The sequence below is a fragment of the Brassica rapa genome, chromosome A07 (assembly GCF_000309985.2).
Source record: "Brassica rapa cultivar Chiifu-401-42 chromosome A07, CAAS_Brap_v3.01, whole genome shotgun sequence".
NCBI lineage: Eukaryota > Viridiplantae > Streptophyta > Magnoliopsida > Brassicales > Brassicaceae > Brassica > Brassica rapa.
In genome coordinates this window covers 1,375,968-1,502,017 of record NC_024801.2, presented here as the reverse complement: position 1 = coordinate 1,502,017, position 126,050 = coordinate 1,375,968, and the positions used below count along the sequence as shown (strand labels likewise).

General features: G+C 31.6%; 15 protein-coding genes and 3 long non-coding RNA genes across 32 annotated transcripts; 13 read left to right on the top strand and 5 right to left on the bottom strand.

The window, feature by feature from the left end:
* The first annotated feature begins 20,299 nt into the window (after positions 1-20,299).
* Positions 20,300-22,165, top strand: LOC103828376 (RING-H2 finger protein ATL56). The gene has a single exon (XM_009103980.3). The coding sequence runs from the start codon at positions 21,286-21,288 to the stop codon at positions 21,814-21,816; it is 531 nt and encodes a 176-aa protein (XP_009102228.1). The 5' UTR covers positions 20,300-21,285; the 3' UTR covers positions 21,817-22,165.
* A 370-nt stretch (positions 22,166-22,535) lies between these two features.
* On the top strand, positions 22,536-24,228 carry LOC103828375. The gene has a single exon (XM_009103979.3). The coding sequence runs from the start codon at positions 22,593-22,595 to the stop codon at positions 23,547-23,549; it is 957 nt and encodes a 318-aa protein (XP_009102227.1). The 5' UTR covers positions 22,536-22,592; the 3' UTR covers positions 23,550-24,228.
* On the bottom strand, positions 23,933-26,794 carry LOC103828373 (preprotein translocase subunit SCY1, chloroplastic). Of its 2 annotated transcripts, none has more exons than XM_033274785.1 (6): positions 26,527-26,794; positions 25,954-26,126; positions 25,200-25,885; positions 24,679-24,892; positions 24,451-24,614; positions 23,933-24,352 (listed from the first exon to the last, which is right to left on the bottom strand). In XM_033274785.1, the coding sequence occupies exons 1-6, from the start codon at positions 26,727-26,729 to the stop codon at positions 24,122-24,124; spliced, it is 1,671 nt and encodes a 556-aa protein (XP_033130676.1). In that variant the 5' UTR covers positions 26,730-26,794; the 3' UTR covers positions 23,933-24,121. The 2 variants fall into 2 exon arrangements, with proteins under 2 accessions (XP_033130676.1, XP_009102226.1); XM_009103978.3 differs by having other exon boundaries at positions 25,954-26,111; positions 26,527-26,792.
* LOC103828371 (small nuclear ribonucleoprotein E) lies at positions 24,423-39,986 on the top strand. Of its 3 annotated transcripts, XM_033274786.1 has the most exons (7): positions 24,423-24,441; positions 38,413-38,482; positions 38,618-38,644; positions 38,727-38,789; positions 39,374-39,452; positions 39,556-39,601; positions 39,714-39,986. In XM_033274786.1, exons 2-7 carry the CDS (start codon positions 38,441-38,443, stop codon positions 39,721-39,723), a joined length of 267 nt encoding a protein of 88 aa, XP_033130677.1. In that variant the 5' UTR covers positions 24,423-24,441; positions 38,413-38,440; the 3' UTR covers positions 39,724-39,986. The 3 variants fall into 3 exon arrangements, with proteins under 3 accessions (XP_033130677.1, XP_009102224.1, XP_033130678.1); XM_009103976.3 differs by lacking the exon at positions 24,423-24,441 and having other exon boundaries at positions 38,349-38,482; XM_033274787.1 differs by lacking the exon at positions 24,423-24,441 and having other exon boundaries at positions 38,360-38,513; positions 38,577-38,644.
* Positions 33,580-36,945, top strand: LOC103828372 (diacylglycerol kinase 3). Its single transcript, XM_009103977.3, has 10 exons — positions 33,580-34,218; positions 35,011-35,133; positions 35,219-35,356; positions 35,426-35,511; positions 35,599-35,845; positions 35,932-36,002; positions 36,071-36,148; positions 36,225-36,312; positions 36,395-36,511; positions 36,600-36,945. Exons 1-10 carry the CDS (start codon positions 33,877-33,879, stop codon positions 36,756-36,758), a joined length of 1,449 nt encoding a protein of 482 aa, XP_009102225.1. The 5' UTR covers positions 33,580-33,876; the 3' UTR covers positions 36,759-36,945.
* A 1,479-nt stretch (positions 39,987-41,465) lies between the features above and the next one.
* Positions 41,466-42,465, top strand: LOC103828370. Its single transcript, XR_625264.3, has 2 exons — positions 41,466-42,075; positions 42,224-42,465. It is a non-coding gene; the product is annotated as an uncharacterized LOC103828370 (long non-coding RNA).
* Positions 42,466-46,541: 4,076 nt separating this feature from the next.
* LOC103828369 (signal recognition particle receptor subunit beta) lies at positions 46,542-48,768 on the top strand. 2 transcript variants are annotated; one of them, XM_009103975.3, is made up of 7 exons: positions 46,542-46,702; positions 47,077-47,235; positions 47,561-47,643; positions 47,759-47,845; positions 47,936-48,078; positions 48,173-48,304; positions 48,388-48,768. In XM_009103975.3, exons 2-7 carry the CDS (start codon positions 47,094-47,096, stop codon positions 48,575-48,577), a joined length of 777 nt encoding a protein of 258 aa, XP_009102223.1. In that variant the 5' UTR covers positions 46,542-46,702; positions 47,077-47,093; the 3' UTR covers positions 48,578-48,768. The 2 variants fall into 2 exon arrangements, with proteins under 2 accessions (XP_009102223.1, XP_009102222.1); XM_009103974.3 differs by having other exon boundaries at positions 46,550-46,698.
* A 248-nt stretch (positions 48,769-49,016) lies between these two features.
* LOC103828367 (probable xyloglucan endotransglucosylase/hydrolase protein 21) lies at positions 49,017-53,202 on the top strand. Of its 2 annotated transcripts, XM_033275239.1 has the most exons (4): positions 49,017-49,867; positions 50,434-52,105; positions 52,194-52,387; positions 52,615-53,202. In XM_033275239.1, the coding sequence occupies exons 2-4, from the start codon at positions 51,830-51,832 to the stop codon at positions 53,084-53,086; spliced, it is 942 nt and encodes a 313-aa protein (XP_033131130.1). In that variant the 5' UTR covers positions 49,017-49,867; positions 50,434-51,829; the 3' UTR covers positions 53,087-53,202. The 2 variants fall into 2 exon arrangements, with proteins under 2 accessions (XP_033131130.1, XP_009102220.1); XM_009103972.3 differs by having other exon boundaries at positions 49,017-52,105.
* On the top strand, positions 49,479-50,536 carry LOC103828368 (putative F-box/LRR-repeat protein 19). The gene is made up of 2 exons (XM_009103973.3): positions 49,479-49,867; positions 50,434-50,536. Exons 1-2 carry the CDS (start codon positions 49,479-49,481, stop codon positions 50,534-50,536), a joined length of 492 nt encoding a protein of 163 aa, XP_009102221.1.
* Positions 53,203-53,575: 373 nt separating the features above from the next.
* LOC103828384 (protein phosphatase 1 regulatory inhibitor subunit PPP1R7 homolog) lies at positions 53,576-56,862 on the top strand. Of its 6 annotated transcripts, XR_004449327.1 has the most exons (7): positions 53,576-55,267; positions 55,357-55,587; positions 55,656-55,802; positions 55,889-56,012; positions 56,102-56,206; positions 56,291-56,425; positions 56,545-56,862. XR_004449327.1 is itself a non-coding variant. In XM_033275241.1 (4 exons), the coding sequence occupies exons 1-4, from the start codon at positions 54,980-54,982 to the stop codon at positions 55,898-55,900; spliced, it is 678 nt and encodes a 225-aa protein (XP_033131132.1). In that variant the 5' UTR covers positions 53,576-54,979; the 3' UTR covers positions 55,901-56,862. The 6 variants fall into 6 exon arrangements, 2 of the variants coding, with proteins under 2 accessions (XP_033131132.1, XP_033131131.1); XR_004449326.1 differs by having other exon boundaries at positions 56,102-56,862; XR_004449325.1 differs by having other exon boundaries at positions 55,656-56,012; positions 56,102-56,862.
* Positions 56,863-58,899: 2,037 nt separating this feature from the next.
* LOC103828366 lies at positions 58,900-62,140 on the top strand. Its single transcript, XM_009103971.3, has 11 exons — positions 58,900-59,348; positions 59,480-59,566; positions 59,688-59,816; positions 59,903-60,188; positions 60,267-60,385; positions 60,456-60,588; positions 60,659-60,735; positions 60,809-61,003; positions 61,214-61,403; positions 61,477-61,658; positions 61,755-62,140. Exons 1-11 carry the CDS (start codon positions 59,346-59,348, stop codon positions 61,989-61,991), a joined length of 1,638 nt encoding a protein of 545 aa, XP_009102219.1. The 5' UTR covers positions 58,900-59,345; the 3' UTR covers positions 61,992-62,140.
* A 184-nt stretch (positions 62,141-62,324) lies between these two features.
* LOC103828383 lies at positions 62,325-65,542 on the bottom strand. 2 transcript variants are annotated; one of them, XR_004449330.1, is made up of 4 exons: positions 63,927-65,542; positions 63,236-63,509; positions 62,927-63,155; positions 62,530-62,817 (listed from the first exon to the last, which is right to left on the bottom strand). XR_004449330.1 is itself a non-coding variant. In XM_009103989.2 (3 exons), exons 1-3 carry the CDS (start codon positions 64,074-64,076, stop codon positions 63,079-63,081), a joined length of 501 nt encoding a protein of 166 aa, XP_009102237.1. In that variant the 5' UTR covers positions 64,077-65,542; the 3' UTR covers positions 62,325-63,078. The 2 variants fall into 2 exon arrangements, 1 of the variants encoding a protein (XP_009102237.1); XM_009103989.2 differs by having other exon boundaries at positions 62,325-63,155.
* Positions 65,543-68,149: 2,607 nt separating this feature from the next.
* On the bottom strand, positions 68,150-68,893 carry LOC103828382 (T-complex protein 1 subunit delta). The gene is made up of 3 exons (XM_033275157.1): positions 68,853-68,893; positions 68,453-68,802; positions 68,150-68,172 (listed from the first exon to the last, which is right to left on the bottom strand). The coding sequence occupies exons 1-3, from the start codon at positions 68,891-68,893 to the stop codon at positions 68,150-68,152; spliced, it is 414 nt and encodes a 137-aa protein (XP_033131048.1).
* A 3,678-nt stretch (positions 68,894-72,571) lies between these two features.
* Positions 72,572-76,769, top strand: LOC103828365 (serine/threonine-protein kinase MHK). Of its 4 annotated transcripts, none has more exons than XM_033275406.1 (18): positions 72,572-72,821; positions 73,532-73,581; positions 73,703-73,823; positions 73,914-73,992; positions 74,062-74,130; positions 74,214-74,303; positions 74,385-74,526; positions 74,614-74,716; positions 74,795-74,847; positions 74,925-74,991; positions 75,126-75,234; positions 75,319-75,522; positions 75,605-75,662; positions 75,721-75,828; positions 75,922-75,956; positions 76,042-76,087; positions 76,186-76,267; positions 76,342-76,769. In XM_033275406.1, exons 3-18 carry the CDS (start codon positions 73,816-73,818, stop codon positions 76,481-76,483), a joined length of 1,395 nt encoding a protein of 464 aa, XP_033131297.1. In that variant the 5' UTR covers positions 72,572-72,821; positions 73,532-73,581; positions 73,703-73,815; the 3' UTR covers positions 76,484-76,769. The 4 variants fall into 4 exon arrangements, with proteins under 4 accessions (XP_033131297.1, XP_033131298.1, XP_009102218.1 ...); XM_009103970.3 differs by having other exon boundaries at positions 72,573-72,821; positions 73,532-73,823; positions 75,319-75,384; positions 75,454-75,522; positions 75,724-75,828; XM_009103968.3 differs by having other exon boundaries at positions 72,573-72,821; positions 73,532-73,823; positions 75,319-75,384; positions 75,454-75,522.
* A 22,087-nt stretch (positions 76,770-98,856) lies between these two features.
* Positions 98,857-99,221, bottom strand: LOC103828361. The gene is made up of 2 exons (XR_625261.1): positions 99,164-99,221; positions 98,857-99,019 (listed from the first exon to the last, which is right to left on the bottom strand). It is a non-coding gene; the product is annotated as an uncharacterized LOC103828361 (long non-coding RNA).
* Positions 99,222-99,273: 52 nt separating this feature from the next.
* Positions 99,274-101,952, top strand: LOC103828360. The gene is made up of 5 exons (XM_009103967.3): positions 99,274-99,603; positions 99,685-99,775; positions 100,900-101,430; positions 101,506-101,593; positions 101,686-101,952. Exons 1-5 carry the CDS (start codon positions 99,521-99,523, stop codon positions 101,709-101,711), a joined length of 819 nt encoding a protein of 272 aa, XP_009102215.1. The 5' UTR covers positions 99,274-99,520; the 3' UTR covers positions 101,712-101,952.
* A 6,022-nt stretch (positions 101,953-107,974) lies between these two features.
* LOC117126930 lies at positions 107,975-111,120 on the bottom strand. Its single transcript, XR_004449692.1, has 2 exons — positions 108,931-111,120; positions 107,975-108,830 (listed from the first exon to the last, which is right to left on the bottom strand). It is a non-coding gene; the product is annotated as an uncharacterized LOC117126930 (long non-coding RNA).
* A 2,099-nt stretch (positions 111,121-113,219) lies between these two features.
* LOC103828359 (receptor-like cytosolic serine/threonine-protein kinase RBK2) lies at positions 113,220-117,106 on the top strand. Its single transcript, XM_009103966.3, has 7 exons — positions 113,220-113,967; positions 114,044-114,304; positions 114,464-114,621; positions 114,759-114,838; positions 114,933-115,068; positions 115,402-115,551; positions 116,759-117,106. The coding sequence occupies exons 1-7, from the start codon at positions 113,772-113,774 to the stop codon at positions 116,939-116,941; spliced, it is 1,164 nt and encodes a 387-aa protein (XP_009102214.1). The 5' UTR covers positions 113,220-113,771; the 3' UTR covers positions 116,942-117,106.
* Positions 117,107-126,050: the final 8,944 nt, after the last annotated feature.

The following is a 126,050-nucleotide window of genomic DNA, read 5'->3' as shown; positions in this document are numbered from 1 at the left end:
ATAGGTATATGAAAGTTGTCTTTGAAATCATTTTTGTTTGGCTTTAGATGATCTTATAATGTATTTCTCTCTTTGTTTATTTTATTTGTAAACAGTATGTGATGTTTGGTTTATTGTCAATTCGCCATACATATATAGTGTTCTGACTTGCAGTTAAAAATCTTCACATATTTAATGATCATCTTAAAGAGGTAAAATATAATATAATAAAATAGGAAAAATAATATTATCAATATTAGCTCAATTGTCATATATCATCTATATTTAGTGTTATACTGAAATAAAATAAATTTTCTTGCATGTATTGTCATTTATATAATCTTAAGGAAATTATTATTTTTCAACAGTAAATTACCTACTTAGAACTAGTTTTTCTAATAAGAAAGTTAAGTGTCATTCAATGTTAGTAAATGTTAGTCAAACTTAGAACTACATTAATTTTTCTAATAAGAAAGTTAAGTGTCATTCAATGTTTTTTTATATTATTCAAACTTAGGACTACGTTAGTTGCAGTAAAATACAAAAGAGGGAGGTAAGAAAAAAATAACGTATCTGGGTGTCATTCAATGTTATTCATTTGATATTTGTCAAGCGTCGTATATATCATCTATTTTTTCTTTTTGAAAATCAACATAAAAACTTAAACTAACGAAAACGAAAGATACCATAAATTCATTTTTTAAATGCCATAAATAATGCAAGATTCTTAAAGCATACAAGATTTTCAAGTATTAATGGAGAAAACCGCCATAAAAACTTTAAACTTTCAAATTAAACCCAAAAATACTCCAACTTTCAAATGTTAGTCATTTTAACTCTCATTTTGGGCTGACTAGACCATTTTAAAAACCTGTAAAGTCAACTGTTAAACTTGTAAACATCTGTTATCTCGCTCAACGACAACGTTTTAAGAAATGATTAAACATTAATGAAATAATGCGGTTTTACATCTGTAACCATTTAAATCATCTTCTATTTCCCGAAACCTAAATTTTCTAATTCTCTAATCTCTCAATCTTCTAATCTCTAAAACCCAGATTCATTGATAATGCAAACGATGGCTAGGACGATGAGGTTACTTCGGGTTCGTCGTAGTAAGAGATCTTAAATGAAAAGTATTAGGGAATCTACGATTGAACAACAAAATCAAGTCGGTGAAAAAGATGATAATGAAGATGATAGTGAGACTAATGAGAATGATAATAAGGCTGAGAATAATGGTATTGGTGTTGAAGAAGAATTTTTAATTAGTATTTAAAACAACACCGTTTAGCAAGTTAACAGACATTTACGGTTTAATAGTTGATTTTCCGAGTTTCTAAATGACCCAGTAAAAAAAAAAAGAGTTAAAATGATCAACATTTAAAATTTGGGGAATTTTTTGGTACAAACACAAGCTGAAAGTTTTTTTGGGTTTAATTTTAAAGTTCAGAGTTTTATTGGCAGTTTTCTCGGTATTAATGATATATGAATTTAAAACACACTGAGTTTTCAGAATTGAAGTTACAGTCTTACAGAATCGAACTAAACATTTTTTGGGATGTTAGTTGGTTCTCAATTTTACTAGATGAACTAAATCAGGAACTGAACTCAATTTAATTTGTTTTGGGTATTAAATGGTTAACTTATTACTAATAGGTTTACATAAAAATGATGGTTTAGACAATTGTAAGTCTGTTACAAAAAAAAAAAGAAGAAGAAAAAAAGACAGTTGTAGGTCATAAAGAAGAAATAACATCTCATCTAGGCCGTCGAGAGAAACAAGTCCGTCTACCTCAGTTGGTAGAGTGCAAGGCTCTTAAACTTGTGGTTGTGTGTTCAAGGCCCACTGTGGGTTTTTCATCTTTTTCTATATTAGAGGATACAAAAGAGAAAAAAATCTGTTGAAATTTATTTACATAGGGAGGACAGTCTCACCATTTTATTCCAACACTACTACAAGAAAACATCGGTATACTGAGGGAAAAAATCGTCGGTATGTCGTCGGAATAACGCTATTCCGAAGACATACCGACGAAAAAAGTCCTCGGAAATATCTCCTCGGAAATTCATATTTCCTCGGAATTCCGTCGGAAATTTCCGACGGAATTCCGAGGAAACAAAATTCCGAGGAAACTCCGAGGACACAAAGTTCGTCGGAAGGTTCCTCGGAATATACCGAGGGAATTCCGATGGTCAAATCCTCGGAAGTTTCGACGAAATATTCCTCGGAATGTTAATCGGAAAATTCCGAGGAACGCCATTCCCTCGGAAAATTCCGAGGAACATCGATCCCTCGGAAAATTCCGAGGGAGTGCAGTCCCTCGGAAAATTCCGAGGAACTTTCTTCCCTCGGAAAATTCCGAGGAACTTATGTCCCTCGGAATTTTCCGAGGAACTCCATTCCCTCGGAATTTCGAAAAAATTTATTTTTTTTAAAAAATTATTTTTTAAAAAAAAATTAAATTTTTTAAATTTAAATTCGAAAATTTAAAATTAAAATTAAAATTGAATAAAACATAAAACATTAAAACATAATATTCAAAGTTAAATAAAACATTCCGAGTTTTTGGTAAAAAAAAAAAAACTACGGGTCTTGAATGTTCGGGAACACCTCGTTCGGGTACATCCTCTTCATCATCTCCATCATCTGCTCGTTCAGCCTCTTCTGGGTCTCATAGCCCGCCTGTTGAGCTTCCATCTGGGTCTCCAACGCAGATATCCGATCATCCTTGTCCTTCAGCTGAGCCGTAAGAACTTCTGGATCAACATATGGCGGTGGTGCAGAAAGAGCAGCCGACCGGGAGCGACGACCCAAACCGACCAAACGTCCCTTCTTCTTTGGAACCGACTGAAATATAAATAACCAAATTAGATAATATAAATTGATGATAAAATAAAAATCAAGAAATAAATAAATTGAACTTTAAAAAAAAAAAAACTTACCGATTCAACGATTTCGTTGATTCGAACCCGGGACAAGTTGGTCGAAGCCGTCGAATCGTCATCATCGGTTTGAAGCTGAGACACTTCGTCATACACCTGAGTTTGGACCAGGTCGACCACGTCCCTCACAAGACCATCATTAGGGCGAGATCATTAGGGCGAGATCATCAACCGGCTCGCCCTCATTTTCTTCCGCCTTGAAAAAAAATAAATTAAACAAACATTAGAAATTTAAAAAAATGCACAAAAAATAAAATTCCGAAACTTAAATAATTGAAGAAAAAGCGGTTGAACTTACCATGCGATCCGCGAGAGTGGCAATAGATTGGGCACCCAAGTTATGCTTGTAGATGCCCTTCCCTTTACGGTCGCTCCTGCGGTTGTTGGAGTTGGTGGAAGAAGGTTCTTTCGTCTCTTCCTTATCCCAATGCTCACACAACTCCTTCCAGACCGTGTCGTTCATCGACTTTGGGACCTTTTAATTAAAAAAAAAAGTTTAATAATTTAAAAAATAGTTTAATAAATTAAAAATTGTTATTAAATTAAAAACTACCTTGTTTACTTCCCACTTCTTCTTCCACTCGTACATCTGCTTCCCATAGTTGTCCATAACTTTATGGACAAAATGGTTATAGATAGAGAGCGTATCATCGGAATTCCAGTTGAATTCTTGTTGAAATAGTTTAAAAATAGTTTTTAAGCACAAAAATATAAATAGTTTAATAATTACAAAAAAAGTTTTAATAAATAAAAAATAGTTTAATAAATACAGAAAATAGTTTAATAATTACAAAAAAAAAGTTTTAATAAATAAAAAATAGTTTAATAATTAAAAAAATAGTTTTAATAATATTTAAAAAGTTTAATAAATATAGAAAATAGTTTAATAATCACAAAAAATAATTTTAATAAATAAAAAATATAAGTAAAAAATTTGAATACTTACCGCAAACTGACGAAACCACAGATGCTGCTTCTCGGGAGGGAAGTGAGTGAAAGTCGGATGTCCCTTGTCGAGGGCAGAGTACATCATACGGTTGATCCATGCGCTGATCCCGTTCCCGGATCGGTTGAACCTAATAAAAAGAACAAATTATTAATAATCAATCAAATTTTAAGGAATAAAATAAAAGTTTAATTATCATGTTTGACCATGTCCATGTGGATACTCAGTGAGATAGGGAAGATGGTCACGACCGGGCTGTCAAACCAACTGCGCAACACTCATCACTCCCGGAGGACCCGGAGGAGCAGGAGCGGGTGCAGCATCGGGAGCGGGAGCAGCAGGAGCGGGTAATGGAGAGGGAGATGTATGGTAGGAGCTGTGGGGCGAAACGGAATCCTCAACATGGCAGGACGAACCCCGAGACTGGCTCCACATACCACCCCGGCTACGACGCTGGCGAGGCCGGGTCTGATCATCATTAGACCTGTAAATTAAAAAAAAACATATTTAAAAATTAGTTCTAATAATTTTAATTAAAAAAAACAGTTTAAATAAAAAATAGTTAAAAAAAATAGTTTTTAATCACAAAAATATAAATAGTTAAATAATTAACAAAAAAAGTTTTAATAAATAAAAAATAGTTTAAAAATTAAAAAAATAGTTTAAATAAATCCCAAAAACAGTTAATAATTACAAAAAAAAGTTTTAAAAATATTTAAAATGTTTAATAATTACAAAAAATAGTTTTCATAATATTTAAAATGTTTAATAAATATAGAAATTTATATTTTATATATAAATACATAAAACGTTTTATAACCACAAAAAAATGATTTTAATCATTATATATATGATTTTTAATCTTAAAAAAGTTTTATAGATTTTAAAAATGTTTAATAAATATATAAATGAATTTAAAATGCAAAAAATAGATTTTATATACAAAAAAACGTTTTCAATATATATATATATAATTACAAATTCGATTTTTATAACCACAAAATTAATAAAAACTAAAAAAAAAATTCAAATCAAGTGAAATACATGATCAAACTCGTTTTTACACAATTCTACCATTCACCCTAACAAAATCTATAAATCTCATTCCAAAATCATCAAATCTACTTAAAAACCATACAAATCTAACCTAAGAGAGGGGGATAGGGTTCATACATGATGCAAGGACTGAAATTGAGGAGGATTAGGGCGGATTCGCCGGAAATCGTCGAGAGAAACGGGAGGAGACGGCGGAAATCGCGAGAGAGAAGAGAGAGTACGGCGGAGAGAAATGGGGAAGAAAGGTCGGGCTCGACCTAATAAAATGAGGTGTCCGACGGAAATTATCCGTCGGAATTTCCTCGGAAATATTTAATATATCCGTCGGAATTTCCTCGGAAATCATTAATTCAATTTTCGCGAAATATTTGGCGGCTTGGTTTACCCGGTTAAATGAAAATATTCCGAGGAACCAGGTTTCCTCGGAAAACCCTCGGTAATTACCGAGGAAATTCTGAGGAACCAGGGTTTCGGGTTTCAAAACATCGATTATTTTCGCCGTATTTCATTTCTTATACAATTATAATGCATACCATTGAGGATTCTTTGTATAGATGATCATAAACCATGAAATAACAAAATTTCAAAAATAATTGTACGTATTCCCTTTACCGTTTGTTAAAGTGTATAAGTGTTTCTCTTATGTTGTGTGGTTTTCGTTCATGCAATCGTAAAAGTGTTTGTTATTGGGTAAAACACCAAAGTTTGACTTCATAATCTGGTTAAGACACTTAATGTAGGTTATATACGTGTTATTCAATCTGCAAAACGTTGTTTTCGGTTTAAAACCCCTAGTTCCTCGGAATTTCCTCGGAATTTTCCGAGGGAATTCCGAGGAAAAGGAATGTATAATCAAATCCCTAAATAGACAAGATCTATTCCGAAGAAATTCTGAGGAAAACCTATCTGCCCTCGGAATTTCCTCGGTATTTATATTTAAAAAAAAAAAAAGGTCGACGCTAGTCTGTTTCCGAGTCGTCATCACCAGATGAATCTGAATCTGGATCTTGGTGAAACTCTCCAATCACTGGTTCATCCTCTACGTGAACGGCGGCTTCCTCTCCGAAGACGGTTAAATCGACTACAAGGCCAACTCCACCTAAATCTTCTCCTGCACTTAAGTTGCCGGATGTGCTTGGTTGTAGTGGGTCTTCCAGCTCAGAACTTCCCTGAACTCGGCCTCTCGGGTTGAGTCTTGTAACAGTAACCCATGGATCATCTCTGTTCCTTACCCGGGGGTACTTGATATAACAAACCTGATCGGCCTAAGAAGCAAGAATGAAAGGATCATAATATTGCAGCTTCCGTCTCGAATTTACTGATGTAACACCAAATGCATCTGTTCTCACACCTCGATCTGGAGTGTTGTCGCGCCAATCACAATAGAAAACAGTACAGCGCAATCCAACCATGCCCAAATACTTGATTTCCAAAATCTCATGTATGTGTCCGTAGTATACATCATCTCCTGATGCAGAACAAACACCAGCATCATAAGTCGTACTCGAACGTCTTCTCTTCTGAGTTGTGAATGCATATCCTCGAGTACAAAATCTCGGATATGACTTCACAACAAAGTTTGGTCCAACGACCATCTCGCGTATCCAATCGTCAAATGTTTCACCTCTGGCCAAACCAGCACTCACATAAGTAAACATCGATCCACCAAATTCTCTCTGCTTCATTTCTTCTAGTTCGTCCTCTGTGGCGTATCTATATTCGAACCGCTTTTCTGCCATAAAAATCCTCTCATATTGAAGAACATCTTCGCAGTTGGTGAGTAAATATGTTTGCAAATGACTGCGCTCCTGATCAGTAAGTCGACGGTCCTTTGGTTTTCCGCTAAGTCGTCCAACGTCTGTGAAAATGTCTGGAACCTTCCAATGATATGTTGCCTGTTCGCCTCTATCATCATGCCGAGCAGGTCTTCTGTTTTTGTTCTGAACTTCTGCTGGAAAGTAGTACTCGGCAAAGTTTGAAGTTTCTTCATTGATCATCTGTGCGACTATAGAACCTTCCACCCTACTTAAAATTTTCACCATCTTCTTCAAATGGAACATATACCGCTCATACAGATACATCCATCTATACTGCACAGGACCACCAAGTTCCAATTCTCTTACCAGGTGAATAACAAGATGCTCCATAACATCAAAAAATGAGGGAGGAAATATCTTCTCAAGGTTGCACTGAATCACAGCTATGTTAGTCTTCAAATTTTCAATACCTTCAAGAGTCACTGATCTTGTGCATAAATCGCGGAAGAAACCACTTATCCCTGCAATTGCTTCATGAACATTTCGTGGTAATAGCTCCTTGAAGGCAAACGGAAGGAGGCGCTGCGTCATTACATGGCAATCGTGGCTTTTCAAGCCAGTAAACTTTCCTTCCTTTCTGTCGATACAGTTACGCAAATTAGATACGTAATCGTCTGGAAATTCCACATCGTTTGAAATCCAATCAAAGAATGCATCATTTCCCGCTGCATCAAGTCGGTATATGGGAAAAAGGAGCCCTACAATTCTCATCAACATGAAGTTCTGAACGAGCACATATATCGACTAAATCCAGTCTTGACTTCAAATTATCCTTTGTTTTACCTTGAACATTAAGGATCGTGTTCATGAGATTGTCAAAAAAGTTCTTCTCAATATGCATGACATCTAAATTATGCCTTAGTAGATGATCCTCCCAGTATGGCAGATCCCAAAAAATACTTTTTTTGTGCCAGTTATGTAGGTCTCCAACACCATCTACCGGAAAACGCTCATGTCCACCGATGTCTGGCGTCCTTTCTGCACCAAAATCTCTAAGTTGTGTCTTCAAATCTTTCCCACGAATTTCCGGAGGTGGACTGTCAAACACCCTCTTGTTCTTCGTAAACAAATTCCTACTTCTACGATATGGATGATCTGGTGGTAGAAATCTCCTGTGACAGTCAAACCAACACGTTTTCCTTCCGTGTTTTAGTTGGAAAGCATCAGTGTTATCTTGACAATATGGACATGATAGCCTTCCATGCGTTGTTCATCCAGATAACATACCATATGCTGGAAAATCACTTATTGTCCACATTAGTACTGCCCGCATTTGAAAGTTTTCTTTATACGAAACATCGTATGTTTCAGCACCTTGAGCCCATAGTTGTTGCAACTCATATATTAGTGGCTGAAGAAACACATAAAGTGATCTCTTAGGATGCTCTGGTCCGGGAAAGAGAATCGAGAGAAACAAAAACTCTCGTCGCAAGCACAAGTTTGGGGGTAGGTTGTATGGTGTAAGAATGACTGGCCATAGAGAATACTGTCTTCCACTCTTGCCAAACGGGCTGAAACCATCAGTACATAATCCAAGGTAGACATTTCTTCTCTCATACGCAAAGTCGGGATACTTTGATTGGAAATGCTTCCACGCTTTTGCATCTGAAGGATGTCTGATCTCACCATCTGTTGAGTGCTCCGCATGCCATCTCATTGGTTGCGCTGTGCGTTCAGACAGATACAACCTCTGCAACCTTTCCGTCAAAGGCAAATACCACATCCTTTTATATGGCACTGGAACTCTTCCACTCGTATCTTTATAACGAGGCTTCCCACAAAATTTGCATGAAACCCGCTGTTCATCCGCCCTCCAATAAATCATGCAGTTGTCTCTGCATACATCTATTACCTGATACGATAAACCAAGACCAGCTACGAGTTTCTGAACCTCGTAGTATGAGCCAGGAGCTACATTATCTTCGGGTAGAATACCTTTTACATAATCAGCAATCGCATCCACACAGTCTTCAGCCAAATTATAATCTGTCTTAATGCCTATCAATCTTGTAGCAGATGATAAAGCTGAATGACCATCTCTGCAACCTTCGTACAATGGTTGCTTTCCAGCATCCAACATATCATAAAATCTCCTAGCTTCGGCATTGGGTAAATCTTCCCCTCTAAAATGATCATTTACCATCTGCTCAGTACCTACACCGTAATCTACATCCGTTCTAATTGGATCTTCTAATCTAACCGCTGGCTGAGGTTCGCTAGTACTACCATGTTCATAATCAGTTTCCCCATGATGATACCAAATTTTGTATCTTCGTGTAAACCCACTCAAATATAGATGAGTCCAAACATCCCACTGTTTAATAACTTTTTTATTTTTACAATTAGAGCAAGGACATCTTAACATACATGTTTTTGCTTCCGGTTGTCGGTGAACTAACCCATGAATTCGGTTATACCTTGTTGGTATTCTTCCGTAAGCAATCTCGTGTTCGGATCCAAATGAGGTCGATCGATCCAAGAACGAAAATAATTTGAAGAAGACATGTTTTTTATGAATCAAATTCGTGTGTAAAGAGAGTGAGAGGGAGGATGAAGATATGGAGTGAATGAAGAGGAAGAGGGGTGCTTGTATTTATAGTTGAAATCCTGCCGACAGACCGAGGAAATTCCGACGGAATTCCGATGCAAACGGCTAGTTCGTCGGAATTTCCTCGGAATTTTTAAAATCCCCCAACGGCTCTCTAACGTCTATAATATTTCCTCGGAATTCATCGGTTTTTTTCAAGGAATACAATTTTCCTCGGTATTCCGTAAGAATATTCCGACGGAATGGAATTTCCTCGGAATTCCGTCGGTATATTCCGAGGAAACCAAATTTTGTGTTTCCTCGGAATTTCTTCGGAAATTCCTCGGTATATTCCGAGGAATTCATTTTCCGTCAGAACGTCCGTCAGAATACCGCTGTTTTCTTGTAGTGAACCAAAAGTAGATACCCAAAATAAGTTTGTCTAAACCAACAAAGAAACCTCTTCCAAGAAAAAACAAGAGATCAAATGTACGTATCATCCAGTGAAATCTCCTCTTCTTCATTCATCTGCTTCATTTTCTGCACACACCATAAACATATTGTTAATTCTTACACCAGAGACAAAAGAAGAGAGCTTTTAAGTGTACAAAAATCCAAAGAGAACAAAGATTACGTACAGTAAGGAAAGTGTGGGGGTTAAGGAAGCTGGAAGATCCTAAGATAACTTCTCTGTCAAGCTTTTCTGTAAGTTTGTGGCAAGCCCTTAAGTGCAACATCCCAAAAATGTATCACAGACTAAACTGATTGATGATTCCTAAATCTGGTATACAAGTATTCACAGTACTTCAGATATTGTTGCCCCTCCTACTATAAAGACGAAAATTCGCTGTCCCTTTTTCTTGAATGCACTAGATGTTCGTCCAAGAACCGAGTCACTGAAACATACAGAGAGCTTAAATCTCGGTATGATATAAGTCAATGTTGATTACACCATATCATCCATAACATCCTTATTATCCTTGTATAAAATTTGTTACTTTTTGTCGTCTGTCATGCAGTTTTTAGAGTTGGCTTGATATAAACTGGTAACAGATTCAAGTTCTCAGAATACAAAGTGAAAAAAAGGAATGGAGTTACCTGAAATATCCATCATCAGAAATATGGCGTCTTGCCCAACTTGGTGTTCGTCTTGAATGAGGCAACACTGGACTCGCTGATAGAGATTGAGGGCTAGAGTAGAAGAGTGGCGTAACACCCACATTTTCCATACAAAATAATAAATAACAATCTCTGAAATTTTCATTTATTACTTTTCATAAGTTACTTCAACGCCATAAATCTAATAGTAAAATAAACACCCAGAAACACCGAACCAATACAAATCAGTCATGCTCGTTAGTGTCATCTGAAAGTGGGAAAGAATGAGGAATGAGAAACAGGAGAGTCACTCAATGAAATATGTGATGATAAACCGCAAACCACTGACTCAGTACATATCACTACGACTATGTAGGCCTAACTCTAACATGAAACAAATACGGTATCCAGTACACCTCACAGAGTAACAATAAATGTCTAATGCACTAGACAACTACAATCAATGTGCTAGTATTACATAGCCATTCTCTTCACCATGCATTCCTCTTAAGGATATATACACGTACAAAGCGCCGTTAGAGTTATCATGCATACCTGCGCGATGTTTACATAACAGCGCGATGTTTACATAATTCCATTCTCTTCACAAGTCTATACTAATAAAAGAGACCTTTTGAGGCTCCATAGAGTGTTTACATAAGCAAAAAACACTTTTTCCGAAAGATGACACGTGGCATAAAATATAGTTTTACTCTATACTAATAAAAGAGACCTTTTGAGGCTCCATAGAGTGTCCACATAAGCAAAAAAAAACTTCTCCCGAAAGATGACACGTGGCATAAAATATAGTTTTACATTTTAATATTACTAATTTTCGAAAATTATAAATAATATGTAAACATTCAACATAAAAAATGAAAAAACTACATTAAACATATGTAAGATTACCATTTTTCACTTGAAAAAAGACGGCTTATCTCCATAATGTAACATTACCGTTTTATAAAAAAAAAGACAAAAAATATTATATATAATTTCGAAAATAATAAATATATGTAAACATACAACATAAAAATGGAAATACTACATTAAACATATGTAAGATTACCATTTTACATTTTTATTTTAAAAAATAATATGTAAACATACAACATAAAAAATGGAAAAACAACATTAAACATATGTAAGATTACAATTTTTCACTAAAAAAAACGTCTTATCTCCATAATGTAACATTACTATTTTGAAAAAAAAACATTATATATAATTTCGAAAATAATAAATAATATGTAAACATACAACATAAAAATGGAAATACTACATTAAACATATGTAAGATTACCATTTTACATTTAAAAATAACAATAATATGTAAACGCACAACATAAAAAAAAAGGAAAAGCTACATTAAACATATGTAAGATTATCATTTTTCACTAAAAAAAGGGCTTATCTCCATAATGTAATATTACCATTTTATAAAAAAATAAAAAAAACATAAATATAACTATTTGACTATTTGTCCAAGTTCTTCTATTAAACATTGCCGTTTTACATTAAAAATGAAAAATACATTAAGATTTAAACATATATCTTAAAATATAAAATATAGATATTAACAAAATATAAAGTTTAAGAAAGAGAAATACACAATATATAGAAAAATAAATAATAAGTAAATATTATAAATATATAAATCTATACTAATAAAAGATACCTTTTGAGGCTCCATAGAGCGTCCACATAAGCAAAAAAAACTTCTTCCGAAAGATGACACGTGACATAAAATATAGCTTTATATTTTAATATTACTAATTTTCGAAAATTATAAATAATATGCAAACATACAACATAAAAATGAAAAAACTACATTAAACATATGTAAGATTACCATTTTTCACTTGAAAAAAAGACGGCTTATCTCTAAAATGTAACATTACCGTTTTATAAAAAAAAAGTAAAAAAACATTATATATAATTTCAAAAATAATAAATATATGTAAACATACAACATAAAAATGGAAATACTACATTAAACATATGTAAGATTACTATTTTACATTTTTATTTTTAAAAAAAATATGTAAACATACAACATAAAAAATGGAAAAACAACATTAAACATATGTAAGATTACCATTTTTCACTAAAAAAAGACGGCTTATCTCCATAATGTAACATTACTATTTTGTAAAAAAAACATTATATATAATTTCGAAAATAATAAATAATATGTAAACATAAAACATAAAAAAATAGAAATACTACATTAAACATATGTAAGATTACCATTTTACATTTAAAAATAACAATTATATGTAAACATACAACATAAAAAAATGGAAAAACTACATTAAAGATATTTAAGATTACCATTTTTCACTAAAAAAAACGGCTTATCTCCATAATGTAACATTACCATTTTATAAAAAAAAAAAAACATAAATATAACTATTTGACTATTTGTCCAAGTTCTTCTATTAAACATTGCCGTTTTACATTAAAAATAGAAAAATACATTAAGATTTAAACATATATCTTAAAATATAAAATATAGATATTAACAAAATATAAAGTATAAGAAAGAAAAATACACAATATATAGAAAAATAAATAATAAGTAAATATTATAAATATATAAATATACGAATTATATATACAATAATTAGTAAATGCATAATTTTTAAAAAATGGAAAGAGTACATTAAATAAAATGTACATCTATCTTAAAATGGTAGTAAATTATATAAAAATGGAAATACCACATTAAACAAAAAAAAAATATAGTTTTACATCAAGAAAGTCTCTATAAAACTCATTATTCCATCAACATCAACCTCACACTATCAAGGAAAATTTCAAAGCACTCGAGCAAAAAAATGGTTCAACCATCAACTCTTGCCATCCCAAAAACCTTTAATGACCTTGAAGGAGATTTTTTATAACAACGAACTTTTTGTTAGGTGGATTCATTGTTGGGAAACCCGCAACTTCCAAAAGCCAAACTTATTCATGGGAATTGAATTGCTTTTCATAGACTCAAAGATATTCTTACAAATTAAAATTAATCTAATCTATAATTTTATTGTTAATATTCATACTAACTCTTTCATGATCAAACAATTACAGTTAATAACCATTCAAGCGTTTATCCCGAAACATTTCCTTCCTCGCCGAATCAGGTATTGGTTCATGTTTGTTTAGTATTGTTTTTCATTGTTGGGAAACCCGCAACTTCCAAAAGCCAAACTTATTCATGGAAATTGAATTGCTTTTCATAGACTCAAAGATATTCTTACAAATTTAAATTAATCTAATCCATAATTTTATTGTTAATATTCATACTAATTCTTTCATGATCAAACCATTACAGTTAATAATCATTCAAGCGTTTATCCCGAAACACTTCCTTCCTCGCCGAATCAGGTATTGGTTCATGTTGGTTTAGTACTGTTTTTGGTTTATTAACCGGTTTAGGATGGTCCTATTGTAAATATAATTTAAGTTGGTTTAGCATATATTATGCTTATAATACCTTAAATTAAATAATAGTAATATTATGCTTAAAATATAATTTTAGAGGGTTTTCAAATATAGTTTACAGAACATTATAGGTGATGAATTTAATTTATTAAATTCATTTATTACTTAAAACTAAGTTTTTTAAAAAACATACTGAGTTATAAATATCAATTATGGATTGGTGAGTATAACATGAAGACAAAACTATAAATATTTGATTTTCAAGATAAAAAATTCAGCTTTTATTCAGTTACTCAATATATAATATCTTGAATTATTTTTTAAAAAATATACATAATTTATATATATAGATTAATCTTCCAAACTTAAACTATTATATTATATATGAATGATGTTTTTAAATAAAAATAATTTCTGATTTAAAAAAAAATAAAAACAACAAATAGTTATTTTCAAATAATGGAAGTAATTTACATTATACTATCATTTAACAAGTATTAGATATGTTTTGATATATCATTATTTTCTATATCCAGAAAACAATAAATTGTTAAACATCAATATTATCTAGGTTAAGTATACGAACAACACAAATTCAAACATCAAAAAATATTTACATAAACATTATAATACAATAATTTAATCAAAAAATACAATTCAAAAAAACAATATTCAAAAGAATAGTTATATACTTAATATTTGAAAATCAAAGGTATTTTTGCTAAAATTGTACTTACCTGACCAAGGAGATCGACCATCTTTTTACGGATCGATCGATTGTTGAGCATGTGGTCGATCCGAAAATACTCTGCAGTTTAATTAAATATCTAAAACATTTATTCCAACACTCAACATATAGTTTTGCTAAATATGATAACTAGATAGCCAACAAAATTACAAAAAGATATTTAAATAGTAAAAAATATGTTAATTTAACGTGTTAAATTTTAAAAATAAATTTTAATTATGACCTAAATATAAATAATTTAACAACTTAAATTAGAAAAAAAAAAAAAATCCCGGGCGTAGCCCGGGTTAATCCCTAGTTTCTTAAATGGGTTCTCATTGTGAACTCATATCTAATAAACTCTTAATATAAGGGCAGGGTCAAACTACTATATACAAACTTTGAAAGAAAACGTGTTTGCCAAGATCATCTACATGAAATATTAGGAGCCACGGTTTTCTCAAATGCATTTGCAAAGACCAATTTCAAAGCAATAAAACCTGATAACGAAATTAAAATTTCAAGCAATCATTTCAAACAAATCATATACAATTTGAATTGAAATGATCAAATTATGTGTATCGTTATATTTGTAAGGATTACAAACGCAATTTAGGATTGATATGATGATGACAACCAATACGAATACATACGATTCCTTACAAAGTATTTGAGAAACACAAGAAAGTGTCATTTTCGGGTTTAAAGCATAAAGGGTGTACTATGATAGCTCTAAATAATAGTAGCACTTCTGCTGAGACATTCTTGTGGTGTACCATTCATACAATGATGTGAGTATGAAACATTGCATTATTATTGACATATGAATTATGAACTGTACAAAGTTTTTGAGGATAGTGTCATGTTTTCAATCTATCATGTTTTATTGCTTTTTATTGTAAACATGGACACTTATCAGAGCAATAAATGTTCCATATCTCAGGCTTAACACGATGGAACATATATTCCTGACATTAAGAATCTCCTCTTATGCTTCGCCAGCACCCAATAAAGACCACTTAGTGCATTACTAATGACCACTGGAGAAGATCCATATGGACATTGTAGACGTGCTGGAGATGGTCATACACTTTAAGAGAAGCAGACTTTAGGAGAAACAAATATATAGGTGTCTTCTCCACCTAGGGTGTCTGTTCAGACTTGAAGAGAAGCAGTGAGTATGTTATACAGACCAAAAGACAATGTGAGTTGATGATTTTCGCTTTGTCTGAGACAACTGTGTTAATCATATATGGTTAATTCTGTCTGACAGTTTCAAGTTCGTGACATGGAATATTGGGTAAATTTTGAAGCAAAAGTATCCCAAAATTGTTTTTTTTTTTTTTAAGTATGTGAATCTTCATTAAATCAATAATGATACAAGGAGATGCACGGTTTTGGAAGATCAAATCCTAAGTATCTAGGAAGCTAATGAAAGCAATTGTGTTGTAAAGAGCCACAAAAAAAGTTAAAAAAGACTCTCTAGAACAATGAAGGTCTAATCTTAATCCATAAGAACAAGATTAAAGCTTAGCTAGTTTGCAGAAAGCATAACAACCATTAAGCTACAGGAGATCTCAACTTAGTCTCATTGTCGGAACCTGCAACGAGAGAAGAGATCAGTAGAGCAGACAACCGGAGAACAGTCTGAGGCACCGCAGACCATCCCAAAGGCGACTCCAACTGGCGGACAGGCGAAGCAGGGGTGACCAAGCCCTGGTCCGGCCATCGCAACCGTCGAGGTCCACTCCAGACGTTGTACACACTCCACAAAGATAACAAACCAGGTCCCTGTGAGTCCATCCCAACACGAAGAAACCAGTAAAATAAGCACCGGTGAGTACTAGCTGTTAGGAAGCGGAGGTTAATACGGCAGAACTCCGGTCCCCACAACATTCTTCTATAGCTTTGTATACGGAGGAGTTGGAGACTCCCATCAACAGGCGGAAGGAAAGAAGGCACATCCCTTAACCAGAGACAGAACAGAGCAAGGCACCAAACCCATGACCATCTCACGTCAAAGAAAACAAACCGTAGCTTACCAACACGCCATGGAGGCTGTCATGAAAACTGGATGGAGAAGAAGTCCCCAGCGAAGGCCTCAGCTTCACCTTTTCATCTTAGACCGAAGGCTAGATGGGGAAATTCTGACTAGAGCAGTCGACAGCTGAGACGTGGGAGGACAGAGTAGGTAGAACACACCGGAGAAGATGAGGCAGCGACGCTCAACCACTCCGACAGACCTCCAAAACAGATCTGACCCATATCTGGTTCAAGTCAAACCCTAGATCTACAAAAACGTCGGTGCCTCCTGCTTAGATCCGACCACCAACGACCTCGCCACCACTCCAGAGTTGCTGAGTACACACTCAGAAACCGCTTTGGTTCACCGGATCCGGCCGCAACCCGATGAAGAACCAGAGATGATATGCAAAGAGGAGAAAAGAACGACAGATCTTAGCAGGGGAGGAGGCTGGACACGGGAGCGTTTTGGGGGTGGCGACCGACGGGTAGAGACCATCCGTCGGCCACCGGAAGAAGAAACAATTGGAGCGGCGAAGAGAAGAAGAGTTCGAGGGAGAGAGAAAAGAGAGAAAAAATCTCTCACCTCTCTCTAACTTTTTCTTCAGTTTCTCCCAAAATTGTTTGTTTTCGAGCAAAACAATAGCACAATAAATTTTCACCTCGATTTAGGATATGTTCATTATATTCTGTTTTCAGGCTGATGTTTTATTCTTTTCTTTTTAATCGGAAGAATAAAGCAGTGAGTATGTTTTGCATACCAAAAGACTGCGAGATTATGTGATTTTCTTGGTCTGTTCATGTGTTTACTTTTGATAAAATCAGTGACGTAGAATATTAGCAAAGCGTGTTTGTAGAGGTTTATTGTAAAGGAAATATGTTGATACAAAAACTATTTTTATGTATTGACCCGTGAGATGTCATAAATGGGAACGTGTTAGTGTTAAACTGTTAATCATACAAATTTGGGCTGAGCAGCTTTCTCCAAACAACACGTTAGCACTTTAAAGTTTAATTCATTGTGAGACTGACACGAACACATTTATTAAAATGTTTCTCTTTTAATATATAAGAGATTCATCACTAAGGGCCTGACTGGTTCAAACGCAGCGGTTTCTAGCGGGAGTTTGTGGATGCGGACGGCTGCGGTTTCTAGCGGTTTTAAGAGATTTGTACGACTGGTACTGTGGTTAAAAATTGGTGCGTTTGCGGGTGACTTATGACTGGTTAACTACCAAATGCAGTAACAGTCAAATAATAAATTAACAATATTTACATTTAATATAATTATAAAAATATCAAAATCATAAAATTATAATAAATATAAAATTCATATTTAGAAAGTTATAATTTTAATTTTTGAAAATTTATTGAAATTGTTTTTACTATAAAACTTTATAATATTAACTAAAATATAATAGATATATTTTAACATTTTCATAATTTCAATTTTAAATTTTTTATTAAATATTTTTACTTTTGTATATATATTGTTTAAAAAAAAAGAAAAAGATTTTACCCTCCCGCAACCGCCCGCAACCGCAAACGCTAGCTGGAGTCAGCTTTTGAATTTATGAGATTCGAAGCGGTTTGAAGCGGTTTATAGCGATTTGAGTGATTGTTGCAAACCGCCGACAACCGCTACCAACCGCAAAAGCTGCGTTTGCGGGTGGTAGCCTGAAAACCAATCGCCCCCAAAGACTACCCTAACGACATATATTAATTTGAAACCCTAGTATTATCTTTTCCTTTTCCATCAAGATAATATTTAAAACTTTGTGAATAAGAAGTCATGTCACTCAAATATTTATCTATACTATTAAAACAGAATCTCTAATAAAATTATACCCTCAGTTTTAGACTTATTTACAAAATCATGTCACTCATATATTTATGGCTAATTAACAGTATTAATTATCAAAAGATATTTAGGGATACTATCAATCCAAAAATAACCATAGATACAATATGATTTAGGTTTTTTGTATCCAAAACACCCAAATATATCCATAAATAACTAAAATAAATAATATATTTGATTTATAATTTTAATATTAAGTATTAATATTATTATAAGTATAATTATAACAAATATATGCAGTAGAACCTCTATAAATTAATACTCGATAAATTAATAATCTCTATAAATTAATAAATTTTGTCGGCCTCAACTTGGGCCAGTTCAAAATTTGACACAAATCGATAAAATAATAAGATAATATTTTTTTATAAAGTTATATGTAAATATATGGTCCCATTAAAATTATAAATTAATAATTTATATGTATACATATTTTATATAAATCAGAACCTATTATTATATTATTATTTTTATATTCACAATGGAATTATCTTTATATTTTCTTACCACTTAATATATTTTTGATGAGATTTAGTAATATTATGTTTAAAACCACATTTAAGTTCTATGCAATATATATTATATACACCGAAAAATATAATAAAATTAATATAAGTGTAAAATTTCAAAGAATAACAATTAATGTATATACACTAAAATCAATATATTTTTCTTATATTAGAATAAATATATCTTAAAATATAAGAAAATCTAAATAAGGAAACTTTTTTAAATTAATATCTCTATAAATTAATAAAATTCTAAAGTCTCAACATTATTAATTTATAGAGATTCTACTGTATATATATTTTATATTCGGTTATGTACGGATATCCATTCAATTCCCAGTATGGGTTCGTATCGATTTTTGGGGTTTCGAAAAATAGACCCTTTCAGATATTTAGGCCGGATCTTAGCAGAATCAATATCTGATTTTTAGGTCAGTTCTGGATTAGTTTTTCGGATGTGGACATTATTCCCAAATCACATTATTCCCAAATCCTATATCAGACTATCAAAAATTAAAACACATGATTTATAATTGAAAATTCTTTTTTTCAGTGGAATTTTTTAAAAAAAAAAATCTGCGCTTTCAAATCTCGGATCAAAATCTAGTAAGGTATTATTATGTTGCTCAAACAGAAAAAAAGGTATCTATACTATTATTTATGAAGTGATTTGGCTTATTTGTCATCTTCTCCATGATTTTAGTTAATTTACTTACTTGTCATCTTTTCCATGATTTTAGGATAAATTATTAGTTTAATTAATATTTTTTTTTATATCTATCTATTTATCATGATATTTAAAATCATGAAAAACACTATATATTTACCATGATATTTAAAATCATGATATACATGAACCTATTTTACATATATATACTAATATTTTTTAAAACAAATATTTTAATATATAATAAACATGATATTTAGGACATTTAATTAATAAACAGATATTAATAATATATACCGATAGTATCATCATTACTTTTCTCTCATTTATAATTTTAGTGACTAATATTATAGCTAATAGCTAATTTCTCTGATTTTTACTGAAAATATTGATCAAATACAGATTATTCTAAAATTTATTTATATGTAAGTATACTAATATATCTGAATTAATCAGTTTATTTAGTTAATTTGCTTATTTTTTCTTCTTTTCCATAGTTATAGGATAAATCATTAGTTTAATTAATATTATTATTTAATTTATTTATTTTTATATGTATATGTTTATAAATTATTTATCATGATATTTTAAATAATTAATAAACATAAACATATTTTACCAATATATATATATATACTAATATTTTTAAAACATATATTTTAATATATAATTATCATAATATTTAGGAATTAATAAATAGATATTAACAATATATACCGATAATATCATCATTATTTTTCTCTCATTTTATAATTTTAATGACTAATATTATAGCTAATTTATCTGATTTTTACTAAAAATATTGATCAAATACATATTATTATAAATTTTATATATGAGTATACTAATATATCTGAATTAATCGGTTTCTTTTGTTTATTCGGTTTGATCCCTTAATATATTGAACCATATTCATATACTGATGTTTTCTAAACATAACATCCTTGGTACTTCCAAATCCAGACTATTTTCTCTATTTCGGTTTGGTTCGGTTTGAATGGTTTGGTTTTACCAGATTGAACACTCCTAAACTATTGTTATTTGTTAATGTTTTATATTTGTGATTTTTTTTAATCCTTATAGTACCACATGATTTCTTTTCAGTCCAAATACAATATGCGTTAATTTCACATACAAAATTTCCTAATTTAGTTATTACTATAAAAAAGATTTTGATCCAAAATCTACATCACATAAATAAATATATGAAACAAAATAATATAATTTAATAAATTGATTACCAATATGAATATTGAAATTTTATAATTTATAATAATTTAAAATTTGTATCTAATTTAATTATTATTATTTTATTAAAAATTAAAATAAAAATTGTTAAATGTATAGATATATTAATCCGCACAAGGTGCAGCACATCAACTAGTTATTATTATATAGCTCGATACATACCTGTTATAAATTTCTGACATGGAGCCAAAACAAAACCATATTAAAAGTGCTTTCACATGATCCAAAACCCAAAGTAAAATTAAAAAATCACTGACACATGACCGTTTCTCTGTAAACTTTTTGATTGCGTCATGTTTCTAAGAAGAAATATCTCTCATTTTTAGAACTTTAGCTCACAAAAATATCAAAGCATTCCGTGTTTAGCTTTTCCCATTAGATTCAAGTGTAAAAAAAAACAAGACAGAGAAGCTAAAAACGAATTATTTTTATATTGCGATGCCTCCGACGAATGTCTCCGGCGAGCCACCGTATACCTCGGCGTCACTACCACCGCCAAAGGCGAAAACGAAAATTATCTCTCTATTCCTCGTAGGCGTTATCATGATATCAATATTCTCTCTCTTCCTCCTCCTTCTCGGCATCGCATCTCTTCTTCTTCTCCCTTTCCTCCTCTCCTCTCTCCATCGCCACCTACGATGTCGCCGACGTAACCGCCGACATGTATCCTCGGATGGGTTATCTTCAAGATTCGTTAAAAAGCTTCCGCAATTTAAATTCTACGAACCCACCACACGGCACGGAAGCGATTGCGTGGTTTGTCTTGATGGGTTCAGACAGGGACAATGGTGTCGGAACCTTCCTGGTTGCGGACACGTGTTCCATCGGAAGTGTGTGGACACTTGGTTGCTCAAAGCCGCGAGTTGCCCAATTTGCAGAGCTAGGGTTAGGTTGAGGGAGGAAGATGCACAAGAAGGAGAGTTGTTAAGATGTTTTGGTCATAGAAGAAGTAGTTTGTTAGATTTCTAAGTGTTCTGTTTATTTACTTTCAACTATAATTGAATTATGAGTTATTATAACTTTTTTCTTTGAATTTGCAAGTTTCTTTTACATTATTTGAAAATCTTTGTTTCTTTAAGGTACAACAACAAGGAGAATTGTGGAGATGTTTTGGTCATAGAAGAAGAAGTCGTGTGTTAGATTTGCAAGTGTTCTGTTTTGTTTCAACTATAAGTCTATAATTTAATTAGAAGTTATTATAATCATTTTTTTTAATTTGCAAGTTTCTCTTAACAATGTTTGCTCAAGTAGTATGATGTGTAAAGTTGAATTTGACAAGGATGTAACGTTAACTTGTAGTTTACGACTTATACTTGATGAGACCAATTGCTTCATTGGTTTATAGAATCCTTAGGTCTCTAAAAAGATGATGTATATATAGATATAGACGTTTTGTTTTTTTCTCCACGGTGTTGCTTGACCGTTTCAACATGAATTTTATGAAGTGAGTGTTGATCACGTACATTTAAACATGTAACCTCTTGTTTCATCGCTTTAACAACTCTTAGTATATATGATTCGGTTTCTTGACCTTGAATTCGTCTAAGTCTTTGTTTCTTTCTTTTGACTTTGGATCAAATATATAGGTGATATTTGTGGCTCTGTAGACTTGGTCTTGGTCAGTGGATGATAAGAAGATGGGTACTATATAAGCAGATGGTAATGAATGTATGATCTTAAACCCTCACAATCATTTCTAAAACCAATATTCATAATTTTTTCATTTCTATTTCTCTTGAAACCCCATGGCTTCCTTCTTGAATGTTCTAAAAGAGGTTATGTGTATCTTACATGAATCTGGCAAACTCTTTCTCAAGAACAAGAAGTTGATGTTCTCTGTCTTGGTATTCCCTCTGTTTCTAAATGTTTTAGTTTACTTGTTCAACGTCTTTGCCATCAAACCCGAGATAACAAACTTGATTCAAGAATCAAGTCTGATACCTTTGATGGATCCAAGCACCCCAGAATACTTAGCCCATCTTATGAAAGTCTTTCAAGATTTTCAACAATTTGTGGTGTCTTCATACATCTTTGCCGCAGTCTCCTCCGTCATCAACCTTTTATCGGTTCTAGTCATCGTCCATGCTTCTGCTCTTACTCATAAAGAAGAGAATGTGAAGCTCAAAGATTTTCCGGTTCTTCTGACCCTTAAATATTGGAAGGGACCTCTTGTGACCTATTTCTACATTGTTCTGTTCACTCTTGGCTATTGGTTTCTCTTCTTCATAGTTCTTTTCCCTCTTCTTTTGTTCTCTACAAAACTCGATTACTTGGCAGCCAAGTCTGGGGCTTTGTTTGTTCTGTTCTCAGTGTTTGAGTCCTATTTAGCTATCGTTTGGTATCTATCTTTGGTCATATCGATCCTCGAGGAAACTTATGGGATCCAAGCTTTGGGGAAAGCTGCAAAGATCGTTAAAGGGATGAAACCGAAACTATTCCTCTTGAATCTTTTCTTCGGTTTAGTGTCCTTCGGTTTAGTTCAGATAGTGAGGCGGGTGGATTTGAACAGTTCATTTCCAGTTATCTTAACCATCGGTTTGGTTCTTGTGAGTTCTATCGCTGCAGTGAGGATGTTTCAGCTTGTGAGTTACACCATTACCTATTTCCAATGTAAGGGACTCCAAGGCAAAGACGTTGAGTCGCTGAGGGATGTTGAATATATGAAACTATCCTCCACTACGCTCATAGGAGCATTGCCTTGAAGTATTTGAAGAGATATGGTATAGTCTCATGAATGTATTGTGTGTTTGTAATCGGAATTGGTTACGTTGTATATATATATATCAATAATCAAAGGTCTGGTTGAATATCTAGAATGATATATTTTTATTATGTTATTGCCGTGTAACTATTTCGATTAAAATGCCAAAGCCACTGGATTACTAAATAACTCAGTCTTCAGGATAAATAAACACAAGTGTGGGAAACTTTTCTCGACTTTCTTTAGTTTGACATGTTCAGGTTTCAAGAGCAAACATATACCAAGACTTTGATGTTCTATGTTTCAATAGTGTGAAATTTACATGCGTATGACTTTGCCTCCATGTGAGGTGTTTATAATTATACATAGAAAAGCAAATAGATATGTCATGAATTGCATTTCAATTTTGTGTGAAGTGTTTAGGTGTTTCAGTCTCATTTCGCAAATTACATTGACAAATATCACATTATATATACTATCAAATTCAAAACCCTTGGTGTTACATAGTAAGTTCATACAGTACAACAATATGATTTGATGGTGTCATATGTAACAGTAGAACGGACTAGTTTTTCATGGATCATACTTGTCAAGCTCATAAAACTCAATGTTCTTGTACTTCTGCGAGATGATCTCAGCTTGAACCTTTCTTGCAGTATCTGTCGCGCACCCTACGAGAATCAGAACAGAAGTACCAGCAAATCCTCTGAATGCTGTCAAGTGAGTGATCTGTTCCACCACAGCAGGACCAGCAGCAAGAACAGCCAGAAATGCTGATCCAAGAACAGATATCCGGCCAAGAACCTGAAGAGTATTCAAATATTATATAGATTGATGATGATAAACCAAAATGTTAAGTTTGAAGAAACTGAGGAAGGAGAGAGAGAGAGAGAGGATCTTACGGTTTTGATGAAGAGAGCAGTGCTTTTACCAGGCCGGACAAGAGGGATGGATGCACCTTGTCGTTTCAATTGTTCACTCACATCGTCTGGGTCAAGTTGCAGGAAAGTGTAGTAGTAGTTGAAGAAAGCTATGAGAAGTATGTTGGTTGGAAGATAGAACGAACCTGCAAAGAGTTTTTGGTATAAATCTTACTTCCTCGATATAACATTTGAAGTAGAAGAACTCACCTCCGGGGTTCAAACCATAAGCAACATTCTTCAGAGAAGATATGCCGGTGAATCGCGCTAGAGTAGCAGGGAGAGCAAGAGATGACGTGGAGAATATGATAGGCATCACTCCAGCACTATTGACCTTGAATGGAAGATAAGCAGACTTCTGAAGCCCACCTGCTTTGCTGGTGTATCTCGACGCATAGTTGAGCGGAATCTTCCTCTCTGCTTCCTGAAACACTTTGCTTGTTAGTTAGACTATAAACTCCTGAATAAAGCTTGGTTTATACTCTCTCAATTTCATTTTAATCATCATTTTTAAATTTCTGCAAAAAGATTAAGAAAACACTTACTTTTCTATATTTTTAAAATTAAAAATATCATTACCTATACTCCTAACCATATTTCAACTAATAGAAACTAAAAAATATTGTTAATAAATTTCGCATTGAAATTCTAAAACGGTACTTGTTTTGTAAGGAAAATTTTACTCAACAAGAACAATTAAACTGAAACGGAAGGAGTAGTTAGTTAGTTACCTGAACATAGACGATTCCAAGTACCAAGAGAAGGAATGAAACAACTATAGTAGCGAGACCAGTATAGTTCCCTTCTTGCAAAGCTTCTGCCGCTGTTCTACCAAATGAAGCAGGCAAGTAAGAGATAATACTCGTGAATATCAAAAGCGAAGTGCCGTTTCCAAGCTTCAGATCAGAGATTCTCTCTCCAATATAAGTAGTGAGGACAGAGCCAAGCGTTAGCAGCGTGACGGACGAAACAACCCATTCAGTGCTGAAGTCATTCACGTAAGGACGGAGGTAAACCGCTTGTCCTATCGCCTGCACTATAGCGAATCCAACCGAAGCATAACGAGTGTACTGAAGGATCTTTTTCCTACCCGCTTCGCCTTCTTTCTTCTGAAGGTCTTGCAGCTTGGGGTAGACTTGAGCAAGAAGCTGAAACACGATCTGGGCGTTGATGAAAGGGACGATACCGAGGGAGCATATGCCGAGTCTACCAATGCCACCACCGGAGAATGTGTCTAGAGTGGTTAACAAGCTGTTCTGATCCAAGTTTCCGACAAAGGCTTCTCGGTTGACTCCACCTAGTGGGATGTAGATTCCGAGGCGAGAGAGTGCTAAGAAGCCGAGAAGCTTTAGGAACTTTCCAGGTAATGGGCCTTTGAAGAAATCTCCAAAGTCAATGGAACTGTCCTCAATAGCCGCTGGGAAAACATTCAAAAGAGTAAGCATCACTCTAACAAGAAAGTGAATGTATGTAAGCTTAACGGACCTGCCACGCCTCGACCAGAAGACGGCTTATCTCTTTTGCTACCAGAGGAGCTTTCAAATGATGGAGACAAAACACTCAGAAGGCTTTCCCAAATGCTACTCAGGCCAGAAGCTTCTTTTGGATTAATGCCCAAAGGATCAAATGTCGAAACCTCAGAGCTGAACAGAGATACTCCAATCAGGAAATATGTAAAGTAAAGTGATATAGAGCAGCCACATATAATCTATTCATGGAACCAGACATAGCCTAAGAAACACCAATTGGTCCTAAAAATCTTTCTTTTTTTTTCGTTTCCTCAGCAAACAATGCACAGTAAAGTGATAGAACAGCAACATATCAAGTTCTATTGAACCAGACACAGCCTAAGAAACACAAAATAGTCTTAAGAACATTTTCCGAAAAATGTCAAGTCTTATCAAACCAGACATAGCCTAAGAAACATCAGAACTGGTCCTAAAAATCATTTTCTTTAGTTTCATCCACAAAGCAGAGAACTTTAAGTCGCATTATCTATGTAAGGACCTGTATAATCGATTTCAAGTGGAACCCATCTGATATAAAGATTGAAAGTACCTTCTAGAGTTGATGACCAGACCGAGATTCTTCCATGAATTGGCTTTACAACAAGTGTTCCTGGTTTTGGTCGGAATGGAGAAGCTTGGTCCGTACAGAGAAGAGCTTCGGAGTCTCCAGCATGATTTGGGGTTGAGACGAGACAGAGAAGCGAGGTTTGAAGAAGAAGAAGAGTAAGAGGAAACTTGGCTTACCGTTATCATCCTTATCCCTTCCGTCTTCTCCAGACGAACGAACAATCTCTTCTTCTTTTTTTTCTTAAGTTTATGTTTTTGTTTATGGGCTTTTGTGTGCCCAGCATATATTTTGCATCCACTCTGGTTTGGGCTTCTACGACTCATAACCTAAGCTGGCTAGCGTTCAAAGAATTACCCTATGAAATAAACAAATTAATTTTCTGGTTTTAGTTCTTAAAAGTATAAGACTTGTTCGGATATTTGTAAAATTGGTTTGGTTTTGACTCGATTTTTTAAAAAATTTTGGTTATGTTCTTGTAAAAATATCAAAAACCAGCTAGTTCATGGTTTGGTTCAAATTTTTCGGATAATTTTGAGTAATTACATATAATTCAGGGGGAAATTTCATGTTTACCATTTTCATGTTACCATTATTCATCTTTACCACAACTAAAGAAAAACATTTTCAAAAATATCTTCTTCATTAAATGGCAAAAAACTCTTATACTATTGTTCTCTATATATATAATAAATAATTATTTAAATAAATAAAAAAATAAAAAATAGTTTTTTATGTTTCCGAATTATAATTTTTCAAATTCAAATCTTTTTATATTTTTATTTGAAATTTTTTTCGATTTTTTTTCAAAATTTCTTTTTGAAAATCAAAAATTATGTTTGAAACTAAATTTCACATTCCAAAAACCCTACCCTGCCCCTCAGCTCTAAACCTTAAATCTAGATTAGTTAACCCTACAAATATAAATATATTTTATCTTTCACTAAAAGTGAAGGTAAAGTAGTTAGTGTAAACATAAAAAATAGTACTATGAATGTGGTAATGGCAATTTCCCTTTTTTTAAAAAAAAAAAATATATATATTTCTTAAGTATATATTTATATATTTATTAGAATCATATATTTTAAATTCTAAAAATCCTACCCCACCCCTTAACTTTAAACCCTAAGTCTAGATTAGTTAACCCTATGAGTATAAATGTTTTTTACCCTTCATTAAAAATGTTGTTTGGATTTACATATCATATAATTTAGATAATTCCATATTAGTTAAATAAAAATATTTGGACAATTCAGTTTTTAAATAATTTTCTGTTTCTAAATAGTATTTAAAGATATATAAGTATTTAATTATATATTTATTAATAAAAATAGTGTTTAGTGTGATGGATAGCATCACACCAAATTTGATGTGATTTTAATTATAATATTATATTAAGATAGTGTAACTTTTACACTAAAAGTTACACTATCTTATTGTTGGATAAAAAAGACTTTTTCTGTTTTTTTTTTATCAACTGACTTATCTTTTTGTTGTATTTTTTTTTCTGTTTCTTTTTCTTCAATTCTTTTTTTTAACTCGAGGGTATCTGAAATCCATAGAAATGCATAGATTAATCTCCAAGGAAATGTGCTGCCTACGGATAGACACTTTTTCTGGGCATTGAAATGAGCTCTAAAACATGGACTCATATCCTTGTTAAATGCCAGAATAATTGTAACTTAGTTTCACGCAGTACGTAGATCAAATCTGACACATGTTAGCGTCCCAACCCCGTCCCCTTATCATCCGACCACAATCACCCGGTCTCAATTGTATTCTACTTTTAAAACCAATTTTTAAATACGAAGACCTTTTACAAAAAAATATTTACAAGTTATCTCCGATAAAACCAAATATTTACCATAACAAGATCACATTTGAACTTGCACAATAAGAATTGACCAATCCACAATAATATATCTTCAACAAGTAACAGGTGAAAGCCATTCCTCGAATATTACAAATCTAAATGTGTGAGATAGCTCTGCCAAACCACTCGTCACCGCTGCAAGTTGTAGCCTGCAACTCATATGTTGGGTTATATATTTTTATGATCACAATAACTTATTGGACAACTGGTGAGTAGGATAACAAAGGAGGTGATAGTTGTTAAGTGTTTTGTACCGGGTTGACCTAGGAACTTGAATCAGTGCGGATGTGATCAGCATATAACCCGATCTTATAGTTCATATAAGATAAAACTCTACATATACGACTTCCTCTCTTTTAAGGAGAGGGGATCCAAAATTTACACACGAAACACTCAAATACCAAAACTATATCCTATTCTGAAGATGTAAACATTTTTTTATGAAAGCTGTAACATATATTTGATGAAGCTTCAAAGTAACGCTTGTGCTATAAATTATATTTATATGCATGTTAAAAACGAGTATATCCAAGCAAATAACAAGGCATTAATCTGCAAAGTTTGTTTAGTTCAAATTTTTCGTTATTAAACATTATGTTATCTGTTTTGTGATCAGCTTAAAATACGGTTTGTCTGACAGATTCAGCTGAGAATGGTTCAGCTCAAGCCTTACCATCTACCATGTGATTATATGATTTCCTTAGTTTATGATTTATTTAGTTTCAGAATACTATATGCGTATCGGCATGCTCTTTCTAGGGGAATCGGCTTTACACGAGAGCAAAACTAAAGGAAAAAAATAGTTAAAATTATTTAATAAGAACAAAAAGGATTATGCGATGATGGAGCATCTTATCATGTGGTTAAATCCAAACTACTTTACTTCAAAGATGTAACGTGAGTGGGTTCCTCCTTCGTGGCGATGTCACAATAGAGACAACTAATAACCCCCACTCAGATGAACAACAATTTAGTAAACTATGTAAAAGTCTTTACAAATTGTACATCATGAAGATGGTGGGAGAGAGAGAACCAATCAAATCCTTCCATGGCGCAGTGTTTTTGAAACCAGACCGGAAGCTGAACCGGATAATTTTGGGTCACGGTTTAATCTGGTTCGACCGGGTCAAACTTGGTTTAATAATCAGTTTTAATATACTTTTAGTGTATATATTTAAAAGTAATGTTAGTAAATATTATACATAATTAAAATATAAATGAATTTAAAACATAAAACATTATAAATATAAACTAGTTTTATGTTTATATCATTAATTTTTAGATTTTGATTGTTCTAATGGTTTTTATCAGTTTAATAACTTTAAGCTCCAATTTGGCTACGTGACCGGTTCATGGTCGGACCAATTATTAGATCCAACCCGACTATGTAACCGGTTCATGGTCGAACCCGGTTCAACCATCGGATTGGTTTGGTTTTAAAAACACTGTTCCATGTCAATTTCGATTACAGTTTATATCCGTGAATTCAATGTTTATATAAAAAAATATTCAAGATGCTATTAAAAATCTCAATTTACTACACAACACTTAAATGTATTTCCTGGTTTAACACTTTTATTTTAATAAAACTATGTCTAAAAATTATATGTCTAATATTCTGAAATGTATTAGTATGTAAATTCACACTTGACAATAGTTTTATTTGTATTCTGTTGAAGATTTCGAGTAAGTTGTTTTTCATTAGTTTGTCAACGAACAGAACTTAGGTTCATTTCCTATAGTGAACCTTTAAATTTACCATTTCTCTTACCACCAATCAAAGTGCCACCTAGATAATTAATAAAAATATTAAATTTTATTTAAAAAGTTTAAAATAGTTAAAAAAAAATGATGCCTAACAAAACACTAAATCCTAAATTCTAAACTCTAAATCTAAATCTAACCCCTAAATACTAAACCCAAACCCAAACCCTAAACTCAAACCCCAAACCCAAACTCTATACTATAAATCCAAATCCTAAACCCTAAACCTAAACTGTAAATCCAAACCGTAAACTCTAAATCCAAACTCAAATCCTATATCCTAAACCAAACTGTAAACCTTAAATCCAAATTCAAACTTTTTAGGTTTAGGGTTTATGGTTTGAATTTAAGGTCTAAAATTCAGGTTTAGGGTCTAAGATTCAGGTTTATGATATATAATTTGGGTTTAGGGTTTAGGTTTAGGATTTGGATTTATGTATAGGGTTTGGGTTTATGATCTAGAGTTTGGGTTTAGGATTTAGAGTTTGAGTTTAGGATTTAGGGTTTATAATTTTAAGATTTAGGATTTTGTTAGTAACATCATTTTCTTTTTAATTATTTTTTATTTTTATTAATAATTTAGGTGACACTTTGATTTGATTGAATATAAGAGAGGTGGTGGTGAAGGTTTCGTCCGCAAACCCGAAACTTCTACATCAAAAATCATTAATAACAGTTTAATCAACATTTAAATGTGTCTTTGCGTCCTTTTTTTCTGATCGAATGTGTCTTGTGTCTATGGCGGCATGGATTCTAGAAGGAATATAAAAAAGGCATTGCGAAAATAGAGGTGATAAATTACAAAAAGAAATAACCAAAAATCCAACGATGAATGATGAATGATGAATGATGAATGATGAATGATGAATGATGAATGATGAATGGAAAGTGCACCTCTCTCAAAAGTAATTCCTGATTGGTGAGCACATTAACAACGTGGGGCCCATTCTGCGCAAGACCCACTCCAACTTGTCTGGTCTCCTTCGTTGCTTGTTTTACAATTTACACTGAACGCCAAACTATTCACTTGTGTACTTACGAAAACGCCACTCTGTATTATTATTATCAGTGGTTTTTTATTATTTCTTTGGTGGAAAGTGAAAGTATGCTACATTTTGATAATCATATTAAACCATATCTAACCAATATAAACACTAATAGAACAATTTTAAATATGATCAACAACATCATACTTTATTCTAACAATGTCTTAATTAATGATTTGGTTTCGGTTTCCAAAATATACCATGATTTCAGATTTCTAGTCCATTTTTAGAGACATATAATGAAGTAAAAAAAAATACAATTTTTCTATACTGATTTGCACACTTTAAAATAATTAATTTGACTTTACTCAGTTATAAAAGACATAAAAGTATTAAACTATATTGCGATGACAAATCATTTTATTAGTATTACCTAAAACGTATGTAAACACGTCTTGGAACAATGTTAAATATGATAAATGACATCATATTTTATTCTAACAATGTCTTAATTAATTATTTGGTTTTAATTTTGCCCAAAATATCATGATTTCAGTCCATTTTTAGAGACATAATGAAGTTGAATAAAAGACAAATTTTATTTTCTTTGCTGATCTATACACGTCAAAACTAATAAATTCTACCTTACCTAAATTAATATAAAACCTTAAAAGTATTAAATTATATTAGGTTGAAAAATTCTTTTTATTATCAGCCAAACAATATGAAACATAGGAATAAATGTCATTTGTCAAAAAAAAATGTCCTTTAACTATATTTTGATGATAAATCCCTTATATATTAAAGGAGAAACATTGTAATAAATACATTCACACTATAATAGACACGTAACAGTTTAACAATAATTTGATAATAAGTATGTTAATGCGTTCACACTATGTTCATAAATGTGTTCATATTATGTACTTTAAACTTTTTTTAATATAAAACTCACATACATGGTTCCAATAAAACTCCAAATTTTTCGGTTCGAATAAAATTAAATAACGAATCAAAACCTAAACTATATATATATGTTATTTTTATTGTTTACAGATAAAGTTGAGCAAAATATTCATAAATTTTGATTCGATTCGTTATCCATTTTGATTTGAACCAAAAAAATCTGGATATCCGTAAATCTACGAAACAAATCAAATACTAAAATACAATATCCAAAAAAGAAGCAAATCACAAATACTAATATTTTTAGGAACATATATCTAATTCGATATGTTATATGCATATATATATAAACATATATGTAAAGAATTATATATATATGTTATATATATTATACTTTATATCAGTTTTACAATATTTTATGAATTAAGTTTATTATATTAGGTACTAGAATTTAAAAAGTTAAATAATGTTTTATTTTTGTAATAAATTTTTATTATTAAAATTTTCAATTATTTTTAAAATTTTATTTTATTTACGGATCAAATCGGATATTCTTTAAAATTCTAAAACATTTCGGATGTCCGAGTCACCGAATATCTAGGTGGCTAAAGATCGAATCTACACGAATGCTTTCAAATACCTAGATATTCGAAATGTGTCCACCCCTATTTACGGATACAATTTTATTTTCTTTATATGAAAAAATGACTAATCTCAAGGCCTTTTTTATTTAAAATTAATTTTAATTTTATCTTTCATGTATTATTTTGAACAAAAATGTCATTTAATATTAATTAGCAATATTTTTATATATTTGTCAACTATTTTATATACTTTTTACATACACATACATATGTACCTTGATGTGAGCACCTTGTAACTAAGTATTCACCATAACTAAAGTATCTAATTTTTTTGAAAGTTGAAATATTTTTTCTTAATGCTTCTTTTACTACCGACCAAATTGTAGTGAAATGAAATGTCTTAATAGTTTTCTTTTATTTTTCTTAAACTATTATCTGTTTAGGAACTATAATATGAAAATATTGGATCGATACGACGATTATCTAAAATTCATAATATGAAAATAAACAAATAATATTAATTTTTGGTTTTTACCGAATAAAACAAAAAATCAATCATTTTAACCGAATAAACTAAAATGAATATTAATTGAAAATAATAGTTATATTTTAGAAGATTAAAAACCAAAAAAAAACTTAAAACCGAACTAATATCCAGATTAAACAGATTTAATGTCTTTTTATTAAAAATAACGAAATTAATAATCACATTCTTCGCAAGACGAGGATTATTGCCTAATGAATTAGTATTACCCAAAAATGTGTGTAATCTAGCTGTCCTGTAATAATATTCAAATCTTGGAGATCATTGTGATAATACAAAATAATCACTTAGAGGAATATAATATAACTTTCATTGAAATTAAAGATTTTATCAAAGATCTTAAGGAAAATACAGAGTGTCAGCTCTGTGACTTATTAACACCTAGATGAGCATTTTATGACGTCACATTAAATCCAACCGTGTCATTCCTTTTTGAAAAAAAAAACATATTGCTACACGTTTTCTTCGCTGTCTTCAAAATTCAACATCTCTGGAGAAAAAAAAAGAATATAAAAACGAAAAAACAAACAAACTGGTCAATGGAGATTGGTTGATTTGAATCCACAAGAAAGAAAAAAAACCCAGTCGTCAAAATCCAGTTTTTGATTTATCTGGGTTTCGAATATTCTCCATTTCCACCAATCACAGCACGAAAAGTATTCACCTTTTTTGGGTTTAATGGATGCAACGACGGAGAAATTCGTTGCTTCACGGTCATCCACGGTTGATTCCACCGCGGCGATGAGAGGCTGTGGGCTTGCTAATCTGACGTGGGTCGGTGTAGACAAGGAGGAGCTGCGTCAGAGGCTGTTGATGCCTGAGTATTTACGTTTGGCCATGCGTGACTGTATCAAAAGGAAAGATGCCTCGGCGATTCCTGACCATTTGCTTCTTCCCGGTGGCGGCGTCGCTGACATGGCTCCTCACGCGCCGATGGTTGTGTTTATCAATCCTAAAAGTGGTGGTCGTCATGGTCCGGTGCTTAAAGAGAGGCTTCAACAGTTGATGAGCGATGAACAGGTTTGGTTTTGTCTTTGTAACTGACTTCTTCTTTTTTTTTCTGGTTAAGACCAAACAAAAAATGTTTTTTTTTTAATTGGGTTTGTGAAATCTTTATTCATATCTGCTTTGTGAATGTAACTGGTCTGATCTATGGATTGGTTTAGTGTGTAGCAGAGATGTGTTTTGTGTTCTGTCTTAATCAGATTCTCTTTTATTCTTTGCTTCAGTTAAGAAAATTATTCAACTGTTATAAATGGTCATGCTTGGTTGATGTTAGATCTTTTGGTTAGGTAGGGGAATTTTTTTTTTTGGTCGTTGGAATGATAAGTTGACTTTTTAAGAAGGAACATTTTGAGTGTTCTGCAATGAATCTCTGTTTCTGGTTAAGGTCAAACAATTTGTTTTTGTTGGATTTGTGAATAGTTTTGAAATCTAATTCATATCTACTAAGTGGATCTTTCTGATTAGATTATGAATGAAACCTGCCTGATCTATGGATAATGGATTGGTTTAGTGTGTAAAGAGAGATGTGTTTTGTGTTCTGTCTTAACAAGATTTTCTATTATTTATTTTTCAACTGTGTGATTTGGGTTTCATGCTTAGTTGATGCTGGATCTAGTTGGAAAAATTGTGTGTTTCTTGTTGTTGTTGGATGATGCGTTGACTTCAAAGATTATATATTTTGAGTCTTCTGTAATGCTGAGTTTCTGTTTGAATGGTCGAAAATTATTTGGAATTTTGTGAATTTTTTTCTTTCGGGAATAGGCTTTATAATTGGAATTTTCATTGGTGATTTTGTATTAAAAACAGGTGTTTGATCTCACGGAAGTGAAGCCACATGAGTTTGTTCGATACGGTTTGGCGTGTTTGGAGAAAGTTGCAGCGGAAGGAGATGAATGTGCTAAAGAATGCAGAGCTAGGTTAAGGATTATGGTGAGCACAAACAATATTTCTCCACTCTAATATTATTTTCTTACCTTTTAGTTATTAGAATGTGATTTTGAGTTTGGTTGGATAGGTTGCAGGAGGTGATGGTACTGTTGGTTGGGTTCTTGGATGTCTTGGAGAGCTTAACAAAGATGAAACATCACATATTCCTCCTGTTGGCGTTATCCCTCTTGGTACAGGGAATGATCTCTCAAGGAGTTTTGGTTGGGTCAGTTGATCTTTCTCCTCTCTTTTATGTTTTCACAACAAGTCTTCTTACTGGTTGCTTCTCTTTCAGGGTGGTTCGTTCCCTTTTGCATGGAGATCTGCTGTTAAAAGAACACTCCATCGCGCAAGCATGGGTCCAGTTGCTAGGCTAGATAGGTGAATATAGAGTTTTGTTTTTCAGTTTTGTTTTTCTCTCTGTCTTGTATTGTTAATATGTGTGTGCTCTGCTCTGGTTATTTGCAGCTGGAAGATTCTAGTGTCAATGCCATCTGGAGAAGTGGTGGATCCTCCTTACTCTTTAAAAGCATCCGAGGAAAATGAACTCGACCAGGGTTTAGAGGCAGGAGTAGATGCCCCGCCAGTGGCAAAGACCTATGAAGGAGTGTTCTACAATTACTTAAGCATTGGAATGGATGCTCAAGTTGCATATGGCTTCCATCATCTTCGCAACACTAAACCATATCTTGCTCAAGGCCCCATCTCAAACAAGGTTTGTTTTTATTTAACCGAACTCTAAATCTCTTTCTTCTGTGTGTCTGTTATTACGTAACCACACAACGTTTTGCCTTTTTGCAGCTTATTTATTCTGGCTTTAGCTGCACTCAGGGTTGGTTCTGCACGCCGTGTGTCAGTGATCCAGGCTTAAGGTTCGTTATTTCCGCTTCTGATTGTGTACTTTTTGTGTTGTTACTGAAACTGTTGCTTGCTTGTGCAGGGGACTTAGGAACATATTGAAAATCCACATCAAGAAGGTTAACTGCTCTCAATGGGAAGAGATAGCAGTCCCCAAAAAGTAAGCTTTCTATACATATATATATGCTTCCACTTATTACATTGTATGATCTTTAATGCATTGGTTTGTCTTGTAGTGTGAGATCAGTTGTGGCATTGAATCTTCAAAGCTATGGAAGTGGAAGTCATCCCTGGGGTAATCTAAAACCTGACTATCTAGAGAAGGTATTTGTTTCTTCTACTGTTTTCAATTCATCAATCATTGAACTCAAATCTCTAATGGCTTTCCGTTTTTATTTTTCCTCAGAGAGGTTTTGTGGAGGCACATTCTGATGATGGTTTGATAGAGATCTTTGCTTTCAAGCATGGATGGCATGCGTCATTTGTCATGACTGAGCTCATCTCAGCCAAGCACATAGCTCAGGTAACTTGATAAATACACCACTTAAAAATGCAGTCATATAACCATAGTGTTGTACTAACAAGGTTCTGTTTTTGGTGATCAATATTAGGCTGCTGCTGTTAGATTTGAGCTAAGAGGAGGTGACTGGAAAGATGCGTTCTTGCAAATGGATGGTGAGCCATGGAAGCAACCTATGAATCCTGAGTATTCAACGTTTGTGGAGATTAAAAAAGTTCCATTTCAATCTCTGATGATAAATGGGGCATGATCGCTATTCAAAGCTTGGATTCTTTGTAGAAAAGGCTAATTGTTTTTGTATTTGGATATGATTATTTAGCCAGCATAGATAGCTGCTATGCTTATTGTTACTGTTGGTTATGTAAATCTCTGTGTGGTGAGAAATGAAGTTTGCGTTTGAACCATACAAGTACTGAACAAGCTCTCCCATATTCCTCTTTGAACTCTACATCATATGAAAGATGCAGCTTCTACATGTAAAGCATGTGTGGAAGCATTGTAACATAATGGTTAAGGTTTAAAGGTTTCTACACTAAAGTTTGGGATTCAAACCTCCGACTATGCAATTTCAAGCAGATTACATGAAATCCAGGTTTTAAGTCCTGGAAAGAGCGATTTATTAATGCAAGACTACAAAAGAAAGATTTACAAAGAATTTTCAACATGGTGCAAGTGTGAGTAGTTAGGCGACGATCTTAATAACATGTAGTATTTTCAGTTATCGAATAGTCTATATAATCTTTCGCAAAAACATAATGTCATAATAAATCAACGTTAAAAAAGAAGACATGTAAAGTACGTAGGCTAGCTTTCGGATATCAAGTATCATTTCGAAACCGAAAGAATACTTGAAAAATATCCAAAAAGAAAGCTTGAATAAGTGTCCAAATAAGAATTAACATCGGAGATGAATACTCCAAACCTATACTCAGTTAAACAATTTCATTAATTATATTACCTTAACAATACATCACATCATTAATTATATTGCCACAAAATTAATAATACAGATTTTTATTTATGAGTTAATCAACATTTAACTTTGTGTCAATTATAAAATAAAAATGTAATAAACTGGGTTTTGCATATGGTTAAACCGAACGGTTTAGTTTGTTTTACTCAAATTTTTTTAGTATCAATCGGTGGAAAATTACGTAGCCAAAAACATGATTCAAAGAAATGTTTTTGTGAATAAAATAATAACTTAAATCAAAATAATAAAAATATATTAGCCAAATACATAGAGAATAGTTATTTTTATTAGTTTATAAAATCAGTTAGACATGAACATTGACTATCCATTTATGTACTGATTGTTTTTTCAAGTATCATTTTTTTTTGAAATTAATCCCCATTTGAATATTACAAAATAATGTGCAGATTTTGAGTTGAGTCCTTATGGTTCTGAATGAGTTCAGTTCTGATATATAAAAACCTAAAAATATCTAAATAACAAATGTATATGAGTACAATTTCAGATATTTGTATTAAAAATAACTATATTACTCGATTTGGTCCAAGTCTTTTGAATATAATCTATGTGAAATATATAACACTAATTACTAATTATGAAAAATAAATATCAATGTATAAAAATGTAAGAACTAGTACATGTACACCTAAGTATTATTAACCAATTCAGACCAAAGTATAACAACCGAATAAAACTTAAACCTGAAAACTAAAAAAGCTTGAGATTCAACTCACAACATAAAAAGAAAAAAAGAAAAAGTTTTTGCAAGGATAGTGAAAGAGAAGAAGATTAGAAGTTTTGGCCCAATAAGTGTATTAATTTGTATGGGCCGAAAGTTGAACTGCGAAGATATAAAATGCTATACACAGCGACTCTTTCTCTCTCGTCGTGATTTAGGGTTTTTCTTCTTCTTGTCCACCGAAGCTTGAGGGAGAGAGAGAATTGAAACGTCGGGAGCAATGGCGAGCACCAAAGTTCAAAGGATTATGACCCAACCTATCGTGCGTGGATCTTCTCTGTTATTGTTTCGACTACTCTCTCTCTCTCTCTCTCTCTCTCTCTCTCTCTCTCTCTCTCTCTCTCTTTGTTCTTTTACTAATTTTTCCTTTTGTTTTTTTTGCCGGCGGCGGATCCAGAACTTGATTTTTAGGTTTCTTCAAAGCGTAAGCTCCTTAAACCATTGGATTCGTGTTGGTTTATTGTATTCTGATTCGTGCTCTCTCTCTCTCTCTCTATGTGATGCAGAAAGCTAGGATCCAGATTTGGCTTTTTGAGCAGAAAGATTTGAGGATTGAAGGAAGAATCACTGTAAGTCGCCATCCAATATACTCTCTTGTTTCTCTGTGAATCTGTCTCTCCATAAGCATGAACTATGTGATAATCTCTAAGCTCTCTGTTGCATTTGTTACCTGGCTGATTTGTTACTGCACCGAACCACTGATAATAGAAAACAAACTAGTTTGATTCTTAGGTTAGATTTATGATGATGGTGTCATTGGTTTCACTGTGTGTCTTTCTTGTTTCAATTTGTATTGCTATCCTTTTGATTCTTCTCAGAGTAATGATTTGACTCTTTTCTTACACTCTGCTTTTCTTTTGAGTCATTATCATCTACTTGACTTGTTTTGGTTTTTATTGCGATACTATGACTCTTCTCGAGTTAAAATTCAAGCTTTTCTTAGATTGACTCTTTGCCAATTCAGAAAATTTGTTAAAACGTGGAGTTGCTTACTTGACTTTGGATGTTCCTTGTTCAGTTATTATTAACATATTTTTCTTTTCTTGAGTTAAAGTTGAAGTTTTTTCGTACTTCTATTATGTTGATTCTGAGGAATTTGTGATTATGACGTTCTCATTGATTTCCTCTTTTCAATTTTTCTCCTTTTTTGCAGGGGTTTGACGAATACATGAACCTAGTGTTGGATGAAGCTGAAGAAGTGAGCATCAAGAAGAACACCAGAAAACAACTTGGTGAGTCTTTTTTATTCCTGGACTCGCTCTTTGATAACAAGTCTCTCTCTTTTTATTTGTTATCTTATGGTTCAATAACCCTCTCTAAAATGCCTATTTTCAGGAAGGATTCTTCTTAAAGGAGACAACATAACGCTGATGATGAACACGTAAGTATCACAATCTCCACTGGATTCTTTCTTTTTTATGATGTATCAACTTGGATTTGTCACACAACGAGAAATTGAAAACACACAATCACTTCTTTTTTTATGTTAACAGGGGAAAGTGATGACTATTCTCTCAAGAAAAACTCTCAAGGATTAGTACATGGGCTTTTCGATTATATCCAAAGCTTTTGCCAAGTATATGTTGAGTTGAGCTCCTCTTCTTCTTCAGTTAACTGACAATGCCTTCTTCTCTTCGTTATCGTGTAATATTGCAATTTAGTAAGTTAGTAGCAAGGTTTGAGAAATTATGGAGTTTGGTGGAATCTTAAGGATGGTATTGCCTCTTTTTGGTTAATGGAAATTACTATTTTCGGGAAGATTGAAATTAACCATCTCAATAGACCAAGCAGAATAATATGTTAGAAGCAGACATGGTTGTTAATTTGAAATGTGTAATTGTTAACATAGAAATAAAGATATATGTACCATCTATATTATGAAAACTGAAATACTGTTTGAAAATAACTCACTCTTCATTTTAATATTTACCAACTTATGACAGTTAATTATTTTGTTAGATTCTTTTTTATCTAAACTTACCAGACTTAATTAATTGACCAAAAATTATTTGTTTTTATTAAATTATTCTCTAACCAAATTTACCAAAATTGCACTTGTCTTATAACATAATTACTAGATTTTGACCCGTGCAACCGCACGGGTGTTTGTTTTCACTTTTCTATACATAAATTATTGTTTTAGAACATAAGTGGTATATATTTTTAATGTTAATCATATACTTAAATATTTATATAACTATTTCAAATACAATAATTTTATAATTTACATGTTATAATTAATTAATTGTTTAAACCGTATGTATTTACCACTTCTTATTATATATTTATCTTATTGTATTTGCATTTAGTTATTAAGCAAATTAATATATTAATGAGAAAATATATTTAAAAATTATTTTGTATTTAATTTATGCTAAAATTTTGATCCGTCTTTCAAAACTGGATTTCTTTTTACCAATATTAGATAATTTATTATTGTATATATAAAAGTCTAAGATATGTTAATTTTTAGACATGTATTATATAGTTTGTTAATTTTAAGCTATTCTATCATCATATTATATTTTAAATAAATAATTTATATTTATGAAAATAAAATTTATTAATTTATCACTTGAATATAATTTTATCGTATTTATTTTAGTATAATAATTATATTTTAACATGATCTTGACTATAAAGTAGATAAAATAGGATATAATTTATTTATTTTCATTTTTAAACGATAACTTAAAATACATTAAGTTATTGTTTAATATTTTTACACAGATTTATTAGAATTTTTAAAATATAATATATAAATATATATTATATTTAAAATGAAAATATATTATGATTAAAGTAGTTACAAAGATTTTATATTATTAACTTTAAAGAAATACATGTTAATTTTTATACATGTATTATATAGTTTGATAATGTTAACCCATCTTACCAACATATTAGATTTTATTTTTGAACATAAATATTTTATAATTACGAAAATAAAATAAATAAATATATAAATTTAATACAATTTTATTATATTTAGCTCAATATAATAATTTTATTTTAATATGATTGATTATGATTATATAATAAATAAAATATTATAGATTTTTTTATTTTTAATTTTATATAACTGAATATATTAATGCATAATAATATTTTAAACTAATTTTGAAATTAGCAAAAATATTTAAATATAATTTCGAAAATGAAGATCTTGTAAAAATCTTTTTAAACAGATTTGTTAGAATTTTAAAATAAATATATTTATATTTAAAATGAAAAGATATCAAAAGATATTATAATTAAAATATTTTAAAAATTCTATTTATTATTAGTCTGAACTAAAATATAATATAAATTTCTATGAATAGGTCTATTAGGTCCATTTTTAAAAAAATCACACATAAATCAAAGTTGTGACTTCTGTTTTAATATATAAGATTCTCTAACCAAAATTTACAAAAAAAAAATAATTAAACAAATTTATTTAAAATGTAACTCAACGAAATACGACCATGACAAACGATGAACAGTTTAACCTGAAATAATCCAAAAACTCCTAAAGTCTTGCATCTGTAGTTATCCGGCTATATTCATGGAACATAATTTTGGTCAAGTGTTTATTTGAATGTTCAGAAGAAGTATAACAGTGGAAAACCGCGTTCTTGAATGAGACGAAGTCGAAGAAGTTTGACATTTCCACTTTATTTGTCCACTATACGGTTGATTTTGTTTGCTGCAATCTGTATATATACCCACTAATGGTCGAGACGTGAGGGAAGAACAACAAAACAATGACAATGAAAAAAACACTTCAAGCGTTTCTTCTTTTAAGTTTGGTTCATATACTTCTATGTGCATCTTTTCAGGTTGGTGTGACAGAGGCTACATTCCGTCACCTAGGTCAGTGTCTCTTTATTCCGAAAATATTTATCACAGTTATAGTTTACTAAGTTTTTATTTTACATAAATCCTCTCATCTCAGCTTCCTTTTGAATTTTAGTCTTTTTGGTGAGTTAATTTTCTAAAGAAATGGCTAATGTGTTAAAAGGTGTGGGTGCTGTGAAACAAACATCAATGATAGGAAGACAAATGATAGCTGTAGGAGCTCCCCCGGCTCCTCAAGATGGACATGGCCGGTTCTGATCACAGCTAGAAGAAACATTTGTTTTGGTCTTTAAATTGTAGAAATCTATTATATATGGATTTCATGGTCCATATATTGTCGAATATCGAATTAATTTTTTTGTTGAATTTTATATATTAAAATAAATATAAAAACAATTCCCTAAATCTCAAATCTGACTCTGGAGATGGAGGACAAGTTAAGCTCCTTATCGAACACGAACAGGAGAGCATTATAGACTCGTTCCTCCAACACCTCATCGTCTAACCTTAATTCATGCCTCGCTACAAGAGTTAGCAACTATATTTTTTTAAATTGATATTTTAATTTTAAAATCTCTAAAAAAGGGCATCAGAGGTTACAATCAGACTAAGGGTATGACTGGTTTTCCCGCTACCACCCGCAAACGCAGCTTTTGCGGTTGGTAGCGGTTGTTGGCATTTTGCAACAATCGCTCAAACCGCTCCAAACCGCTCCAAATCGCTCTGAACCTCATAAATTCAAAAGCTGGTTCCAGCTAGCGTTTGCAGTTGCGGGCGGTTGCGGGAAGATTAAAAAAAAATATTTTTTCTCCAAAACAATATAAATACAAAAATAAAAATATTCAATAAAAAAAATTAAATTAGAATTATAAAAATACTAAAATATATCTATTATATTTTAATTAATATTATAAAACTTTAAAACAAAAATATTTTCTATATTTTTTTAAAAAAATAAAGTATAACTTTCTAAATATAAATTTTATATTTATTATAATATTATTATTTTTGATATTTTTATAATTGTATAAAATGTAAATATTGTTAATTTATTATTTAACCACTGCTGTATTTGGTAGTTAACCAGTCATAAGTATCCCGCAAACGCACCAATTTCTAACCGCAGAACCAGTCGTACAAATCTCTTAAAACTGCTAGAAATCGCAACCACCCGCATCCGCAAACTCCCGCAACCGCAACCGCAACCGCTGCGGTTGAACCAGTCAGACCCTAAGAATTAAGTCAGTGTATTTAATTTAATTTTACTTTGATTCTATTATTTCTATATTTCATTTATCACTAAATAATATATAACTAGGTCTTGACCGGGTGGTTATGATGTCAGAATACTACATATCAACATACTCTACATGAATTATTTACTGCATACTTATATATGATATAAATTTAAACATCAACTATAATAATTAGAATGAAAAGTATATAATATTTAAAAAGTCTCAAATGTTAAACCATAAATGTTAAATCATAAAAATATATATATCAAAACTAAAAATCATATTAAGTCTGCACACATGTGCGGCCCTCCACATAGTTGCAATTAGATCTTTATATTCAAGTAGTTTTATACTATAACACCATTTGAATTACTAATATAGTCGTGAAAAACAATTGGTCGTTTTTATACTCCCAAGTACTGATTTTAATTTCTCAGCGTTAGGATATAAGTATAACATATCGTACACTAGCCTTCGGCCCGGCACTAAACGAACAAGAAGTGACGGCTATCCAAAGTGCTCACGACATATTCGGCATTTAGTCCAAATTCACTTTTTTTTCATTTCAATCTTAGATGACTATAAATGTTTTAACACTTAGAAAATTAATCTTCTTTGCAGAAAAACCTTACTCAAAAAATATCCGATAAAATTAACTTTAAAAGTGGGTTTACAGTTCCCTCTTCTATTGGGAATAAATAACACCAGTCTCAAATAATATTAGTTGGATGCTTTTTCAATACCCAAAAAGTATTTCTCTGCTTAAAAAAAAATCTTGGTCTCCAGAAACTGCTGAGTTTTTAGATGTTATATATCTTTGTCGTGTAATAAGGTAGATGACTAAAAAGGTTTAGTTGTGGCATTTAAAAGCTTGATGGTTTAAACTTCAAAAGACGTTAACGTTGCCTTTGTGCAATTCATGTTTTATACTTTCTTTCTTTTTAACTTTTAAATTACAAAGAACAGGTAATGAAATTGGATAAATTAAAAGTAATAGACCGAGAAAATTATATCAAGAAATCACGAGGTTGTATAAAAAGTGTCATTTTAAGGGAAAAAAGAAAAAGAAAAGAAAACCAGCAACACAATGTTATAGAGACCTATTAAAGATATATATCCCATATCGAGAATTCTAAGAGACCTTAAGTAATATATAAATGGTTATGACTAATCCACTAATCATCAACTGGTTTTAAATTGGAAACCCATAATCAACCTGGATTTAACATAATATCAGAGCTCAGATCCTAAATATCCAAACTCCTAATTAATATTAACTCTTCCAACCGGGTATAAAGGTCGTGATTAACTCTTTCCGACCTAGTATAAAGGTCATGTTAAACTCGCTCGACCGAGTATAAATGTCCTAAAGTTTCGAGATTTCTGGCCGATAAGAGCCATCATCTCGAAGATGGGTATTAGGGATATATATATCTCACATCGACAATTCTAACTTCTAAGGGACCTTAAGTAATATATAAAGGATTAAGGTCAATCCACTAATCACCAATTGGTTTTAAGCTATAAGCCCATGATAAATCCGAATCTAACAAGACCTTTGACTATCAATGTGATTCGGGAAAGCAAAGAGCCTATACATAGATCTGATAGTGTAGCCGCCGGCGAGCCTCATGTTCACTGGTGAAAATCTCTTCTCCTTTCTCCCTTCGTCTAGTTTGAAAACCTAAATCTCACGTTATTCTCATCCGAGAAGTAAATATATTTTCATGCGTCTGTAAAACCCATGAGCCTAGTTCTTCCTTGTTTGTGTCACGATCCTTGTGTTTTTGTTGATTATAGAGGTTGGTTAATTTGTATGTATGAAATAATATGTTATGAGATAAATTGGTATATAGAGTCATTGTGGTTGGGATGCTATGGTCCTTCAGTTTAACTGATTAATTCGCCTCTAACAATTGTTTTGACTAGCTGTTTGAATGTTTTCTTTTATTTTTTGGTATTTATATTACTTAGTTGTTTGAATTATATTGTTATTTAAAAATAATGTATGTGTTCATGTTTGCCTTAGATTTTTTGAAACATCAAACCTCTTATCGTTATCGTTAGGAAACGACAAGTCAGAAAATGACATAACTGTAAATTAGATTTTAATCCGCACGTCCATTTAGATATTTTTCGTTTTATAAATGTATTTAATATTTTTACAAATGTTTTAATATATAATTTCTATTTTAGTGCTATATATTGTGTAACTCAATATTATTATTATTTATATTTCATATTTGGTATTATTAATATATAGTAATTTGTTTAATACATTTTACTTTGTTATTAATTTTTATTATTTGCTAATATATTTTCGAATTAGCTACAATAAAATAACAATATAAAATAATCAAATAGAGAACATTGTTCAAAATAATTGCTTTCTTTAATTTATACATTTTGCATATAATACATTTTTAAAATTGATTTATCTATTTATATTATAAAAAAGATATATGTGTAAGATAATTTATATTTACATTTTTGTGTTTACAAAAATATTTTAACTTATATCATTTTAGTTTTTTATGGGATTTATGAGTAAAACCACTCATTCTTTATATAAAATAATAAATTTTATACATAGTAGCATCTATCGTATATTTTTGTAAATTTTATTGATATATGATATTTTTGGATGTTATGATATTAAGGTTTCTTTTTTTTTTAATTAAAATTTTAAAATATTAGGCTGCTTTAATTTTTACAACATATGTAGTTTGTTTTTTGTGGTGCATTTCAAAAAAATTATTCTTTATTATCTTTGATTTTATCTTTTGTAAAATTTGAAATATTATCATTTTGAGTTTGAATTTTTATTTTCAGAATTTTATATTTTGTCAAGAAAACTTTAGAACATTACACAACTATTTTTGAGTTGGGAAGATTACATGAATTTTGAATTTGTTTTTTTTAATAACATTAATATATTATTTTATAAAATATTTAAATTTTTGGTAATATTTTCTAAATTTTTGTCAACAGATTTTGTTATAATAAAAAATTAATCATTAAAATTTATTTTTCATTAATATTTTAAATGAATTATTAAAATTTGATAGTTTTCTAATAGCATATTTTTTAAATAGTATATGAACTAAAGGTTATTATGTATTATTATATTTTTATATAAACAGTAAAAAAAAATATTTTTGAGAGTTTCAAAAAAAATATAGTTGTAGATATTAAAAGTTACGTACCATTATATGCGTTGACTCAGATACGTAACTAGTTTAAGACAGATTTGTCCCTGGATCTGACTATAATACCCTTGACCAACTTCAAAATATACCAACCAAACCCTCTCTCTCGTATTCTCATCTTGAGAACGAATCTCTCATCTTCACGTAGGACACAGTCTCCATCTCTTCAACTCCTGCCGTACTTCTCATCAGTGAGTGAGTTTCTTCTCTTTTCTATACCTCTTTCTCTTATTTTGCGGTACATTCTCTCAATTTCTCGTTGTTTATTTTCTGGATCTAGGGTTTTACAATTTCTCCTTTTTCGATCTGGGTTTTGTTTGAATCAAATGTGTGTGTGTGTGTGTTTTCCTCGTTGATCTGCGAATTATTTAACTTTTTGTGAATTTATCCATATAAATTGAGCCCTTGCTCATATTCACAAAGTATATATCGATTGCACAAGATCTGTTCGTTAAAATGCCTGAAAGAAGCTGATCACTCTGTTGAGTTCTTTGCTCTTTGATCATTAAATTTGTCACTTGTTTGGTCCTTGGAGCTTAAAATCGTTGTGTGTGTTTTTTTTAATGCAGACGAAGCGGTGGAATCAATGGAGAAGAACTTGGAGGATTTGAAGATTGTGGCGGAGCAGTGGTTGAATCAAGGAACTGAACTTGTTCAACAAATACCACCGAATCAACTTTATGCTGCTATTGGCGTTCTGTTATTTACTATCCTCTTCTTCTTCTCCAGTAAGTAGTAGTAGACCATCACATTCTTCTTGAGTTTTATATTCGGATCTGAATTGGGAACCTTGTAGGCATAGATTTTTTTTATCTATGTTATAATTTTGTTGCACTCTTGTTTGTGGTTGAGAGGAGTTTGATGTTTTCAAGATGCCACTTTAGACTTGTATAATAAGCTCACTGAGTGTGAAGGTGCTTCTGTGTTTCTTGTTTCCAATTTTTTCTTTTTATGTCTTTGGAATATCTATCTCCCTTTGGTTATACGTTAAATTAAAAAAAATCAGATGTTTTGGTGGTTAATGAATGTTGTCGCGTTTGTTGCCTTGTGCAGCTCGCTTGTTCAGGCGTACGAAGTCCAATACTGTACTCCTCTCTGGTTTAAGCGGAAGTGGCAAAACCGTTCTCTTCTATCGAGTGAGTGTTTATGGTTTTTTGTTCCTTTCCTCATTCCAAGTATGTCTTCTGGTCAAATCCCTTATAGTGTTCCTCTTGGAGATTAAAATACGGTTTGATTTGCATTTGATAACAGCTCCGAGATGGATCTTCTCATCAGGGTTCTGTGACGTCAATGGAACCTAATGAAGGTACCTTTGTGCTCCACACTGAAAACACCCAGGTAAAGAAAGATCTTCACTTGCGTTTTGTTTAAGACGCTAAAGTGTTTTTTGTGGACTATCTAACAGACATTGCCGTGTTTGTTTGACAGAAAACAAAGCCCGTTCATCTTGTTGATGTTCCTGGGCACTCTCGGCTTAGATCTAAGCTAGAAGAATACTTGCCTCGAGCAGCTGCTATTGTGTTTGTTGTAGATGCACTTGAGTTCCTCCCAAATTGTCGTGCAGCTTCAGAGTAAGTTAATTACCTCATAAGAAATGCTTTGCTTAGGCATAATAAAGTGACTCTTAGAAGATGAACACTTAAACACGGTTTTGTACTTCTCCAGGTACCTTTACGACATTCTTACCAATGCAAGCGTGGTTAAGAATAAGATCCCAGTCCTGCTTTGCTGTAACAAGACAGATAAAATAACTGCACACACAAAAGAGTTCATCCGCAAGCAGATGGAGAAAGAAATGTAACATTGATTATTATCTGTTATCCATGAAGAGAAGCTCTCATTGTTTTTCAGCTTGTTAATATTCTGTGTGTGTTTTGCAGAGAGAAACTTAGGGTTTCGAGGAGTGCGGTTTCAACAGCTGACATAGCCAATGACTTTACTCTTGGGATTGAAGGAGAAGTGTTTTCCTTTACGCATTGCTTAAACAAAGTCACTGTCGCTGAAGCATCTGGACTAACAGGACAAACAGAGCAAGTTCAAGAGTTCATCAGGGAATATGTTAAGCCATGAAGAGCTGAAATGTGTGAGCATTATTAAGCATACACTTAAAAGTCTTTTATGTACATGAATTTATGATTTGTGATATTATTGTTGGAGGATTTTGGATGTTAAAATCGTGTAGTGTCTTAGAGAGTTTGTTGAATGACATGGTTATTTAAGTGTTTCATCCAGGCAACCTCATTATTCATTTTTTTGGTTCACTTTCTTTCACATTTTAAATCTTTTAGACACATTGATTAATTATAAATAACTTAAAGTGTAACAATGTATAACAGTCTTGTTATACAGATTTCTTTCTAAATTGAAATGTTTTTAAAAATTTCTTGAAAAGAACTTTTGATAGCCAATGAAAGTTGATTAAGTGTTTTGTGAATTTATCAAATTCATTAATGATAAATTCATTAATGACTTTTAAATTCTTAGATTATAAAGATACAGATTAATCCTTAAAATGTAATAATGTAAATGGTTTAATTGTCTTCTTTTCATTGAAAAATCACTAAATTAAAATATTTTTAATTGCGTAAAAAAACTATTGAAGAACAAAACATCACTACCCAATAAAAATGGATTTTAAGTGTTCTGTAAATTTATCAAACTCATTATTACAAATTAGGCCACACATAGTTTTGGCCAATATAAGAAAGGCCAATTTTATTTCTTTTGCTTTTAGATGGTAATAAGAAAGACCGTTTAACATTAATCAAAAGTAGACTGTGGGAACAAGTTGATGATAGAAACAATAAAGATAGGCTGGGAAAGAAAAAAACAAACATTATGCAACTTTAATCAAGTATAGATTAGTCAAAAGAAAGACCGAGTATAGATTAACCAAAAGGTATTAGCTAGTGGATTGAATATATGCAACTTTATTTCGTGTTAAAGAGAACGTGAAGAAAAAATCAAACACATGATGAACGAAGCTAAAATCAGAATGAACGACAACAACGAAGGAAACAAAGAAGCGATCGGATCTGGTTTACTTCGTGACTGGTCAGAGTTGAATAAGGAATGTCTCATCGACATAGTTTCGCGGCTAAGCATGGAAGAACGTTGGAGAGGACCAATGCTCGTATGCAAGCCTTGGATGTACGCTTGCGACGACCCGTCTCTCAACTCGGTATTTGATCTAGATACTTGGTTCGAGGGGTCTCGGATTTCGAATCTTTGGTTTAGTTACGAGTTTGAGCAGAAGGTTGACTCCTTTCTCCGGTGTGTTGTGGATCGAAGCCAAGGTGGTCTCAAGGAGATCCGCGTTAGGCACTGTTCGGATCAATCTTTGTTGTACGCTGCTGAGAGGTATATGTGCTATCACTATTTGTAGCAGGCCTCTGGGTTTGGTTATTTCGGTTTAATATGTTTGGAAATGTCAATTTCAGTTAGTTTGGTTCGTCCAAAATCTTACTGAACTGAACTTCAAATTTCAGTTCGGTTAGTTCAATTTCTAAAATTCTGCCGAATTTAATCGAAGTCTTTTGGTTTTTATGAGATTTTGGTTTAAGCTGGTAAAAAACTAAACATTCAGATAATTTCGGTTAAATTTGGTTAGTTTGATTCAAAATATTGGTTAATTCGGTTAGCTTGGTTTGAATTCTTTTATAAACTAAACTAACCCACTACCAAAGAAAACCGCTAATCGATTATTTTTATAAAAAAAAAAGCTTATCAAATTGAATCAAACTCATAACCATATTTGATCTGAAAATAAAAATTTTCGGTTCATTTGGTTGGCTGGTTTTGTTCGGATCAAAATCTTAGACCAAATGTGTAGCATTAACCTTTCATAAAAATAATTTAGGTTGATATATTTAAATAAAATTGAACTTAATTTTTGAGTTTACATGTAGCATGTTTTTCATTTGCAGATGCCCTAGTTTGGAGGTTTTATGTCTTAAAAGCTGCTTAAGTGTCACAGATGCATCGATATCAAAGATAGCTACGAGCTGCCCTAATTTGGAGAGACCATAAACTTTTTCCTTTAGCATTAACTTTTTTTTAACGTCTGATGATTAATTATGCTATTACCACGATGAATAATTTTAGTGTTGCTTTGGAGACAGGAATTTCATTTGACCAAAAAAAAACTTTGGAGACAGAAAGAAACAACATCCGTTTTGGTCCTCAAATGTTAATATGTATGAATCATCCAACTCTTATGATCGACTTTGCTATAAACATATCCATATTTAATCAGACGAGAATATGGGCGGCAACTGGTTTTTGCATTCAGGTTTTACGTAAATAACATCTTTTGCGAAAATGTGAATTTCATATATGAATATGACACTTGTTTGGAACAATTACAAAAGGGATAATCGAACTAGAGTCTACCTTTGTCCAAAAAGGATTAAGAACAAGGTAAAGTCTAGGTGAGCTTGATAATCAAGCAATAACTTGGACCAATTCAGATTAGTCTAGCTAATCTAATTTGATGCAAGACAAGATGAAGATGAGCAAAAAGCCAGATTACAAAAAAAAAGATGAAGATATGCAAAATAGCATGTTGGATGGTCATTTACTGTTTGTACTTATACCGATTTTACCACTAGCTCATTCTCTATCTGAATTAGAGAACTTCTATGGTCATTTACTGTTTGTACTTTATAAATAAGGTCTCTAAAGACTCAAGGGGTGCAATTTGACTTTTGGTAAAACAAAATAGTTGAGAGAGAGTAATTATAATCTAACTTAAGATCAGAGTTAATCGTTTAGATAGTTTATTTTCTTAATTAGCTTCCACACGGTCAGTTCATTGTTTACAATTTTACCAATTTTTGTAACAAATCATGTTCGGTGGATCCAGTTAGCCTGTCTACGCACTCAAGAGCTAAAGTCAGTCGCATCTACATAGAAATTAGAACTAATAGTAAATAATTTATGATGAAATAGTACCGTCCAAAAAGTTGACTTTATTTTTTCAAGTTCCATATACCAAGTTGAAATATTAAATTGGGCTGGCTAAGATTAGGATGTAATACATTAGCAATAGTTAATTGACTTAAATGTTCAAGATGTATAGCACTATAGCTTTGGTTATGCTCTCCAGGCTGGTTGCTTCTCACATTAGCCACACTAATCTCACCTTTTTTTCTTTAAGAAAATTAAAGTAAATTTAAGGACTGAAAAGATAGCAAGGAATCAAAACCCCATTATATAAATACCCACCAATCAATACTCGTCTGAGTGTCTCAAATTCAAATCAACACTTAACACCACCTAAACCCTTCAAGAAAGAGATACATCCCGAAAGTGGGAACCAAAATGGCTTCTCAGGCACTTTTGGTTATGTCATTAATTATTATTCTTGGTTTAAACATATTTCTTGTGGCACACGCTAACTATCTCAACCAAGACATTGACATAACATGGGGTGATGGTCGTGGAAAGTTTTTGAACAATGATACTCTTTTGAATCTCACTCTTGATCAATCTTCGGGATCAGGGTTTCAATCGAAAGCCGAGTATTTGTACGGAAAAGTCGACATGCAGATCAAGCTTGTTCCGGGAAATTCCGCCGGGACCGTGACCACCTTCTACGTAAGTTCTTAATTAGCAAGTCATAAATATAAATATATTACGTAATGTTACGTTGAATAATAGATTTTGGTGTTTTTTTGGTGTGTAGTTGAAGTCTCAAGGATTAACATGGGACGAGATAGATTTCGAGTTCTTGGGGAATGTTAGTGGAGATCCTTACATACTTCACACTAACGTTTACACTCAAGGCAAAGGTGATAGAGAGCAGCAGTTTTACCTTTGGTTCGATCCCACAGCTGAGTTCCACAACTATTCTATTCTTTGGAATCCGAGTCACATAGTGTAAGTAGATTTTTCTAGTTATTCTTAGCTAATTTCATATATATAAATTAAATAGATTTTAATTATAGTTAAAAATAGAACCGTTTAGTTATTATTAGTAATAATAAAGAGGGAGTGGCAAAAACTAATCCCAACATAATTTTTCTAACTGATTTAAAAAAAATATATGTTTTAATATAAACGTCACTTAATAGTATCTTGTGTTAACATGTTTAAATTCTACAAAGGTTCTACGTTGATGGGAAACCAATTAGAGAATTCAAGAATTTGGATGCAATGGGTGTGGCTTATCCAAAGAGCCAACCCATGAGAATGTACGGTAGTTTATGGAACGCAGATGATTGGGCCACAAGGGGAGGACTGGTCAAGACAAACTGGTCAGAAGGACCATTCGTAGCCTCTTTCATGAACTACAACTCTGAGAATGCTTGTATCTGGTCCATTGATAATGGAACCACGACTAATACACCTTGTAGTCCCAGTGGCTCGTCTTCTTCTTCTTCCACCAGTACTAGCGAGTGGTTTTCGCAGAGAGGGATGGATTCTTCGAGCCGGAAAGTTCTCAAATGGGTTCAGAAGAAGTTCATGGTTTACAATTACTGTAAGGATAAGAAACGGTTCTGGCAGGGTTTGCCTGTTGAGTGTGGTGCCAAGAAAAATAACAAGAACAAGAATAAGAACAAAAACATAAAGTCTTGAAATTCTTCTCAGTTTTTTAAAAATGATTTAATGAGTTTGAGGTGTTGGTTGCTGTTATGATCATTTGTTGTGTTCATGTTGTGTGGTAAATGATGGAATGAGAACTTCTTTGATGAGTTTCTAGTATTAAAAGTTAAAAGAGGAAAAGTATGCGGTTGAAACTTATTGGCTTTTCGATCTTTTTTTCATTTGAAGGGGTGAAAATGTTGTCGACAAACTTTTTCCTTCTATTATAAGAAAATGAAAGAGAAGAAAATTATTTTGTTGTTGTTGTGTATGCAATCAGCTTTACATTGGAAGATAGATAATTTAATGCATGATATATAAAAGTATGTTTAACTCTAATTAACTAAGTGGTGGTAGTAATTTACATTAAAAGTAGTCTAGTTTTGAGGTTTATCCACATTGGTCTTGAATTTGATTATTTCTGGAAACTAAGTTATCGCTATTTCATTAGGCTGGACTTGGTCTTCAGCCCAAGTGGTTAACATGGTATTCTATGATTGACGATCGGCCAACCCAAAGTCAGAAGATATTCTAAATTCAAATTAGACAATATTGTACGTTTTTGGACTAATCCATTATGTATCAATAAGTGTGTTCTTGTTCTTCCAAGGGCCGACTAAATTTGCCGATGTAACATATCAAAAAAACTTAATTAGTATGAAATATTTTGGAAATGAGCTTAAAATAGACGTTATCGTACTAATTGGTTGAACTAAAAATGTAAGCAAGTTTCAAAAGCCCAACAGTTGGTATCAAAACCAAGTTAACAAAAATCTGTAAAAACAAAACCAAAATATTTATTTCCTAAATCTTACAGAAACATAGACAACAAAGGTTTGAAGCCTCTTCGACCATCATCATATGTTAGTTTAGGATGCAACTATACATTAAAACAACATTGTTATATTTTTGACATTGTTCGAGGATGACGATCATCGATGGAAAAGAAAAGTATATAGCAAAGACCAGTCAAAAAGATCTTAGAGTTCGATTGTGAAAAAAATGTCTTCAAGCAGTGGCGGAACTACACCTAGGGTAGGAGGGGCAGCTGCCCCCCATGAATATTTCAAATCAATGTATTTTTGTATTGATTTTTTGTCATGTCCCGGTTGATAATTCAAATTTATAGAAGTATTAAACTGTATTTTAATTTTGCCCCAGATAACAAATATTTCTAGATCGGCCAGTGTCCTTAAGGTATCTTGGCAAGTAAAGGTGCTAAAGACTGGTCAAAGTCTTTTCATAACGAGTAAGGATGATACAAAGATTAAGTGGATAATTGCTAATGGTGCTGTGGGGATTAGGTGGTGATGTCTTAATTTTGCTGCAAAGATTAGGTGAATAAATCTTAATGGTGTATAAAAGATAAGAATCCTTTTGGTGATTACAACAATACAAAATGTATGCCTAGCTACACTGGAAGTTGAATGCTAAGGATTTATGTGGTACTTGATCTGAGAGAAATATTGTTATGAATACAATCAAAGTTTTATATTGGAAATTTAGGTAAATAATATCTGATATATAAAAATGTCTAAGTTTGATTAGTATGATGTACTTTGAGAAAATCCTAAAATCAAATATATACGGACTTTGCTGATCGAGTCCCAAGTGAATAATATAATAGTAATAACTGGTTGAGTAGAGGTGGACATGAACTCAAAAAATTTTTTTTGAGCAAAGAACTCGAAAATAAGGTGCTTGTGTATATGTTAGGAAAATTAGGGCACATGTACATAATAAAAAAAAAATAAAGTGTATCTATCCTATACTAAAAGGTGAATATGGAGTGTTTCTAACCTGTCCACGTAGGATAATATATTAGACCAATCAAAACATTCCAATAATACACGCTGGCAAATAAAAAAAAAAAAACTTCGACGCAAGATGTATATCACGAGGCTCTCGCTTCGTGCTCTTCTTCTTCACCTTCCTTCACCATCGTTTCAGTTCTCCCGATCCAGAACCCCCACAATCAATACTCCACTACATCTCGATTCAATTGAGTTACCTCCGACGCTAACTGACCTGGATCTCACGGTGAACCGTTTATCGGAACTGGACTCGAGGATCGCTCACCTCTCTATGCTCAAGAAGCTTTCTCTTCGCCAAAACCTAATCGAAGACTCCGCCGTCGAGCCTCTCTCTCGCTGGGACGCGTTGTCCGATCTCGAGGTGATTATTATCATCCACTCTCTGATTCTGCGAATTTCACGAATATGATCTCTCGAGGCCTTAAGATTGATCGTCATTTGTATATGTAGGAGCTGATTCTCAGAGATAACAAGCTAGCAGAAGTACCAGATATAAGCATATTCTCAAGGCTTTTGGTCTTTGACGTATCTTTCAATGAAATCACTTCGTTGGAAGGATTATCAAAGGCCTCTAGCACGTTGAAGGAGCTCTATGTGTCTAAGAATGAAGTTTACAAGATTATGGAAATTGAATACTTGCACGACTTGCAGATTCTTGAGCTAGGGTCCAATAGATTGCGGGTTTGGATTTGTCCTGATTACTTTACAATGTTTTAGCAATGAATATGAAAGCATTGAGATTTATTCAGGTGATGGTGAATATGGAGAGCTTGACAAAGTTAGAAGAGCTGTGGCTGGGAAGAAACCGTATCAAAGTTGTGAACTTGTGTGGGCTCAGATGTATTAAAAAGATTAGCTTGCAGAGCAATCAATTGACCTCTATGAAAGGATCTGAGGTGTGTGTTGTTTTACTCTTACCATCATTTTACTAAATCTGATGCATTGAAAAAAATATATGGACAGGACTGTGTTGCTCTTGCAGAGTTGTATCTGAGCCATAATGGTATCTCAAAAATGGAAGGCTTGAGTGCGTTGGTTAACCTACGGGTATTAGACGTGTCGAACAACAAGCTCACATCAGTTGATGACATTCAGAGCCTCACAAAGTATTTCACTTTTCCTTTTCTTCAGGACTGACTTTTTTATTTTGGTGATTTTTTGTTTGTTTATGTTCTGACTTTTCCTTTACCTGTAGGCTGGAAGATTTATGGCTTAATGACAACCAGATAGAAATACTTGAAGCTATCACAGAAGCTGTTGAAGGCTCTAAAGCTAACAGCTTTCCTGGATTCTCCATGTAGTTAGTCATTAAAACCCTTTTATTAACTTATTTTTTTCTAACAATATAATATGACTTCTGACAATTTGACTAATCACTGTATAGAAAATGGATGCTAATGTAACTGCAAACTGTGTTCATCCTGGAATCGTGAGAACGCGTCTCACAAGAGACCGAGACGGCCTCATCACTGATTTTGTCTTTTTCTTGACCTCTAAGCTTTTGAAGTCCGTTCCTCAGGTATCTAAGTCAAATCAATATTTGATCGATTTTCATTTATAAATCATATATTTAGAATTATCCAAACTAACGTACGACATCATAAAAATAACTTACTGATCCCTATTAATTATTTATAGGCAGCAGCAACGACATGCTGCCTAGCAACGAGTCCGAGATTGAGGAACGTGTGCGGCAAATACTTTTCAGACTGTAATGAAGCTCGGACTTCTAATCCGGATCGTGCAATCTTAAAGCTCAGAGACTGTGGACTGCTTCTGAGTTGTTGGTCACTCCAGCTTCCACTCCCGATGTTTATCAAACCTTTAACTACTTTTTAACCAACGATGCTATGTATGTGTAAAGCCTTTCCAAGCTTCTTGGTTGTGAAATGTTTTAGATCATTTGGAGGAGTAATAAAGTTTATATGTTATCACTAATCACATATATAGATTGAAGAAAGGCAACACAGGCAGATATAAACATTGGCACGCCAATGTATGTACCACAAAGACAACTATTAAGTTATCATCATATTAAAATCTAGGGGGCATTAAGCACATGCCTAACAAAAAAATATTTAAAACACACTGTGTTAGTGTTATCGTCTAAACAAGAGTTTGTTTTTAAGATTTTTGTAAGAACATAATTTTTTTTAAAGATAATATTGGCTTTTTAACATGCTTTTGCATACTCATTGCATAATTATATGCACTTGCAAGGCATCGCCAGTCCTATATTATACTCAAATTTTATGTAGTGTTTCCAAATCTATAGAGTGATGGTCTGGTTTATATGATTTAAAGACTAATTTTTGGTGGTGTTTTAAAAAAAATTGGATTAGTTTGGTTTGTGTTTTATTTTTCTTTATAATGTGTTTCCATAAGCTGGTTTTGAGAAAAATAATTTTTTTTGTTGTTTGATATTTTTATTCAGTTTATTTTTTATCATAAAATAGTTTGGTTTTGTAAAAATAACCGATTTAAATCATCTATTTTAATCAGAAACCATGTAAAGCAATTTCATTTCTCTTAATTCCGTTGATATTTGATCGAAAAACATTTCTTAACCTTTAGCTAAAAATTTTAGTTTTCAGTCTCCTTGATAAAAGAATTTTGGTTAGTATATCAAATCAATATTGTATAGCCGTAAATTAATTATACAAATGAAATTATTTATCATTTGAAATAAACAATGCAAAAAGCCTGTATATATGTCAGTTTATATTTTTTTTAGAGAGGGCAGAAATTGAAAATGTAAAATCAATAATTCTAAATACATAAAAAAAGTTTTAAATTAAATGTAGATTTAACAATTGTTTTGTATGAAACAAAAGATTTTAGCTGAAACTTAAGAATATTGACTATTCATAACTTTCCGTTCATTTTAATAATAAATAAACAACAAAGAGTAAGGGGTTGATTGGTTGTTCTGTAGTTTTTATTTTTGTTTTTATTTAAGAAAATAAGTTGTGAATTGTTTTGGTTCGGCTTTAATTGTTTTGCTACATATCTATTTTCAAAGCACTAAATGAAATCTTTAGAAAATTTGATTTTGAAAACTAATATATTATTTTTTTTCAAAAAAACTTTATACTATATCTTTAATTTTAAAAGATAAAATATGATTGTTTTAAAAATAAAATTTTTAGAAAAAAGTGGATTTCTAAAACATTTACCACCATTACCAATCAACCTCTGAGTTTATTCATTTCAAATTCGTTGGATAACATAATAAATTAATTTCTGTATTATTAGTTATGTTTTTGGTAGTCAATTTTGAAATAATACATATACATGCTTTTATAAAAAAATAAACAAGCTAAAATTAATTAAAAATTATAAGAAGAAATTTATCCGGGCGTAGCCCGGACAAAGACCCTAGTGTCCATAATGACAATTAGGCTAGAGTATTCTGTGTATTTTATGTAATATTATTTGTTTTACACTTTGAACAATTTCAACCATTGATTTTCATCTTTTTTTTGTTTTTTTTTTCATTTTTTTTTATTCTTTTTCCTCTCCAAATTTTATTGATGTATATCTTTTGAAGCAAATATAATTCAACCAAATAATTATGTTACTAAAAATATACATATTTTTTTTACATATGGCATAACTTAAAATTTTTTAAACAGATTTTTAAACAATATCAGACAAAAATTATACTATACTATTTATAAAAATAAAATAGTACATTTAATTAAATGTATTTAAAACAATGTGTTACTAATACTTATAGTAGTATATTATTATATTTACGTAAATAGTATAATTTCTTGGAGCTCTCTCCTCCTCTTCTACCTCCTTCCTTTTCCGGTTCTCCCTCCACTTCTTCTTGCTCCTCCCTCCTCCTCTTCTTCTTCCTCTTTCCTGCCCTTGCTCTTACTTCTCATCCCTCCTTCTCCTTCCACCTCCTCCTTCTCTTCCTCTCCTCTTCTTCCTTTGCTGCTCCTCCTCTTCCTCTTTAAATACATGTTACTTTTGAATATTTTTCTGTATTTTTCTATACTATTTACTTAATATACATAGTACGGTATAATATGTTTATTATGTTAAATGTACGTGACACACACTTCTAAGAAGAATAAAAAAAAAAATGTGCCAGATTGTCCCATCAAATAGTAATTACTGTAATATGGCTATATTCTTTATTTTATCTTCTCTTATGTATATACACCAAATTCTCCCTATATGTTATATGAAAAATTACTCATGCTGTACTCATGTTACATCAGCTTCAAATTACAGCGCGTAGAGCTGATTGGTAAACCGGATATTTCGAAATAAAACCGGTAGAAGGTAGTCCGTGAACCTTCCATACCAAACAGAGGGTTTATTCGCTGTTTCAGTTACTTCTTTCTAAACCAACAAAACCCTCTTCTTCTGCTTCCCCTGGTTCGTTTACTGCGAAGTTCGTCGCTTTCTCAACTCTTCTTCTTATGGTACTCTTCAAACTCCTTTCTCTTAAAACCCTAAGTTTTATTACTTGCTATGTAATAACATAATTTGTTTTAGTGAAAGCCATGTCTCTGTTTTTTTATGATGAATCTTGTTTGTTGGGGTTAATTTCAAGGTTGGTGCTTTCAATACAATGTCAGAGACTACTGTTGAGTTATGCCTAGAGCTGTCCGAAGATGATCCCTTTTATCAACATAAAAAGGTCAGAATCGTCAATTTTCACTGCTGTGCTTCTCTGATTTCAATACTCATTAGTTTCATGGTATTATTAGAAATTGAATAGACATAGTTACACTAATAGGGTGAATCTTTTGTCTCTGCAGAAGCTCTTGAGTAGCAAAGGTTTAGGAGTAAAGGAAACAGTGAGTCTTAGTGGACCATTGTCTCAACAGTTGCTGAATGCTGCATTAGAAAAGCTGCTTCAGTTTGGAAGAATAGTTAACCTCGACAAGGTAAAACCAAAACATATTAACAGTACTTGGTTCTAACTTATTAGTCACTGTAGATCCATTCTTGTCTTCTCATGCTTGAAATGCAGGTGGAAGTTTACTTTGGGGATGATGCTTGCACTCCAGCTGGAGTTTACAGCGTTAGAAACGAAATCTCAGCTCTCACCTGGATCTTTTCCCTCATCCCAGCTTCTTCTTGTAAACCACAAACATTGGAAGCAGCCCTACGAGAAGCTCTAGAAGTTAGAATCGGTGAGGTTGTTGGAGCAGAAGAGAAGGAAGCTAGAGTTGATGATAGCTATAGATGCGAGAAGGAAAGCAGATTAGTAGAATGGGGTCAGAGAAATGGAGTCAAAACCAAACTGCAGATAGCTCGTATGCTTATTTTGATTTTGCAATGTGTGTTTTTTTCTCTCTCTTACCAACAGTGATTCAAGTGTGTTTTCTGAACAGAGATCGATGGCTATGGACGAGGAGCTATAGCTACTGAAGACTTGAAATTTGGAGATGTTGCTTTAGAGATACCAATCTCAAGTATCATCTCTGAGGAGTATGTGTACAACTCTGATATGGTATATCATTTTATCTCTTCATCCTCAATCAAAGATTGTGTTATATTGATGAGTGATTACTTCTCTTCAGCAACCAATTCTGGAGAAGATAGATGGGATGACATCTGAGACAATGATGCTCTTATGGACAATGAGGGAGAAGCATAACCATGAGTCTAAATTCAAACCATACTTTGACTCTCTGCAAGAGAGTTTCTGTACCGGTAAGAAGAAGCCTTGTAGCTGCTGTACATTTGGTTTGAAGAGATAAACAAACATTGATTTTTTTTTCAGGTTTGAGTTTTGGGGTGGATGCCATCATGGTGCTTGATGGTACACTGCTCTTAGATGAAATTATGCAATCTAAAGAGGTGTGACAAGATCTAATGATAATCTTTAGTACAATTCTTGAATTTATTGACAGTTTTTTTGTCTATCTTACAGGTTCTGCGTGAGAGGTATGATGAACTGGTACCTCTTTTGTCGAACCACAAGAATGTGTTTCCACCGGAGATGTATACATGGGAGCATTACTTATGGGCTTGTGAGTTGTATTACTCCAACAGCATGCAAATCAAGTTCCCTGATGGGAAGCTAAAGACTTGCTTGATTCCTGTCGCCGGTTTTCTCAACCATTCGGTATCTTTATTCTCATTTTAGTATCAGTGTTCTAAAAATCAGTTTAGGCGGCGCATCCGCTTATTCAGAACCGATCTTTTAAAAAATCAGTCTAGGCATTCAAAAATTTGGTCTTGGCGCCCGACTAAACATTAATCCTCTATAAGGCGTCTAACTACTGCCTAGCGATTTCTTGAAGCTAAGCAATTGATGATTTTGATTGGTTTGCAGATATGCCCACACATAGTGAAATATGGGAAAGTAGATTTGGAAACAAGTTCTTTGAAGTTCCCACTCTCAAGACCTTGCAACAAAGGGGAACAGTGTTATCTTAGCTACGGAAACTACTCTAGTTCTCATCTGTTAACGTTCTACGGGTTTCTACCAAAAGGAGATAACCCTTATGACATCATTCCCTTAGGTAAAAGTCATTTCTGAGATCACTCACTCAGCTTTCTTGAAAACTTTGTGTCTGAACCTCTCTTCATTTGCAGATGTTGATGTCATTGATGATGATGATGATGAAGACATGGAGAGTGTGTCTTCCTGGACAACTCACATGTTACGTGGGACATGGCTCTCGAGCAATCACAACATCTTCCACTATGGCTTGCCTACTCCGTTGTTGAACTACTTGCGGAGAGCTCATGGTCTTGTTCATCATTCCGAAACAGATGTAACTATTCTTGATTATGTTATGTTTCTTCTTTTTTTAACTACAAGGCATCAGTTACATGTCTAACTTTGTCCATTTTTATTGATTCTTATAAAGCTATGGGAGAACCTGGAAGTAGAGATGGGAGTACTCGAGAATCTCAAATCCACATTTGACGATATGATGCAAAATCTTGGCGATGCTGATTCTATGGACAGAGAAAACGTGGAGTGGGATGTTGAAATGGCGATGGAGTTCAAAGAGCGGCAGAGAAAGATTGTCTCCTCCATTCTTGATTCTTGTTCTGCTGGTATCAAAATGGTTCAAGAAGCAATAGGTAAACCACCGGTTTAATCAAGTCAGGATGAGAAAACCGGTCCTGGAAAGGAGATGAGAACCGGATCTTGGATTTGGTTTCACTGAGAATTATATTTCAGGGGAAAAATAGTAATTAAACAGTCTTTTGAGTTATAACTTTGAATCAGTTAAAAGTTTAAAACTAAGATGGACAATCTCGGATATAATATAGGGAAACTAGGGTCGGCCCGCCCTACGGGCGAGATGTTAATTTAGAAACAATTTAGATTGTCTAGTTTTTTTTATCTTTGGCTAAAACTGGTTGTTTTTAAAATGTTTTGTTTTATATTAAAATGAATCATTTTTTAAAAATAGTTTTGTTTATATAAGTTATGTTGTTATATTTGAATCGTGTGTGTGTGTTTTTTTGTTATAAAATACTAAAATGAATCATTTAAAAAAAAAAAAATTTAATGAATCTATAACTATATATTTTATTTTTATGTAGTTGTGTTATTAATTATTTTTTTTATATATGGGTGTTGATAATAGGAAGAGGATGATATTCGGTTACCTAATTTTGACTCTTCCCGTATATATTATTTATGTAATTTATTAATGATTATTGATCGTAAGTTCTCACCCTGTAGTTCTGTTTCTTGACATCAGAATAAGGGTATATTTTTTCTCATAAGAAAAACTCGTAGTTTAAATTAAGAGTCGTATGCGGAGGAAATGTAAAAAGAAGACAGAGTGAAGAGTCAAAATAATTGGGATTATAGTCTTGCAACTGATGTTTTTGCCGAAGCATTGGATTGGATGATGATTGTAGTCTTCGTGAATTGTTTCCAAAACATCCGAGCAGTAGGGCCGGTTGCTTTCACTGCAAGGAATGAAAAGTTTCAGCACCAGTGCCAAGCAATGGGTGTTGTCAGTTCTTGTGATCGAAAATAAGTTGATATGGATGTACTATCTTAGCGTATAGATCTAACCTGAGTTGTCTGAACATCCTTGAAGATCTCCTTATAAACGTTGTTACTCGAGAGTCGAGACATAGCAACGTACAACTGACCGTGAGTAAAAACAGGGCGAGGAAGATATAAAGCAACTTGTTTCAGACTTTGGCCTTGGCTCTTGTTGATCGTCATGGCGTAGCACGATTCTTCTCCTCCGGAGGGTCAGTAACAGTACTCTTGACGCTAAGGATCTCTCCTACGATGTCTACATTCAGTTTAGTTCCGGTGTGAGTACAACATGTCATGTATAAAGCCAAATTACGTAAGAAGCCTTTATTAAAGTACCTGGTAACTGTGTGCTTGTATTGGCCAAACCAATCAGCTCCGACTGGTCACGGAACCGGAATGCTTCCTCAGGCAACGCAGAGACCGGCTCATCTATCTCGTCAAAAGAAGTAGACTCATTAAACCGGATCATCAATGAAGAATCACAAAGTCGGAAGTTCTGAGCACATCTAGCGACATCAAAATCAGCCATGGAATACATTGCACCGGCAGTAAGTCTTTCTTGGTACCGTGGGACACGGTGAGCGCTGATTGTGGCCTGCATCATGGTTGCCTGTATATAACAACATTTAAAATAAAATATTAGAAATAAGTCTGCTAAACAACGTTTTCAGATTCACGAAACCACAAACCACATGACCACTATACAGCAAACACAAATCACGTCTAAACCAAAATGATATACAAAGCAATCAACCACATTATCTAAAAGTTTACTACAACAAAATTCTCGCAAAACACTTTGAGCATATATGAAAGAGCTCAATAATGGAAAAATTATGACTTACGTAAAATTAAAAAGGGTTCCTCAACCGCAAGATTCTCTATTATCTACTTTATATATAAAGATAAATAGCTAAGCGGAAAAAACGATCCAGTCACTGATCCTGTTCAAATACATGATCAAACCCACACAAACACACAATTAACGATAACAATCACGAAGATCGGAATTCCAAAATTCACTTACATTAACATCGACCAACAGCATATCCACCCACATAAGCTCCCAACCCCGCTTAACGTTCCTAGCCTCCCAGTACCTCAGCAGCCTAGCCTCCACAACAGATGAACACTTCCCGGTCTTCAAATCGGAAAACAACACCCTAGAGATGGCCATTTAGAGAGATGAGTTGAGATCGTGAAAAAAGGACGAGCAGCAGAGAGATGAGAAGAGCAAGATCTCCAGAAAGATGAATACTAACCAATTTATAGAGGAGATTACGCCAAAGGAGACGACGCATTGAAGGGCTCGATCTGAGCGTCCGTATTAATGCCATTAAAGATGAGGTCCGTTACAGAGCAATGGATAATGATCGATCGTTCTTCTCGCCGCCGAAATCAGAGTTGGACGAACGGATGCGATAGTTAGGTCAAGCGGGATGTCGCTTTCTGATGCTATTCACGGGCCGCGACGAACAAACCGAGGCCCATCCGAAAACATAAAGGCCCGCACGGAACTGTGATGCAGCACAGCGTTTCATTAAAGAGAGACACGTGTCGGCACGCGGATGAATGAATTGATGACGTGTCATCCGACGTGGAGCCCTCAGGAGAAATACAATGCTTCTTTTATATATAAAGACTAGGGTCGGCCCGCCCTACGGACGGGATTATAACAAATTTATTTTATATTAATTTATGAAGTATTTAAAAATTGTTATATATTTTAGAAAAATATTATTAAAAACAAATAATAAAATAATTATGAGATCGTAATAATAAATATATATTTTTTTAATTAAAATGATAATTACCTTCACTATTCTTTGATAAATAGTACTTCCTCCATTCCACAAAGATAGATTTTTGGTATTTTCACACATATTAAGAAAACACATTAAACTACCATAATAAATGTATCATTTTCTGTAATTTTCAATAACTTTTAACCAATAGTAATTCAATAAAGTCAATTAGTTTTTTTGAAGTTGACAATTTTTTCATAGAAAACACAAAAAATACATCTTTCTGAAATAAACTTTTTTTCTAAAAAGTCTATCATTAAGAAACGGAAGGAGTATTATATTTTAACATTTATTTTAGTTTGAAATGTTTAGTTTTATAATATATAGTAATCATTATTTATTATTATTAGTAATAATTTTCTCATACTTTTAAATTATCTTATTTTTATTATATGTTTTCTAGATTATTTTTTAAGTTTTTTCTGTTGATTTATTGAATTAAATTTGTGTAGCTCAAAATCTCTCCCATTTATTTTACACTAACTTCTGTTCTACGTATATAGGTGGGAGATATTTGTTTTGGTGGATTGTCTTGGGAGAAATTTAAAAATTATATGCGATAAGTTCAATTCTCATAAATACTAATAGTCTTGACATTTATGCAAGGTTAATGTGATTTTCATGTTAGTTTTCTGCTGAAAAGGAAAGGAATATAGATAAATGCAATTACCATTAGGTCCCATTGCTTAGTAAGTAAATAAATAACGATTAACTTGTAAAATCAAAACATTCTAAAGGTTGATTCGATAAATTACCACATCAAACAACAAAAGACGTGCATCTGTTTTAGCAGCATATCAACAGACAGAGTATATTCACAGCAATCAATGGTAAATGAATACAAAGCTTTTGATCTCATTAAAGTGCATATACTTTGAATAAACTCTGGATTCTATTCAGTGCCAGAGAAGATACCGAAGAAAGCAGATCCAAGATGGCGAGCTATGTCTCATGGCGTCCATTCCCGTATCAGTCTGTACATCTCCACATTGATAGCTCCTGGAGGATGACCCTTCAGCATTTACACACATGAATTCACCATTAAGTAAGCTACAAAGAGATCATCATATCAGAAAGCGTATTACTGCTCACATCCTTGTACTCTGCCTCTGGTCTAACATCAGAAATCACAAAGTTGTTCTCTTTCTGTAACCGAAGAGCTTCCTTCACGTCCACGCCTTTCACCTAACATCAAAAAAGTCAATAATCCAAACATTCTTTGTTACAATTTGATCATTGCTTATTAGAGTAATTGATCAGACATAATGATGTGCGTGCATACCTTTTTCTCCAAAAGAAGCTCTCTCTTCTGTCTCCAATCGACTTCAGCTAATCCCTCCAAGAGACACAACCAGCAAATCAAGGGGTTAATAATCTATTAACAAAGCTTGTGAAAGATACCAGCTTCAAAACCAGAGTGGTGGAGTCAATGATAAGAATAGCACAATGAGGTACCTCTAATCATGTTCTTGATGATATTAAGATTGCCGTAAGCATCAATGACAGTGCAATACTACTTAGTGGGCTCAAACTTCGGGAGAGCAATATCAATGGTGATACCCAACACCCAAACGTACTTGAAGGACCTCTTGTACATCTCAGCAGCTTCCTTGTCGAACCTCTCGATCACACACTTGTTAATACCACCATCTTCACTGCCGCTATTGTTGAACCAAGCAAGAATCGCCGTGAGATTCTCCGAAGATCTGCCCGACACAGTCAGATCTGATGGAGTCGTTATGGCTCTAGCCCTGTCTCCTGTAATTCACCATCATTAAAAAGATCAACAGATAAATAAAAATAGAGAGATCATGGAAGTTCACTATAAACATACTATCACAAAATCACAAACGATTTCTAAATAAATCTTTCAGACAATGGTTAATCAAGATCTGAATAACAGTTTCATAATGTTTAGTTTAAGAAGACTATGAACATAATCTTAAGAACACTTTGAACATGAGAATCATATACTTGAGGATATCTACAACACCGATTAGAGATTCTAAAATAGTGGAACTCGTTTTCAGGTGTAGGCAAGGATATAAGCTAATCTCACTTGGATCAAGGTACTTTCGAGGAACTTCTTCTTGTGTGGTCGTAAAGAGAACGAAGGATTGTCGGAACAGAGGATTTGTCACATTTCTGTCCTCCAAAACTCCAGAAGCCACAGTTCGGCGGTGGTGCTGCAGTCATTGTCTTTGAAGTCAGCAAGAAGGAGAGAGAAGTTTGCCACTATACTCTGCGAAAGGTTTTGGTGTCAATATGATTGTGAGGAACAAAGTGATGAATTTCACGAAGGCAAACTAAGCTATTTATAGCTCCAAAATCACCGAGTGGAAGAAAATGGGAGATGTAATGAATGTGATATCGTGGAAGGAGTGGGGGAGATGGAGTTATTTGAGACCGTAATGGCGCTGAATCTATAACGGTTTCGGTTGAGTAGAAAGCTAAACGACGCGAGTGGAGGAAAAAAAAGAGATTCTTCATCATGATTTCAGTCATCCATCTCGAAACACCATTGAAGGTGTGAAAGAACGCAGAAGAAGCTTCTTAGGTATCAGACATCGAGAAAGGACATAAACCCTAGATTGCAGTATGTAGACGATAAAGACAAAAGGGTCTTTTGGGCTTTAATTCTTAACATAACCATAAAGCCCACAAATTTCTATTACTTACCGTAAAACGGAGCGCTTCGTTTTGGTCAAGTGGACACGTGGCGCGCTCAGAATCACCTAATTAGTGACGTGGCATCACCAGGAGGGAGGCAACATATTTTTATATAATTAGATACCTTGGGATAACACTAAAAAAGTTTTTGTTACAAATATAGATTCTAATAATAAAAATGACCAAAATGTTTCATCAAAGAAGTAAATATATATTTATACTCATATGTTAACTGATCCAAACTTTAGGGTTTAGAGTTAAGGGCTGGAGATTTGGGATTGAAATTTCAAATTTTACAAAATAAAACATAAATATTAAAAATTTGAAAATAAAAATTTTAAAAATAGTTTCAAAAAGTATTTTCGAATTACAAAAAAGAATTTGAAAAAATGAAAAAAATAAAAACAAATTTGAACAAAATTTAAAAAAAATTAAAAAAAATTATAAAAAAATTCGAGTTTGAAAACATATAATCTAAAAATATAAAAAACATATTATTTTTTTTATATCTAGGGTAGTAGGGTCCTTTTACTTATTCAATTAAATATTTTAATCATTTTCCTCCTTGTAGTCTATTTTTGTGATCAAAACTTAAAAATTCTCTATTTAGAAGATCTGCTATGGTGATAGTAACAATAATGATCTTGGCCATCAGAGCAGAACCAAGAGTTTTAACTGCCTTGCTAGCAGCGATCAGTTAATCTGACAGTGTGGGATCAATTTCATGAAGAACCAATCATGACATTGTTGCTATATGACATAGCTCTCTCCATGATCATTCTTTGTTTCTTGATAACTCTTTACCATTACCAAACAAAGAAAATGAATCTAATATGATTTGAGAATGATATATAAGGGGGGCTTATTGAATAAGGGGTTTGAGAAGGTTTTTAAGATTTTAAGATTTGGTGGAATTAGAGTGTTTTTTCTGAATTCAAGGATTTTGATGGGGATTTGAAAAAGGAATTTGGTAGGATTTGATAAGTTCTTTTTTAAATTATATATAATAATAATAATATTATCATTAAACTACAAAAACATAATATATCTATTAGGTTTATATTAATAGGATTCAAACCTGCATTCCCAGCTAGCGTGTAAGGAAATAACCAGAGAGCTTCAGCGAAAAACTTCACACAAAAACCTTCCATTCCATGGAGAATCTTAGCCCAAGCACCTAGCTGCCTTGAGAGCTCAATCTCTGGTGCACCATCTCCTGAAGTCAAAAACCTCTTGCTCACCATACACATGACAACACATAAATCATCGTGTAGATTCCCCTCGGCTTCATAAAGAAGAAGCTGATCGGAACCACGGACAAGAACAGAGGTTGTTGTCCCCATATCTTTGATTGCAATGACCTTCAAAATCTTTACATCTCCAAGTGAAGCTTCTTCAACAAGATCAGCATTGCCAAGGTTCTCAGCTCTGAAATGTTCAATATTAGAGATTGGCAAACAGTTCAATATCTTGGTGACAAAGTCATCATCTCATCCCTCTCAACAGCCTTAATCACCATAATCTTAGCTTTAGCCAAATAGTGAAGAGAAAGATCAGTCACAGCATCTCTCAAAAACTCTTATGGATCAGCAAAACATTAAAACCAGTTGCTTTTATCTTCTTAATCATCCATAAGTATAAACTAATATTTTGGTGGGTATAAGATCATATAGAAATATACAGAGTTGCTCAAGTAACTTACTAGAAAAGCAAAACAGGTTTTATCCACTTATAAACCACAAAAGTTTGAAACAACCTTTCTCTACTGTAACTGAGCTGCTGATAATACCTCTTTTATATACTTGATGAGATACATAAACGTAATTAAGAACGTTTAAGTCACTTGTGTGGATACTAGTAGATTAAGATGTATATATGTACTTATGTTTTGTTCTGTTCGGTTGTATGGAATAAACTTGTAACTTTAATACATATATGTCTCTCAAAGCTTTGTCTAAAAATACAACTGCTTCAGAGACCTGTGGTTCGCCAATTATAGCCATTCATCAACCATTCCAGAATTCGTGTATAACAAATGGTCACAACTCAACTGAGAAGAAGAAACATACAACAACACTTAAAACTGAAATTAGATATAAATCTGTGCATTTTCTCTGAATGACAAAACATTAGAACACGTCAGGATGGAACTATTGTTCTGTTGTGCTTGTTTCAGAAGAAGCGGAAGAGCATAATTATTCACCTTAAGAGTTCTAAGCTGTTCCTGATACTGAGTAACAATATTCTGCCTCAGATGCTGCAACTCCTGGCTTTGATCTTCACTTTCTCTATGCGGCTTCCGTTACGTCACCACGGCTCGTTTGAGTAAATTGCTTTGCTGCAATTAGATTTCTGCAAGCAGGGTCGAGAAGCGTACATTTGCTTTGCTGCAGATTGGATTTCTGCTAGGAGGGTCGAGAAGGTTACACGTTGCATATTATCTTCTTCTTGTTGAAATCTCCGTTGTTAGCTCATCAAAGGAATCATCTATCAGACGATGACGGTGACAAAAGTTTTTTTCTCCCAACCTCAGCGACGCTCGTCTTCTTCAAATCATCTTCTTCTCGTCAATTGATTTTCTCCCGATCTCAGCTACACTCTCTTTTTAAATAATTGTGTTTTTTCTTCTTCTAAATTCCATCTATTTAGGTGGTATTCATTTCTATTGAATTTGAAGGGTAAATGTCATCTTTTAACAATGCAAAATAACTTTTGATGAATCTCATTATGAAATCCATATTTTCCAATAAGAGGTGATTTGATAGGAGTTTTACAAATGTTAAATCCAATAAGGAAAGATTTGAAAAGGTTTTCATAAATCATTTATCCAATAAGGAAAGATTTGACAAAATCCTAATATTTTATGAAATCCATGATCCAATAAGCCCTACTAAAACTTTAAGTTTATTTTATATTGAGAATAATACAAGAAAATATATTTTATCTTCGCTACCGCATCTGTTCTTTCAAGTTTATAAAATTTTCACTAATTTCCTTGAAAATTGTAACATAACACACAACTTAATCTTCCATATATGTATAGCTGAAAAGCATTTACAAAATATCGAGTACATAGTGAGAAATCCTAAATCAATTCATTCTCTTTGGCGAAAGTTAATTTTCTTTATTTGGCCTTAACTTAATTTAAAAAAAGCCTTTTATTAATCCAACATTTTATGCAATTTGCTAAGAGATGTTTGTTTTATTGAATCAATGTTACAAAACTATAGGCTATTGTATGTCTATATTATTGAGAAAACGACCATTAAAATCTTGAACTTCTAAATTAAATCCAAAAAATCTCTAACTTGTGTTTGAGTAAAAAAAAATCAAACTTTTAAATAATGGCTGTTTTAATTCTTATATTTTGTTGATTTGGTCATTTAAAAAACTCGAATAATCAACTAGTAACAACAGTTAAACCCAATACAAAGCCAATTTAAAAATCATTTTTTAAAAAATCTTAAATCAATTTCATCTTTCTCACTCGAAAACATAACACCTAAAATTTGATTTCGTCTATTCCAAATCGAATCTTCGATAAAGAAAAACAGTGGTGGTTTATCCAGTGGCAGATAATGATTTTCATCAAAGATTGCCTTTGAAATAGATTTGGGGAAGATTAAATCCAGTTGGAAATCATGTTTTCGAATGAGGAAAATGAAATTGATTTGAAAATTTTAAAACAAAATGTTTTTTCCTAAAACAACATCAAATAAGGTTTTAATGGGGTTACTGGAGTTTAGCAGTTGGTTATTTGAGTTTCTTAAATAACCGAGTCAACAAAATATCAGAGTTAAAACGATCAATATTTAAAAGTTTATGAATTTTTTTTGGCTCAAACACAAATTGGAAAAGTTTTTTGGGCTTTAATTTGAATGTTCATAATTTTAATGGCCGTTTCCTATATTATTTCCATTCCGTATATTAATTTCGATTTGGTTTAGTGAAACCCAATGTTTTTAAACCCGACCCGGACACTGAACCGGACGACTTACTGGGTCGCTGGGTCATTGGGTCGACCGCGGGTGAACCGCGGGTTAATAAATGAATTAATTTTATTATATAATAATATATTAGCTATGAAAATAAATATATAGAAACTAAAGTTTAATAGTTTCTAAATGTTTTTAAAACATAAAATAATAGTTAGGACATATATATACTTTTTGTTTAAAAAGTATTTAAGAAATACTTAACTTTAGTTTTTATATTTTTATTTTCATTTGACATGCAAAATATAAAAAAAAATAGTTTAGACTATTCAAAATTTTTTGTAACAAAGTAAGAGTTATGACATCTTAAAAAATCAAGATATAAAACTCACAAATATTTAAATATCTAATTTGAATAATAAATTAACTTCAAATTCAAATTAAACTAAAAGTAAAAGATCATTGTAATAAATTTTCAATAACAGAAATAAACTAACACCAAATCACATCAACTAATTTTGGTTTTTTTTTATCATCGTCCACTTCATTTTTTAGGTGGCATAGTGAAAAATCTTCATCAAAATCTAAAAATTACAAATATAAAACTGAAAAGGGAAAACCTAACCATTTTTTTTTGTCAGCATCTAAATTTTTAATTGAAAACTTAGAATAAAAAAAAGAGTAAGAGTTATTTATTGGTTCAACCGGCGGTTCAACCGGTATCGGGTTCTGGAGTTTAATGGGTTTTTGCGAGTTTTTACGGTTTTTTGCGGGTTTTTAAATATTGGGTTTTTCATAAAACCCAAACTGGATTTTTTCTGGGTCACCGGGTTTACCGGTTCAACCGCGGATTCGGGTCGGGTTTCAAAACACTGGTGAAACCCGTTTGATATATGAGACCATTGAGTTTGGGTTTCACTCCTCACTCATCAATAACCAGAAGATATTTCGACACTGAAAAGCCCATTTAGATTGGAGTGAATGATACAAGCCCAAATACTAAAAAGTCCATTTGTTACGTCGTCAATTATTCTTTATCTTCTACGACAAGCAGTGGGCATTTTCGTAATTTACAATTTTGGGGGAAATCACAATAATATTAATATCAACTCTGGGACCACCGCCTCCTTCCCCACCACAACCAACCATTTTCCTCCGTTTCTTCTTTTAAAATTAATATAAAACTGATTTCTAAATAAAAAAACAATTACTATTATCTTTGGTATTTTATTTCGTCAAGATATACTTTAAACGTTTAATAAATTAATTTATTATTTCTTTTTTCCTCTTCTTCTTCTTCTTCATCAATTTGTTTTTCCTTTCTTCCATGGCTTCCTAAGCTTTCCTCTCTCTCTCTCTCTCTACACCTGCAATTGATTTCGTCTCTCTCTCTTTTTAATTATAGTTTCTCTTAATCTCCTTGTCTTCAGAATAGAAACGACATTGGTGAATCGTCCTGTAATTTCATTAATCATATCGTAATATAATTTTGAACTTATCCCCGCTTCAATGGTAAGGAATCTCATATGTGTATTCATAGATTTTGAACCTAATCAATTTAATATTTTCAATATTTTAATTAGGTTTTTGAATTTCGCTACAACTTTTCTACCTAAAATCTCTCAAAATCTTATCAATGAAACCAGATAAATACGTTTTCAATCAATAATCGTTTTTTTGTTGTTTGTTATTGTTGTGGTTATGTTTATGTAAGTTTTTTTTTTCCTCCATTGATGTAAAAAAAAAAGAAAACTCTTTTGGTTTGGTTCATAGTTATTGTAAAACCTTCTTCTTACCATTGATTTGATCTGTTTTGTTTCTGTCTCTTCTTGGTTTTCAGTTTTTTGTTTAATCCCAATTTCAGAGAAATTTTACAGGAAAAGATAATAAATTTTACTTTTTTTTTCTCTGGGCACATCCTTCTGACTATTCTTTCCGGTGTAAATCCTTATGATTGTTTTTTTCACGAAATAAATACCGTTTTGAGAATATATGCCTTTTTAAAGAATTTGTTCATATTCATGAATGAATTGATTTTTTTTTTCTTTAAAAAAAAATTAGTTTCTCCAGATTCTAAAACCCGATCTGGATTTAAGCATCCTTATCTGATTATTTTCTTTTACAAAAAAATGAAAATAAAAACCAAAATTTTACTTGATTAATATACAATTAAAGATAAAATCAGTTGTTGTTAATATCAAAATTTCTCCTTTGTTTTGCAGATAAGTTTGTTGTTTACCTGAGTTAATCTTCCTTCCTTTGGATGAAGAAGGTTGGTGATTGCTGCAGCTTGTAAAAAAAGCTGCTTCTTTTGAACTATGTTTCTAACTTTTACAACAACTAATCACTCCAAACATGAGAAGCTGTTGGTTCCTCTTTACTTCATGCTACAGTCAACAAGAATCAACCAGTTTATGCAAACCAGTCTTAAAACTATAGACACAACAACACACCTATCAAAGGTGGAGTTTATCATCAGAGATCTATTGACCATTCTTTTATAATAATGGAAAGGTTTGTTTTCTTTTTTGCTTATTCTTCCTTGCACATATTGGTTTAGACTTAATGATATAGAAACAGACAAGATTCTGTTTGTGTGTGCAGATATAAGTTTCTGGAAGAGCTTGGAGATGGTACATGTGGCAGTGTATATAAGGCTGTCAATCTTGAAACATATGAAGTTGTAAGTTTCATGATGAAATAAGTTTTTTTTTTTATCCACTCATCTAATTTTATAACCTTAACTTTATAGGTTGCTGTTAAGAAGATGAAGCGAAAGTTTTATTATTGGGAAGAGTGCATGAATCTGCGAGAAGTAAAGGTATTGTACTTGTATCCATTCTTCAAGCAGTTCACTTTTGTGTGTTGAGAGTTTGATGATGTGATTTTTTTGCGACTCTGCAGGCTCTTCGTAAGCTAAACCATCCTCACATCATAAAGTTGAAGGAGATTGCGAGGGAACATAACGAGCTTTTCTTCATCTTTGAGTGCATGGTAGTAGAGAAAGAGAGATGATCTTCCCTTTCTTTTCGTCCTTTGTAACATGTTTTGATTAATATATTCTCCTTGATTTAGGATCACAATCTATACCAAATAATGAAAGAAAGGGAACAAAGACCTTTCTCTGAGGGAGAGATAAGAAGTTTCATGTCTCAGATGCTTCAAGGCCTCTCCCACATGCATAAAAATGGTTACTTCCATAGAGACTTGAAACCAGGTATGTATGTTTTGTCATATGCTTGCTTCTCTTTCTTTGAATGTCTTTTAACAATTTGTATTCCGTTTTTTTTTTGGGTATTGGAAGAGAATTTGTTGGTGACAAACAACATCCTGAAAATTGCTGACTTTGGACTGGCTAGAGAAGTTGCATCTATGCCTCCTTACACTGAATATGTGTCTACTCGTTGGTAAGTGGTTGATCCATTTGATATTGTATATATAAACTTATTAGCTAGCTTATAACTGACTCTCTTACTTGCAAACAGGTATCGAGCTCCAGAAGTTTTGCTGCAGTCTTCCTCATACACTCCTGCAGTTGGTACTTTCTCTAAAATCTTTTTTCTGTTTCATCACATTACAATATTGCTTAGAGACTAAAATTTAAAAGAACTGCAGACATGTGGGCAGTGGGGGCAATATTAGCTGAGCTTTTCGCCTTTTCTCCCTTATTTCCTGGTGAAAGGTGAATTATTTGGTCTTTTACCAAATGCTAAACTGAATCTCTGAACAATGAAATCTGTTACTGCATTTAAAGCTTCTTTGGTCAAGTTTTGTGTAATACTATTTACACTAATATAATGATTTTCTTATGAGCAGTGAGATAGATCAATTATACAAGATTTGCTCTGTTCTTGGCAAGCCTGACTGGACTACGTTTCCTGAAGCAAAAAGCATATCTCGGATCATGAGCATTAGCCACACCGAGGTAACACATCTTAATAAGAAGATATAAGGTCCTTATTAAAGAATATTTGTATTTAATTTGTTCTTTGAATTTCTTTATGAACAGTTTCCTCAAACAAGGATTGCTGATCTACTCCCCAATGCTTCTCCTGAAGCTATTGATTTGATCACTGTGAGTCCTTGTGTTCACTCTTCCTTGAAAGTTAGTATATATTGGTTCTTATATCTTTTGAATCAACAGAGACTTTGCTCATGGGATCCATTGAAACGACCAACTGCTGATGAGGCGCTAAACCATCCCTTCTTCAATGTAATCTGACTCATCCTCTTTCTTCTTTTGAATCTGTTTCACACACACTCTCTGTATTGATAATATAAGACACCACCAATAGATGGCTACGCAGGCTTCTTATCCTCTACATGACCTTGAGTTGAGGCTTAACACCATGGGTGAGCGTTTTTTCTTTATTTCTGCTTTCAAAGCAGATATTAACTTTGTTGTATTCAGCAGCGGAGATGCCTAACCTTGAGCTTAACCTCTGGGACTTCAACACAAAACAAGATGAATGTTTTCTCGGCTTGACCCTGGCTGTAAAACCAAGTGCTCCTAAACTAGGTAAGTATCATTCCCTTATGTAGAGTAGATGCATATGGTCATTCATATGATTACACACATTGACATTGCAACAATCCTTTTTTTTTGCTGCAGAAATGGTCTGCAATGCATCTCAGGACATGAGTGAGGTAATCTTTTAGACACCATGAAATTGTAATGAGCTTCTCATTGAGTTGTTGTAATGAATCCAATACTCTCTTTTTTTTTTTGCAGAACTTTCTCTTTTGCCCTATGGTTAACAATGATCGTGAACCATCAGGTGATGAAACTTGAGCCTTTGATTAAACTTAAGCATATGTTTTTGGTTATGTTTCTCTTTATTGAATTGCTTTTTTTTTTTTTTTTTAACATTTACAGTTTTCTGGTCTCTGCTCTCTCCTGATGAAAACCGCGTCCACGCACCTGTTGAATCATCATGTCCTCTATCTCTGTCCTTCAGGTGAGAATGATTCAATGTTTTTTCTACTGAATCCATTAATTTTTAAACAGAAACTTCTTTGTTGTTGTGAGCAGTCCAGTGCAGCAACACACAAGCGTGGGACCTCCACAACAGTCAACAACAGGGTTCACCATGGGATCATCAATGCAACCGAACATGTTGGACCGCCCATGGATGGCTGTGTCTGCGCCGTTTCAACAAACTCATTACCTCTGATCTTACTTAATCCATAATACCTACTAAGAAAAAGTAAATAACACAGAGGTTTGTCAGTTAAAAGAAGATAGAGAAGAAAAAAAACAAACAGAGAGGAGGTTGTAGATTTTGCCTGTCACCTTATTATTCTCTGATTTGTAAAGATTGGGGGTGTTTTAGGTGACTTTAATTTTCTCCCAGAGCTTGAACTTAAATCATTAACTATTTTATCCATTCTTGAGAACAGACAAGTCTCCCTTTTGTGTAATATATATATTATAAATGAGATAATTGCTTATGTTGTCTTCTTTTCTGTCTCATGTGGGCTCATAACAATATACCCAATCATTCAAACCTTTGTTGTGGCTCATCCTAAGGGGTTAGCGGGTTATTTAGTTTTCGGGTTAGCAAAAAATTATGTTAGAACTGTATTTCGAACAAAAATCCGGTTTGTTTGTTGATGAAAATTCTGCCATAGTTGACCAAAAATTTCGGCTTGATTTAATCTTGATTACAAATTTGGATTTTGATTAAATTTGATTAATTTGATTCAAAATTTTGGTTAAGATCGAGAGTGTATAGTTACAATTTAAAAAGAAAATCAAATTAACAGCTGCCGAACAAAACAAAATCAATTACTAGTTTTATCCCCACCCAAATTGAACTAAACTCGTAATTAAATTTGAATTTTGGTTCAGCTGGTTCGGTTTGGGTCAAAATCAGTGGGATCACTTGATACCTCTAAAATAAGTACTAAAATATAAATTGTATGTGATTTGCTTAAAAATTAACGGTAATGACCCTTCAAAACCCAGTTTCGACTCCCCACTGACACCCTTCCAATTATATTTTTAATTAATGTATATCTATAAGATACATGTATTTATTGTATGATCCCAGTAAAAAAAATTTGAGTCTGCCTGGTTAAAATCTCAGCCCCAACAGATAGAATGGGACAAAGAAAAATTGTTTCCTTTTTTTGATAATCCATGCATGGTGTCTGGTGAGCCGAGGCCACGACCCACCCTGGAAACCTGTCTACCGGTGCTAGATAGGCCAAGTTATTTGCAATAGAAATTAAATATCCATATCGTCTAGTCACACAAGCGGTAAATTTGAATTTGGTAGATTTCAAACCTGGGGTGTTTAGCACCTTTCTAAGCATGTCTTACCACTTGACTACAATTGTGTGGTTGAAAGATTGTCTCTTCTAAACTCGATTCATGTTCTTGTAACTAAGCTAGAACAAGAACAAGAACCGGCCTTTGAAATAATTAAGTAGTCAAATATTAGTTCAAAAATTCAATTATAATAATAACTAGGATAAGACTCGCGCCTTGCGCGGAATTAAGTTATTATTTTTATTATATTTTGGAGAATGAAACAATAGTTTGGCTTCATTTGGATTACGAATGTTCAACTCGGATATCGGGTTGGTTTCGGCTCGGTTCGGTTTTTTCGGTATTTGGTTAGTAAATATAACTACTATTCTAAATTCATATTTACTTTGACTTTAGTCTTTCACATACTTTTGAAAGATTTTAACTGGACGACTAAATTGATCAGCCAATCTTGTTGCTTTAAATCATTAGTGTTTATATATATATATATTATTTAGTTTGAATATTTATTAAATAAAAATTCATATGCGTTATATTTTATGATCATTTGTAACTTATTATAACAAAAAAATAATCTATTGATCACAAAATTTTCAGAGTGGGAATATTCAAATTTCTAATAATATATAGACGTTTTGAAAAATTCAAATATAACATATAAGAAAAAATATAAATGTTTTTATTATATATTTAATGTGATTTTTTTATATCTTTCAATAATATAAAATTAAAAAAAAAAGAACTAAGATACCAAAATTGTTATCAAATATTTATTATTCATAATAATTAATTTTCATATATACGTTAATCATATTAGGTAATTTCGTAGCTTCTAATTAAGGAAAGTGCAAAAAAAAATTTGGTAGATTATTTATCAATTCGATAGTTAGTTTAATAAAAAATATAATGTAAGTCAAGATGGACCAACCTATTTTTCTAAGAATAGTATATCTTATATAGTCATTTATTAAATGAGAATTTATAATCATACAGTTCTATGATCATTCATATCATTTTATAACTGAATATTTAAATCATCGATAACAAAATTTTCAATGTGAAATCTTTAATAAGTTTATAATTTATAATTCACTGAAAGTTTTAATATTAAAATATTTATGTAATCTTATGGTATATAGTATAATATATATATATATATATATAAATATATATGTTTTATTATTAAATGATATTTTTTACTCATATGGTTTTAAAATAATGTGTATCTTCTTATAATATTAAATAAAAGTTCATATTAATATAATTTTATGATCATTTGTAACTTATTATGACAAAAAAATAATCTATTGATCACAAAATTTTCAGAGTGGGGATCTTTAAATTTCTAATAATTTATAGACGTTTTGAAAAATTCAAAATATAACATATAAGAAAAATTATAAATATTTTTATTATATATTTAATGTGATTTTTAAATATATCTACTAATAATAGCAATCCCAGTTAATTTTAAAGGTTGTGAGTCCATTTATGTTGAAAGGTTGTGTCTTTTGAAAAAGAAGTGTAAAGGGTTGTGTCTTTTCTAAATGTCTTTTCTAAATGTTCTATGTTGGAAGGTTGTGTCTTTTCCAATTAATTTCTAAAGTTGTGAATCCACTTATTTTGAAAGGTTGTGTCTTTTGAAAAAGTAGTGTAAAGGGTTGTGTCTTTTCTAAAAGTTCTATGTTGTAAGGTTGTGTCTTTTCCAATTAATTCCTAAGGTTGTGAACTTCAATTTGTGTCTTTTCTAAAAGTTATATGTTGTAAGGTTGTGTCCTTCTAAAAATAGTCTAAAAGTTGTGACTATTCACTAGTATCTTTTAAAAAGTGAGAAGTTGTGAGTATTAGAAGAATGCGACTATTCATATTGAAGGGTTGTGACTATTCAAATAGGCTTTAAAAAATCTATAAATAGTCTCTCCCATGCATTTTTCAAATCAAATTTTCACTAATCTACTAATAATAAAATGGTGAAAAAATAATGTCAAAGTTGCAACTTTTCATCTAAACAAGGTGTCTTTTCATCTCAAAGTGGGATTGCTTTAAAAAATATTGGTTTTATTTAAGTAATGTGTTAGTCTATATAATAAGTGTTGGTATTTTATAAGAACTCTCCCAAAAATTAAAAAGAAAAATTATAAATGAGACGGGTTATATTAACGTAAATCAACATATATTTATTACAATAATCAATTTTCTGAATATTCATTTTCAATAAATAAAGCAGGTAGATAAATATACAAAATAACAATTACCAACATATAAATTATAATTGTTTAAAATTATAAACTAATAATTTTAATATTATGTCTTAAATAGGAAAAAAAATTATATATCATGCAAAAAAAAAATTGCATTTTGTTCAAAAAGTGGTTGAAGATAACTATCATGTGAAAAATGTATGAAAAAACTTAAAAAAGATGAAGACACAATTGTATGCAATATGTGTTTTGATAAAAAATTAAAGGGAACATTAAGGTTTATAAAATATATATATATATATATATATATATATATATATATATATATATATATATATATTGAATACTTTGTAAATCATATTTTAATCATCAAAATTAAATTTAATTATTTATATAATTTAATTTTTTATCAGGCATATAAAATCATAAATTATAGATTATAATATATTCTTTATAAAATGAGTTCCCGTGCGATATCGCACGGACTCTTTGCCTAGTTTTAATAATATAAAATTAAAAAAAGAACTAAGATACAAAAATTGTTATCAAATATTTATTATTCATTATAATTAATTTTCACATATACGTTAATCATATTAGGTAATTTCGTAGCTTTTATTTAAGGAAAGTGCAAAACATTTTTTGGTACGTTATTTATCAATTCGATAGTTAGTTTAATAAAAAGTGTAATATAAGTTAAGATGGACCAACCTATTTTTCTAAGAATAGTATATTTTGTATAGTTATTTATTAAATAAGAATTTATAATCATACGGTTCTATGATCGCTCATATCGTTTTATAAAAAAATATTTAAATCATCGATAACAAAATTTTCAATCTGAAATCTTTAATAAGTTTATAATTTATAAATGTTCTTGAAAATTCATTGAAAGTTTTAATATTAAAATATTTATGTAATCTTATGGTATATAGTGTTTAATATATATATATATTTATTTATTTATTTATTTATTTATTTTATTATTAAATGATATTTTTTACTCATATGGTTTTAAAATCATGTGTATCTTCTTATAATAAAAATGTTAAACCATTGATCATTAATTTTTAACATAATAATTTTAATAGTTTTAGTCATTTATTGTCGTTTTTAAAAATTCAAAATATAACATATACGAAAAAATCTAAATTTTATTTTTATAGCTAATTTGATTGTTTAATTTATTTTAATAATATAAAATTAAACAAAAAATGATGGAGGAGATATACATTGTTATTAAATCTTTATCATTAAACTCATTAATTGTCATATATATATTAGTCATTTATGGTAATTCCGTAGGTTTTATTTAAGGAAAGAAAATATCATATCATATCATTATATCATATAGTTTGACCAACTTATGTAACTAACAACATATAAAAATCGAATGTGGACCTACTTATTTTTCAATTGAATGTAATTGACTACCTAATTGAGTGCCACCTATGCATTGTGATCTCTTTTAATTAATACAAAATTGAGGTTACATCTTTTCAAATGTTCCTCAATTAATATATAAGGGATAACACTTGAATCCATCATTCAAGTACGTACAATATTCCAATCTTTTTTTTTTTTTGCTTAAAGATTCCCTCCACTGTTCCATCTCTCCATGGACTCCATAACGCCACGATGATCCATCCCATACCTCCCCTTTGAAATTACCCAACTCTGCTCGAATGCTTCTTCTCCTTCATCAACTCCTTTGGACCCTTCTATAAAATCATCTATTGCAAATTCGAATCTGTCCTGAGGGTGACAACTCTTCCACCAGATAGCATAAACCTCACAAGTGAGTCGTATATTCCTCTTGTTCATCTCATTTATCACCTCAGCAACCTTCTCCAACTTCTTCAGACTCATGTACAAAACCATCATATCTTGAAACGGCGCAGTCCTGTTTAGGTATTTCAAACCATCCATCTTCTTGAAAAGAGCCTTTGCCTTTTCTTGCTTGCCTTCTCGACAGTACCATTTCAAAAGTTTCCTGTAAGTGGACTGAGTCTTGAAACGATGGTCTAATCTGTTGAAGTAGGTTTCAGCAGCGGACAAGCCTTTGCTCTGTGCTATACGGTCGATACGAACTCCGTGCTGGGAAGGTGATAATGGCATTTTTAGCTTCTCCATCAACTCGTAGATCTCGAGGGCCTGTTAGTAATGATACTGCTTGTGACACCCCCGATCATAGATGACCGGAAATGACACGGTCGATGTTCCTCGATGGTCGATCTGAGGTTCTCAGAATACTTCCGATCGCCTTAGACCAACAATCAAAGAACACCAATGCTCCTATCGGATACCACTCTAGGCTTTTCAACCCGAGAAAGCAATACCTGATAGTTAGTTCGTCCGGACAAGGACTAATATCATATGGAACCCGTACTTTTAAAAAAAAACATTATTTATATATCATTCAAAATCATCTTACAAAATTTGTTATAAATTAACCTCGAGGTTTTCGGTATACAAATCTTATTCATAAGATATATCAAAATGACTTTGCAAGGATAATAAAACTACCGCTGGCTAATGCCGTTTCTTCCCGTCCTAGAGTAATGGTCTCCCACCTACTGGTTACCTGCATATCAAATGAGTCATGAGTAACTAGTTTACTCAGTGAGTCTAATCCCACACCCAAACACATATCAATAGTATCCCGAGCAATCGACACCATTTGAATGCAGTGGAATTATATTCCATAATTAATATAAGGCCTCTCAATCCATCCATGTGAATCTATCTTAAACGTCACCTCCACGATACCCGCCAATCACTCACTCTTAATATATATATATATATATATGCTAAACCCGGAAAACCACCAAGGCTAACCGAGCTTAACGGGGAATAAATATAACCATCATCTCCATCAGATATTCCAAGATAGAACATCCAACGCTGCATGCAGTTACACGGCCTCCAGGGTGCGACCCCATCATCGTGTCTTCATAACCTTGATCCATATCGCAGGACCAATTCACGGCAATGCGGGACTTATGGGAGAGTGAGAAGACTTCACATGATTCACACTTATTAATAGAATACTTATAGATTAGTACTTGAGAACAAGTACTAAGGCTCGGGATAACCTCAAGGAATTATTCTTATTAATTCTTAAGTATTTAAACTAGACAAATACTTCATATATAAAAATAGATCAAGGGATAATAATTAATCAATCAACCATAATTACTCCTTAATTAATCCATGATTAATCCTTAATTAATCAATGATTATCCCTTAATTAATTCATGATTAATTCTTAATTAATCAACCATATTCAATATGCAATCATGCATACTCATTCATAATTCATTCATCATCTATCTAGACTCACCTTTAAATCCATGAGATTGGCTAAGGAAGACTAGACTCGAGCTCAAGCTAATCACATTTCACTTCTGGATCACTCTCGGTTCAGAACCATCACAAGGATCCGGCTGATCCGAATACTGTCCTTGGCCATCTGAATTCAAAACATAACAGTTGGAACATAAGGTTCACTAGTCTGGTTCAAGAAGAAACTCAACTCAGTTCATAACATTTCAGTTCAGTTCTCTCATATCAGTTCGGTTCAAGACAGATTGATACCATGTTCAGCTCGGTTCAAGCTTTAACAATTTAACTCGGTTCATATCAGCTTAGTTCATGCTCAGCTAACTCCGGTTCTAATCAGTTCCCAACAGCTTAACTCGGTTATACTCAGACGACATCAGTTCAAGACAATTTCAGACCATAGACAGCTCGGCTCAGATCAGATCAGATCATACTCAGCTCAATTCAGTTCTAAACAAGATCAAATCAGTTCGGTTTAATTCCCATAATTCTTATCAGTTCGTCTACTGGTTCTATGAGACTGATTAAATCATAAACCAACCAAGACTGAAGAGAACAAGACCTTAGACAACTGATCCTGACAGGTTAACCAACATACAGAAATTGGTTCTCATCAAAACATGGCTGAATCAAGAAGCTGAAGCTTACCGGTTTTACTCAACTAATTAAACTTGACTGGTTGTCTCTCTTCAAGCTAATCACGAATTAACCTGATCAACACCACAAGAATCCATGGTTGGATTTATTCAGAATTTATCTCCAGTGTAGGCAAACCAACAAAACTTCTCACAGAAACTGATCCACAACCATCTTACCGATCAAAATCAAAGGCTGAAGAACATGGGTGATTCTCAACTTCAGGACACCAAATCTTCAGCTCTTAAACACTCCAAAACTCACTGATTAAAGTCACAGGATGGTGAGAAAGAGTTGTCCATGCTCACTCCTCTTCTCTGAATATTTTTCTGAATTTTTCATGAATCTTTTCTCAGAGATCTTTCTCTCTTCTTTCTCTCTTTCTCTCTGAATTTTTCTCTGGTTTTTCTTGCAGGTTATGAACGTCCAAAGGAGAGAAGAAGGTGTTTTAAAGCATAAGGAGTTACTTCAGATGAGGGTTTGCTCTCACAAAACACAAAGCTGAGGTTAGACAGCTGGTGACATGCTTCAGCACACCAAACAGCACAAGCAGCTGAACTTTTCCTTCCCATGAAGAAAGCTACAAGCAGCTGAAGCAAGTAGCTTGTGACCAGCATGTGACTTCTAATGAGCAAGCAGGCAAGCAAGTAGGTGCAGGTCATGTGACCTAATTACTGAGGAAGCAAGTAGGCTAGAAGGTGCAAAGCATGTGACTGTTCAGAAATAATTTTAAGAGTTTTGTCGATACTTTCCGGACTGTTTCGACTAAATATTTTTCATCATTCGAATCTCGTCCTGCTCTGAATAAACTCACCCGGCATGAATAAAAATCAACGATAATAATTAACACTCGACCAGAACCATCAAGAGATGGTTTTTCGACCAAAAGACAGCCCCGTCGAGATTAATTCACCGTGTCGATTTTTATTTAAATTCTGATCGATCAATCTTCAAACTGATCTTAAAGAATTTTCTTGACCAAAATTATATCTGCTCGTGAGGGTTATTACATTCTTCCCCCCTCAAAAGAATTCGTCCCCGAATTCTGAAAACGTAACTGTACACTCTTTACTGAATCTCTGAAAGGAGTTCTGGATATTAGCTCTGACCTTATCTTAATCTACCCATATCAAAACAACTCATGGTTGATCCTTTGATTCTCCCAACCGATCCTTTCTTTTATGAGCAGCCACTTTTAAGATAACCAAATTCTTTACTCTGCACAACTCTTGTCAACTGCGGTCTGCATACTTCTTCTAACAATCTTGTATCTATAGACTATCACTTCTCAACCTTTTTTATCTGGCTTTCTCCCATAACAGCAACATGAAATTTGGAACGTGAGGTGATGTGCCATACGTGAATGTAACATCTCCAGTCTGGTCAATGTTAACTTGATTAACCGTGCAACAATCAAACAAGAACATGCACGATCAATCACGCTAACATGATTCAGACCAAGGGTGCCACTCTCAAATACACACACACACACTTATTCCATGAATGATTTCCCTTACAGTATTCCATACCCTTTTTATCTATCTGAGATACTCTTCAAAAACTTCTGAACGACTCAATCTCACTGAAGTTTCGCATATCCAAGTCTTGTTCTATTACTTTCTGATTTCCTTCTTCTGTCTAGTAACTGAGGAATCAACAAGTCCGCCTATACCAAACTTGATTTACCAACGAAGTACTCTTGTATGATGACTTCACACTTTCTCTGTTAATATATCTTCTGATCTCTTAACAACTTGAGCATCCCCATATGCCTTATGGTTATACCTTTTTCCTTGCACTCTTCAATCTTCCTTGGGATTTACTTCACATCTGCTTAATTTTAGGTTGAATTTGGATTCCCTCTCCCACATCTCCACTTTATGAACTTGTACATGACACAGTCCTCATACTATTCTTCGAAATTCTCTTCACCCAGTTCCTTCTATGAATTCCTTAGATTCTCATCCTTCAACTGAGTTCCTCAAATACGAATGAATAAGCCATCTTGATTTTCTACTTGCAATCTTGAAGGTTCCCTATTCTCTCCTTATAAGGCAGCAAAATAAATCACTCCCAATTCCGCTTCATGATTCTTGAGATCCTACTCCATATCATCATTAATATCACTTCCTCTTAAAGCATAAGCAGCAATATTTGCTCTTCCTTAGGCTTCTTTGATCAGTGAAAACTTGCATCCTTTCTCCATATTGAAATGATCACTAAATTTGATGTGCAACAGAACTGCCACCAACTCCAACTTGTGCATCAAATAGTTTTCCTAATGCTTCCTTAGCTCCCTTGATGCATAAACGATTACCATATCGTCTTGCATTAGCATTCACCTAGACCAACACATAATACATCCATGTAGTAGTATATGGCTGGTTAGGCTCACGCAAGTCTAAGATATGCATAGACGTAGATACTTCCTCTAACTAATTTCATACTTCATCAATACTTTTACTCCATTCCAAGGTAACACCATTCTCAGTCGATCAACTCATTGGTGGATATGGTTTCTAACTCTTGAACAAACTTCTGATGGTAACCGGCCAATCCACAGAACTTCGAATCTCGATAACTGAAATTGAGTACGACCATTATGTAGTAGTAGCGATATTTTGTAAATATGCAACAACTCCTTGTTCCATTTACTGACTAAGGGATCTAACTTCCAATTTCCGTGCAGAAATATTTACTACAACGTGAAGCGTCCATCAAACGTCCTTGGAATAAAACTGCGCCTTGCGACCGATCTTAACCATTCTTCAATTCTAGAACTTGATACTTGACCCTGATGGTCACGTCCTTGATTTTATACTCGAACATAACCGCAAACTCTGGTTCTTCTTCTTTACCACTGACATGGGTACACTCCACAGAAAATAACTAAGTCGAACAAAACCTTTCTCCAAACAAATCTTCTGACTGCTACTTGAATTTGGCTAGAACCACTTGGATAGATGCCTAGGCAATTGCAGCGAATCAAGGTTCAACCAGAATACTTGACGGGTTACTTTTGGATGTCAACAAATTTTCCACTTTCTTAAACATAGCTTCATGTTCCCTAGTTATCTAACTGTCCTCGATACTCTGCTTCTTGTTATTTTCTCTCCGCCCAATTATGATGATAATGGAATACGCCACTTCACCATTTCCCAACTATAAAGTGTAGGCTCTACCCAAATAGCCTAACACTTGGATGTGGACTAACGGTAAGGAAAAGCGAACAATTTCAACAAGTGTTATCTTAGGTATAGGTAACGTAGATCGGGTAACTTCATGAGGAAGGGTAACCTAAAATCCTAACTCTTCACAAGAACCACCAAAGCGCGAATGATGCACACATTCCAGGATTTCAAAGACTTTGACAATCACGACCATTCTGTCCTTGCTAGTCACAACCATAACGGGTCAAGGTCCTCGATCTTGATCTGATGAAATGTACACCCAAAATCATCCCCAACAACTTACTTACTCACTTCTTGAAACTGACCTTTGATCTGCAGCGGTTGGAAAATAAACGGTCTGTATGACTTGGTTAACTTCTTCAGAAATAATAGCTTCTTTAACATTCACGTCATACTCTAACATCTCCTCGAACCTTTGAAACTCCATGGTCTTTTATCTACTCCAAAATTCTTGGCTAAGTTCCCAAAGATTTTCCATATGATCTTTGGATTATTCTCCAAACCATAATCGATGAATCCAATTCACTCGACCCGTATCTCAATGCTGAAATTGTTGTATATGATTAACTCAACCCGAACCTCCTGGCGGAAACATCTCACTGTACCAACTCCGTAAACTAAATCTTCAATCGGTCCCATACCTTGTGTATAAAATATTACTTCGTGAACTCTTGAAATCTGTCCAAATCATTCTCACCTCTCTGAAGAAAATATTTTTCTCAGAGTGTTGCATCCCAAATCTGCCTCAAGCCATAGTATACCTCGAACGGTTTAGTCCTTCTTCTGTATCTTGTGGTCCCACTACTTCTTTCCATCATAAGCTTTAAGATGTCTTGTTGCCAACAGAAGATGCATGTGTATCCATCGTCTTGTACTACAGTTGAACCATCTCTTCCTCCAACGGTAAGCTCCAAACAAATTTTGAACAATTCAGGCTTGTACGACTATGTTTCTTGTACGTCTCAGCATAAGCTAGAGACTTGAGAAGCCGGAAGAATAAGTGCATCTAGGTGATCATGTGCAGTCGCATCGCTCTGAATCAAACCACAAACAACGCCCACCTTGACATCGATAACACACGAGTCCAGAGATGTATTCGATGTATAAAATTCTTAACAGGGCGGTAGTGAACCCGATCATGAGGGTAGCAACTCGAGCCTGATGATACTAACATCGGTAAATACGGTCCACCCGTTCAAGCTTGTCTCGGTGCTTCTGCTATGAAATATCACTGTTAGGTAACTACCCAGGACTATCTATCCTAAAATGAAGGAACAAGCCAGCATATCCTAGTTATCCTTGCGACTCATTTTGACTCGAAAAACATTTGAAACAAGTCCCATTCTAGCATCGTATAACCATGCTCTGATACTACCTTTGTGACACCCCCGATCATAGATGACCGGAAATGACACGGTCGATGTTCCTCGATGGTCGATCTGAGGTTCTCAGAATACTTCCGATCGCCTTAGACCAACAATCAAAGAACACCAATGCTCCTATCGGATACCACTCTAGGCTTTTCAACCCGAGAAAGCAATACCTGATAGTTAGTTCGTCCGGACAAGGACTAATATCATATGGAACCCGTACTTTTAAAAAAAACATTATTTATATATCATTCAAAATCATCTTACAAAATTTGTTATAAATTAACCTCGAGGTTTTCGGTCTACAAATCTTATTCATAAGATATATCAAAATGACTTTGCAAGGATAATAAAACTACCGCTGGCTAATGCCGTTCCTTCCCGTCCTAGAGTAATGGTCTCCCACCTACTGGTTACCTGCATATCAAATGAGTCATGAGTAACTAGTTTACTCAGTGAGTCTAATCCCACACCCAAACACATATCAATAGTATCCCGAGCAATCGACACCATTTGAATGCAGTGGAATTATATTCCATAATTAATATAAGGCCTCTCAATCCATCCATGTGAATCTATCTTAAACGTCACCTCCACGATACCCGCCAATCACTCACTCTTAATATATATATATATATGCTAAACCCGGAAAACCACCAAGGCTAACCGATCTTAACGGGGAATAAATATAACCATCATCTCCATCAGATATTCCAAGATAGAACATCCAACGCTGCATGCAGTTACACGGCCTCCAGGGTGCGACCCCATCATCGTGTCTTCATGACCTTGATCCATATCGCAGGATCAATTCACGGCAATGCGGGACTTATGGGAGAGTGAGAAGACTTCACATGATTCACACTTATTAATAGAATACTTATAGATTAGTACTTGAGAACAAGTACTAAGGCTCGGGATAACCTCAAGGAATTATTCTTATTAATTCTTAAGTATTTAAACTAGACAAATACTTCATATATAAAAATAGATCAAGGAATAATAATTAATCAATCAACCATAATTACTCCTTAATTAATCCATGATTAATCCTTAATTAATCCATGATTAATCCTTAATTAATCAATGATTATCCCTTAATTAATTCATGATTAATTCTTAATTAATCAACCATATTCAATATGCAATCATGCATACTCATTCATAATTCATTCATCATCTATCTAGACTCACCTTTAAATCCATGAGATTGGCTAAGGAAGACTAGACTCGAGCTCAAGCTAATCACATTTCACTTCTGGATCACTCTCGGTTCAGAACCATCACAAGGATCCGGCTGATCCGAATACTGTCATTGGCCATCTGAATTCAAAACATAACAGTTGGAACATAAGGTTCACTAGTCTGGTTCAAGAAGAAACTCAACTCAGTTCATAACATTTCAGTTCAGTTCTCTCATATCAGTTCGGTTCAAGACAGATTGATACCATGTTCAGCTCGGTTCAAGCTTTAACAATTTAACTCGGTTCATATCAGCTTAGTTCATGCTCAGCTAACTCCGGTTCTAATCAGTTCCCAACAGCTTAACTCGGTTATACTCAGATGACATCAGTTCAAGACAATTTCAGACCATAGACAGCTCGGCTCAGATCAGATCAGATCATACTCAGCTCAATTCAGTTCTAAACATGATCAAATCAGTTCGGTTTAATTCCCATATAATTCTTATCAGTTCGTCTACTGGTTCTATGAGACTGATTAAATCATAAACCAACCAAGACTGAAGAGAACAAGACCTTATACAACTGATCCTGACAGGTTAACCAACATACAGAAATTGGTTCTCATCAAAACATGGCTGAATCAAGAAGCTGAAGCTTACCGGTTTTACTCAACTAATTAAACTTGACTGGTTGTCTCTCTTCAAGCTAACCACGAATTAACCTGATCAACACCACAAGAATCCATGGTTGGATTTATTCAGAATTTATCTCCAGTGTAGGCAAACCAACAAAACTTCTCACAGAAACTGATCCACAACCATTTTACCGATCAAAATCAAAGGCTGAAGAACATGGGTGATTCTCAACTTCAGGACACCAAATCTTCAGCTCTTAAACACTCCAAAACTCACTGATTAAAGTCACAGGATGGTGAGAAAGAGTTCTCCATGCTCACTCCTCTTCTCTGAATATTTTTCTGAATTTTTCATGAATCTTTTCTCACAGATTTTTCTCTCTTCTTTCTCTCTTTCTCTCTGAATTTTTCTCTGGTTTTTCTTGCAGGTTATGAACGTCCAGAGGAGAGAAGAAGGTGTTTTAAAGCATAAGGAGTTACTTCAGATGAGGGTTTGCTCTCACAAAACACAAAGCTGAGGTTAGACAGCTGGTGACATGCTTCAGCACACCAAGCAGCACAAGCAGCTGAACTTTTCCTTCCCATGAAGAAAGCTACAAGCAGCTGAAGCAAGTAGCTTGTGACCAGCATGTGACTTCTAATGAGCAAGCAGGCAAGCAAGTAGGTGCAGGTCATGTGACCTAATTACTGAGGAAGCAAGTAGGCTAGAAGGTGCAAAGCATGTGACTGTTCAGAAATAATTTTAAGAGTTTTGTCGATACTTTCCGGACTGTTTCGACTAAATATTTTTCATCATTCGAATCTCGTCCTGCTCTGAATAAACTCACCCGGCATGAATAAAAATCAACGATAATAATTAACACTCGACCAGAACCATCAAGAGATGGTTTTTCGACCAAGAGACAGCCCCGTCGAGATTAATTCACCGTGTCGATTTTTATTTAAATTCTGATCGATCAATCTTCAAACTAATCTTAAAGAATTTTCTTGACCAAAATTATATCTGCTCGTGAGGGTTATTACACTGCTTACCTAGAAGATCAGCACAGCGAACGAGACCTGCTTTATCGACAGAAAAACCCTCATCTTTCATGAGCTTATGTAAGTCACTGACACGTTACCTCCGTTGTCTCTAACTTCCGAAAGATTCTTGTATATCTTCTTCTGAATCATCTTCCTATGCTCTTTTTCTTCCTCTAAAGCCTTTGGAGCTGAAAGGGTGTCCGCATGAACATCATCCACTTTCAAGATACTACGAGAACTCTCCAAGCCAGCAGCCACCGCTGTCCAGAGACGTGACCAGGAAGCCATAAGATTTTCAATCGTTGAACATAAGCGGTGTGGTTTGATTATTTGTGATTCATCACCTTCACCTTGATCTTCATCTTCATCGTCATCCCCATAGAGCCAGCACTCCTCCCAAAGATATTCTCTAGAGATATTCCTCTGTTCAATCTCCCTTATGGCGTTGCTTCATATAGTAGTACATATACATCATATCATTAAATGGTGTCTTGCTATCAAGAAAGTTGAGATGATCCATCTTTTCTTGAAAAGAGCCTTTGCATTGTCTTCCTTTTGTTCCCGACAGTACCATCTCAGGAGCTTCCTATAAGTGGCCTGGTTCTAACTTGTTCAGCCGATCCTGTGTCTTTTTCCATTGCAATAAGATCCACATAAACTCCATTCTGGCTGGCAGAATATTTTATGTCCTTCTCTCCATCCACTCAAAGATCTACAAGGAAGAAAAAGAACTTACTCCTTAACATAAGTCAAATATAGAATTATCAAATTATTATTTTATTTTTACTAAATTGTTTATAACCGGTTCAAAACGAACAATGTGATGACTTAAAGACAATATTGTGAAAGACAGACCTCGAGCGCGTGTTGAGGTTTTTGCTTTTCACGAAGTCGACTAGTGTAGTCAAAGAGATGTTTTCTAGTGAGGGGAAAACCATTACTGATGAACTGATTTAACGTCTTTGCTACTGTCTCTCTCGTCTCACTAATCTCCAGCAGTTTATCGTACATCTTTTCAGAGGCCACTTCAACGTCAGCTGCTGTAGAAGAAGCATCAGAGAATTTCCTGACGCTAACGGACGCAGGAGAAAAGATAGATGTGCATGATCTCTTACAGAGTCGTGAACCATAAGGATACGCTGATACGCATATATATTCATTCTCGCAAGTAAAACCCTAATCCCTAGTCAAATAAACATCTTTTAATCATCAAGTATGTCGAAATATCTAAAGAGTTTTAAATCTCAAAATAAAAGGAAACTGGATGATAACCACGCACATGCGCAGAGTGAGTTCTTATAATAATGTTTGTTTATGAAATGATTTTAACATTTTGCAACACTACAAACTTTATCGATTATAAAATGATGAATACAAATGTTGGTCTCTTAAATATATCATCGTTGTTGAAGAGTTAACGTATTACATCTCATTTTAAATATTTTTAAGATTCATATGCACAAAAAGAAATTAAGTTTTGCGGCGCACATAAATCACAAAAACCAAATAGACAACATCGATTGTATAATGACGAAAAGGGATTAGATTTTCTGCTCTCGTTGTTTACTATTGATTCTGATTTCATTTTCTATCTCTATAGAATTGTGCTTTTGTTTCGTTCTCGTCTTTATTTCATTGATATGAGTTAAGTTTCTTTTTTTAACTTCTTTTATGAATTTAGTAAATTACATAAGTGTCAATTTAACAAAAGTAGACATCTGTAAAAATTAGTTTCACTCCATATACATATCTAAGAATCAATATTTTGAAAAAAAAATCACCCACAAACTATATTACCAGGTTAGTATTCAAATCTAATATATCAAGCTGTTATAAAATATAAGCGTAGACTCGAATATAAATGTTCGTCTAGTATATATTCACAAGCTCAGTAACAAAAAAAAAATTACTTATTTCACCAGTTCGGTTAATATCTGAATCCGAACGAGTTATATCTGAACCCGAATGGATTTCCGAAGCTAACCAAACATAAGTATACTTAACTCTATATTTCTAGTTTATTTCTCTCATTTTATTCAAAATATTTATATTAATGATTCTTATTGCTCAAAATTAGATAATATACATATAACTATGGATAAAATTATTTGCTACCCACTTCAAATACATATCAAGTTCTTGTTTCTTGCATTAACAAAAGTTGCATACTTGCATCTGAAATTTCATAACAACAACTAAATTAGTATCTTTTTATTTTAAATTTTTTATCTCCAAACCTATTAATAGTTTAATCTTTTATTTTTTTTAAAAAAACAGTTAAGTTAAAATATATTTTAAATACAAAAAACTTAAACAATTAATAATTTATTTATTTTTTCTTCAAAATTTAAATATCCGAACCCCACCCAAAATATCCGAACCCGATCCAAAATATCTCAACCCGGACATAAAATACCCGAACCCGACTCGAAGTGTAGAAATACCCGAAAGGTGTATCTGAACGCTCACCCCTATGATATATGATCATTTGTATCTTGCTTGAACAAATAAAAAGTTAAACCATTGATCATAAAATTTTTAATGTGAGATTTTTACCATTTTTAGTAATTTATAGTCGATTTTAAAAATTCAAAATATAACATATAAAAAATCTAATAGTTTTTGTTATATGCTTAATGATTGTTTAATTTATTTTAATAGTATAAAATTAAACAAAAAAGAGAGAGTTTATAATTTTTTTATCAAATACATATTATTCATAATCATTAATTGTCATATATTTTAACCATATTAGGCAATTCCGTAGATTTTATTTAAGAAAAGAAAAAATATTCTTTTGTACACTATTAATTAATTTGATAGTTAGTTTAATAAAAAACATAGTATATGTTTATATGGACCAACTTATTTTTCTAACAATTCTAAGAATCATTCCAAGATGATACGTGGCTACGAAAACATGTTGTAATGTTCCAAGATTAATATATAGGGGATTTAAAAAAAAAGTTAAAGAAAAATATTTTAAAAGAAAATTAAATTAATATGATGATATCTGCAGTACACTTTAAAAACCATATATATATACTACTAGGTTAAGACTCGCGCCTTGCATGGAATGAACATTATATATATAATTATTTCAAGTATTATATTTTTATACATTATGAAATAATAAATATATGTTGAATAATTATAAATTCAGTAACGATTACATATATAATATAATTGGTGCGAACATATAAATAAATTTTATTAATCAAAACAATATTTTTTTTATTTAATAGGATATATAATTAAATTTAAATGATATTAACATATATAACATATTTTTAATATTAATCTATACTATTATTTGTGAAGTAAATTTTTAGAATCGAGCTCTCACGTTAAAAGTTAGAGTGGTTAATATCGTTTATACCATTAATGAATAAAATGTATAAATAAATTAAAAAAAATGAAATTTTAATTTATTTGATTAGATAAGTGATTAAAATTAATAATAGTAAGAATTATCCAAAATCTGAAAATATAATTTAAACAAAGATAATTTCTGTATATATTGTATTGTTATCTGAAAAAGTCTTTTATTAAAAAGTTAAAAACATAAATTATATAACTAAATATTAATTAAATAAAATTCTTAATATATAATTAAAAATAGAATATTGAATTATCTAAAATCTAAAAGTATAATTTAAAAAAATAATTTATATATATATATTGTATTGTTATCTGAAAAAATATTTTAGTAAAAATTTAAAAGCATAAATTATATAATTAAATATTAATCAAATAATTTTTTTTAATTATATAATGAAAAATATAATATTGAGTTATTTTAAGATTTATTTTAGTATAATGAAGATAGTGTACAAAGAACTTTTCAAAAATTTATGAAATTTTTTTTTTAATGAATGCTAAATTTATTCATAAAAAAAACTATTTACATCAAGTGGGTCCTTTGTGAAAAGAAATAAGATCCTAACTCTTTACATATAAAAATGTTTTAGCCCGCAACGCGGACAAAACAACTAGTGTCTATTAAATGATGATTTCTACTCATACGTTTTTTTGATCATTTGCATCTTTTATAACAAAAAAATTAAATTACGGATAACAAAATTTTTATTGTGGAATTAATAGTTTTAATAATTAAAGAGAAAATTTTCAAAGTAAATTTCGAAATCAAAATATTTGTGTATTTTATATGGTATATAGTTTAACTTAAAAATGATATATATATATATATATATATATATATATATATATATATATATATATATATATCTTTTAGTTTTAATAATTAATTAAGTTAGACTTTTTACTTATATGATTTTGTAATCATTTGTATCTTATCATAACAAAAAAATTAAACCATGGATCACAAAATTTGAATGTGGGATTTTAAGAGTTTTAGTAATTTATAGTCATTTAAAAAAAAATTTAATATAACATATACATGAAAATCTAAATTTGTATTATATGGTTTATGTGGTTGTTTAATTTTTTTTAATAGTTTAAAATTAAATAAATATGATAGAAGATACATTAAATTTTATCAAATCTTTGTTATTCAAAATTATTAGTTGTCATATATACTTTAGCCACATTAGGCAATTTCGTAACTTTTATTGAAGGAAATAGTAAAAAAAAAATTAATAATAAATTTATGGTTAGTTTAATAAAAAGCTTATTATATAAATGGACTAACCTATTTTTCTAAAGATTCTAAAAATCATTGTAATGATGACACGTGGCTACAAAAATAAGTTGTAATGTTTCTCAATTAATATATAGAAGATTTTTTTGATAAATTCTATCGGCTATCCGCTCGATCCCTTAAAAAATACACCTAGTGCATAAGTATATATTCACCAAATGGCAATCACATTGCCTTATCCAAGTATGAATAATTTGTTTGAATATTTTTTGACTAATGTTAGGAGATAGCGAGATTGTCTGTTACGGGTCTACAATCTAAAACACTTAATCGAAGTCCAAGCCTACACTATCCAAAAGGTACCAATTTCTTTCCAGCGGAATTTAAATTCAAGACAGACGGATTTACGCTGTGCCCCAAAAAATTACTAGTAGACTACAAAACTTGGTTTTGAAAACCATATATTAAAAATCTTAACTAAACCATTCAATTGGCTTATAAACCATACCCAATTAAGTAATCTAAACCTCTGTCTTAACCGAGTCCCTTAACCATCATGTCCATCACCAACCTAAACCACATCGAGATTAAGCCATTACTGTATACAACACTGTCCCTTTTCTCCAAAACTTGTGTGTGTATGAGTTTTCTTCCTTATAGTTTGATGTGGATGAGAAAAACAATGACACTGAGACTAAGTTTCCTTGGACAACTCACATCTTACACTGGACTTGGTCCTCGAGCAATTATGATATCTTCCACTATATAATATATTGCTTGCCAACTCCATTGTTACGCATCGTTCCATCGTTGAAAGTTTATAGATTATCTGGTTTTTTAATCCATTTAAGCTATAAGAGAACTTGAAAGTTCCGATTATCTCATATCCAAATTTAATCAGTGACACAATACGCAGTGTAAGATGCGTATGCGGGTTTAAGTACTGCGTATTGTGTGACCTTATATATTCCTTCTTAACTTGTTGAAAATTTCACTATTCAAAATTTGCAATGTGTGTCTAGTAAATCTAGTCTGAAGAATATAAAATAATGTCAAATGACAATAAACTAACGGATCCTAACTCCTAAGCTTCAAATGTTTCAAGTTTTCTTTTTCTCTTTTGTAGTTGTGTCTACCCTTCAGATATATCTAACGGGTTTATTGTAAAGTATATATAAATTATGTACGTTGGCAAATATTCATCATTTTCTAATGGATTATGTTTACAAGGTCAGAGTGGTTACATTAGGTTTTGTGGTTTAAACTGAAACCACCTTTGGGAAGGTGTAAGCAAACATGGTTATTTAGTAGGTGGAAGATTGATGTGAGTAAAAGTATAAAAGTGTCTAAGAAAATATTATTATCCTCATAAATAAATTGTAAGATATATATAAAATATTTATATTGTTTTCATATTAGTTTAAAATAATATATAATATATATGCTAATTTTTAAAATATTAGTTTAAAAATTACATATGCTAATTATGTTTTAATATAATATATATATATATATATTAAAACATAATTAACATAATTTTTAAACTAAAATGAAAACAATATATTAAAATAATTTAAATTTCATTTCTAAGATAATAATGTATAGAAAATATTTTATATTTTTGATGATTTTCTAAATTTTGACTGCTAGATTTAAAATGATTTTATAGATCTTCTAATAATAAAATCAACTTTATTTTCCTAAGATTTTCATTGTGTTGACAATACCATGCACTCTTGTAAAATAAATTAATAAAATATAATAGAATTTTACTGCTTATGTTAATTTATAAACGTGTGTCATGACATCCAATTAACTAAAAAAAGAATCAACACATTAAAAATAATAGTAGTATGCATGCTGCAGAGTGCAGCCTTACAAAATTGAAATAATCTGGCCTAGATATAGATTATTTCTAAATCATTAGTGTACATATATGTTCTTCTTCCTTTTTTTTTTTTTGGAAAAGGGCATTTCATAGATGTTCTTGAATTGTGATCGCAGGCTGCTGTGGTATATGGCAATATCCCTACTCATGTAAAATAAAAGGAATCTAGGATTAGGATTAGAAATGCGTTTTATGCAGGATGAATTTATTTGTATATATTATCGATACTTTTTTTAATATATTTGATCATTTTATTTATACATATACAATGTTTTTTGTTGTTATTATATAATTTCTTTCCGATGGACCGGATCAATTTTTATTAAAAATTGTGGAACTAAACTATAATTTATATATTATGGGTTGATCGAATTGAACATTAAACAAATTATGACACAAAAACTTTATTTTTTCCACTACACATTTTTGAAAAAAGTGAACAGTAATGTTTCCACAATTGAATTATTTTGATATTTATCTTCCATATGGTTTTGAAAGGTTTCAAATCAACCATCAAACTGAGACATGTAATTTTAATGTTTTTAGTCGTATGTTTAAGGAAAACTTACATATTTATAATTTAAAATCATTTTAAAAATTCAAAATATAACATATAAGGAAAAATCTAACATATAAGAAAAATATAACATATAAGGTTTTTTTGTAATTTAAAATCATTTTAAGAAATTTAAAATATAACATATAAGGTTTCTTCATTTTTGTAATTTAAAGTCATTTAAAAAAATTTAAAATATAACATATAAGAAAAAAATCTATTTTTATTATATGGTTAATATGATTGTTTGTTTTTTAATAATATAAAATTTAAAAAAAATTAAAAAAGATGCAAAAATTGTTATCAAATCTTTATCATTCATAGTCATTAATTGACATATGTATGTTAATATAATGTTTCCTAGTAATTAGATTTGGATCAACATATTTTTCAATTGAATTTTAAGCTGTCACGTAAGTTAAATTGTCATCATAATTAATTGACACCTAAATATAATTTTTTTTAATTAGTACAAATTTAAGATTAAAAATGATCTTTAATTAATATATAGATGATGTAGTCGAATTTATTATGTTATTTTTAAAACGTGTGTCATGCATGACATATAGTTAGCGAAAAATCTACAAACTAAAAATAAAACTGCATGCTGCAGCCTTACAAAAATTTAAAATGTGTTATATACATATAGATTGTTAAAGATGATTACTTTACATAGATGTTCTTGACCACAAAATTAATGATGTGAAATTGTTATCGTAGGCTTTCACGCATGCTACCTTAATGTATCCATCATTTTCTCAATGCCATTCGACTCATCAGCATTTGACTCCTATAATAATTATACATTATTATCAATTTTTGTCGGCATATAATTGAGAATTTTATAAAGTAAATTAATACTTATTGAAAAAAAAAAAAAAAGAAGAATGAAAATGGAAGTGGGTGCTGGTGGCAGCAAATGGTTGGGGCCTACCTCCAGGTTTACATCCTTGTCGTTTTCTTTGCTCCGAACGCAAGAGCTGTAATCGTCTGTACCACAGAGCATATTAAGTTTTTAACAGGTTCATATAATAACAAGCCACGTTTCTATAATTAGACACAAGTTGGGGTTGTCGTAAAATATACAGCTCTTTATTGTTTCAATTAAAATTAGAAAGAAATCGAAAAACTAAAAGATTTTAGAAAGAGGAAAGAAAGAAGAGAAGAGGAGGAGATTTTAGAGAAGAAGAAGAAGAGAGGAGAGATTCTGTTTGGATACACTGCGAATCATATCCGAGAAAAACTTCTTTTTTTTTATTACCTTGCTCGTACCTTCTTCTTTGTGACGACGATGATGGTAGTTAACAGCTTCGATTTATGGCAAAAGGATGTTTTCTTCTCTGCAGCTGAAGAAGTACAAAAGTCTGCAGATATGTATGTATATGTTTTATGTTATTATGGAGTCAGATTATCTTTTGCTTATAAATAGTTAATTTTGATTTTTACTTTATTCAGAATGGAGTCTGCTTATAGATTGTGGATTAGAGAGAAGAAAGATGACATCTTTAAGGAACTTCAAGCAGCGTTGGGTACTGCCAAATGGCAGGTACTGTTTTGGGAACCTCTCTATGCACAAAAGTCTTTCTTGAATAATCTTTTAGTGTGTTCTTGTACTATTTTGGAATCTCGGTACAATTTTGTAGTGAATAACCAGCGAATTAGACAAGGAAAAACTAGATAAAAACTTGATTGAAGCAAACATTTAGATCCCCTATTCATAAACCTCAAACCCGATTTACTATTTTGATGTAGAATGGGTTTTATAAACCAAATAGAATATTATATCGGTATGAACCTCGGATATTTATGAAATTTGGTTCAGTTATTCAGTTTTTGGTTCTGTTCGGATAACAATGTTAGGAATGAGCTAATGTCCAAAAAAATTGGTTCTCTAATTCAGTTATGGTTTGGTTCAAATTTTCCAGATATTTTTGGATAATTCAGTCAAGAAATCAGTTTTTCAGTTGTTTTTTTTCCGGATTAAGTATCGGATAATTCGAATAAATTTAAATATATGGGATAAATATTATTCGGGTAATTCAGATGATATTAAATTTTTGGATAATTCTATTTGGATAATTTGATTTTTTTTTTCCTGGGTAGTTCGAGTTATAAGTAGTACTTTAAAAATATTTGCTAATTTTTAAAGTAAATATAATTAATGATTTAGGTATAAACTGTATTTTTGATATATTCACTTGGTTCTCGTTTCAGTTGGTTTCGTTTCAATTTTTGGTTTAGAGATGTACGGACCGCTCCTTATTTGTGAATGGTTCGGTGTTCTGGTTCAGTTCCGGTTTGGTTTTCGGTTTTCGATTTTCGGTTTATATGTACATGCCTAACTAGCACCCTGGGATTTAAGTCATTGTTAAAGTTAACATGTTTCTTGAATCATGTTCTCTGGTTTAGTGTGTTCTTGTTGAATTTTGAAGAATGGTTTTGTTTGTTTTCTTTGCCTCGTTTTATTTGAGCTTTTTTGGCTATTGCTAATTTATTATGAATCAGTTTGAGGGGTTTCATAATATGTTCTCTGAGTAATCTCATGTTTATTGTGATGTTATCTTGGGGAGGTTTCAAGAAAGTGTGTGTTTGTTTTTCTCTTTAGTTCAAGATTCAAGATAATTGAGTCTTCTTTTTGTTAACTGCAAAATTTAAAACTATGATTTTCAGTTGGAGGAGTTTGAGAAAGCAGTCAGATTGAGCCATAGGCAGTGTGGGGATGATTCAACATCCACAACACGGCACAAACAGTTTGTTGCCGCTATAGAAAACCAGATTCATCGCGTTGAAGCCTCACTGCAAGAAACTTATAGTGAAAATGGAAAAGAACCCCTCCTTTGGGTTAATCTCAGTGAAGAAGAGAGAGACGACTTGGCCATGTTTCTCTCTGGATCTTCTTTAACCTCACATAGCTTTAGTAGTGAAAGCAGCATCAAGTCGAATGTAGCTGAAGTTACAAATGACGTTAATGGCTCTGAATGTGTCATAGACATTCAAGAAAGCGCAAAACCAAGAAATGCAGAGAAAACAGTGGGGACAAGAAGGACATGGAGTTCACCAGATTTCAGTTCCTTGAGGATTATAGTTCCTGGTGATAATGAACAAGAAGAGGAGAAACTAGTGACACAAATCGAATCTACTCCTAAAGTGAAAGGAACTAAGCCTGTCTTGTGGATGCAGAGACTTCCTGATCATACTCAGGTGAGTTCTCACAATCACCTTTGCTCTACTCATTTGATTAGGAAAGACTAACTAACCTTTTATGACTCTTCTCAGCTTGGTTGCTTCCAAAATCCGATACGCTTATCATTTAACCATCCCATCAAGCTCACTGTTTCCTTAATGCTAATGGTGTTTCTTCTATGTGAGTCAATCTTCACTTGTTTTTTTCCTTAAATGATTTTGATCTTGTGAGTGTTGAGTTTCTAATGAGCATTAGTGTTTAAAACGATGCAGTACCCTTCGTAGTGTATTCATCTTGAGAATTCAACCACTGTTCTCAAGAAGCTTATCATCATCCCTCAAGAACAAGTAGAGATTAAAGAGTGATTCACGTATAATTACTTTCCATTTGTTGCTATGCTGTTCTTCAGGGAACATATAAGAAAATCATAAACTTGTGACACTGAGTAGAGTTTACACTTTGGTTTTGGCTATCGTTTATTAAGAATGTAAATGTAGAATACGTTACATAGTTTTCAAGTATTTGTTGTCTCTGCTCTTTTTCTTCTTGCCTTTACAGTTACCAAGTGTCAACCAACAATAGTATATAGGTAAGTTGGTCAAGAATATCATTTTTTGATCAACTTAGAATATCTGGCTAAAAGACATTTGGATAGTTTTTTTTTTGTTTTGAAAAAGAGAGTTTTTTTTTGTGTGGAACCATTCAAGAATTTCCAATTTTTGCATCAATTTTAGTTTGGTTTTGGGTCAATCTGGATAATAAAACACTGACCTAGCTGATAATCGAAAGTTGGATTCGGTTTGATTTTCAAATAATATTTGGATAATTACAGCTAAATACATAATAATTGGGGGTAATTTAGGTAAAATATAATTAGAATAAAATTAGATTTTATTTTTATTTTTATCATGTATTCATCATTTTAATATATTGTTATATATAAATCTATAAATTAAGAACAAGAAAAAGTTTTATGATATAAAAAGTTTTAATTAGTTGTATTAATATTTTTACAAATTTTAAGAATGATAAGTTGGCTTAATTAGTTCAAATAATTTTTTTCAAGTAAGTCAATGATATTTAAATACCCAAAACAATATTTAATTTTTTTTTTCAACATCACTGATAAAAATATGACTCTTTTAGTACTTACTATGAATACTGAACATACAAACTACAAAAGATTTATTTAATTAATATAAAAAATTCTACATCTATCACAGTCACATTTTGATTTATCCATCATACTAATAATTGTAACCTAGAAAAGTAATTTTATTTTAGTTTTGATCCAACATATTGAAAATAATATTCATTGACTCTGTTTTCTAATATTGATAAAATTATACAAACAAGAATAATTTTATTCTGTTTATTTTTAAAACGGTAAATAGATATCTTTCAAAGATTTTATTAACTATTCAGGGTTAAAAAAATTTAATTTTAGTTATAATATATTAAAATAAACACGACAAAATATATGCAAAATCTAATTTATCAGTTTCCTTTATTTTTTTTATATGTGTCCACTAACTCACTAGAAATTTCACATGTGATTTCTCACTCTACATAAACTATAAGTGTAATATCTCATTCATTCGAGTTAATCGACATCATCTTACACATTGTTAATTTTGGGTTAAGTTTGATAAATTCGTTTTTTTTTTGAAAAATGTATTTTTTTTTCAAAAAAATTACAATCTTATTAAAATAATATATAAAAACACAATGAAATTCTATGAAGTCGAAATAGGTTTTTGTAAAACCTAATTTAGAGGGACTATCTTTGTATAATGGTTCCGACTTTGTATAGCTCCGGCAATATTCCATATCCTCGGTTTCAGCAAGTCTTTCTTGGCATGATTCTTATTCACATTCTCCCCAATGTGTTTCACACACTTTCTATGCTTAGCATTCGGTAACTCTGACTCCATGGCACTCTTCAGTCCCTTTGATCTATCTGAAATGATGACAAACCCATTCCCATCTTGTAGAACTAATCATGTTTTATTTTCTTGATAAACTATAACCAACTATCAGTTGTCTCGGATTGAACAACGGCCCAAGCAATCGGGTAGATTTGATTGTTGGCATCATGTCCAACAGCGGTTAGCAACAACCCTTTCACAGCTCTCTTTAAGAAAGGACCATCAAATCTGATCATTGGTCTACAATATCCTCTCCAAGTGTTCTGAAGAATCCCAAAGCAAACATAAAAACCATTGAAAACATCTTCTCCTGCTTTGATTTTGTATGTGTCTACAATGGCTGTGGAACCCTGATTCGACACCATGATCTCATTTGCATATCCTCGAAGATGAGCAAATTGCTCCTCATACTCTTTCTCAAGCCATTTCAGAGCTAAAAGTCTGCCCCTTTGGCACTGATTCCGTGTACTAACTATTTTTCACTTCTCCTTTATAATCTGTTGAATCTCTTCGAGCATCAAATCCGCTTTCTGCCTCAGCTTATCCAAAAATAGAAGTTGATATGAGGCCGTAATATTAGCTATTTAATAATTAAGAAGCCAACTAATATAATATTTATCCACACCAATAAACATTAATGTAGAGAGGAAAATTAGAAGAAGATGAAACACTCCGTTGAACTGAATATGTTTTACTGACCGAGAGAGCATGTGGTCAAGTGGTAGAGAGAAGTGTTTGGGATGTCACTGCATTTCAGGTTCGATTTACCTACCATGTGAAACTAAGTCACATTTCTTGGTCATTCTACACGGATATAGGCTACTGTTTTTCAGTCCATTTGAATACCCGGAAGAGTGTCTATCCGTGAGCTGCACCTTCCATCCAGAAGTTAGGTATGTAACTTTAATAGATCCGGATTTAACCCTTGTTTTACAAAAAAAAAACTAAACATGTTTTGCTCCTTCACTTGGTCTTTTTTTAACAACATATTTAATTAAACTTAAAGTTTGTGATTGAAATATATAATTACATTAAAATATGAGAAAAATACTAGGATAGCACCAAACCAAGTTTTTGTTCTCAAACTAGCAATCAAAGCTCAAAGTCACAAAAATATGTTTCATTAAAGAGGTAAATATACACTTATACCCTTTGGGTTAATTAATCCAAACCTTAGGATTTAGAGTTAAGGGGTGGAGTGAGTTTTGGAGTTAGGGTTTAAAATTTTATAAAATAAAAAATAAATATTAAAAAATTTAAAATGAAAATTTAAAAAACTGTTTCAAAAATTATTTTTGAATAATAAAAAAAATTAAAAAAATAAAACGAAAAAAAATTCAAAAAAAAAATTATAAAAAATTTCGAATCTGAAAACATATAATCTGAAACTATAAAAAAAATTTCATTTTTTTTCATTTTTTTCATTTTTATTTTATTTGTTTTTATTTATTTTTGTTTGTTTATTTAATTTTAAACCAAGAGTATCAGGGATATTTTACTTTTTAATGAATGTTATTTTTGTGACTTTTTCCTTCTAGTGCTATTTTTGAGACAAAAACTCAAAAAGTGCTATTATTGACAATTGCCCTTAAAATATTGATATTATTTATGTAAGACTGATAGGGTTGCTCTTATAATCTTCAAATGAACTCAAGAAGACTAACTGTTTATACGAAAAACCCTAGCCGTCAGAGAGAGAAAAACTCCATAGCTATCGGTCTCCCTCCGTGGTTGGCCGTGCTTCTCACTGCCGCTACGTGAGGGAGGATCGGTGTTCTGATCGTTTGTCTCCGGTGACATGCTTTCTTTTTGATTGTCGTCCGGTTTCGTCTCTGGCAAGCGATGGCTCTTTTAGCATCGGTTTTGCCGGCTTTGTATCTCTGGGAAGGGATGGTTTCTCTAACATCTCTATCGCCGGCTTTGTGTCCCCGGGAAAGGATGGCTTCTTTAGCATTTTGATCGCCGGCTCTTTCTCGGGTTACGGGGGTGTATGTAACCGGTTGTTCGTTTTTTTGTCGGTTTTGGTAGATCTTTCAGTGTTTGACTCAATGGCTCGAGCGTTGAGTATTCTCACTACTTCCGCTTCTTCTTATCTCTTCGAGCTTTTGGCGCTTCCAGTTTGTCGAGGTCTTGTGGTTGGGGTTCGACTTTTGGATGGTATACAGCTGTGGAGCCATCTACCTGTTTTTTCTCTGTGACTGGTTTGCGGAGTAAAGCATTAAGACGAAGCAGTGGTTTCGGTTTTCAGCTCATCTCTTGCGAGGAGGTGACCATACTTTTGCTTGTAGGTGGTGGGGTATGGGTACACGAGGGTCCGCGTGTATGAGCTGCTGATCTTTTTAGTTGTTGTCCCCTCTTCGAGTTTCAAGTTTTGATCTTGTGCTTTGGTTTTTCATGGTCGCTGGCGGTTTGTTGCAGATGTGCTATTAGTGGCTTTTGTCTCTGTGTCTGCTTCAGTTTTGGCGTTGTAGTTTCTGCCGGGTTGGTTCCTGTGAGAGTGTGGTTTCGGCCTATATGGTTTGTGGTTTCCTCAAGTCTCTGGTTCTTATGGTTTCAGCTCGTGCTTATTCAGGTTCTATGGAAACTCTCGTTTGATTGTCGGCTGCGTGGAATTAAATATGTTCTTGTTTTTGTTGTTTTGGTTCTTCTAGTTGTGTGATTTATCATTAATTTTATAAAATATCACAAGAGTTAAAAAAAAAAAGGGAAAACTGTTTTTTTAGAGCAAAAAAATAGTAACTATGTCCCTTTAGACTAATCTATATTTTGTGTCATATTTTCCTATAATACCCTTTAATATTTATGAAAATAATTTTAATAAATAGTTTTACAAACAAAAAAAATTTGGAAAAATAGTAACATTTGTTAAAATACCTATATGAACTTAATGGTATATTTTCCAGTTATAAAAAAGTTAAAATTATAAATTTCAGATTATGTTCTAAAAAAAGTAGAAATGACATTCTACGAAGTAGAAAACGAAATCTACTTTTTTCATTGAATCTACAATGTTTAGAATACGTGATCTACGTAAATAGGAGTATTCTACAAATATGTAGAATACACATTCCGCGCTTAACCTACCATTCTAAAATTCTTAGAAATCAAAATCTACACATTAATCTAATTCTAAAACATGTAGAAACCGACTTCTACAGATTTACTATAAATCTAAAACATGTAGAAATCAAATTCTAAACATTACTATAATTCTAAAAAACTGTAGAAATTGATTTCTACATATTAGTTGTATTCTACGGATAAGAAATCAGTTCCTAAAAATATGGAAACAAAATATTTGAGAATATTCACTTTTATATTTTTTTAAAAAATCGATTTTTTTAAAAAAAGAACGAAAAAGAACAAAAAAAAGCGACAAAAAAACCTTGGCAACCTTCTTCGCCGTCTTCTATATTCCATTGATTGTTCACAAAATTTTCACAAAATTTTCACATTATTTATACCATGATTCATGTCTATGCTTCATGTGGTGTTTGGGAATTGGTTGTATCTTCAGGTTGGAGTTTTAATGTTGATAAAAAGAAAGGGGGAAGGTTACTTGCTTTGGAATTGAAGTCTTCTCTGGAAGAGTTACAGAAAAACGTTATAGAGGATTTTGGTTTTGAAGAAACGTTATTAATCTTCTTAACCTGAGGTTTCAATCCCTCACCGTATAAACGATTAGGCAACTCCAACTCCATACCTGAAAATTGAAAACAATACAACATATTTCTGTTAATAACAAAAACCTAAAATTCCTAAATCTATCCCAAAAATATGATTTAACCCATGATTGTGTACAAAATCTTCTCTAATCATCACCTTAACACATGATTGAAGCCTAAATATCTTAACTAACTCAAAAAATGTACCTTTTACCTTTCTATTTTCAAACTCTAAAAAGAAGTGGAGATAGAGTTTCATACCTTTGCAGAACAAACTAAAGAGTGATAGATTCGTAAAAAGCTCACGAAATCGTATGAGTTAGGTCAAATAATCGTCCAAATCAGAGAATTGAGTGAGTTAGGGTTAATGAACTTTGGGTGGGAATTTGATTTTCTCCCCCTTTGTTCGTGAATGGGAAATTATGGGTTTCGTCCCAGAGAAATCGAGCTTAAAGAGTTGAAATCATGCTTGGTCGGTTCAAATCAAGTGGGAATCAACCCGGATATAATCATACAAAACCAAAAAAATCGATTTGGGATTCTTTCCTGGGCACGGGATCGATCGATCTATCTTTACAGATCGGTCGATCTGTAAGGAATCGATCTTCGCCGATCGAGTGAAATGGACCAGGTCGATCAGTATATATTTCGCGTTTTTTTGTTCTGAATAATGATCGGGATCGATCGATCCACTGTAACTTGTAAAGCGGGATCGATCGATTCCGCTTGTCGAACTCATTATTTATCTTTTTAAAAAAATTACAATTTTAAGGGCATTACTGCCTTTTTCGAAAAAATTAGTCTAATAGGACATAAAGTAGTATAGATTAGTCTAAAAAGACATAGTTAACTTTTTTTGCTCTAAAAAAACAGATTTCCCAAAAAAAAAAAAGACTAACTGTTTCCTTGTGTTCATTAATTGTATTTAATCATGGACCTATGCTTGTCTGAGCCTGTTCTCTTTTCTATATACCGTTTTGTAATAAGTGTAGATTCTTCACTGTAGTTTAAGCAACTCGGTACCTTAAACGAGACTCTTATTTACGTGTTAAAAAAAACAAAATATTTTTTTTATATTAGAACCATCATTTCACAGCAAAAATGGAATTATTATTATTATTATTATTATTATTATTATTATTATTATTATTATTATTTGTTTGCCTTTTATTTTACATTTAGAGTGTTTAGTATACATGTTTATATGTCAAAATATTATTTACAATAAAATATAGTTTTTCATAGACAACCATCATTTTTCACTTGCAAACAATTAAGGGTTCCAACAATCAAACAAGTATTGTTTTTCTCGTTTGTTTTGCGTGCATTTTTTTCAAGAAAGGGCTTTTGCGTTTTGCTTTTGCTTTACAGTTTAGAAGAAACTAGTGTTACCCTCGTGCTACGCACGAATTAAATTAACTGTTTTTAAAATTATTTGATGATAAAACTGCAATTTCAAAATTATCAATAAAAAAATAATTATATTAATTAAATATTCTATAAGTATGGATAACAATTTCATAAAATAGTTGCATTCAAATAAAGATCTTGTAAACGGAAAATAGTTCAAAATAGATATATGTTGAAAGTATTTTATATTTAAAATTTGAGATATATACAACACATAAATATAGTTTAGAGTTCTAATTTCAACGTATACTCATTTTCTCTATCTGTAGTAAATACTAAATAGATAACATAATTTTTTTTTCGACTAAATAACTGAAACTATGGACCAAGAGAAACTTTTCAGAAGAGACGATGTTACCTTTCCAGAACAAATTTGTCTTCTTTATACTTCTGATCTTTCTCATGCTCTGATTCCTAACAAATAAAGAAAGAAAAAATGTGAAAAAATGAGAAACCTGTCCCAAGAAAACTGGAAGTGAGACTAAAGAGTAAAGAGAGATATAAAGCAAGTTACGTATTTCCAGCCAACATTATCTCCGCAACAGCAGCAGAAAATATCAGCAACGGTGTGCATACCCGAAAGTATCATCCTTTCCTCTAAAGGACCCATATTTATGTTCACTCTGAAAAATCAAGACTTAGCATTGGAATCAGCTTCTACAATATATCCAACTCTATTGCATTAGAGAAATATAGTTAACATAATTTTTCTAAAGAGAAGTCACAAAACAGATATTAAAACCAATTTATAAGCAAAAAGAAGGTAAATACTTTACCTTTGTTGCTGATAAAATACTTTACCTTTGTTGCTGATAAAATTTTATTTCCCATTTAGGTTTGTCTCCTTTTAGAATCTGTGAAACAGAAGTATATATACACAAGTGTCATTTCCACTCTGAATTATTTTACTGTTTGGGCTCATATTACATCTGACGAATACAGAGTGGAGTTTGAGGTTTTGAAGAAACTGTGAAAATAGACAAAAGGAAGAGCATAAGTTCTTTACTCTTTTGACCGTTTTAAAAAGTTTTGGAAATGATATTTAAAGCTGGAAATATACAGAAGAAAACAGTTGATAATGAAACGTGGGTGAAATTTTGAGAAAATTTAGGAATTAGATGGTTGAAATTGCAGAAAAATAAGGGGTGGAGCATATTTTTTCAACCGGTTGTTTTCGCTTATTTGTTTTTAGTTTTTTTTTTTTGTAAAACTAATGCCATGTGTCAGACTGTTATTGTTCATGTGACTTGTGATTTAGTATATAAGGGATAAGATGCTGGTAAAATAATATTTCCTCCGTTTTGTTTTAATTGCCGTTTTAGATTTATGCACACAGGTTAAAAATTTTTGATTTTGTATATTTCCAAAACAAAACCACAATTATCTATACACCTAACCATTTTTAACCAATAGAAAAATAAAGTGGAGAATCTTATTAATAAATTTTGCAGTGAAACTCTAAAACAACACTTATTTTGAAGCGGAAATTTTTTCCTACAACAACAACTACAAAGAAACTTCTATAAATTAATAATGTTCGAACTACACCAAAACTATAATTTTTTCATTAATTTATAGAGATATTAATTTATCGATATACTAATTAAACCAAAAACTCAATTTGGGACTATAAGATTATATTATTTTATAGAAATTTTTAGTGTATATTAATTTATAGAGTTTATATTGTAAATCGAAACAAAAGGAGAGTATCAAATATATCATTTATTGCAATACACACAAATTAAACTGTTCAATCAAACAAAGATCTAAACACGAATACCAATCAAAGCATAACCCTTAGAACTTCAAAGTAATTTCAAAACAGATACGTAACATATGTGTATATATATATATACACATCAATACTATTAAATTTAGATCATGACAAATTGATAATGTTATGTCCAACTATTTATTTCTATATTTTACTAACTAATTAGTCTACATATAAATATACCTTTTACGTAATTTTCAGTTTATTATAACTTCTCTTTTTTTATTATAACTTTTTCTTACTTCCTATATATTAGAGATCCATCACTTTCATTATTATAATAATAAATTTCACGTATATATTGTGTGTGAGCAAAAAATAGTTATGACACCAAGAACTGTTCCACTAAAAATAAATATTACAGGTATATTTAATTAATCACATTATTTATGAAAAAAATCAATACTATTAAATTTAGATCATGACCAATTGATAATGTTATGTCCAACTATTTATTTCTATATTTTACTAACTAATTAGTCTACATATAAATATACCTTTTACGTAATTTTCAGTTTATTATAACTTCTCTTTTTTTATTATAACCTTTTCTTACTTCCTATATATTAGAGATCCACCACTTTCATTATTATAATAATAAATTTTACGTATATATTGTGTGTGAGCAAAAAATAGTTATGACACCAAGAACTGTTCCACTAAAAATAAATATTACAGGTATATTTAATTAATCACATTATTTATAAAAAAAATCATTGACAGTAAGTATTTTCACTATTATGAGCGCTGTTTTTTTTTCTTCATGCCCGATACCACTATAATGTATAAAAAAATACAAAAGTTATGATTAAAATATTCAAAAAAAAAATTAAAACAAAAATATACCCGTCTTTAAAGAACGGATCAAAATCTAGTATATATTATAAAAGCCTATGTAGACAAACAGAAGTTAAATAATGATTAATTCTAGTAGTAAGTAATTTTTTAGGATTGCCCCTCCCCCCCCCCCCCCAGTGTTAGGCCAGAAGAGCTTTCGATTTGGACTACCTAACAATAGTTTCACTTAATTAAGCACAATATGTTAGGCTTGGCCTTTTACAATTTAAAGTGAGTTTTTTAGAAGAATCCATTATATCAGTGTCAAAGTGGCATTTTCCTTGCTGCATTAATAATCTGACTTCAATTATCTGACGCTTTCAAATACACCAATATAATAGCTAAACACAAATACAAAATCTAAACGCTATAAAATCATTTGGAGTATGTTTCTATTGCAGGCTTTGTAGCAAAATAAGTTTAATATGGTATTATACAATCATTTTGTCCTATCCGAAATATATAATATGACCGGATATCTATAGTATATGTTGTACTTGTAATATATTACTTACTTTGACTTGATTCAAGATAGAAAATGATAACTAAATAATATTTCTCTGTCTCAAATTATAAATTCTTAAAATTTCACAGATTTAAAAATATATAGAAATATCTATTATAACCTTCTTTAATTACTATGTTTTAGTTTTTTTCATTAAATAATATATATTATAAAGTTAAATAAAGAAAATAGCAATAACTACATAAAGAAAATTGAAACATCTATTTTAAAATAAATTAAATTATAAAAATCTAATATTTAAAATCATAAATAAAGAGATGTATACAATTTGGAAATTTTACAAAATAAAATGGTTGACGTTTTGGCATCCACCAATAAAATATAATATAGAAAAATTGCATCCAATAACTCAACAAAAAAACCAAAATTAACAAACTAACCAAAATCACCTTTTTTTTTCTTCTTTTCTCTTCTTTTCTCTCTTTACTCTCTCTCTCTAAAAAGTTAATTTTAATTTTTGTTTTGGTTATTTCACAAATAACCCCTAAAATATATCTCCCTCTAGTATATTTTTGGAAAATACCAAAAAATAAAGCAAAATCATCACCATCGTCTACTTTGTAATCATCATCACATTTTCCATAACCACATCCATCATTCGGCAATACCTGTAGTCACCCCCACGATAACAAGCAAATCCGTAATTTTAGATGTCAAACATGTAAACACAATCTATTTTTCTATTATACTATTGTATTTGATAATTTCATTTATAAGAAAAATATACAATTTCATATGTTTCATTATTATATCTCTTATACATAGAATTTTTTTCAATAAGAATTTTTTTCAATAACATCATCTCTTGCACCAAAAAAAAATAACATCGTCTCTTTCTTCGATTCACTATGACGGTCACGACTACAAATCTACAATGGTAACCACAACCACCACTACAGCCATAGTAACCTCTTCTACAAAATACCATAGTTTCTTCTTCATTATGACCAACTTTCCTCCCTAACAACCACCGCCGTAGTCACCATGCATGCACTGACTACCATGCACTCTAGTCACCGCCAATGTCGTTGCGATAACCACCACTAGTGCAATAACCACCACCACTGCAGTACCAAATTCTATTATTTTTATTTTATTTTTTTGCTAAGGATGTCTCTAATGGAACACTATTTTTTTTCTCTATATTTTATACTAAAATAGAATAACTCTATTATAGATTTGAATTTGCTCTTAATATTTTTCTATATTTTACTCTATTATAGTGTAACTCTATTATAGAGTAGAATAACTCTATTATAGATTTGAATTTGCTCTTAACATTCTTCTATATTTTACTCTATTATAGTGTAACTTTATTATAGAGTAAACCATTGTAGCAAATCCAACTCTATAATAGAGTTACTATATTTTAGTGTAAAATATAGAGGAAAAATAATGTTTCATTAGAGATGGTCCAAGAGGGACCAAAACCGAAAGAAAAGAAAAAAATGCTATGACACCTAATTATAAAATTAATGATGATATATTCTTAACATTTTATTACAAGTTTGTTACTCCTTCCGTTTTTTTAATATAAGTCGTTTTAGAGAAATTTTTATGTTCCAAACTATAATATTTTCTGTTTTCTAATGTAAAATTTATTAACAGTTAATGTTATATGACAATGATAATATACCTTCTATTTTATTATTAGTTGATTCGTGGTTAAGTAAATAATTAAAGATGTTTTTATTTAGAAAATGTAAGAAATTAATGATTTTCTTAATTTTTGTGCACAATTCTAAAACGACTTATATTAATAAACGGTGGGAGTATTTCACAAATTAACTCTATATTTATCACCCAACTTTAATTTTGCATAAAAGGACAAAAAAAACAGAAAAAGAGAAAAATACACAAAGTAACTTTGAGAACATGGATATCGTCAAGCGGAGCTACCATTAAAGTCTCACCCACACAAAGTTCCTTCATCACTTTTCTAGACTTCATAATCCCCAAAACGCAAATCATCAAACGCTAAACGCGGAAACATATAACGCAAAACTCTGTTTTCGTTTACCTAATTCTCTGTGGACGCCCTCACCGTAAACCTTCACCAACCCAAATTTAATTCTTCTGTGTTTTTATTCACAAAGTACAAAAAAACAGACAGATAATAATATCTCTTCTTCTCTTCTCTTCTCTTCTTCTTCTTCCTCCTCCTTCCTTCTTCTGTGATTTAATACTGAAGTATATTCAAACCCCACAAAATAAGATGAAGTACATTCGAAGCAACAGCTTGAAACGTCTCTTCTCCTTTAAACGACGCAGTTTCGACTCAGACTCTGAAAACTCAGCTCCAAACGCCAAATGCGTCGAGGGTTTTCAAGAAACAGAGCAGTTTCAAAGACCCAAGTGGAAATGTTTCTCCTTTGAAGAAATCTACGAGGCAACCAATGGTTTCAGCTCAGGTTCTGTCTCCAAACTCAAGAAACTCTCTGTAATGTTTTCTTTAACTAAAAAAAAGGTTTGTCTTTTCTTTTGCAGAGAACTTGGTAGGAAGAGGCGGATTTGCAGAGGTGTATAAAGGGTTCTTAGTTAAAAGTGGCGAAGAAATCGCTGTGAAGAGGATAACGAGAGGAGGGAGAGAAGACGAGAGAAGAGAGAAAGAGTTTTTGATGGAGATTGGGACAATAGGACATGTCTCACATCCTAATGTCTTGTCTCTTCTTGGTTGTTGTATTGAAAATGGTCTCTATCTTGTTTTCATCTTCTCTTCTAGAGGCTCTGTTGCTTCTCTCCTTCATGGTATACAATCCACAACCTTCTTTGACAAAAAAACATATTGAACTTTTATGAACATATGATGCTTTCTTGAACATGTTTTCTGCAAAATCAAGATTTAATGCTTTGGTGTTTTTTTGTTTGTTTATAAATATTTTTTTTTATTAATATTGTGTTATGTAGATTTGAATCAAGCACCATTGGAGTGGGAGACAAGGTATCAAATTGCTATTGGGACAGCAAAAGGGCTTCATTATTTACACAAAGGTTGTCAGAGAAGGATCATACATAGAGACATTAAATCCTCCAATGTTCTCTTAACCCACGATTTTCAGCCACAGGTAATATGTATATATTTTTTGTCTCTTCCTTCTTAATATTTTAACTGTTTCATTGTTATCTATAACTATTCTCCTTTTTATAATCTTCATTTAACAATAGTTTTAAAAGAAGAAAATAATTATCTATGTGTATTTAGATATCTGATTTTGGTTTGGCAAAATGGCTGCCTTCTCAATGGTCTCACCATTCCATTGCTCCAATTGAAGGCACTTTTGGGTACTTTCTTACTTTATTTCTATATTTAAACTATATAACAAAGTGCATGTGTTTTGTATTAACATGTTGATTAATCATTTTTGAATAAATACAGGCACTTAGCACCAGAGTACTACACACATGGGATTGTGGATGAGAAGACTGATGTTTTTGCTTTTGGAGTGTTCTTGCTTGAACTCATTTCTGGTAAAAGACCTGTTGATGCTTCCCACCAAAGCCTACATAGCTGGGTAAATCCAATTTAACCTGAATGTATTTACAATTTATCCGTTATTTTTATGGCATGATCCTTTTAAAGTGTTATTGGTCAAGGTTGTAGAAACTCTGTCTTTTTCACTCGTTTCTGCAAAATATTTTTTAAACAATTAAATTTTATAAATTATGCATATACCACAGCAAAAAAAAAAAACCATAACATTTAGATGGTATAGGTTTTTTTTCTTACACCCAACATTTTCACACCGCAAAATAATATACATCTTCAACCCTAACCAATCAGACCTTGATCATATTTTTCGTGTTATATAGTTCAATTCGTATTTAAATTTAAATATTTTTAACAGGCAAAAACCATAATAAAAGAGGGCGAGATCGAGAAGTTGGTGGATCCAAGGATCGAGGAGGACTTTGATATCAAACAGCTTCACCGCATCGCTTTTGCTGCGTCTCTCTGTATCAGATCATCGTCTCCATGTCGGCCTTCCATGATCGAGGTACGTTCATTATGCAATCATATAAAAGTTATTGCTTTTCTTTTTAAATATGTATATAATAGACACTAGTTTTTAGTTTATTTGACATAACTGGTAGTTTCTTTTTCTTCCCTTATTTCAGTTTATACGTTAGTTTTGGCAATAAAAGAATAATATAGTATCATATATTTATTTTTATTAAAAGTTAAAAGCCAAATTAAGTTTTATTATTGGTTCATAGTGAGACGTATTATCGTATCGATATTACTCAACGATTCGCTTTTCAGTTAGCTCATTCGCTGCGTGACTAAAAAGTGTCTTAGTTGTTCATATTGTGATACTGAATAAATCTTGACTTTGTAAAACAAACTAAAACTTAGTTCAATGCCACATATACATATAACATATACATTTATTTTATATATATATATAGTTGTTTTTTAAAACCAAGTGGTGGTAGTCTAGTGACAATTTCTTGTGGTTTGGTGTATAGCCACATTAGTCTTGGGTTCGATTCTCCATGAGAACTAAATTATCACTATTTGGTCAGTTTGGGCTTGAGTTTCGATCCAAGTGGTTTATATGATAGGCCATAACAAATGATTGGTCCACTCCCTTGCATTAGTCGGAAGGTATTCCAAATTAGGGTCAGACAATGTGGTTCGTTTTCAGGCTAGTGTCTAAGTGCGTTCCTCCCGAAACTGACTAGATGAGCCGATAAGGTTTATCGAAAAAAAAGAGTTGTTTTTTAATTATTGAATAAGATATATGAACCTTATCAATTCAATAAAAAGAAGATAAGTAGTATATAATATATGAAAAGCTCCATTACCGACACCTAATTTTAATTACAGTCCCATACAAAACAATATGATCTTTAAAACAAGAGTTTTAAAACAAGAGTTTTGTATTATTAGTGATTAAACAAGAAAAGTATTGATCTTATATAAAGAGGCTCGTTTACCAACATTAAGCATTGATATCTGTAATACAATATCCAATAAAACAAAAAGAAACTAGTAAACCAGATTTTCAAGATCAAAACACAATATAATCGTACAATTTGTAGTTTATATGACTCAGCCACATGCCAAGAAAGTATTTACATTGTTACGAGATTGGACTAGTATATGTTCTTTTTCTTGGTTAAACTACTAAGCTATGTTCTTAATCACTATAATCTTTTCTTTTCTAATCAATGTTTGTCTTCGGATTTGTGGTACAATAGGTATTAGAAATACTACAGGGAGAAGAAATAGAGAAAGAAAAATGGAAAATGGAAGAGGAAGAAGAAAAGAAAGAAGAGTTTTGGGGATATGAAGATCTTGAGGATTGTGAATATGATTCTTCAATCTCACTTTCTCCTCCTGACTCGATCTCTAATCGAAGCTCTTCAAATCGTAGTAGCTAGATCATCTAAAATTAGTTGTAAAAACTTGAAATATATATCAATTTTGTTTCATTGTAAATTTTGCTTAGAGTTGTCTATTTCGTAAATTAAACACTTGTAGTATTGAATGAGGTGTTCTATTTATTTTGGATGTCGACAGTTAATAATATTTAAAGTTTTAAACCGAACTCGGTCCAGGGTTTCCAAACCCCATATACTCCTGATATTCTGATATCACCTCGGTATAAGATAGAAGACTTTAAGAGTTAGGGCTGGTCCCATTGCATGCATTCAGTTAAAATGGTAGTCGTAGTAATAAAGTGAAAACAATCATTTTGATATTTTCTATCACTTGTATCTTCAAGAATACTGTAAATTCAAATAATTCCCTGTATATTAATTGAGAAACATTACAACTTTTTTTTTATAGCCATGTGTCATCACAAAAATGATTCTTAGAATAACTAGAGAAATATATTGGTTCATCTAATTATATAATAATTTTTTTATTAAACTAACAATAAATTCATTATTAAGGTTTTTTATTATTTCCTTAAATAAAAGTTCCGGAACTACCTAGTGTGGTTTAAGTATACATGACAATTAATGACTTTGAATAATAAATATTTAATAAAAATTAGTGCATCTTTTATTATATTAGTTTAATTTTAAATTATTAAAATAAATTAAGCACCTATATTAACCATATATTAAAATTTAGATTTTTGGTATATGATATATTTTTAATTTTTAAAAACGATTATAAATTAATAAAATTGTTAAAAGTCTCACATTCAAATTTTGTGATCCATGATTTTAAATTTTTGTTATAAAAAAACAAAAATGATTAAAAAATAATATAAATAAAAAGTCTAATTTAATTAAATATTAAGATTAAAATATATATATATATATATATATATATATATATATATATATATATATATATATATATATATATATATATATATCGTTTTAAATTAAACTATATACCATATAAAATACATTAATATTTAACTTTGAAATTTACTTTGTACAATTTTTTTTTGATAAAAGCTTTGAACAAACATTGACAACTTAATTTTTAAAAAATTACAAATTACAAAATTATTAATTCCACAATGAAAATTTTGTAATCAGTAATTTAAAATTTTTGTTATAAAAGATACAAATGATAAAAAAAAACCATATGAGTCGAAAGCATAATTTAATAGACATTAATATGAAAAATATACTATCGATGTTAATATCATTTAAATTTAATTATATATCTTATCGAATAGAAAAAAATATTATTTGGATTAATAAAATTGATTTATATGTTTGCACGAGTTTAATTATATATGTAATAGTTACTGATTTTTAATTATTCAATATATATTTATTATTTTATAATATATAAAAGCATATAATACATAAAATAATTTATATATATATTGCTCATTCCGCGTAATGCGCGGATTTTAATCTAGTGTTTTATTATTCCGTTTACATTTTCAGGTTTCAGTGATTTTGATAATTATAACATAATATCATGGTTTTCCTAAGTTCAACTCATCATGTAAACACTAAATACATGAAAGTTCAAATGTGAAACAATGTCACTAAACCCTGAAAACATAGCAGATCAATACACCTTCCATTTTACTAAGATAGATGTTTACTTCCATGTAACAATAAATGTCGTTTTCTACATTTTTGGTTTATAATAGTATTGTTTAGACTGGTTTTTGCACATTTTGACTAAAAATCATTTCCATATTTTTATTTTTTTTAAACCTGGGATATCTGGACCGAGACCCAACTAATTTACAAAAGGAAGAGTACCGACGACTAGTCCGACCCTAGATTTTTTAATCCTTTGTCTAGCCAAAAGAATGATTTAACTTAGTTCTTGGAAGTACTCGAATCTAGAACCGACTACAGTAGAACATCTATAAATTAATACTCGATAAATTAATAATTTCTATAAATTAATAAATTTTATCGGTCCCAACTTGGACCAGTGTAAAATATGACACAAATCAATAAAATAATAATATAATAATATTTTTAAAACTTTCATGTAAATATATAGTCTCATTTAAATCATAAATTAATAATCTAACTATATATAATTTTATATAAGTACAAAATAAACATTATATTATTCATTTTATATTCACAATGAAAATATTTTTATTTTTCTTAACATTTTAATATATTTTGATAATAGTTAGTAAAATTATATCGAAAACTATTTAACAATCATATAAAATATAAAAATATACACCAAATAAGATAATAAAACAATATGAAAGTCAAATTTCTAAAATTTGAATAATGTACATACGATAAAATCAAATATTTTCATATTTTATATATAAGCATATTAAAAATAGAAAACAAATTAAATAAGTAAACTTTTGTAAATTAATATCTTTATAAATTAATAAAATTTCAAAGGTCCAATATTATTAATTTATAGAGATTTTACTGTATATATATATATATATTAGAGACATCATAAAAGGTCTTTTATGGATAAAGAAAATTAAAATGGTATTAGTACGAAAATGTGTATCCATGTGTTATTCCTAAGTATTGGCGTAGTTTTTTTTCTTTTTTTTGCTAAATCCCCTATATATTATTTGAGAAGCATTGCAACATTTTTTTGTAGCCACATGTCATCACTAGAATGATTCTTAGAATCCTTAGATAAATAGGTTGGTCCATCTAAATATATAATAAGTTTTTTATTAAACCACAATAAATACATTATTAAATGTGCTTCGTTATTTCTTTAAATAAGATTACGGAATTGCCTAATGTGGCTAAAGTATATATGACAATTAATAATTTTGAATAATAAAGATTTGATAAAAATAAGTGTGTATTATAATTATATTTGTTTAATTTTAAGCTATTAAAATAAATTAAACAATCATAGTAACTATATAATAAAAATTTAAAAAATTATTTATATATTATATTTTGAATTTTTGAAAGCGAGTATAAATTACTAAAACTGTTAAAAGTTTCACATTCAAATTTTGTGATCTATGATTTAAAAATTTTGTTATGACATGATAAAAATAATTAAAAAATAATATAAGTTGAAAGTCTCATTTAATAAATATCAAAAATAAAAGATATATAAATATATGTATCATTTTAAATTAAACTATATGCCATATAAAAATATATAAATATCTTAATTTTGAAATTTATTTTGAACATTTTTTTGATAAAAAATTTGAAAAAATATTGACAACTTAATTTTTTAAAATATTATAAATTACTTAAACCATTAATCCCATAGTGAAAATTTTGTTATCACTAATTTAGACTTTTTGGTATAACAGATACAAATGATAAAAAAAAAATATGAGCAAAAAGCATCATCTAATAAATATTAATATTAAAATTTACCATATATATGTTACTATCATTTAAATTTAATTATGTATCATATCAAATATAAATATTTTTTTATTTATAAAATTTATTTATATGTTCGCACCAATTTAATTATATAAGTAGTAGATAATGACTTTTTAATTATTTAATATATATTTATTATTTCATAATATGTTATAAACATATAATATATAAAATAATTTATATATATATAATATTTATCCCGCGCAAGGCGCGGGTCTTAACCTAGTTATATAGTATTGACGTAGTTTGCAAACTACTAGTACCATCTAACACACATTTATTGTGTTTTGTGCTAAAAACTATGAATATGATAGTATAAAACGACGAGTTAGAATACAAACACTAACATTTATTATGTTTTGTGCTAAAAACTATGATGGAAACAGAGAAATATTTTTTCCTCTTTCTTGTAGTTACTCTTTTAAACTCTTAACTACAAACTAGATGATAACTTACGCGCATGCACGGATTGAATTTTTTATACTAGTGTTTGTTTATTAAATAGTTTTAACATTTTACAACGTTATCCATTGTAAAATGATAAATACAAAGATTGTTCTCTCTCATCGTTGTTGAAAAGTTAATCTATTACAGTTTATTTTAATTATTTTTAAAATTTCACATGCACACGAGGATATTAAGTTTTACGGCTGGTACAAATCACCAAAACCAGATAGACAACATCGATTATAAAAGGAGAAAAGAAGATTAAGTATCATGCTCTTGTTATTTTTTACTATTGACTCTCATAATTGATTTCATTTTTTACTTCTATAAAATTGTGTTTCCGTTCTTGTTTCACTGATATGAGTTTTGTTTCTTTTTGACTTCTTCTAATTCGGTGAATTACATGTGTCAATTTAAAAAGATGGACATCTGTAGAAATTAGTTCCACTCCAAATAAATATCTAAGAATAAAAAATTTGAAGAAAATTATCGGCAAACTCTATTCACATGTTAGTGTTCAAATTTAATATATCAAGTTGTTATATAATATATGTGCAGACTCGAAATATAAATGTAAGTCTAGTATATATTCACCAGTTCAGTCTAAAAATCATCGAATTCTAGAACAACAAAATAAATTACTTATTTTATTAACCGACACTTTTGAAGTTTATTACTTAAGAGTATACCGATAAATATATATATAATAATTTCTTATTCTAGTATATGTAAACAATGTATAAACTAAGACCTATTTGATTTATTAAATGATAAACTAGAAAACTTATAATGAATAGTTCAAATCTCTCGTTCTTACAATTATAATAGCTAGATAGGGTACTAGAGAGAAATAAATATTAGACGAACGATCAAATCTCTCATTGTTCGAACATATTCAAAAGGAGGTGATTAGAATCTTGTCAGGATATTTCATTAAAAGCTTTTTAGGAATAAAAATCAAGACTAAATTATTTAATCTGGATGAAATAACATATATATATATATATATATATATATATATATATATAGTGTTTCCAATATTAAAAATCACTTCGATTTGAAGAAGTATATTTCTGAGATTGTGAGGATCAGATAACTTATTAGAAGCCACATATTAAAAAAATTATTTGTATATATAAAAGTATATACGTTAGAGTAAGCACATAAATCAAAACTAATACCTTTTGTTTATTTACAATCATGTTTTTGGTAAATAAATAAAACAGTCATTTTATTTACTTTATATGGTATATAATTAAACTTTAGTGATATTGACATAGATATATATAGTATATTTTAATATAAAGATTTATTATTGGCACTTCCTACTCATATGATTTTAATAACATCTGTATATTTTCTGTAAAAAAAATTAAATTGTTAATCACAAAGCTTTTAATGTGAAAATTTTCAATACAAATTTAAAATTTAAAATATTAAATTAACATATTTATATATAGTATATAATTTAATTTAAATGATATTAATATATATATATAATAAATATTTATTAGTGAGACTTCATATTTATATGATTTATGATCATTTGTATCTTGCTTGAACAAAAACAAGTAAACCATTGTTAAAAAAAAATTAATGTGAGAGTTTTACTATTTTAGCAATTTATAGTCATTTAAAAAAAATTCAAAATATAACATATATGAATAAATCTATTTTTTTTTACTATATGCTTATTGTGATTGTGTAATTTTTTTTAATAATATAAACTTAAACAAAAAAGAAAGAGGATACAAAAATTGTTATCAAATATGTATTGTTCATATTCATTAATTTTCATATATATATATATATATATATATATATATATATATATGTCAATCATATTAAGTAATTCCGTAATTTTTATTTAAAGAAATAGTTGAGAATGTTATTGTATACACTACTAATAAATTTGATAATTAGTTTTATAAAAAGTATAACATATATTTATACGGACCAAATTTTTTTTTTAAAGTTTTAAGAATCATCCTATTGCTGACACGTGGCTACGAAAACATGTTATAATGTTCCATAATTAATATATAGGAGATTATAAAAGATTCCACAACATTTAGGAGACAAGCTAAAGGCGGTATGAAAAGCATCCATTACAATTTACAGCTTCAATATTTCTTTTTTTTGCTAAATGGTAAATATCATTTCAGAAATGAATTGTTGAAGCTTACAATATGTGATAAACAAACTATAAGACCTATAAGAACATAGTTCCATGGCAAAAAAAAAGAAAGATAAAAACATGGAAGCAGAATCAATTGAACTTGAAACCGTTCTGCTTTGGAGCGAACAAGATATCAAATATCGATACAAATTTGTAGTAACCGAACAGAAGATTTAGCCGAGACAAGCATGAAAGGAGATATCCAAGAAACTAGAACACGAAGAACGCAACGCTAGTGGGAAGTGGATTCAATGGTTGCCTGCACAAATTGCTTTTCTCTAAGGATCAGAAACAGACCCGCTCAAGGACTGTCCTCTAGGTCCGGGCTGGGAAAGAACTAAACCTGGATTCCAGCAACAGACGGGACAACACACACCACATGTGCTTAATAGCGCTCAACCAACTCGACTGCACTCGCCCTCTAAGTCGGTACAGAGAAAGGGGCAGCATCACGCCCTCCAGAGTCTTGCTACCTCCTCCAACCGCAAAGTGTTACTCCGAGCTCCAAGAAAACAAAGAACCTCCACAACCCATCACATTTAAACCTGTAATTCCAATCCAGACTAACAAGCAACACCAACACCAACAACAAAAGAGGGGAGAGGAGCTAAATTAATGCATCACTCAGTAGCTAATCACCTAATCTTGACTCGACGAAGCGACATATATGACCCTATTGCACCCAGTTCGAGGTCCTGAGACCTCTAGCTTAGACAACACATACCCGATTAGCCTTTGTAGGCATAGGCCAAATCGACATTATCTTTCACCAGCGAGAAGAGCCAGACGTCGGGAGTGGAAATGTTTGCTTTGGTGTTCAGGAGGATGAAGCGGCGGCGCAGTCGATAGAGGCACCGCGTCGCGAATCCCTCTAAGCTTCGACAAGTCAAAGTAAGCTATCTGCGAAGACGACGAACCAAAACAAAGTCACGTCACCAACATATTTTTACACCGGAGATGAATTTAGATGTGACGGGGTCGGTAAGAGCACTCTCACAGCACCGAGCGGCACTGGAGTGGCGATCGGAGCAAGGGAAAAAGGAGGCGCGAGGTTAGGGTTTGAGAGGAAAGTTTGGGGGCGCGTGGTTTCTATGTGTCTCCGAAAAGGATACAAGGGTTAATGTTATCTTTTGGAAGCAGTGTTTGAAGAGAATGACAGATGTTTTGATCAGTGGGCCTTGTGTGCTTCACCATTTCACAAGACCCATTGATCAAAACATCTGCCATTCGACTTTTTCATTCCGCTTTACCAATAAAAAACATATACGAAGATGGATTTATGATCTGGATTGCCACGTCAAAAAAAATAATGTTAAAATTTTGCTAGTCACTCAATTTTTCAACAATATGAAGCAATGGTTGTAAAAGTATAATTTACACTTCTCAAAAACATTTATTAAGATGACTCTTATAGTGTAAAGGAAAAAGTGTAATAAGAAAAATAAGCACTTCAAACAAAAAATAATTATTGTGGGAACAATATTCAAACTATAGTTTTAAGTGAGTTCTACTTATTGTAAAACTAGTTAATATTTGCGTTTCTAGTAGTTAAATAACCACATATAGTTATATATATATATGTACATCTTTGTTTTTAAAATTTTATCTGTACATTATGAGATGCAAATCCTTAAATAAAAGGGTTTAAACAATCTGTAATTAAGATTGTCCAACCAAATTTAAGTCAATAATTTATCAAAGAATCTTCGAGATCATTGAATTCACCAATCGAGCATCCAAGCCCTCGGATTCCATTTGATGATCAGTGATTTGACCTTAAACCAAAAACATTAATCATTGTATTTACATAATATGTTCTTAATCATAATAATGCATTCTTGGATCAATACAATGATGTTAAATAAGTTAAGTGTGGATACTTGTTTGGTGGGTGACCATGCCAGGTGTACGGGACAGACAATTATCGTAGTGTCACTCTACATTTATTTAAAATTTACGATGCATTTATAATGATATAACATTATACATTTGATATTTCAAATCATCGTAAATGAGTTGAACTTGAGTGTTACAAAAGGTACACTTGGAATAAGATCTGTTAATTTATTGTTAGTGTCAGCTTCGCCTAAGCCGGTGACTGAATGTACAGTTTCCAAGTCCAAAACTGCGTTAATACCAGTAACATGACATAAATAATTTTTGCCACCGAAAAGCACAAAGGTTTAAAAAGGTCGACAATCAAGTAGTTTAGCTTTGTTCCGCTAAAGAACTAGAGACTCGAAAATTCACAGTACAGAAGAAGTATAACAGTGCGCAGTATATTTATAACTTTATAATTATATGTATATCATATACACAATTTTTCTCATAATTAACTCAATACCTTAAATTCCACACCATGGTATCTTTGTTCATAGACACACAATTTGTCACATCATGTGCATTTATCTAATTTTTAACTTTTTGTAGTTTTTTAGCTAATTGACTCTTATAATTATATGTATATCAAAAAGTTTATAATTAATACCTTTAGCTACATTTTTAAACAGAGGAAAAACACTTTTTGAAGACGATTTCAAGCATTCAAGAGATCATATACTCTTCGAAGGCAAAATGTAATTGTCTGACAAGAATTGTATGATTTTTTCATATGGAATTTAATTATGTTTTTTTGTGAACTTGAAATTTTGTTATGTTGTTTGTTCAATTACGGTCTGATTATCTAGATCACCTCTTGTTTGATTAATAAGATGATCGTTTGTAAAAAAATTTTTTTTTTTAAAAGAACCTTTAATTAACTACAAAACGTTTGTTTATCAAAGGAAAAAAAACGAAAAAAATCTACAAAACGTTTGATAAACTTACTATCGAAAAACGTGTAATTACATTTCTCAAAGAAACAACGTATAATTACATAAAACATGCATGCATACGTATAAACCCCCATTTACGTCTGATGTTTATAAAAAGAAAAAAATATAAGCTACACTAATCTTTTAGAATAATATATGTAATAGCTTTTCTTATTTTAATGCCCTTTAAAATTTAAGACCAGCTATACACATGCAATTTCAAACATTCTAACTGATGCGATATAACATCTTTTAATATATTTTTTGT

Excerpts from the sequence above, each read along its gene's own strand:
- LOC103828371 (XM_033274787.1), top strand. The coding sequence starts at position 38,441 with ATGGCGAGCACCAAAGTTCAAAGGATTATGACCCAACCTATCGTGCGT. Across the intron at positions 38,790-39,373 it reads GGATTGAAGGAAGAATCACT|GGGTTTGACGAATACATGAA; the intron begins GTAAGTCGCCAT and ends CCTTTTTTGCAG. Across the intron at positions 39,453-39,555 it reads GAACACCAGAAAACAACTTG|GAAGGATTCTTCTTAAAGGA; the intron begins GTGAGTCTTTTT and ends GCCTATTTTCAG.
- LOC103828365 (XM_033275406.1), top strand. Across the intron at positions 74,527-74,613 it reads CCATAGAGACTTGAAACCAG|AGAATTTGTTGGTGACAAAC; the intron begins GTATGTATGTTT and ends GGGTATTGGAAG. Across the intron at positions 76,088-76,185 it reads CAATGATCGTGAACCATCAG|TTTTCTGGTCTCTGCTCTCT; the intron begins GTGATGAAACTT and ends TAACATTTACAG.
- LOC103828369 (XM_009103975.3), top strand. The coding sequence starts at position 47,094 with ATGGAGAAGAACTTGGAGGATTTGAAGATTGTGGCGGAGCAGTGGTTG. Across the intron at positions 47,846-47,935 it reads TCCACACTGAAAACACCCAG|AAAACAAAGCCCGTTCATCT; the intron begins GTAAAGAAAGAT and ends TTTGTTTGACAG. Across the intron at positions 48,079-48,172 it reads AATTGTCGTGCAGCTTCAGA|GTACCTTTACGACATTCTTA; the intron begins GTAAGTTAATTA and ends GTACTTCTCCAG.
- LOC103828360 (XM_009103967.3), top strand. The coding sequence starts at position 99,521 with ATGATGGTAGTTAACAGCTTCGATTTATGGCAAAAGGATGTTTTCTTC. Across the intron at positions 99,604-99,684 it reads GTACAAAAGTCTGCAGATAT|AATGGAGTCTGCTTATAGAT; the intron begins GTATGTATATGT and ends TACTTTATTCAG. Across the intron at positions 101,594-101,685 it reads GCTAATGGTGTTTCTTCTAT|TACCCTTCGTAGTGTATTCA; the intron begins GTGAGTCAATCT and ends AAAACGATGCAG.
- LOC103828375 (XM_009103979.3), top strand. The coding sequence starts at position 22,593 with ATGGCTTCCTTCTTGAATGTTCTAAAAGAGGTTATGTGTATCTTACAT.
- LOC103828359 (XM_009103966.3), top strand. The coding sequence starts at position 113,772 with ATGAAGTACATTCGAAGCAACAGCTTGAAACGTCTCTTCTCCTTTAAA. Across the intron at positions 114,839-114,932 it reads CCAATTGAAGGCACTTTTGG|GCACTTAGCACCAGAGTACT; the intron begins GTACTTTCTTAC and ends GAATAAATACAG. Across the intron at positions 115,552-116,758 it reads GTCGGCCTTCCATGATCGAG|GTATTAGAAATACTACAGGG; the intron begins GTACGTTCATTA and ends GTGGTACAATAG.
- LOC103828368 (XM_009103973.3), top strand. The coding sequence starts at position 49,479 with ATGATGAACGAAGCTAAAATCAGAATGAACGACAACAACGAAGGAAAC. Across the intron at positions 49,868-50,433 it reads TTGTTGTACGCTGCTGAGAG|ATGCCCTAGTTTGGAGGTTT; the intron begins GTATATGTGCTA and ends TTTCATTTGCAG.
- LOC103828376 (XM_009103980.3), top strand. The coding sequence starts at position 21,286 with ATGCCTCCGACGAATGTCTCCGGCGAGCCACCGTATACCTCGGCGTCA.
- LOC103828384 (XM_033275240.1), top strand. The coding sequence starts at position 54,980 with ATGTATATCACGAGGCTCTCGCTTCGTGCTCTTCTTCTTCACCTTCCT. Across the intron at positions 55,268-55,356 it reads ACGCGTTGTCCGATCTCGAG|GAGCTGATTCTCAGAGATAA; the intron begins GTGATTATTATC and ends TTGTATATGTAG. Across the intron at positions 55,588-55,655 it reads TAGGGTCCAATAGATTGCGG|GTGATGGTGAATATGGAGAG; the intron begins GTTTGGATTTGT and ends AGATTTATTCAG.
- LOC103828372 (XM_009103977.3), top strand. The coding sequence starts at position 33,877 with ATGGATGCAACGACGGAGAAATTCGTTGCTTCACGGTCATCCACGGTT. Across the intron at positions 35,357-35,425 it reads TCTCAAGGAGTTTTGGTTGG|GGTGGTTCGTTCCCTTTTGC; the intron begins GTCAGTTGATCT and ends CTTCTCTTTCAG. Across the intron at positions 36,149-36,224 it reads GAGATAGCAGTCCCCAAAAA|TGTGAGATCAGTTGTGGCAT; the intron begins GTAAGCTTTCTA and ends TTTGTCTTGTAG.
- LOC103828367 (XM_033275239.1), top strand. The coding sequence starts at position 51,830 with ATGGCTTCTCAGGCACTTTTGGTTATGTCATTAATTATTATTCTTGGT. Across the intron at positions 52,106-52,193 it reads GGACCGTGACCACCTTCTAC|TTGAAGTCTCAAGGATTAAC; the intron begins GTAAGTTCTTAA and ends TTTGGTGTGTAG. Across the intron at positions 52,388-52,614 it reads TGGAATCCGAGTCACATAGT|GTTCTACGTTGATGGGAAAC; the intron begins GTAAGTAGATTT and ends AATTCTACAAAG.
- LOC103828373 (XM_033274785.1), bottom strand. The coding sequence starts at position 26,729 with ATGATAACGGTAAGCCAAGTTTCCTCTTACTCTTCTTCTTCTTCAAAC. Across the intron at positions 25,886-25,953 it reads TTCTGGTCGAGGCGTGGCAG|CGGCTATTGAGGACAGTTCC; the intron begins GTCCGTTAAGCT and ends ATGTTTTCCCAG. Across the intron at positions 24,893-25,199 it reads TTGGAATCGTCTATGTTCAG|GAAGCAGAGAGGAAGATTCC; the intron begins GTAACTAACTAA and ends AAAGTGTTTCAG.
- LOC103828382 (XM_033275157.1), bottom strand. The coding sequence starts at position 68,893 with ATGGTGATTAAGGCTGTTGAGAGGGATGAGATGATGACTTT. Across the intron at positions 68,803-68,852 it reads AGGGATGAGATGATGACTTT|AGCTGAGAACCTTGGCAATG; the intron begins GTCACCAAGATA and ends TGAACATTTCAG. Across the intron at positions 68,173-68,452 it reads CACGCTAGCTGGGAATGCAG|AGTTATCAAGAAACAAAGAA; the intron begins GTTTGAATCCTA and ends GTAATGGTAAAG.
- LOC103828366 (XM_009103971.3), top strand. Across the intron at positions 59,567-59,687 it reads CCTTTTATCAACATAAAAAG|AAGCTCTTGAGTAGCAAAGG; the intron begins GTCAGAATCGTC and ends TTGTCTCTGCAG. Across the intron at positions 60,736-60,808 it reads AAATTATGCAATCTAAAGAG|GTTCTGCGTGAGAGGTATGA; the intron begins GTGTGACAAGAT and ends TCTATCTTACAG.
- LOC103828383 (XM_009103989.2), bottom strand. The coding sequence starts at position 64,076 with ATGGCCATCTCTAGGGTGTTGTTTTCCGATTTGAAGACCGGGAAGTGT. Across the intron at positions 63,510-63,926 it reads TGCTGTTGGTCGATGTTAAT|GCAACCATGATGCAGGCCAC; the intron begins GTAAGTGAATTT and ends TGTTATATACAG. Across the intron at positions 63,156-63,235 it reads TACAAGCACACAGTTACCAG|ACATCGTAGGAGAGATCCTT; the intron begins GTACTTTAATAA and ends AACTGAATGTAG.